Source organism: Corylus avellana, chromosome 1 (genome assembly GCF_965113065.1).
Source record: "Corylus avellana chromosome 1, dhCorAvel1.hap1.2, whole genome shotgun sequence".
Classification (NCBI taxonomy): Eukaryota; Viridiplantae; Streptophyta; class Magnoliopsida; order Fagales; family Betulaceae; genus Corylus; species Corylus avellana.
Window position 1 is genome coordinate 15693268 of NC_142490.1, and position 143336 is coordinate 15836603.

A 143336-nucleotide genomic window follows, 5' to 3' on the forward strand; every position below is an offset into this window, starting at 1 on the left:
CCTTAAAAACGTTTTTTTATTTTTTTATCAAACGACTACTTTTTTTTTTTTTTTTCAAACAGGCTTTTTGAGTATTAAATACACTTTTAGACTCTTTTAACGCAATCCCAAATAGGCCCTCACTCCTACGTGCTTGCTGCTTCAATTTCTTTTGGATCCCGACTACTTCCCACAATGAAATAATCAACAGAATTGATCCAATTAAATTTTCATACAAAACTTGTTTTCCCACTTTAACAGCTTTCCAACTCGCTAAAAATCATTGAAAAGTTTCCATTAAATATAAATGTGACTACCAAAGCTTTTATTTTATTTTATTTATTTTTTATGTTGTCCTATTCCTATACTTTTGTCTATTGCACCAAAAAAAAAAAATAATAATAATAATAATTAATAAATACATCTAAAAGGTTGTGATGAACCTTGAATAATTGATTTGAGCAATAATAATAAATTGTTGATTTATTATAGTCCTTGTGGAGGATGAAAAGCTTATCAACACACCCTGGGACTGAGGAAGAGGATCCTCTCCATTTTTTTTTTTTTTTTTGACATGTCTGCATAAGAGGGAGAGGAGATTCGAATTAGTGATCTTCGCTTCATTAGGCGTGGTTCTAGCCGATTGAGCTACCTCTTGGAGGCGATCCTCTCCATTTCAAATCCCCCCCTATTTCCTCTATTTAGTGCATTTTGAAGAGTAGTGCATTATAAAAACTTTTAGACAACATTACCCTTTCAAAATGCACTAAATGGAGGAGATTTAAAATAGAAATGATCATTTTCCTGGGACTGGGAGGCGTGGGACTGATTTTTTTTAATTTTGTTGTTTTCTTGCTTCTTGCTGTGAAAAAGAGATAGGAAAGCAGCTTTGAAGGCCTTGTTGTCTCGATAAAGCACAAGGATGAGGAAAAAAGCGGGGGGACAAAAAAAAAAAAAAAAAAAAGCATTATGTATCTTGTAAGGAGGTTATTAAATTTTGAAGATTAAAATGCATACATACCAATATTTTGGGAGAGTAAAGTGTATTTATTTTAACATAACAACTCTCATTTAGAATGAGAGAAAAAGAGGGTTAGGGATGCTTTCTTTTAACTCAAGAGACTCGTACCAAAGACAAATCAAACTTTGTTAAGACTTCCAAGAAGAAAACGATGCGGAAATTAACAAAGCCAAGTTTTAAATTACTTAGCAATTAGGTTAAGACTCTGAATTAAAATGAGATTTTCTTTTTCTTTTCTTTGTACTTCCTCTCCTAGGCCACAAAATTCATTCTCTTTTGGATACGCTGAATGTATTATAGGAGCCAACACAAATTGTTGGCAATGATGTTTTCTTTTATTTATTGAATGACAACGAGTTTAGTTCTTTTGGACTGGAGAGGATCATAATTCGATTATTCTGATAGTTAATAATTTATCGAAGCCTTTTACCGTGTAATTGAGGAAACATGTTTTATTGGGATATGAAATACGATACCCGAATGGGTTTAGACACAATCCAAGTTAATGATGATCTTGTAGACAAAATGGTCAAAACCTATGAACTTTTGGCAAGTAATAATCAACCAAACACCTACAAGTGGATCTCCGACAAAAAGGAATAAAATATTTGTAGTGACCACTTTGATGACATTCTAATCCATATCTCTTCTCAATTCATCTGCCCACTCCTCCAACATGTATTTCTTTTTCTCCCGATGGAAAATTTGTCTTAAACAATTGATGTATGATTTGGAAAGGAAGCAATCAGATTAGACTTTATTGTGTTTTGTTTTTTCAATCTTTTCTTACTTTTAATATTATCCCAAACGACCCTTCCTGACTTACAATTTTGTTTCATTTGGATGAACTGTCCGGTACCCCAAGTCCAAATAATATATATAATTTTGTGGGCTTAGACTTGTTTCGAGATGTCCACTTCAACCACCTTTTTCTATGCAATGCCCTTATATTATTGAAGTGTTTTATTATTATTATTATTATTAATGCTATATATCACATTATTATCTCATTATTAGCCCATTATATTGACTAGCTCATAGCGTACTATGCGTGGGATGACAGTTTTTAGTTTTAGAGAGAGATAATATATGATAGGAAATACAATAAATAAGAAAATAAGAGAAATTGAGGAAAAAATTTTAAATCTAAAACCCACTGTAATATATATATATATATATATATATATATATTAGATCAAAAATAGTATACTTTTCCGAGCACCAAATCCACCACTTTTGTAAGAATTGAACCACAACGATTATCACATAAACGATTTCTTTACTTTTTCTTTTTTTTTTTTTTTTAAAAAAAAAATCCAATATATGGTTTTATATATATATACACACAACGAATTTTATGGTTTTTGATTTTTTTTTAATCGCATATATTGGATTTTAATTATGGTTTTTAAAGTAAGGTATATATATATATATATATGAGGAACGATAGGGACCCAACTTTTTTGCCCAACAAAAGTCCAACTTTTGCATTATTTATTTTTTTAAAATAAAATAAAATAAAAAATGAAAAAAATGTTTAAAGCAACCCTATCTATTTTTTGTCTTTCTTTTATTTGGTATTTTTAAAAAAATGAAAAATGGTATTTTTTTCATAATAATGTCATTTTTTTTTAAGAAAATGTCATTATTATGAAGAAAAATACTATTTTTCATTTTTTAAAAAATACTAAATAAAAGAAAGGCCAAAAATAAATAGGGTTGCTTCAGACATTTTTTTCATTTTTCATTTTGGATTTTTTAGAAAAAAAATAAAAGGTAAAAGTTGGACTTTTGTTGGGCAAAAAAGTTGGGCCTTTAGCATTTCTATATATATATATATATATTAAAGGACCGATTCACTGCTTAATAAATATAAAAACGTGGAGAGAGGAAACAAAATATGATTTGTATTATTTGTTTCCTTATTAAATTTGGACATTAATAATAGTTAATTTATTGAATAATTTATATATGAAAAATTCTTAAAATATAATTAAATGCTCTTAATTATGCAAATTTAATGACCAGTTTTTTAAGTAAAAACCGGTTCACTCTTAAAAAATCAGTTAAAAAAGTATGACTTAAAAACCGGTTTTGTCTTTTTTAAAAAATGTTCACGCCACATGTTGCAATATTAAGGCACTTTTGAGAGTGATTCGACTATTATATATAATATATATGATATGATATGTCAACCAATTTATTTTCAGCATAGTGTGATAATAGTAGAATAATTGTGTGGTATAAAGCATTACTCATGATATTTAATTAAGCAATGCTAATTAATATATTGACACATAATTAATATATTAACAATTGTGTACACAGTGATCTTGAAAATCTAATAATATTATTAGTGAACACATTAATATATTAAAAAAAAAACTTTTGGTCTGAACAAGATCTATTCTAATAGCGTTGAAAAGAGAAAAGAAAAAATAAAAAAATAAAAATAGGACAGAGGATTTGCTTCTTTGCCGTCATCATCTAGTGTGTTTGGTCAACAATGTGGGGGGAGTGGGTGCTTGTGGAGTTGGCAGTGCATGTTGATACTGGGCAGGGCTACTCTTATTAGTTATTACTTTTCTCCTTATTTTCAGTAGATGATTTTTTATAGTTTCGAATTTGGGTATAGGCTTTTTCCTTCTTTTGTTTTTTAATTGGCGGCGGTGGATTTCCGCCCTCCAAATCTCAACACCTATGTATCAATAAATGCTTCTTTTTTAGTCGGGAATAATAAGAGGAACAAGATACTAATGAATCATTTAAAAGTTGGAATAGGATCCTCCAACCCTTTCATGGTCCATCCAATTAATACAAATTTCTATGGGTGGAATATCACAATTCCCATTATCTATCTGATTGATGCGGGTTGGGTTTCTTGCCATTTTGGTGTCATGAATTTTGTTGATGCAATTTTTGGTCTATATTACTGTTTGCAAGCCATATTTCTTCATGGTTGAGTTATGAGCAGAATTTCTCACAGTCAAGGGTTTCCGATTGGAGCGCTGAAGATTCTTTGATGCTCAAGTTAGCGCCTCATATATGAGTAAAAATATATAGTTATGATATGCCACAACTACTCAATATTTTATGTGTGTAAAGTGAAATATATAAAAGGGAAAGAGAGGCGATGGAGAAAAAACAGCCTCCTGGAGAGGAAGAGGCGTGAGAGGGAGAAGACTGAAGAGAGTATAGAGTCTCCAAGAGAGGGAGACTGAGAGAGACTCGGTTCCAAGAGAAAGGGGTACTTTCTCCTTTTGTAAGCCAAGGTGGACACGTGTCACCTTTTGAATGGGCAATGACAAAATAGTAAATAAACATAAATAGATGGACATATTTTATCCCCAACAAATTTGTTATGTGGTTAGTCAAAACTGTGCTTTTAATCAATCATTTTAATGTGTAATCAAATAATTATGTGTGAACTCAAAACCTGGATTAGTAAAGATTAAAAATAGCATGATTTCTCCAATTTTATGTCTTTTTTTCCCCTCTTTAAATCACACTAGTTATCTTTAAAACTCAAATTAATAAAAAAAAAACGTTGAATAACCCTATTTAATTGATACTTTAACAAGTTAAATGATGGCTTTTTTGACATGAGATATAATAATTTACAAATTTAATGGGAAACTGAATGTTAAAAAAAATTAGTGAAAATCAATAACTGAATTTCTGCTGATATAATTGATAAGTAAAGGGTAAAGTCTACTTAATCCCCTCAAACTACCATCTCAATGACAATCTACCCCCTAAACTATCAATTGCGACAATTTACTCCCCAAATTATCAAAACAATGACAATGTACCCCTAATACTAGCAAAATAACAAAATTACCCTTATAAAATTTTCAATAAGACAAAAATACCTTTAAAATTTTGAAAAAAAAAAAAAAATTTAGTATTTTTGTTTTTATTTTAGTAAGGGTAATTTTATTATTTTGTTAAAATTAGGGATACATTGTTATTGTTTTTGTAGTTTAGGGGGTAAATTGTCGCAATTGATAATTTGAAGGTAGATTGTCATTGGGGGTGGTAGTTTAAGGGGGTTAAGTAGACTTTACCTATAAATAAATAAGAGAAAATGGAGGGATTTAAGGAGAAACTTTAGGAGCAATTATCAAGAGATGTGAGGAATATGTTGACTCTTTGGGGATATAATTAGAAAATGTTTGGTTGAAAGAAGGGGTTCCATGGTTGACTTGGAGGGTATTAATATATGAAGTTAAGGGCATAGGCTCCACAAGGGCCCAAAAAAAAAAAGAAAAAAATTGGGAGTATTTGTTCAACTAATTAGAAAAGAAAAAGAAAAAGAAAAAAAAAAAAACTAATGATTTGAAGATAACTATTTTTTTTTTTATATATATATAAACTAAATTAAATATTTCTTAGATATTCATTCTATCGTTATCGTTTATTGACTTTTTTTTTTATAGCAGGTTTTCATTAATTCAAATGTGTTGATAATTTTAGAACACCAGCATATAAAAAGTGGTTTTCGAGATTTTACTAAACAAGAAAGTTTTTGTCCTGAATTACCATTTTTTTTACATGTCCACACGAAAGGAGAAATAGGGATTTGAACTAGTGATTTTTATTTCATGAGGCGTGATTCACAGTCGATTGAACTACCCATTGGAGACCTGATTACCATCTGTTGAGTGTTGACACGGTGACATGTATTCGTGATTTATAATTATATTTCAAAAAATTGTGGTAAAACTTTGAGCTAGGAGAAGAAAAAAAAAAAGAGAGAGAGAGAAGAAAGGGGGATGGCATTGGCGTCCCCACTGCATCCCCAACTATCCGATTTCATTGATGAGCATGATGATGGGGTTAGTGCTTACTTATTGACTCCAACAGCACCATTACACAACCAATCATTTGTTAGAAAATTAATAAATTACGAAAAAGAAAAGAACCCAACCCATGTAAATTGTAATGTAATGTAATGTATGTTCTCACTTCTCAGCGTAATATTATATATATATATATATATATATATATATATATATATGGGCGTGGTTTCTTTTTATAGTTTTTACCCTCCCAAAACATTTGAAAACCCCAAGAAAGAGACCCTCCTTGATGAACTCAACTTTGATTCTCCATCATCAGACCAAATCCCAATTTTTTTAGTATTTTTTTTTTAATATATAAATATGTTTCAACCCAAAAACCGCATTTTCTGCTCTCTTCCTCTTCTCTCCCCAACTAGTCAAAATGCACACTCCAACTCTCAATCCTTGATTTCTCACCGAAACTCTTTTTCTCTGAGTCTCTTTTAATTCTCTTGGAATGCTCTCCTAGCTTTTTTTTTTTTTTTTTTTTTTTTTTTGGCTCTTGCACAGTTGTGTATGTCTGCATGATTCAATCATGTGGGTATTGCTTTCTCTTATTTGGATATTTGTCAGATTCCACAAAGATATATCTGAAATGGGTTTGCGTCTTTGTTTGATTCTGATGTGTTCCATTCGCTGATTCACTGTCCTTTGGCGCTCCTAGATCTGTTTTCGGCTCTGCTCGATCCACTGCTTTATTCCTGCTTTAGTAGCTTTACCACTACCCACAAGGTCAGATCATGGCATTTTACCGTTTATAGTTGTTGCTTTGTTTCGGTATTTTCTGCTTGCTATTTCTAATTGATGAGAGAATTTAGCTGGTTTGCACCGAGTGATGCACAAAAAGTTGGGTCTATGCTCTTTGAAAAACACTAGAGGCTCTTTGATGCTTTGAGTCCGACAACTTGATGATGCATAGGCACCGGAGCAATAATAAGGTGGTTGGGGGGTTTCTTGGGCTTTTGCTAATTCGGCTCAACTCTTTTATTCTATATTTGTTCATGGTGCATAGTTGCACAAACCCTCCATCTCAGAGGTATCTGTTATAAGTTGTGAAAGTAAGTAATGGGCAACGGAACTTCTCGTGTTGTCGGTTGTTTTGTGCCTTTCAATGGGAAAAATGGCGTTGATTTAGAGTTCTTAGAGCCACTAGATGAAGGATTAGGCCATTCCTTCTGTTACGTTAGGCCATCAATTTTTGAATCTCCTGCCATTACCCCATCAAACTCTGAAAGGTATACTGTTGATTCGAGTACCCTCGATTCTGAAACGTTAAGTGGGTCATTTAGACATGACATGATAGATGATGCCTCGGGGTTACACAGAACATACAAGAGCGTCCCAGAAACCACATTTAAAACCATCTCAGGGGCATCGGTCAGTGCCAATGTTTCTACGGCTCGGACTGGTAACCAGAGTGCACTGTTTGCCAGTGATGTCCAAGAGCCCGCTGCATCATTTGAAAGCACCTCCTCATTTGCCGCAATCCCTTTGCAGCCTGTACCTCATTGCTCTGGACCATTGAATGGATTCATGTCTGGGCCGCTTGAGAGAGGTTTTGCTTCTGGTCCTTTGGAAAGGGGAGGTGGTTTCATGTCCGGGCCGATTGAGAAGGGTGTAATGTCTGGTCCACTTGATGCTACTGATAAATCTAACTTCTCTGCACCACTTGCACGCATTCGGAGAAGACCAGGCCTCCAACGTCTCATGAGGAGTGTGAGCGGGCCTGTGAGGAACACTTTCTCCCGGACCTTCTCAAAACATTCCGGGGGGCCTAGTTGGATGCAACGGTTTTTCTTGCACCCGGTGTCTCAATTGGCCTGGCATCCTAAGGAGCCAAAGTTTCGAGCAGATGCCTCACGAAACTGTCCTGAAGGTGTGCAATCTGAAGGGGAGTATAGATGTATTCACAACCTGCAATGGGCTCATGGCAAGGCTGGTGAAGATAGAGTTCAAGTTGTGCTTTCGGAAGAACAAGGATGGTTGTTTATTGGGATATATGATGGTTTTAGTGGGCCAGACGCACCAGAGTTTCTGATGAGCCATCTTTATAAAGCAATAGACAGAGAACTGGAAGGACTGCTTTGGGATTATGAAGACAAACCTCTTATCGATCCATTGAAACCTGAACCCCATAATGCTGGACATAGAGAAGCAGCTTCAGAGTCCAGCAAGGTGGACCAGCCGAATCCTGATTCAAGTCAAATAATTTATTGTGGTTTAGAGGATGTGTGCAGACATCAATTTGTTAGAGGTCAATCTTCTAACTGTGAAATAGTTGAGGAAAATGAAGAAGTTAGGATGGGTGTCGAACCCAGTTGTGAAAAGCCCTGCATCTCAGGAACTGCAGCTGTTTCTGTGCCAGCTGCAAACTCGAGTGGTCAAGGCAGAAAAAGTATGCGGCTTTATGAGCTACTTCAGATGGAGCCTTGGGATGGACAAGGTTCTAATTTAGTCTTGGAAGTCGGGAACCGAAGAAAGGTTTCATGGGATTGTCAATTGAGCCAAGAAACTTTGGATTCTAGGCAAAACTTACAAGAAAATCAGGCAAGGTCTTGCTCGTTGGACCCCAAAGGAGATAGTTGTAGCCATCGGGGTGAAGATCCCACTACTTCGGGTGAAGACGTAGGGGTTAGGGTCGAATCCGCTAATCATAGTGTTGTAACTGCTCTTTCTGTTTCAAGGCAAAGGCAGAATACTAGAAAGTCATTAATCAGTTCAAAGATTAGAAAAATGTATCGGAAGCAAAAGTCCTTGCGTAAGAAACTTTTTCCTTGGAGTTATGATTGGCACAGAGAGGAGAGTTTTGTTGATGAAAGAATGGTGGAGCCCTCGGGGCCTATTAGGAGATGCAAATCTGGTGTTATTGATCACGATACGGTTTTAAGAGCAATGGCTCGAGCTCTTGAAAGAACCGAAGAGGCTTACATGGAAATGGTGGAAAAGGCTCTTGACAAAAATCCGGAGCTTGCTTTGATGGGGTCATGTGTTCTAGTAATGTTAATGAAGGATCAAGATGTCTATGTCATGAACCTAGGGGATAGCCGTGTGATCTTGGCTCAAGAAAGACCAAATGACCGTTATCCTAATCCAAGTAAAGATGATGTGAGACATAGGAATAGATCCAGAGAGTCATTAGTGCGTATGGAGTTGGACAGAATATCGGAGGATTCTCCAATGCATAATCAGAACAGTCAGCTTAGCAAGATAAATAAAAGCAGAGAGGTTTCGTTATGCAGATTGAAAATGAGAGCAGTACAGCTTTCCACCGATCACAGCACAAGTGTTGAAGAGGTGTGTTTCCAATTTTCTTAACGATTTAATTTTGTTACTGTTATTTGATTTTTCTATAAAAAATTTATGTCATTTTGATTTGTGTATTCTATCTTTGACATTTCTCTGTTACATTTTTTGCGTAAAATGTACCTATGTGCCCCTTTTCATTTTATGCAATTCTATTAACACCGATTGAGTTTCCAGTTCTTTTAATCACAAAGATATTGTATGCAATTGTTCTAATCAATTACTTCTTTACACTTTCTATTGAAATCGTTCAAGCAAATTAGTCACATGAGAACAGTTGTATACTGCAGGAGATGTGATTAAAGAAAGTTGCTGTTGAGTGAGTGTGTGGAGTCCTACATATCTCATGTGACCAATTCTGTTAATGATTGGAACAGGAAATGAATGGTAATAGTTGATTAAAATAATCGGTTACAAAAATTGATTGGAAACCCAAGGGGACCACAGGGCTCTAGATGTATTTATTTTACTTTCTCAGTTATTTTGTAAATTGTAAAACGGTGTTTTACCCCTGTTCTCATGAGTATTTGTGCATTTGAATGCCACATTTGTAGAACTTATTGACCATGGCTGCCAAACTGTCCACTTCATCTTAGAATTAACTTTTTTGTTGTATATTATCTAAATTATATAATACATCTTATAATTTATATTATAAATTATATAATATAAATTTATATTATAATATATATTATAAATTATATAATATAAATTTATATTATAATATATAATATAATATATACCTTGTAAATTATGCCTTTGATTTAATTCCCAGTTTTTATGTACTTCACATTTGCTTATGGACTATTTGTCATTACACTAGAACAGTAGTTAGTCATTTGCTCAAACAACAACTGGTCTTTCTGTTGTGCCTATTACTTAAATCTAAATTGTACTTATAAAAAAAATAGATCTAATTGGCAGAATTTGGCTGCCAAACCCATGCCTACTAGTTAGGGCTGTGACGAGTCGAGTATTGCATGTTCGGACTCGGCTCGACTACATTAGATATGTGTTCAAACTTGGCTCGAACTCGAGCTGAGTTTTGGAGACCTGTTCAAACTCTGCTCACTGAGACCCTAGTCATGTTCAAGCTTGGCTCGAACTTAGTAAGGGTCCCTAGCCGAGCCCCCAAATGAGTACACGATTGGCTCAAGCTTGAGATATTTTTATTATAAATTATGATTCTTAAATAATTGAATTAAGAATCTGAAAGTTAAAAATGTGGCAAATATTAATATTTCATTCATGCATCAAGCTAGGCGTGCTATGCACAAGTTATTTAGATTTACAAACCCAAGCATTAGCTTCCCTTTCTATAGGGATTCTCTTGTGGGATTATTTTGCACCTTCCCAATGTGGGATTTGGGAGGAAAGGATAAATTAGTAAGTCTTTGTTTGGTGCCAAAATTCATTTTGATCCCTTTGGTCTCGATGCATTGGTTCGAAGACCTTGAAGTCTTGCTTAAGGTTCGCACTCCCAGGGTTTTGATCGACTTTGTATTCTGTGAGCTTCATCCGTCTGGTGAGGACAGGTGCAAGTGAGGCAAATGCCTAGAGTCTTTTGTTTGTTAAGCAAAGAGCAGGATTTGTTGTAATTCATCTCAAGGAAGATTGATTATTCTAGCTGGATCTTGATTCTTACTTCATCTCAAGGAAGATTGATGATTCAAGTTGGATCTCGGTTCTTACCTCATGTACAATGAATAAAAATTGTGATGTTCTTTGGCCGGTTGTAAGGAAAAGGGCCGCATCAGTGTGATCATGAATTACCGAAAAACATGATTGTTGTGTTTTCAAAATTGTCCATTACAAGTGTCATCTTAGATTCTGTGTGAAATTTGTCCAATGATCGAGAAAATGCAGTCTTCGATGCGTTGAAGCCGTTAGATTGAAAAAAGAAAAAGAACTTTTTACTTGTACAAAATATAGTTCAAAAAGAAAATGCAATCTTCGAGCTTCGATTCTATTAAAGTATTTGATTAAATGATTAAATTTATCTCTTCCCATCAGCTTAAGCTTGTAGGATAAATAGTAATTTAACATGGTATCAAAGTTAAATGTCATGAGTTTGAACCCTAACTCTACTATTCACCTTCCATTTAAGTATTCTACGTGCTTGGCATCACCTATTGAAATAGAGTTTGAGCCCACGCGTGATGGTATCAACTTAAGTTTTTGAGATAAGTGGTAATTTAATAGATTCTATGTATAGAATATAGTTTAGATAAATGTAAAAGAATGAACATTTTGCTTTGCTTAAATGTGCTGCTTATCTTTTTCTTTAGTTACTTCTTGTATAATCCACTTTCAATTGAGGGAATATTGTTTCTAGTTGTGTGGTTCCAATCTGAAAGAGTGAAGGACTGTTCACTGGACTAGATGTTTGGCTCATAATAGTTTGGCAAAAAACTATGTCTTTCAGATATTTAATTGGGTAATATTTTGGAAGGACCAACAATATGGTACGTAAGGATATAACTTGATGTCGCACGGCTAAGCAAACATCATCTTCTCAATTATGCTTAGGTGCTTTTCTATTTTTTATTTTTTTATTTTATGAATAAGTGCAAGTTTTTGGGCCACATATAATACTAATACTATATACTATTATATGATATACTTATATAGTTATATATATTATATTACTTATCAAAAAAAAATAGTTATATATATTATATTATATCTCATATACTTATAATTATAATTCGAATCCTCTTGGATGCAAACAATTATTTGGGGCTAGTCCACCGGTAAAGCCGGAGTATTACCTAATCCGTGTGGAGATGGCGCTTTACTCGGGTCCGAGGTTTACCTAACAAGAGTGGGTACACGAAGTGGCCCTGCTTTGAAGGGGTTCCACGTTATCAAAAAAAAAAACTTATAGTTATAATTCGTATATATATACACTAACTAATTTATTAAATCCTATATTCATATAACTAATTATCATATAACTAATTTTTTAAATTAAGCAGGCAACTTATCAAAAAAAAAATATATGTATAGGAATTTATTATATTTAAATGCAAAACATTTAATGTAATAATGCTATATAATTAATATTCTTACATGGTGCTATATCATTTTTATTAATATGTTATTATCCTAAATGTATAATTTGTAAGATATACTTTAATACTTATATAGGGTAATTAGGTTTACGTTCTCAATTTTTAATGAAGCCTAAAAGATCATCTTGGAATGTGAGAGGATTTAATGAGGGGGATAAATGATTGATAGTGGAAAGTTGATATTGTCTGTTTTCAAGAAACTAAGCTAGAGGTCGTGTCTCGCAGTGTAGTTCGTAATTTGTGGGGTTGCCATCATTTGGATTGGTGTTGTTTGGCCTCCAAAGGGGCTTCCAGTAACATTTTGATTATGTGGAATAGGAGAGTGGTAGAAAAAATTGACGAGTGTGTGGGGAAGTTCATCCTAGTTGTTTCGTTTAGAAACTTTGAGGATCACTTCTCTCGTACTTTTGGGGGTGTTTATTGTCCTAATTCTGGTGGGGATAAAAGGCTTCTTTAGGATGAATTGTTTGGTTCTAACGTCACCTGTTTCCCTAGTGAGAGATTGGGAGAAGCTCGTTTTTGCGCAACCATGGTGGAGTTCTTTGTTTTCATTTTTTATCATGACATGATGGACCTTCCTCTTGTTGGTGGAACGTTTACTTGGTTGAATAATCAGGATACACCCTCTTGGTTAAGGATTGATAGATTTCTTGTTTCTCCGGTTTGAGAAGCCCAATTTCCTGGTCTGTCCCAGAGGAAGCTTCCTAGACTATGCTCAAACCACTTTCCGATCTTTCTTGACTGCAGTGACTTTCAAAGAGGTAGTAGATACTTCAATTTTGAAAACATTTGGCTAAAGTCTGAGGGTTTTGTGGATAGGGTGAGACAGTGGTGGGACTCTTATCACTTTCAAGGTTTGCCGAGCTTCATTTTGGCCTGCAAGCTCAAGGCTTTGAGAGTTGATTTAAGAAGATGGCACGGGGATGTGTTGGGCAGTGTAGGGAGGAAGAAAAAGATCCTTTTGGAAGAGTTACGAGTTCTTGCAATCTTTGAAGAAGAGAGGGCATTAGGTGAGAAGGAGAGATTGAAAAAGGCAAAGGTGTTAAGTGAGATAGAGAGCTCCATTCTCACGGAGGAAGTGAGTTGGAGGCAAACATCTAGGGCTTTGTGGTTAAGGGAGGGTGATATGCGCACAAAGTTTTTTCACATAATAACCAAATCTAATAGAAGAAAAAACTCCATTGATTCTTTGTTAGTTGATGGTACAATTTCTACCGATTGGGTGGAGATTAGTGAGCACATTGTCCAATTTTACAAAAATTTGTATACAGAGCAATTTAGTTGGCGGCCTATGCTAGACGACCTTTCTTTTGGCCTATATTGGTGAGGTTGAGGCCAATTGGTTGGAGAGAGATTTTGAGAAAGGGGAGGTTTTGGAGGTGGTGAAAGATATGAATGGTGACAATGCGCGGAACCCCGATAGTTACTCTATGATGTTCTTCCAAGCTTGTTGGGATGTTTTAAAAGAAGACCTTATGAAGGTCTTTCATGACTTCCATGCTAGAGGGAATTTTGAAAGAAGCCTAAATGCTACATTCATTACTCTTATTTTGAAGATTTATGGGGCCATTGATTTCAAGGATTTTCGCCCAATTAGCCTGGTGAGTAGCATTTACAAAATTATTGCCAATGTTTTAGCTAATAGGCTACATATGTTGTGGAGGAAATTATTTTAAGTCTCCAAATGCCTTCATCCGGGGAAAGCACATCCTAGACCATGTTCTCATTGCTAATGAATGCCTTGATAGTATTATAAAATGTGGGGAGTAAGGTGTGCTTTGCAAATTAGACTTAGAAAAAGCTTACTATCATGTTAATTGGAATTTTCCGCAGTACATGCCAAGGAGTAGTTTTGGGGGGAAATGGTGTACTTGGATAGCCCATTGTATCTTGTTGGTACATTTTTCTGTGTTAGTGAACAACACAGCCATCGAATTTTTTTAGTAGTTCTCATGGCTTGAGACAAGGAGATCCTCTGTTTCCACTGTTGTTTGTCATTGTGAATTTTTTTTTGTGTGGACAGCTTCTCATGCGAATATTTTGACATTGGATAATTTGAGAAAGAGAGGAGTCATAGTGGTGGAATGGTGTTATATGTGTAGGAGGAGCGGGGAATTTATTGATCATCTTTTACTCCATTGCGAAGTAGCAAGAGAATTATGGAGTGCGATCTTTACCCTGTTCGGAGTCGACTAGCTTATGCCTACAAGGGTGGTACATGTTAGATTGTTGGCGAGGTCAATTGGGTAGCCGCTCAGTTCTAGATGTGTGGAGGATGGTATCGTTGTACTTGATGGAGAGTCTTGGATTGCAGGGTTTCGTCTTTGCCTATGAAGTACCTTGGTCTTCCTTTGGGTGTTTCTTTTAAAGCCGAACCTATTTGGAATGACATTATTGAGAAGGTGGAGTGTTGTTTGGCTGGTTGGAAGTGGTTGTACTTGTTTAAAGGTGGTAGGATTACCTTAATAAAAAGCACTTTATCTAATTTGCCTACCTACTTCTTGTCATTGTTCCCCCTCCTAGCTAGCATTGAGAATCAAATATGAGAAGTTGTAGTGGAATTTCTTGTGGGGAGGTATGGGTGAAGAGGTCAAATTCCACATGGTGAGATGACTGAAGGTATGTTCTTCCATCATTGAGGGGGCTTTGAAATTTGCACATTTTCAACCGACCCCTTTTAGGGAAGTGGTTATGGCATTACGCCTAGGAGAGAAGGGTAGTGGTTGTTAAATATGGCATTTAGTGGGGTGAGTGGGGCTCTAATGAAGTCTCTAGGTCTTATGGGGTGGGTTTCTGGAAGTTCATTAGGAAATGATAGGAGGAGTTCTCTAGATTTTCTAGTTTATGGTGGGTGATGGCTCCAGGATTAGTTTTTGGTACGACGTGTGGTGTTGGGAATGGCCCTTTAAGGCAACATTTCCGGAGTTGTATAACATTGCTTGCCTTAGGGATGCTTCCGTGGCAATTCATCTTCAATCCTCTAATGGCTCCCTCCGTTGGAACGGTAATTATGTGTCACTCTATGATTGGGATTTGGAATTATTTTCCTCGTTTTTCTATCAACTATATTCCATATGGTTACTAACTTAGTATTAGTATAATATAATATATTACACAAGCACATTTTTGTGTTCGCAATTTGCTCATTTATTAAATGAACCAAGACCAAGTCGAGTTTATCCGAGTTGAGCCCAAACTTGTTTGCGAGCGGCTCTGTTCGTTTAACAGCCCTACTACTAGTGGTTCAACCAATTAGTTGTGTGCATTGTGTGCAGTTTCTTCATCAATTAAGATAGACTTCAAATAATCTACTTTCATTTATGATTTATGACGCAATCAAATTAAATTTTAGTTAATGGATATATCTAAAACCAGATATAAATCAAAGAAGAGCAATTTGTGCTGCAGGAAGTTTTTATGTACCAACAAGTTGAGATCTTTTATTTTCTTGCAGGAAGTTTTTAGAATTAGGGCTGAACATCCGGATGACAACCAGGCTGTATTTAATGATCGAGTGAAGGGGCAATTGAAAGTCACCAGAGCATTTGGTGCTGGGTTCCTGAAGAGGGTCAGTTGCTTTTGTAAATTTAACCTATCTGAAAAGTTCTTTCTTGGCCACAACATCTTAGGAACTTTTATTTCTTTGAATGCTTCAACACAATTGCAGTTATAGTATGTAAATATTATGTCTGTATCCATATGTGCCTTTGCATATATGCTTGGGATAACTCGCAAGGTTGCTTAGATTCTGGAGAATAGAGGATGAAATGCAACCAGGAAAACATGATGCATACATTATATTATTCCGAAAGAGGCCTTTTTTTTTTTTTTTTCTTCCGATTGAAACTCTCTCTCCCAAATTTTGTCTAATTAGTTGAACATTTTTCTCATAGTCAAAGAATTCTCAATCTCATTTAAACTTATGTCTCAGTATCCTTTTATCTTTTGTTTTTCTCTTATATAGTATTATCTAATTTTCACACATGCTAACCAATAATTAAACTCATCGTGCCTGTGGCCTTTTGGCCAGATGCTGCTGTAATTCTTCCATAAGAATGGTTGGTGAGTTGGTGGATGGGTACAAATCCTGTGAGGGAGTTATTTACTAATACAAAAAATAACTATAATCTACCAATAAAAATGATAGCAAAAGCGATAAATAAAATGATGGTTTGGAACAAATCTTATATATTCACTGATAAATTTTGGATATCTACACTTCTCTCTTTTATGTCTTTCTTCCTTGATGTTGGAGTTACCTGGTTGTAGGAGTGGTCAAACCATAGATCATGATTTTGTAGTCTTTCCAGTGTGTGCTGAATCAAGTTGAACTTGATTTGGGTCATGCCTTAATTGCGGCACTATAATCCTGTATATATTATATCTGCTAGTGCATGATTTTACATTTTGATTTATATCCATTTTTCAGGAAGGGCAAAAAAGCCCATCTATTTGCTGTAATCCATCTTGGACAACTCTACATGATTTTACATGCATATAATGTCTCCTAAGGATCAATAATAGAAATGCTTTAGTAGTTTAGTTATTAGTATGCCTTACGGAAAGCAGAACAACATTGTAATATCAGAAAGAGTGCTTCTTAAATGCAATTGTGGTAATAAATGTAGAATTCTGACAAGAGTTATCAAATATGCTTTTGCTCTGGAACTTATCATGGTGAAAATGTGGAGGTACTGCATTATTCGAGGCACACATTTCAGTGTGTGTGCAACCACAGCCATAGGTGCTAAGCCTAATGCAGAACATAATGCAAGAAACCAATTAGTGTTAAATAAATATAAATATTTTTCACATTTATGTGTGGGTCATGTAATAGTGCTTATCTGCATATAATTTGAATAATATGATTTAATATTTTTGAAGCCTTGCAGTTGCTCTCTTTCTTGAAACTTTAATTACCATACAGATGCACCATCTCCATATCTATATTACAAACACACAAAATGGTTGCTGCTAACGACTTGAGCAGAAACTGTTTAAGCAGTAAGGGTTAAAAAAACATTTTTAGAGCTTTGAAAAAGAAGTTGGTTTGGTTGTTTGTCTAATAATGGTTTCTGTTTTAAACTTTCTGGTAACATGATTGTTACCTAAGTCATTTCAAAGTCTTTGTGCTGCGTCAAACTCTTGCTGACACTCTCCAGACATACAACAATAGTCACAATTTCTCTTTCAGCCGTCAGTGTCTGACACTGTGTGCCCATTGTTGGGTGGCATTCTGTGTGATGTTTGTGCAAAAGCAGTTCAACAAATGAAGGCATATCTAAACAATATATTTTTATATTTTGCTGTGGAATATGTGAATTGTCTGAATTTAAGCTCCTTGTTAGACAGTTTACTCTGGTTTGCTTCCATCTGGTTGTGCTTTTTTCCAAGAGTTACTTGGCTTATAATGCATCTTCAGGCTACTGTGCATATGGGACTACAATAAAGTTGAGATCATATGACTCTTAAGTGTTGAACTAAGACTACTGTGCATCCTTCATTTCCTTGAAAGGAGTGTCATTGATGTCTACCTTTGCAGATCATACGTTTACAACCCATCTCTTTTATTTAGCTTTGTGTCATTGCATTTATGTAGAAAATTAATTGAACAATTTTATGGTTTCACTTGTTGGGTGCAGCCAATTTGTAACGAGGCTCTGCTGGAGATGTTTCGGATTGATTATCTGGGAACTGTTCCTTATGTCAGCTGCATTCCTTCCCTTATTCACCACAGACTTTCCTCGAGTGATCGATTCCTGGTACTCTCCTCTGATGGACTTTACCAGTACTTTAGCAATGAAGAGGTAGTTGCTCATGTCACTTGGTTCATGGAAAATGTTCCTGAAGGGGATCCTGCTCAGTACCTAATCGCAGAGCTTCTCTTCCGTGCTGCCAAAAAGAATGGTCAGTTGATTGATGTACTAGTCTTTTTCATTTTGTTATCACTCCATGTAAGCTTTGATCGGATGATACTTTTAAGAAAAGAAAAAGGAAAATCTTCAGTGGGATGGCAGTAAATAGAATGTAGTCTTTTTCAGTTTGATATGCATGGATTGCAGGGTAGCACACCTTCCTTGTGTATGTTCGTTAAGCACATTTCCTTGCTCAATTTCTTTTACCGTAGTATGATTTGTTTGACTTTTTGAAGCCATTACAGAGAGAGTTGATATCATTGTGTATGCTTTGTTGCTTCATTATTTGAAAGCTAGAGGTGCTACGCTCTTGCTTGAGCTTTTGTTTCCCAAATTAAAAACCGATTGGGGGAAAATGCATGCGTTCCAATAAGAAAAAGAAAAGAGGAATTACATGAAAGAAAATTTTAATGGAAAACGGTAGTAATTGATGTCTGCTCTTCTCTGTCATTCTTATGAGTGCTTCTTGATGATTGTTTGCAGGAATGGATTTTCATGAACTGCTGGATATTCCTCATGGGGATCGACGCAAATATCATGATGATGTTTCTGTTATGGTTGTTTCACTGGAGGGAAGGATCTGGAGATCATCTGGATAATTGTTTACATCTATTTTTTATTTTAATTTTTTGTTCATTTTTGGTTCCTCTCTCTCTCTCTGCTAGGTTATTTCACGTTTGCACATTGCATCAACAAACAATGTCACAATTTTCAGGCAAGGAGTAAATCATTTATGCATTTCAGAAATCAGAATCAGTGTCTGGACATTTTTTGAAATAGAAGTTTTCCTTTTGTTTCTTTCTTCCTCCTTAATGTTTAATATTGGTAATATAGGGCAGGATGATCTAACCATTACCATGTTGCTAAAAGGCTGCCACCTTGGAGCATCTCTAGCAATGATCATTTTACCTACTCAAAATGTTACTTTTTGTTGGGCTATTAGGTTTTTTACTACAATCTCTAACAAAAACATCTATTCAACTCTCTACTTTCTTTGAATATATATATATATAAGAATAAAAAAATCTTATTAGGTGCTACATAGACTTTCATGTATATGTGAAAATTTATTGTAGCAAATTTTATAAAAACTTATATTTTGAAGCGTCTCTTTGAAAAAAAAAAAAAAAAAAATCATAATAACTATATTTATCTATAAGAGATGACTCAGAACATATGCTGGATATGCTCATGAATCACTTCATAAATTTTCAGCATTCAAGAAGCCATGGTTACCAGGTAGGTGCCCAGCTTAATCCCACTTCCCCTTCTGCCTATATGAAGTTCTGCTCTTCAGATAGAGTTAATTTGACTGGTCAATTGAGACACTAGGGAAAGATTACGGCTAGAAGATTGAGGAATAGACCCAGTGTGCTATGTCATTGCCACACTAATTTATGCTACTTTAGATGCCAAAACACATTTCGATAAGTAGAAGTGTCAAGGCGGTTACGGGCAATAACCGCTAACCGTAACCGCCTTAGTGGTTAACCGTTTTTTTAAAATTGAGTTTTTTTTTTTTTTTTTGGCTTTTTAGGCCTTTTGGGGCTTTTTTTTTTGGGGGGGGCTTTTTTGGACCTTTTTTTTAAAAAAAAAATTTAAATTTTTTTTAGTGTCTTCTTGGGCCCAATTGCTATAAAAAGAGCTCATATTCGAAAATCAAAAATATCTGACGCAAAATTTACATTTACTTGTACTTTAAAAAATTTTCCTTAAATATTAAATCATAACCGGTGAACATTTTTTTTTTTTTTGTTTAAAAAAAAAAACAACATAAAAAAAAAAAAAAAAAAAAAAAATTCAACACAACATATAAAAAAAAAGTTCAGAATTCAGACAACTGTCACAAAGTATAAAAAAAATATAAAAAAAGTTCAACACAAAACATATAAAATAAGTTCAAATAAAACATTAAATGATACAAATAAAACATTAAAACTTCATCAATCCTCTCATTTGGTCCTCTAGCAAATTATGTTAACATCAAAAGAAGAAAAAGTTATAAACTTAAACATAATAATATTAAGGTACAAGCATGTACACATATCAAAACGTGCTTAATATAATTGTATTGTGATTAAAATACTATGACAATTCAAAAAATGATAACTTTCGTTACTAACAAACCACTAGGCAAAAGATGAAGCAGCACTTGAACTTGAAGGTTGAGTCACATCTATGAATAAATAATTAGAATAAATTAATAAATAATGAAAACTAAATGAAGTTGCAAATAACTAATTTATAAACATTTACCTAGCTCATCCAATTATGTCAAAAGCTCCTCCAACTTGGCATTGCTTAGGCGGTTCTTTATCCAATTGTGTGTGCAAGTCAAGGCTTCAGCAGTAAGTGGAGACAATGAACTCTTAAAGCAATCCAATATACGCCCACCGGTGCTAAATGCGGATTCAGAAGCAACAGTGAGCTTGAGAGAGTTGAGAGACGAGAGTTGAGACGGTGTCACAATGAGAGTTTGAGAGAGGCTATTGTGCTGAGTGATTTTGAGTTTTTTTTTTTTAAAAAAAAAGGTTCAAGGGTAAAACTATTAACTATCAATGATTCAATTTAAAAAAAAAATTATTACAAATGGTTTAAAAAATTCAAAATTGTTCAAAAAATGGTTAAATTTCTTTTTCTAAAAAATGTTCAAAAAATACATTAATACTTCAATTGTGATTATAAGTAACACATTGTTGAATCTAATGTCAATTACTTAATTTGATATTATATAATCATATAATCTCATTAAATTATATCATATGATTAATTATTTAAATTATTATCATATTTACTTATAATCTTTTTTCTTTGAATTGAACTTAATATCTAATAGTAAATGGTAATGTTCAAACTCTTAAATCCTAAATTCCTAAAATATCTAATAGTGCTTTTATTAAATTGTAGTTATAAGTAATATATTGTTTAATTCAATTGAATCAATTGTGATTATCATTGTACATGAATCATATGATTAACTTGTAGACTTATGACTTATGAGTTATGTCATATTATATATGTATTATTTATTATTATATAATCATATGATTTAATGATCAAGTCATCATGTGATATAGTCATATCAATTATAGTGATAATATATAAATTACTAAAATTATAATGATAATACATTAATACTTAAATTGTGTTTATAAGTAACACATTGATCATTGTTTAATCCAATGTCAATTACTTAATTTGATATTATACGAATCATATCATCATTGTACATTAGTAATATGATTCACTTGAAGTCTTGAATAAAGTATTTGAATTGTCATTGAATCATATGATTAAGTATTGATATTAGACATTTATATTATTCATGTGCATATGTAGACTTATATAGACTTATAACATATATAGACTTATAAGTTTATAACATACATTGTAAATAAGTCTCTAGATATTTAATTGTTGTATTAGTATGAATTGGTATACTTATGAGTTATGTCATATTATATATGTATAATTTGTTATTATATAATCAAATGATTTAATGATCAATTGATCATGTGATATAATCATATAAATTATAGTGATAATATATTAATACTCAAATTGTGATTTAATTATTTTTAAAAAAAAATTGTGATTTAATGATGAAGTGATTATGTTATATGTATAGCGGTTAGGCGGTTAGCGGGCGGTTAAAAAACCGCCCGCATTGACACCCCTATCGATAAGGCAATTAGAGGCAGATTTCTATTCTTTTGCCCTTTACTAGCTGGCAGCTGCATATTACTTTATGATCTAATGCTGGAATACAGAATTAGTTTGTATGCATTTTTCCTCGTACGTGACAAAGACTAAACTCTGTTTATTTGCATTATACACAAAGTTATTTTTTGTGTCGGAGAAACTTTGAAAATGAACACATGGATATAATTAATACTACGAAAGTGAAGGGGAAACAATGCAGTAGTTGTGCTGTACCATCTGCGAGTTGTCTCAATTAAGTTTGGTGGACGATGCCAGCGTTCGCTAGCTACTATATATATATATATATATATATATATATATATATTTCTTCGGTAATTATAAATTGTGCAAAATGTTCCGCCACGTCTTTTTGACTGTACGGAGCAAATTAAGTTGCTTTATGTCTTTATCACGTTACCATCTCTCACCAACCTAACCTAGCGGTCCTAGCTCGTTGAATTTGCTTTTGCTGTTGTGTTGTGTTTTTTTTTTGTTTTTTTAAAGGCAAAACGGGGAAAGGGTTACATGGAAATTTGCTGTTGTGTTTGGTTTCAAGTTGTGTCGCTCCTAAAGTTGTCCCTTAATTAGTAAGTTTGTTCAATTAATGCCGGCAGGCTGGCAGTTAGCTTTTCCCACCCATATTGCTTCGTTTTGTGAAGTTTAACCAACACATAACAGTCTATGATCATAATAACAACAACAACAACAACAAAGAAAAGAAACCAGAAACATTAAGATCGATCGATGTACGTAGCTGTCTTCTTCATCATTTCTTTGCTCCATGAAACAAATGAAAAATAATTTTAATATATATGGCTCTTCATTCGGATTATTGCTTGTCATTTAAGTTGAAATCCTACTCCATCTCTGCTTGAGCATCACATCAGACTTCAGAGTCTCTCTATCTGTAACGACCATTCGTTCTTTATATATATATATATATATATATATGTGTGTGTGTGTGTGTGTATAAAGCAGCCTGGCCATTCTTTCTCCATATTCAAACCAAAGATTCAACTGATCTTTTCTTAGTTTCACTAGCTAATATATCAATTAATCTCTTTGCCACCCCTTTGAAATTTCCAAGGATGGTTGCTAATGTTGTTGCATATCTGATCGTCTTTACTGCAATCTCCAGCACCGTTGCATCCGATCCTGACAATCTTCAGGATGTCTGCGTTGCTCTTCCCTCTTCAGGTAAGATGTTGATTTGGTAGCTAACCTCGACGACTGAATGGAAAAAAAGGCCTATTTATATTTTTAACTGCTATATAAGCCTAGCTAAGACCAAATCATGGGGCTGTTTGTTTGTCTTAACTCTTGGACTGAGTTGTTTTGTTATGATATATATATGTAATAGGGATAAAGGTGAATGGGTTTGCATGCAAGGACGAGGCAAACGTTGCGGCAGCTGATTTCTTCTTCGACGGCCTGGCTAAGGCAGGAGTTATTAACAACTCAGTTGGATCAATTGTAACAGCGGGAAACGTGGACAAGATTCCAGGTCTCAACACGCTGGGGGTGTCACTGGCTCGCATTGACTACGCACCTGATGGTGGGCTTAACCCTCCTCACACGCACCCGCGTGCCACAGAGATTGTATTCGTTCTTGAAGGCGAATTGGACGTAGGCTTCATCACTACAGCAAACAAGCTGGTGTCCAAGAACATCAAGAAAGGTGAAATCTTCGTGTTCCCAAAGGCTCTCGTTCATTTTCAGAAGAACAACGGCGACAAGCCCGCCTCTGTGATCTCCGCCTTCAATAGCCAATTGCCTGGCACCCAATCCATTGCTGCAACACTTTTCACGGCAACACCTTCCGTCCCAGACGATGTGTTGACAAAGGCCTTTCAGGTTGGTACCAAGGAGATTGAAAAAATCAAGTCAAAGCTTGCTCCCAAGAAGAATTAAGTCAATTCCCTATGAACAAGTGGTGGTAATCTGCATGTGTATCCCTAGCTATATGTGAGTCTTAATATGGTAATCTGTGTAAACTGCGCGCAGACATTAATGTCTCAAAAAGAGATCGAAGGATATATACTTGTATAACAATGTGCTATGCTGTACTTGCAGAAGAAATAAAAAAAATATATTGTAATTTAAAACCGAGAGAGTTAACTATATATATATATATATATATATATATATATATATATATATATATATTAATTTGACGGCCTTCTTCTGCATGGTCTGCTAATTAGTTGTTATGTGAGGTATATATGAATGTTTAATACGTTGTGAATTCATAATATGAATTTTGTGGGTGATTAGTTTGATGATAATAAGCTAAGTGAAGTTTAATTAATTGGTTCAACAATTCGAAATGGAAATTACTTTGGCCATCTTTTCTGGTATAACTGTTATGGATAATGGTTGTGGTTAAAACGTAAATTTTATGGTAGGGGTAGGTAAAGTGGCTGTCTGTGAGAACCTACAATGAATGACTATAAATTTATTTCGATCGATCCCGCTTCAGTACAGCACGGTGCTGTAAAACTAAATTATGTCGTTTTGGTGAACTCTAGCTAGGAACTTATGAATTAAACGTTTTCTTTCTTAATTAATCTCCATCTCTGAGTTTTCACTCTTTAGATTCTCCCTCACTCACTTTCTCTCTAAAGAATAACAATGGCTGTGGCGGAAATGGCATGGGCTCTTCACAGAAATGGCATAGGCCCTAAGGCAAGCTAGCAGCAACTTCAACTTCTTATGGGTGGTGAAAGCAAACGAAGATACCAATTTCTTGATAGAGTCCGTGGGGCAAGGAAACCCAATTCGAAATATCTGCATCAACTAACGAAAGTGGAACATAAGGGAACTACTGCATCAGAACATGAATAAATCGTGGAGATCGTCTCTGTTTCAGTTGAGTAAAACAGAGGATTAAGAGCTCAAGCCAAACGACGTCTTTTTTTAGGGCCTTTTTTAAATTGATTTTTTTTTTGTTTTGTTTTTTTTTTCCTCAAAAGGTATTTAGTAACTTAATCTCAAAAAACGTCGTCATATTGTATTTTTCATCCAATTTGACAGTGCTAACTAACAGAGTGGCTAATTTGACATTTTTTGGAACTTTGTGGAGCTACTTTATTACATTTTAAACATTGGGGGCTTCACTTGCAACTGGCTGGTAGTGTAGGAGGCCATTTTATATTTTTCCCAAACTATTATGGGCAATATCTTAACTTAATTAAAATGCTTAACAAAGTATGCAGTATCGCGCAGTGTAAGAGCATTCCTAACTGCCTCATCAAAACTTTTGATTATTTTAACAACTCACCTTTTTAGAGTACTCACAGTAGTCTCACTACTTTAACAATCAACTTTTACTATTTCATTTAAATATTATTTTTTAAAGATTTGTTTGTTCTTTCTCTAGCTTTTATACTTTTGAATGTTTGTTAATGGTCTATTTTAAGAATATTTGTCTTATTCTAACGGTAATATTTTTAAAAATTTGAAAGATTTCCTTCATTTTCTTAGTTTTAATTTCTGTTGGAAGAAGATAATATTTTTCATGATTGATTTTGGATTGTTAGTAACGTCAGCTTATTTCCACTCTCATATAATTTTGGAAAGGTTTTTTTTTTTTTTTTCCTGTTTAAAAAAAAAAAAAGACAAGAATTTTTCGTCTTTACTATTATTTAGCGGTAATAATATTTAATGCAATTACATGGCACAATATATACTTTGATTTCATTCAAGAGGGAGAGAGAAGAAAAGAGAAGGGAGAGAGGCTACCTAGAAAAGGGAAAGAAAAAGAAAAAAATGTGAGAAAAGAAAAGCAAAAGGAAAGAGAGAGAAAATATATTTGTTTAATAAATAGGTAAGTAAATAGTAAATTTTAAATTTAGTTAGTACTGTTTACCTCATTATTATTTTTTTGTTAAAGTGATGAGACTGAAAAATGTACATTTAAACTATTTTAGTTAAATTGCCTCACCAAAATAACCAAAAAAATGAATTTGATGATGCTGCGAGGAGGAGTGCTGAGTGCTCTAATAGTAGAGGGAGCAATCCTTAGATTTCACTAAAACTAGCACATAACCTGAGCTATACGCGGAATTCTTCATTATAATTTAATTTCAAAACTTAAACGCATCACATCTTACTTTTTATTATAAGTTAAAATAGGTGTATGAAAATACATATTAAAGGTTATATACCAGTAAATTACTAAACATGTATTTATTTATTTATTTTTTTGAAATGTAACAAACATCTACTTAATGAAAAGTATAAAAGAAAAAAAAAATAGCAAGAATGACACTTGAATTCTGATGATCAAAATATTAATAGAAAATTAGTAGGAAACTATGATATTGTTGATGTGATACTTATTATATTGTAATATAAATAAAACCCATAAAGTTCTAATAATTTCAGAAAAAATAGTAAAATAAAGAAAATCTTTTTTTTTTTTTTTTTTTTTTTTTTGAAACATATCATACTCATTCATTGATAAAAGTTGCGAGCCTAAAGCTCTTACAAACAGAGCAAAAAGCTCTGAAGTAAATCATAGCCGAAGCTAAAGATACAGTCATCAACAACATACCAAATCAACCAAAACACAGCATCCGCTAACCTATGACTAAATATCAGGTTGAAAACTCAGATCTGCATCAAACAGACACCATCTAATGCATAGGTAGCGCTCATTCCTCGGCCTTGAGATCAAAACCCCCAAGCCGATACTTATTCCTCGGCCTTAAGAGCAAAACCCCCAAGCCAATACTTATTCATCGGCCTTAAGAGCAAAACCCACAAGCCGATACTTATCCTCCTCGACTCGAAAAGCCAGGATAAATTTCACATCCACAACTCAAAGGTTTGGACCAGTAAGATTGGGCAGCAACCGGGCGCAACAAAGCAAAAGGAGAAAGCCTTATTACAAGCATAAATAAAACCATACAGGGAAATAAAGGGAACAATAAAAATAATGCAGGAAAAGAAATTACAGCAAATAAAACCAAATACAGGGAAACTCAAAGGAAATACAAAATAAAAAAACAACAAAACATGAAAATAAATGTGAAAAACACTCAAAGCGGGTCACGGCAGCCGAAGGAGGCCGATTGCGAGCTGGCCGGAAACCGCCACGGAAGTTGGCACAAAAAGCTTGGTGCGGGAGGGGCGCGTGAAAAGACCCGACAGCGAGCGGTGAGCAACGAAGCGAGCGCGGAGGAGATCGGCGGCACACACAAACAAACAGGAAGGGGGAGAGTTTGAGTGAAAACCCCCAAAAGCAGTACCCACCGAGAGAGAACACAAGCACAACAGAACAGAAAACACCAAAGACAGAAACAAACCTAAAACAAAAATCGGGAAGCAAGGAAGGGAGGCATCCCTCCTCCCCTGAGGCGGCGGCGCTCTAGATGGGGGCTTAGGGTTTCACAAGGCTTAGGGTTCTTTATGCATTCTCTCTTCTTTTTAATACAAAATAAAACACACATTTCACTCAATATTTAATGCAATCAAATAAATTTCTTTCAACACTTCCAAAAAATGCTAGAAAATTAGAGTAAGTCACAAAACGAAAAAAAAAAAAAAAAAAATTCAAATGAATTAAAACATAAAATCTTATTGGTGTAATACATATTATATTTCAATACAATGAAACTTTTTAAATAAACAAACATAAAAATAATTAATTTGCAGTCGTGAAAAATTTATACATAGATACACAAAGATAAATCCAAAAATGATATGATAAGCGTTCTACAAAAATGAAGAAGAAGCATTTTGGAAGGAAAATTCTTTTTAATTACCTCTACAAAAATGAAAAAGAAGTATTAATGTATCTATTTATACATAGATACCCTAACATATAACTCGCGCTCTGCGCATGCAGTGGCGGAGCCAGCTATTTTATATTGGGGGTGCTGCTAAAAAATTTTTTTGCGTCTTAAAAATTTGGTAATTCACACAATATATGCATTACAAAAAATATCTATAAAAGTTCATAAATATGTGCTGAAATTGATATATTAGAAATATAACATGTCGACACTATATCAAAAAGATAGAAATACAAAAAAAAAAAAAAAAAAAAAAATGTCTAAAACTGCACTTTACGGTCTCTGACCATAATCATGCCAAGAAAAACAAGAGAAATTTGACCAACTACACATTATTGAGATATTACATCAAACATGTGATGTGTGTTAAGTTTGAGAGTGCCGTGGTTTTAAAAAAAAAATTGAAATTAAAAATCCTTGGGGGTGTCGTGGCACCCCCAAGATATCACGTGGCTCCGCCACTATGCGCATGGTTCTTTATTATATTTGATTTTAAAACTTATACGAATCTTCATTTTTTTTTATTAATTACAGGCTAAAATAGTCATGTTAAAAAATCAATCATCACTCTTTCAATAAAAAGACATGCTAAAGGTTATATTTAAATACAAATAAAATTCACATAATTCTGAACATTTGAGAAAAAAAAAATTTATGAAGACAAAATAAGACAAAATCTTTCAATCAAGATTTAATGCAATCAAATAAAACATTTATCTTATTTCAATACAAATAAAACCTATATAATTCCGAATATTAAAAAAAAAAAAAGCAAAATAATATTGCTTTCAAAAGTAGAGAAAAAAAAATAAAAAAAAAAGGCTTGAAAATCCGAGTAAATTACACAAAAAAAAAAAATCCATAAACATTCAAATAAATTAAAACATCTTTAATTTTAGTATAATTTATATAAATTAGAATATGTTAAAACATTGTTGGTCTGAAAAAAAAAAAAAAAAATGTTAAGAAGAATAATTACCTCCAAGTTGAATTTTTAGGCCAATAGATTGTGTTTTTGTTAATGTTGGAGAGTGGAGAAAGAGAAAGATAGAGATGGAGAGAAAAAAGAGGCGAGATATTAATGTTGGAGAGCGGAGGGAGAGAGATTTTTTTTTTTTGAAATTAAGAGAGAGAGAGAGAGAGAGATTCAATGAGAGTGAAAGACTTGGAAAGAAAAAAGAGAGAGGAAAAAAAAGGAGAGAGATAGATATGTATATAGAGGATAACTTCTATAACCATCTCCTTTCTGCCCACCAATGAGCATTTGACAACTAGGATTATTACACCAACTAAAATAAGATGCAAAACACCTGATTAAAAACTATTTATCCCAAAATACAAAAACCCTCATTTTTCCCTCTCCCTTCCTCTCTTGCTCTCTCTCTCTCTCTCTCTCTCTCTCTCTTCAGCGGCGTGCTCTCCCTTAGACCCTTACTCCCTTTCTCTCTCTCTGATCTCTCCCTCTCCTCCATCTCTCTCTCCAGTGGCAGCAGAGGTCTTGCCATTGACAACGCCTGAGTCCAATACGCCGGAGTCAAGCCTAGATTTTGCCGGAGAAGACGCCGGAGCCCAGCTCGACACTCGAGAAGACGCCGGAGACCAGCCCTACCCTCTCTCTTTGATCGGAAGCAGAGAAAAAAATTCTTTGTTGCCCAGTGGTCTCTCTCACTCTCCCTCTACACGACAGACACACACTGGCAGCAGAGAACAAGAATTTTGAACTTTTTGTGGGGTTGTAATGTGGTTGTATGTGGTTCATTGTGGCACCCCTTTGCCGTTAAGAGTACAAGAATTCTGAATTTATATGTTATGCAGATTTTGATGATGGTCAATGCAATATGAAAGTTCATGATAACTCATAAATTTTGGGTTAATTCTCAGCAATTGTTCACTTGGGTATTGTTGAACTGGTCCAAGTTTTGGCCAAAACTGTTGTGGCATTGATGGTTGGTAGCAAATTTGCAAGATCAACCAAATAATTTGAAAATAATCACAGCTTCAATGTCTCTTTTGTCCACTAAATAATTTGACACTAAAACCATATCCAAAAAAGAACGAATTCTTTTATTTTTTTTGCCAATGAGAAGGAAAATTTTACACAAATTTTGCTAGCTAGTTTCTTTTACAAAAAGAAAAATTTTGCCTCGACCAAACCAGATTTGTTTTCTTCACTGCCGGTGAGGAGAGAGATGGAGCAAGAGAGAGAGGAATCGGCGTCGGGTTGGAGAGAGAGAGAGAGAGATGGAGCACCAGAGAGGTCTGGTCTCCGGCGTCGGCTGGGCTGGGCTCCGGCAAGATCACTGCTGCCGCTGGAGAGAGAGAGAGAGAGAGAGTGAGAGAGATAGAGGAGAGGGAGAGAAAGAGAGAGCACGGAGAAGTGGGGGAGAAAAATGATGGGTTTGGGAAAAAAATGATTTTTTATTTGGATGATGTGAGAAAGGATTTTCATATAGTGTTTTGCATCTTAATTGATTGTGTGTGATTTTCCTAGTTGTCAAATGCTCATTGGTGGGCAGAAAGGAGGTGGTTTACACCACCTCCTTATAGAAGTTATCCTCATATATATATATATATATATATATATATATGAATCGGTTCAAGAGAGTGATAAAGAATGAGAGTGAATGACTTTGAGAGAAAAAAAAAAAAAAAAAAAGGAGAGAGAGAGAGAGAGACATTGAGAGAGAGGAAAAAAAAAAAAGAGATATAGATAGAACAAAAATATGAACCGTTCAATTTTTAACTGTTCAGTTTTTAAAATAATGAATTAAAAAATTGGTTTAGTCTTTTTAAAAAATTGGTCTTTCAATCAAGATTTAATGCAATCAAATAAATCATCTATCTTATTTCAATACAAATAAAACCTATATAATTCCGAATATTAAAAAAAATAAGCAAAATAATATTGCTTTCAAAAGTAGAGAAAAAAAAAAACTTAAAAATATGCTTGAAAATCATAGTAAATTACACAAACAAAAAAATCCACAAACATTCAAATGAATTAAAACATACGACCTTTAATTTTAGTTTAATTTATATAAATTAGAATATGTCAAAACATTGTTGGTTTGAAAAAAAAAAAAAAAGGTTAAGAAGAATAATTACAAGTTGAATTTTTAGGCCAATAGATTATATTTTTGCTAATGTTGGAGAGTGGAGAAAGAGACAAAGAGATGGAGAGAAAAAAAGAGGAGAGACATTAATGTTGGAGAGTGGAGGGAGAGAGATGTTTTTTTTTTTTTTTTGAAAATTAAGAGAGAGAGAGAGAGAGAGAGAGAGAGAGAGAGAAGTTGAATGAGAGTGAAAGACTTGGAGAGAAAAAAGAGAGAGACGTGGAGAGAGAGAGAGATATGAACCGGTTCAAGAGAGAGATGTGGAATGAGAGTAAATGACTTGGAAAAAAAAAAAAAAAAAGAGGTTGAGAGAGAGGAAAAAAAAAAAAGAGATAAAGAGAACAAAAATATGAACCATTCAATTTTTAACTGTTCACTTTTTAAAATAATGAGTTAAAAAATCGATTTAGTTAAAAAAAATTGGTCTTTCAATCAAGATTTAATGCAATCAAATAAATCATCTGTCTTATTTCAATACAAATAAAACCTATATAATTCCGAATATTAAAAAAAATAAGTAGAATAATATTGCTTTATTGCTTTCAAAAGTAAAAAAATAATAAATAAATAAATAAATAAAACTTAAAAATATGCTTGAAAATCCAAGTAAATTACACAAAATAAAAATAAAAATCCACAAACATTCAAATGAATTAAAACATACGACATCTGATTTTAGTTTAATTTATATAAATTAGAATATGTTAAAACATTGTTGGTCTGAAAAAAAATAAAAATAAAAATAAAAAATGTTAAGAAGAATAATTATAAGTTGAATTTTTAGGTCAATAGATTATGTTTTTGTTAATGTTGGAGAGTGGAGAAAGAGAAAGATAGAGATGGAGAGAAAAAAGAGGAGAGATATTAATGTTGGAAAGTGGAGGGAGAGAGATGTTTTTTTTTTTTAAAAAAAAAAAAAAATTAAGAGAGAGAGAAGTTGAATGAGAGTGAAAGCCTTGGAGAGAAAAAAGAGAGAGACATGGAGAGAGAGGAAAAAAAAGGAGAGACAAATATATGAACCGGTTCAAGAGAGAGATGTGGAATGAGACTAAATGACTTGGAAAAAAAGAGAGAGAGAGAGAGAGAGAGAGAGATGTTGAGAGAGAGGAAAAAAAAAGAGATAGAGAAAACAAAAATATGAACCGTTCTATTTTTAACTGTTTACTTTTTAATATAATGAGTTAAAAAATCGGTTTAATCTTAAAAAAAAATTGGTTCACGCCACATGTCGCAATTTGAAGGCACTTCAAAAGAAGGCTTCAGCTATTATATATGATATATGATATTATTTGATTTGTATTATTTGTTTCCTTATTTGATTTGGACATTAATAATACTTAATTTATTAAATAATTTATATATGGAAAACTCTTAAAATATAATTAAAAACTTTTGAAATATTATTAAATGTCATTAATTACACTGATGTAATAACTGGTTTTTTAAGTAAGAACCGTTCACTCTTAAAAAACGGGTTCACAAATTATGTCTTAAAAAATCGGTTTAGCATTAAAAGCATTAAAATAAAAAGGGGAGAAAGAGAAAGATAGAGATGGAGAGAAAAAAGAGGAGATATATTAATGTTGGAGAGTAGAGGGAGAGAGATGTTTTTTTTTTTTTTTTTGAAATTAAGAGAGAGAGATGTTGAATGAGAGTGAAAGACTTGGAGAGAAAAAAGAGAGTGAGACGTGGAGAAAGAGAGATATGAACCGGTTCAAGAGAGAGAGATGTGGAATGAGAGTGAATTACTTGGAAAGAAAAAAAAAAAAAAAAAGAGAGAGAGAGAGACGTTGAGAGAGAGGAAAAAAAGACAGATAGAGAGAGAATAAAAATATGAACCGTTCAATTTTTAACTGTTCACTTTTTAAAATAATAAGTTAAAAAATCAGTTTAATCTTTAAAAAAAATTGGTTCACGCCACATGTCGCAATTTGAAGGCACTTCAAAAGAAGGCTTTGGCTATTATATATGATATATGATATGATTTGATTTGTATTATTTGTTTACTTATTTGATTTGGACATTGATAATACTTAATTTATTAAATAATTTATATATGGAAAACTCTTGAAATATAATTAATTGTCATTAATTATGCTAATTTAATGACTGATTTTTTAAGTAAGAACCGGTTCACTCTTAAAAAATCAGTTCACAAATTATGTCTTAAAAAACCGGTTTAGCATTAAAATAAATAGGGTTCATGCCACATGTCGCAATATTAAAGCACTTCTGAGAGTAATTCGGCTTTTATATATATACTAGCTTCGAACCCGCGCAATGCGCGAAATTATTCATTATAATTTAATTTTAAAACTTAAAACACATCTCCATTGTATTTTGTATTATAGGTCAAAAAAGTTGTGTAAAAAAATCTATCATGCCTATTTCAATAAAAAATACTAAAAGTTATTCAACAGTATATTGTTGAACATAGTGACACAATTACACATAAGTTTGCATGAATATATAAATCACATAAAAATATACTTTCATAAGAACCATATATGATTTTAGTTTTAATCCATATAAATTAAAACATATTAAAAAAAGAAAAGAAGTGTAAAGAAAAAAGAAAACATAGTTAGGTTTAAATGAATACCCAAAACAATTTCAGCCTTCCATTTTTTTACAAAAGATTTAATAGAATACCCAAAACAATCTCAACCTTCCATTCTTTTTACAGCACCGTTTACGGCACTGAAGTCGGATCCAATTTATAAATACTCAAAAAGAAAACAATAAATAGCAATACTCAATTTCTTCAAACGGTCGAAAGGTATGCGTTTTGGGAGAAGTGTCAGAAACGGTGCGTTCTAGTAGGGCACTCCGCACGCGTAATCGTGAATATTATTATGAATGTGCACTTGAAAAAAGGGGCGAGCGGAATCAGAGTCAGAGAGGTAGAAGAATTGAGAGCTTTTTGGATTTTTTATATATATATATATATATATATACATATATATTTACTGAGGTGGTCGGGTTGTGCGTGAGTTCGATGGAGCTCCTGCAGAGGAAGAAGAATTTCAGGAAGAGAAGTGTAGAGGAAGAAGCAGAGGGGGAGGGACACCCTCATGTCAAATCCGATGACGAACAAGAAAGGAGGTATAGGGTTTCTTTCCGTTTATTCGTTGGATTTTATTACAAGATTATTTCTTTCAATGATTCGTTGGATTTTTATCACTAACTCTAGTTTGAGAGAATAGGATGGCGCTGGAGGAGGTGAAATTCCTGCAGAAACAGAGGGAGAGGAAGTCAGGGATTCCTGCCGTTGCTAGTAATGCATCATCGTCGTCGTCTTCAAAAACAACGGGCGGTTTAAGTGTCGGGTTTGGGGTTGGCTTTGCTAAAGTCGGCGGCCATCGTGACAGTGCTAAGAGCGACGCTGGCGGTGCTCCTGACGCCGACAAGGAAGACTTGGTTCTCCACGACAACTTCGCCCAGGAAACTGCTGTCATGGTTGAAGATCCCAATATGTATGTCATCTAATCTCTTCTCTTCCAGTTATACATAATCTTGTGCTAAGTCTACTTTGTATTGTATGAGTACTATGAACGTTCTAAAGCTATTGTGATGTAATTTCTCTGTGCTGCCATTTTTAAAAAATTCTTAAAATCTAATTTTGAATTTGCATAGGGTTAAGTACGTTGAACAAGAATTGGCCAAGAAGAGGGGCAGGAAAATTGATCCCACAGACCAAGTTGAGAACGACTTAAAGCGTGCTGAAGATGAATTATACAAAATCCCTGACCATCTTAAGGTGACTCATTCAGTGTCTTCCATCTTCTCTATCCTTTCCTTAGTCCGAAATGTCCCCCTTCCATGCTATGGTTGACGTGCGACAGTCTTATAGTTGATTACATCTAGTATTACTCCTACAAACAAATCGATGGATAAATATTTAGACTTATGAATATTTTTACTACTTTCTTTGCTCTACTTATTTATGGACCAAAAGCATGTGACATATGCACTGGGCCAAACTAGACATAATGAAGCATGTATGTATGTATGTAATGGGTGAATTATGAAGGAGCTCTAGTAACAGTGAGCTTTATAAGTGATTTTAGGGAGCTCCAAATGCAACTTGACTAGCCATTTTGGAATGATAGCGCATATCAAGCCATTACTTTTGTTGGGTCATTACAATGTATATCCCATTTACTAGGATTAGCTACCAGATTCCTTCCTTGTCATTCTCATTTCTTTGTTCTATGATGGAACAATAGAGCCAGATAGGACTAAGAGGACACATAGGCCTAATCCAATGTACATGACCATGGAAGGGGTTGACAAGTAAGAGACCCATGTTGATAAGGAAGAGTCCCATGATGCTGCAATAGATGAAGAAGTGTCCAGACCAAGTGGAAGTCCTAGTTGGCGTGCAGTAATCCTATCAATAGTGGAAGCCCAGTCCTATACATATTTATCTTTTGTCTTCTTTAGTCTTTAAGTTTCTCTTCCGTAGTGTAGTCTTCTTTTACGTTGTCTAGTTGTAGGAGTGTTTCCTTTACGTATTGTGTTATTAATTCCTTTACGAATTGCTTTAGTAGCCAGGGAGTAGTATAAATATGGAACAAGTGTAAAGAGCAGATTATTGAGAATTATTAAGACTTGTTTGTGGTTTCCAGCCCCAATTGGAGCTTTGTGGTGTCTCCTATCCGAAAGGGGTTAATATTTCTAGGAGATTTATGTTCATTGTTGTGTTTTCCAATCACTCTATGTCAACATTCTTTTTGGGATTATTTCCTGGCAGGTGAAGAGACGGAACTCAGAAGAAAGCTCTACTCAGTGGACCACTGGAATCGCTGAGGTTCAGCTTCCTATTGAGTATGCCCATTTTCCTTTCCTTCTCCACAGGATATGTATTATCAGCTTCCTATTTTCTATTATTTGTCTGCCCATGTTTTATATTTCCAATGCTACTTTTGTACTCTATTTTCCTTAACAAGACTGGGCTATTGGCCTTGAGGTGCTTACTACCATCATGACACAATCATGTGTATACATGAAAAAGAAAGAGATTATTATAGCCCTGTTTAATGGTCAATTGGGTTTCTTTCTTTGTGTTGAATGGTTGCAGATACAAGTTGAGAAATATCGAGGAAACAGAGGCTGCCAAGAAGATTCTGCAAGAGAGGAGGCTCATGGGGCGGACGAAATCAGAATTTACCATTCCATCAAGTTACAGTGCTGATTATTTCCAACGTGGCAGGGATTATGCTGAAAAACTTAGAAGAGGTTGCCTATCTTTGCTTCTTTTATGTCTTCTTTGTTGCTTTTTTGGGCCGTGAGAATGATACCAAATCCAACCAGTTTTAGTGTCTGTTTGTTTTGGTTGTTTTAAAAAGCCTTATTTGAAAAAATAGCAATTTCAAAACGTAGTTAATAAAATTTTAATTGCTTTTGGTAAAATCACGGTTCAGCTTTTAAAATCGTGCGTTTTTTAAAATACACCTTCTTACTTGTGATTTGAAAATGCAGATTTTTCCACATTTTCAAATCGCAATTTTGTTTTTTCAAATGCATTTCCAAATGGAGCACTTTTCATGATTTTGTTTAAAAATGCATTTTGACCTGTACAGATTTTTAATGGTATGAGTAAATTAACTTTCATTGACTTCCCACCAAATTAGGGAGGTGAAAGGCCTAGTTAGTTTGGACTGCTTTGGTTTGCATGTTAACCTTTTATTCAACTGTTCTGCATTGTATCTGTTTTATTTTCTTTGGGCCTTTAACCTTGTTATTCTTTGGAACCATTTATCTTTTTCTGACTACAAATGAGAAATCCGCAGAACATCCTGAGCTGTACAAAGACAGAAGCTCACAGGACGAAGGCGCTGGATCCAAACAAAATGAGACTGGCACGGATGCACCAGGACAAAGGCAAGCTGCAACAGATCAGTTCATGCTAGAGCGCTTTCGCAAACGGGAACGCCACCGTGTGATGCGGAGATAACTTGCACTTGATTCTTGTCGCAATTTCAGCAATAGCTAAGTTGCAAGAATGGTTTTTGTACTGATTTGTGTCATATAGCATGTCGTTTATGCTACATTGCAGCTCCTGGCTGGTAAATTAAGTATAACACATTACTCTTGTTGCTGCAGAAGTTGTTATTACCATTAATTGTACGTTATTTGAGTAGATCTACTTACCTGTATTACGCTGATGTGAACTGATGGGTCCAACTCCTGTTTTCACTTTTATTGGATGAAAAATTTTCTCCATTCATCCAAAATGCTTTTGTACATTGCTCCGGATCTCAATTTTCAAGGTTTTTCCAGTTTACGATGAAAGATGGATTCTCGCCAAAGAATTTGCAGTATTTGCTTTAGCGTTAAGGTTGGGCTGTTCCATGAACTGCTAGATATTTGCTGTACCTTATTATTGTTTTGTGACTGGTAATGCACAATGTCAATTTACTTCGAATCTCCATGCATTGCAACTTGTGCTGTGCTGTTGTCTGGATGTTAACTATGGGGTGCGGTTGAGAACCCCCCCTCCCCAATCCGGGGTGCACGCATAAAGAAAATATTTTATCTACTACGATGAAATCGCTGCTGCTTGCTTGCTGCATATGGCAAGCCGTGAAAACCAGTTGTTTCTGTATATCAACTTCTCAAGTCAAAACATTGTGCTTGTGGCTGTGGGTGTCTTTGTGATCTTTTCTGCTTTTCGACATGGGTTTCTGGTGCGGGAGTGAGAGACAAAATCTAACCTCTCCGGAAAGCCATCGTTTATGATGGATCATCTGTTCCCACTAATTAACACAGTAATTCCAGGGTTGATTTCAAGATGGACTTTACAGGGCTTTTTTTTTTTTCTTTTCAGATATGGACTTCACTGTTTAGAAGATGCTGATTGTCTTGCCTTTAAATCCAATCTTAATGCAAATATCAGTTTTTTTGTTGATTCTTCTTTACCGGTTGACAAAGTATAAAAATAACATCTTCAGATTTATGTATATGACCGTATTATATATAGTCCACTGAGCTTACATATTTTGCCTAACTTGTTGGGCTGAGCCACAACCCGAAAATAATACAGAAAATTAATGCTAAAAATCATAAAGGTTGATTGACACTATCACGTCAACAAGGTAGAATAGTGAACACAAAAACTGCAAAACACAATGAATATTTTGTATGAATGATTTAGAATTGAACATTGCTTTTAAAGGACTGGCCAAACTTCCAATTAGAAGGCGCTGTGTTAAGAGCTGTGCGGATTTGTCCGTTACTGCTTTGGACTCTAAAAGACAAGCTCTGGCCATTGAGATAACTTAGGCTCTGCCAGTTGGCACCCCAATTTCTTGACATGGTTTCCCATTGATTGGATTTAGATCCTTTGATCCAAACATTAGAGATATCTCCAGCTCCCCCTACGTTGGATATGAGCACTAGTTCGAAGTAATCTTTCCCGTTGATGGTAAATCTAATGCCTCCGCTTCTCTTGCATCCAACTCTGGTGAATTAAATTTATGTCATACAATAAATACACATGGCATATATATATATATAGTTTCTCATTTGTGGCATTTTAGTAGAAAGACCAAAAGGCATGCTTATAGGAAATTAAGATAAACAAATTAAGTTGACATAGAAAGACCAACCAGATAAGAATGATAAGCAAAGTTGCATACCTCCTATAGAGAACAGGTACAATCCCAGCCTTGTATATGGCAATTGTCTCAAATGCAGGTTGAGACATGTCAAAGTGTGGTCGAGGAGGATTGCACCAACCGCCATTGTCACTAGGGAGATCATAGTTTGGAGGACAAAAGTTTGTAGCCGTAATTGTAATAAAAGTACCCTTGAGGCACCATTGGGGCACCTGGGTCGAGTCACAGACTATCTGATAGCACCCACCACATGACTTGCCATCGTTGAACAAAGCTGTGCTAAGAGCTGCAGTTTTTATTCCATAACCGTCGGTGTTGAGGTTTCCATAACCACAGGCGCCCCCTAATTAATACATAAAGAAAACAAAAACAAAAACAAACAAAAAAAGCAACTCCTCTTAATTAATTACCGACCATATATATATCCAGGCATGTTGTGGAAGCAATTTGTAGTACTGTTGCTAATTAATATAAGCTCCAATAAGGGAAAAAAAAAAAGGTAGTAAGAAAAGTACTTACCCATCGTTCCTGAAGCATCACTTCCGCCATAAAATGTTGCATGGGCTTGTAGCCAAACAGCCAATGCTACTCTAAATTTTGTGGTGAATATCCACATAAACATTAATATAAAACTAGCGGATGCATGGAGCCGTTCCATTCTCTCTCTCTCTCTCTCTCTCTCTCTCTCTCTCAAATAAGCTAGCTCCTGCTTCATTTGATGGTCGAGTCCCCTGGGTATTTATAATGGCTAGGAGATATGTGATAAGAAGGAAATAGTAAGCAGTGGAATGATTGCAAATGCGTTGACTGAGACGTTGGTGTAGAGGGAGTTCAGGTACATGCATGCAGCCCTCTTCAATTCACACCAGATATGTAATAATATATGCAAACCCGATGGCGATGGCAACAGATCGAATATTATCAACTTCTTTTAATTGTATAGTACCGGGAGTCTTTCGTAATTAGAGATGCAATAGAATTAATTAACTAATTAATACAGTTGAGGATTATCCGTGGTACGTCAATTGTACCGTTTACCTGCAAATTGCATATTTGCAGACATACCATGTATTTAACTAATACATATATTTAATTATTTCTTGCTGTTTCTGGTTACATGCATGCTTGTACTTCAAGCTTCAATTCGGTGATTTAAAATTCTGTACTTAACTAGCGCTTCATATGAAATAGAAAGAATAGAAGAATGGACTACTGAAAATCAAAGTCAATTGAACCAAACCAAAAAAAAAAGTCAGAATTTGTATGATTATTATTATTATTATTATTATTGCAGATTTGCAGTAACATGCAATTGCTAATGCACATGCAACTGCCGTGACTTCTTTATCAAGAAATTACATTTTAAATAAAGGAGAAAAAAATAAAAAATTGCGTCTATATATATATATATATATATATATATATAGTGTAAACATAATTTCTTCGGCATGTGTTGAGTGGCATATATTAAGCCATGTCTTGGGGGACTTCCACCGGTATGGCACATGGGTGATGCCATCCCTGATGATCTCCCTGGCACGATACTCATGGGGCACGGGGGAATAAAGATTTGTCTTTATTCCTTACAAGTATGAAGTAACAATGATGCCGAAATATTCAAAAGATCATTTTCTACGTATCTTGATTGTGGTGACTATCTCTGTGGTAGTTGAATTGCTTAAGTACTGTTTGGTCCGTAAAAGTGCGGTAATAACTACTTGGGTTATACTAAAGAAACAATACTGATTTATTTGACAAACGGAAAAGGTAGTCACATATGTTATAATCTTGAAAATATCAGGCCTTAATAACAAAAGGAAAAAAGAAAAAAGAAAAAAGTAACAAGTAGCTGATATTTTTCAGTAGATCTTAATCATATGCAACTTTTAAGTACTATAGTAAGTACAGGTGGCAGTAGTCTAATGATATTTCTCATTTTGGAAGTTCAACCCATATGGGTGCTTGGTTTGTGAGAATAAGGGTCATGATAAGTGAATGTCCAAATATTAAATTAGTATTTCACTCATAGAAATACACTATAGCCAAAGATGAAATGTGTTAAATTACTAGTTATCCTAAAAGCTTAAGTTGATAGAAATAAATAAATTTAATCATTTAATCATTACTTTAACACTCCCCCTCACGTGTCTCCAAGGGGTAACTCAATCAGCTGAAGACCACACCTCATAAAACGGAGGTCATTAGTTCGAATCTCCCTCCCCCCTTTTTGTGCGGATATGTCAAAAAAAAAAAAAAAAAAAAAAACTCCCCTTCACGTGTTTCACGTGTAGGCTCAAACTCCCTTTTAATAAGTAAGACCTAACATTTAAAATATTTAATTTAAATTAGAGGTGATTTGACAGAGTCAAAATTTAATCCGATGACCTTTGACTCTGATACCATATTAAATTACCAATTATCCTAAAAGTTAAACTTTTGTTTAAATTTATCTCTTTCTATCAGCTTAAACTTTTGAGATAACTGGTAATTTAACAAAAGGCATTGATCATATTTTCCTCTTCAGCTTCTTAGAATCTAATTCACATGGAAGGAACAATGTAGGTTGGCAGATGAAGGGGATGGGTCATGGGTATGTCTATCTGTGATTGACTGGCGATCAATGAAAAAAGAGGTATTAATAAAGCAGCAAGGGGTACTTCTTGCTTGGTATGCCATGTTTTAGGCCTTAGGGAATTTTTTTGAGATCTCAGTATAATCATCACCAACCAAGAGCTCCCACAGTGGCAACTGACATATCCAGAGGAATTGGAGAGTTTTAAGAAAATAGACAGCTAGAGATGGGATATTGCGGGCATACCATGGCAGATGGAGCCTCAATTAACTGACTGAAGCAAACCATCTTTCAGATTATGAGAAATGTATGCAAAAAGAAAAATCTAAAACCATGAGAGGTAGAAGATCAGCTTAGAGTAGATCGCATGCATACCATCTAAACTTAAATCTTTGTCACAACTTGTTGCATCACAGTCGACCAGCACCGCTTTTGTATTTACATGAAGTTAAGAAACTTTCAAATTCTCCTCTTTTCTTTAACTACTCCGTATACTAAAGAAATTCTTACAATATTAATCAGGCAGCAAATTGTTCAAACCAAAGTGCTAAAAGAAGTATCTTCTAGCTTGATTTCATCCAACGGAGTGAACGTCCTTGCTCCTTGACAGAGTACAGGAAAACCTGCTCAAAAGTACCTAAGCATCAGTTTCTCCACAATGTACAATGTCAAAATGATCTGTCAGATATTGGTTTGGATTATTCATACATTTAAGGGGGGAGATGCATATAAACCAAGCCACTCTAGACTCAAGTGAAGCTCAAATTTAACTGGTCTAGTTGCGTAAACTTGAGGAATCCAAATTCAAGCCCCTTTTTAAACTGAATTGCAAAATGAGGTGGGTTCATTCAACCCGTAGCTTGGCATGGCTTGTGAACATTAATGAACTTAACTTGTTCCTTAAACCTAAAGTACTCAATGTACAAGTACTATTTACTTACCGGACCACATCGTCTTACTTCTATAAATCTACTCACTGGTATTATGACTACTTGGATCATCCGTACATCCTTAAAAACAAGTTTCCTATTTTAAGTCATCTATGAAAAGAGAAAAATAGCTTCAAGCTCCTTACAAATGTGATGAAAACGACTTGAAATTTCAATGAGCCAAGATGTTCACGAGCTGCTCTTCTGCCAACTAAGCCAAGTTGAAGTTGATTTGAGCTCAAACACTAGTGAAGTCCTACTCAGACATTATGATAAATACCTGGCTAAGCATACCTCTGTTTGGTCTATTCACAGCCCCAAGATTGGGATATACTTTTGATTGAGAAATTTATCAATATAAAATAATTGCAGCTCAAATCAACAGGCCTACTTCCAAGTGAGAAATTTGTCGATACAACAGAAAGGATATGTCCAATATACGTTGCAAGCTTGTTAAAGTGGAATGAACATATTGGAAATTACCTTCAAGAGTCGATGTGAGCATTCTCTAGTAAGTATTGAGCATTGCGCAGGACAGCATCGGCCTCCTCATTCGAGGTATCAAGCAACCGCAGTTCTTTAATCTCGTCCTGCCATTTCTCAATTTGTTCCTTATGTATCCTGCAGGCAGAAAATTTAGAGTACATAATAATAATAATAATAAAGCTCAGGTTTAATGGGTTAAATTCTATTCTGTTTTGTAAACTCACATAATCACCCGCTCCTCAAATGCGTTAGTCAGTTCCTTAAAGATTGTCTTCCCTGATTCCAGCAGCTCAGACACTTGCATGAGTAGATGACAATGCATAAAGAGCTTAAGAAGAAGACTGTCACCATTTAAATTATGTTTGAGCTTTCAGTTGAGCATGGTATCATCTCAAACTTGCGATGTTCATGGGCGTTCCCAATAACTATTTCGGATAGAAGACTTGCACAAAACGAACAAAAATCTAGGTTCACATACAAAATGCAGTTAATAAGATCAGATCATCCAGCTACATAAGGTATAGTATTGAACATAGCTACCAGCTGGGTGAAGCGTTCAATCTTTTCAAGAATGTGACTGATATTAAGTTCCATCTCCGAAGATCCAGCAATGTCAGTATGAAATTCTTCCTTTTCTACAATCTCTGCAACTGCTACATCTCCTTCATTCTCTTCCATCTAATGAGTACGAAAATTCAGAAGCAAGATAGATTTTTTTTCTAGCTAAATCTTCATATAGGCTTTGGAAGGGCAAAGGATAATTTACACACGGACATACAGCTGGTTTCATGCGTTTCCTCGTAACTTCAGTTCCTGGGCTTTCCATTTGTGCAATTTAGGTTAAGGCTGCAGAGGCCGGGGCAGGAAATATTAATGTCATTATTTGCAACATAAACGTCAGAGAGCTTGGGGAATGAAGATGGTAGCTGGATTTACGCTTAACTATATAGATATGCATAACATTATGATATGCGATATTTCCCTTGTATAATAAATATGTCAATAGTTGTGATTTTAATCAATTTGCTTTTCAGATTGATAAACAATGTATGACATTAGCATATAGCCACAATCTAACCAGGAAAGGCAATGTAATTAGGTTATACAGCACTTAACAATGTGATTTGAAGAAAATACATTCTTGCTATTAAAGAAAAGATTTATTACAGATAGCAGAACATAGTGGATGAACCGCTATCCAATTTACACGAAGTACAGAGCGCTATTCATTTTTCTGGATGATTGATTTGCAGATTAGATGCATGTTTTAACTAAGCAAACAATAATAAAAACTACCTAATTAATTTGACGACGAAGAAGAAGAATGAGTAATCGATCAACAATAATACGCACGGATTGTTTTGTCAAATCAAAATGAATCAACAGAAACAGCAAACTAAATAAGCAAAAGTACTGATTACCTATGGTGCGCAGCGATTAATCTGATAGGCGCTTCGCTATAAAGACAGCACGGAAAGAGCGAGAGAGAAAGAGAGTTCAATTTATTTATTTTTTTCCTGAGCTGAGAAACTTCGATTTAAAATATATATATATATAGTTTTCCCAATTTTTTTGGGGAATTTTGAAATGCGCGCTAATCTTATGGGAACACCAACACAAAATAAATACTAAACAAATAAATTTAAGTCAAAAACAGTTGGGCTCCTGTTGTACGGAGGAATGTTCAAAGCCCAACAGGAACTGGAATTTTGAGCCCAAGATTGCTGTAGGCTATTTTTTAAGAGCACATCAATGGTGTTCCTTACAATTATTTATTATACTCATTTTAGATGAAGTGATATGGTGTGTTTTAAATAATTTTTTTTTTTTTAAGTGGCTGATATGCGAAAACACTTAAAAGTTAAAACACATCAAATCAACAAATATGAAATGCGTATAAAAAATAGCATTGTTCTTTAAGAGTATATTTCTCATGTTACGAGTCTTGCTGAGTCAGAATGACAGTAAAAAGCTTGATGTGAAGGACCATGATAATGATGAATGTTTATATTGTGGTCCTGGCTCAAGAAGCGGACATTTTTAACCTTATTTTCTTTTTAGGGATTTATTTTCTTTTGATGATAGTGTACCAAGTCCTACTATGCCCATAAGGCTCTTCTACCCCAAGATCCCCTGAACCCAAATACAGTTAGGGTTCTTTGCTACTGAAGTGCCCACGAGGCTTGTCTGCTAAAGGGATTGGGATCCTCAGCAATAGATGGGGAATTGCCCATCAATTTTTTTTTTTTTTTTTAAAAAAAAATCTTGGCCATTGAATCTCATCTAAGGGTCTAGGATCTGCCACGTGTCCCACTAATTAAAAAATAATAAAATATTATTTAAATTTTAAAAAGAAAATATAAAACAAAATAATGAAAAAACAAAAAAAATAGTAAAAATATATGGGGTGGCCAAAGCCACCCCCTAGAGCCATGGGGGTGGTTTGGCCACCCCCAAGGTCAAACCCAAAAAAATTTGATTTTTGAAATTTTTGAATTTGGACGAACCACCCCCTAGGGCCATGGGGTGGCTTCGCCCATTCCCAACCGGCCATTGGGGGTGGCCGAAGCCACCCCCCATGGCCCTAGGGCCAAAGCCAAAAAAAATTGATTTTTGAAATTTTTGGGTTTGGCCCTTGTGGTGGGCCCTAGGGGGTGGTTTGGCCACCACAAGGGCCAAACCCAAATAAAAAAAAAAAAAAAAAAAATTGAAATTTTTGGGTTTGGCCCTTGGTGGTAGTTGAACCACCCCCTATAAAACCGGCCCTTGGGAGTGGCTTTCCCCATGTCTCAAGTAGGGTGGTCGGCCACCCCCTTCGGGTCACCCCATATGGCAAAAAACCACCCCATATATTTTTATTTTTTATATTTTCTTTTTAAAATTTAAATAATATTTTATTATTTTTTAATTAATGAGACACGTGACAGATTTTAGATCATTGGATGAGATTCAATGGCCAAGATTTTAAAAAAATTTGATGGGCAATTCCCCAGCTATTGCTGGGATTCCAATCCCTGCTGCAGAGCTTGTCTGCTAAGGGCTCAATGGCCTACAAGAATAGACTAGGACTAATGGGCTAAGAAGAGGCTCATGAATCAGGCCTAAGATCAGTCCTATTCTAGAACTAAGATATACTTGGGCCTCGATGAGACACCACAGTTGATTCCCGATCTCATCAGGTCAGGTAACGACTTTCTCACATCAAAAACCTCCCTCGATATATGCTCACATCTTTAACTGCATGGTCTCAACAACATTTGATTCCCTCAACAATATTCAAGTGGGAGACTCCCAAAAGGGTAAAGATATTCACCACGCCTGGCGTGCATCAACAGTGATGCACGCCAGGCACAAAATTTTTTTTTTTTTTTTATTTTTATTATTTTAATTTTTTTGAAAAAAAAAAAAAAAAAAAATTTGTGCCTGGCGTGCTTCACTGTTGAAGCACGCCAGGCGTGCTCCCAATCACGACTCCTCCCAAAATCTAGCAAGGAGAGGCGGGAATGATTATCCTATATAAAGAGGGGGACCCTCTTTTAGGTATGCATTCATACACGGTTTTTTTTTTTTCTTCCTATTCAATAATGAGAAGATGACTACAAGGAATCGAATAACCATAAATGGGTGGCACCCCAAGACCAAAATTCAAACGATGAAGGCAATACAGACACAGAAACAAATGGTAGGCAATGGATCCATTAATGATCCCAAATGAACCATAAACAATCTAGGCATTTTCAAGGGCCATACAAGGTGGTAACATATGGCAAGAGGGCACAGGCAACAATCACCATGAAATGATTGTTGAGAGGAAGGTACTGCCGATGACCGAACAGACTCTGTTGATGAACAAAGAGCAAAAGTCTCCTTTAGTAGATCTAATCACATAAGAACTAGGAGACATAAACCCAAAACAAAAGGCAACAACATCAGAAAAACAAAGGAAAATACACAAAACATTAAAAAATAAAAACACAGCAGGAAATACATAGAAATAAAGCTAAAACATGAAATACTAACGACAACAAAAACCCTTTGGATCTAGAAGGCAAGGGGAAGGGCAGGACACGTGATGGTACGTGAAAGACACGCGCTAACGCTTGAGGGTCACGCACCGGCGTGTGAAGACTAGGGGTGCAAAGGCGGTTACGGTTAGCGGTTAGTGGCAATAACCGCTAACCGTAACCGCCTTAGCGGTTAGTTGATTTTACTAACCGCAACCGCTAACCGCCTAGCGGTTAACGGTTAGCGGTTAACCGCCGGTTAGCGGTTAGCGAAATAGATAACCGCCCGCTAACCGCTTTTTTAAAATTAGGCTTTTTTTTTTGCTTTCTTTAGGGCTTTTTGGGCTTTTTTTTTCTTCTATTTTTAATATATTCTTGGGCCCAATTGCTATAAAAAGAGCCCATATTGAAAAATCAAAAATATTTGACACAAAATTTACATTTACTTGTACTTTAAAAAAATTTCCTTAAATATTAAATCATAACCGGTTAATTATTTAAATTCTTATCATATTTACTTATAATCTTTTTTCTTTGAATTGAACTTAATATATAATAGTAAATGGTAATGTTCAAACTCATAAATCCTAAATTCCTAAAGTATCTAATAATGCTTTAATTAAATTGTAGACTTGTAGTTATAAGTAATATATTGTTTAATTCAATTGAATCAATTGTGATTATCATTGTACATGAATCATATGATTAACTTGTAGACTTATGACTTATGAGTTATGTCATATTATATATGTATTATTTATTGTTATATAATCATATGATTTAATAATCAAATCATCATGTGATATAATCATATCAATTATAGTGATAATATATAAATTACTAAAATTATAATGATAATACATTAATACTTAAATTGTGTTTATAAGTAACACATTGGTCATTGTTTAATTCAATGTTAATTACTTAATTTGATATTATACAAATCATATCATCATTGTACATTAGTAATATGATTCACTTGAAGTCTTGAATAAAGTATTTGAATTGTCATTGAATCATATGATTAAGTATTGATATTATACATTTATATTATTCATATACATATGTAGACTTATATAGACTTATAACATATATAGACTTATAAGTTTATAACATATATTGGAAATAAGTCTCTAGATATTTAATTGTTGTATTAGTATGAATTGGTATACTTATGAGTTATGTCATATTATATATGTATAATTTATTATTATATAATCAAATGATTTAATGATCAATTTCATATGATATAATCATATAAATTATAGTGATAATATATTAATACTCAAATTGTGATTTAATTATTTTTTAAAAAAATTGTGATTTAATGATCAAGTGATTATGTTATATCTATAAATATTTTTATAATTATAATTATAAAAATATATTATATAAAAAGGCGGTTAACGGTTAGCGGTTACGGTTAGTAGACCCAATAACCGCTAACCGCTAACCGCTAGGCGGTTATAGCGGTTAGACGGTTAGCGGTTAATGCGGTTAGACGGTTATGCGGTTAGACGGTTGACGGTTATAGCGGTTAGCGGTTAGCGGGCGGTTTTTAACCGCCCGCCTTTGCACCCCTAGTGAAGACCACACGTCGGCTAGTGGGAGTTCAATGATGGCGCGGAGGTGGGCGACAGGATGCGGAACGGCAAAGGAAGGTAGTGATGAGTCGCGTCTATGGATAGAGCCGATGTAAAAAGATAGATATGGTTTAGTGAAAACCAAATTTATAAAAAGTGCTAGAGCCAGTTTCATGGGGGAGAAAGGGATGTGCGGTTTGGTGGTGGAGTGGCTGGGAGGCTATTATGGACAAGAAGGAGACATCGTGGATCTGCTATAGAAGGAGAGAAAAGGACAGAAAGGAAAAATAGAGAGGAAGAAAACCAAGAGAGTTGGGAAAAGAGAAGGGGGGAAGGGAGAGGGATGGAAAGTTGCTCTCTCTAGAAAAATGAATAAGCGGTTTTTACACACCCTTATTTTGTCAATTTGCATTTGATCCTACTCATTCTAACTTAATCATCAGAGGTAGTTCCTGTCGAACCTTTGATGACCCTCTCTAACTATTTGTAACATGAGTAATAAAGCTCTTCATTAGAGAATGAAATTAGGCCAACTTTGAGTTTGATATTTAACATTTTTTTAAAAAAAAAAAGGACATACGTTTTTTATTTTAACAATTAAAGATATGAGTTTTGGTCAAGTGATTAATAGGTCCATTCGTTATATTATATTATTCATCCAATTTAAGTATTTTTTCTTGTAAGTTCAATAAGAATTTCCCATGGCAATTAAAAGTTATGTTACCATATCACATATGCACTCTTAAAAAACACAGAAGAAGAATATATAAGCAAAAAAAAAACTAATTAGAGGGACGGTGGAGGTGGGGTCCACCGGCCTCTGAGGGTGGACCTCCACCCTTTCAACTCTGCAGAGTGAGGTTGGGGGTGGAGCCACTCCGGTGACATCATTTTAATATATATGGCAAATTTTTATTAGACTTGTATGGAAAAATGTAACTGGAATTTTTTCTGCGTCAAAATTAATTTGGATATTTTACTGTTTAAAATTAAGAGCTAAGTTCTTATGTGTCACAAGTCCAAAACCCAAGGTCTTTTGGAACAATTTTCCTATTTTAAATCTCATTTTTAAGGAATGGGTGAGAGATATAGACACAGATGTTAAGTCCATTAATATTAATCATTTGTTGGAAATAGGGGTCAAGGGATTTTACTGGGAAACAAAACCAGAAAGGAAGGAGTACAATCCTAGTAATAAACTTGTTGGGAACGACTTCATTTCGAACAATTAGTTACTCGAAGTTGATTTTATCACAATTCATCTCTACCCTGGGCACTCATAATCTTTCTAAACTTTGATGGGGGCAAAATAGAAGTATGCCCGCCTTCATTTTATGTAGAAAAAGGGATAAAATGAAAGAGAGAAGCTCTTCATTTGTAAATTTGAATTTCAATCTAGAAAGAGAGAAGCTCTCCCCTCTCTCTAAGTAGAGCCACCTTCCGCATTTGTGAGGCCTTTGTCCATTGGTTATGCGACTGTTAAGGGGAGGAAGGATGGTTTCCTTTCCCCTCCCTTGGTTTTTTTTTTTTTTTTTTTACCCACAAACGTGTCTACCCTCTCTCCAATGCCGTCATCCGCTCCTCCACCTAAATCTATCTTCCTTCGTCAGTTCTGCCCTCCAATGCGCTAGTCTACAGTGTTCTCCAACCTTGAAGCTTCCCACCACCGCCCTCCACGCTCCATTCTACCCACAACGTGTAAGCGCGTGGATTCAACGCGCTGGTCAGTGTGCTTCAATTGCTTCAAAGATGTTACTGTTTGTTGGGTTTTTTTTTTTGTTTAATGTTTTTTGTTTTGTATTACTTTTTTTATTTTTTTGTTTTTGTTTTTGTTTTTGTTGTTTGTTTGTTTTTTTTTTTTTTTTTTGTGTTTGTGTTTATTTTATGTTGTGTTTTTCGGGATTTGTGGGTTTTAGTCTTCCTGTGCCATTGTGGTTTGATCTTGTAGCGGAGACTTGTGCTATCTCTTCATTGGCTCCTGTTTTAGATTTTGATAATGCATTTTCCCACTTCAACTTTCTTTCGGTAGTTGTAGTTTCCTAGAGAGGGTTCAAATAGATTTGAGGGACTTCTTAACGTTTATGCACATTTTAAAAGGGCTAAGAAACCTTTTGAGGTTTGTTCATCTTTTAAGAGGGTTGAGTGACCTCTTGATGTTTGTGCCATTATCAACTTTATGCAGCTCTTCAGAAAATCAAATCACTTGTGTAGCCCATATTTTACTATTTGAATGTACTTCTGCATTCTTATCTTGGTTTTTGTTTGTTATTGGGGGGTTATCCATTTTTTGGTGTTTTGATAATTTGTAACCCTCCTAATTTGATTTGAATAAAAAAAAAAAAAATTGTTGGTACCTTATATAAAATAATGGTAGGTTAACGGGCTCAAGCTGCTTTTGTAGATGAATGGATCCAACTTTCAAGTCCACATTGAAGAATATCTAAATCCTGCTGTGCGAGGGACAGTAACTTTGGGAAAGCTGTATAAGGCCATCTACAACAGCGCAAGTATTGGGGGGCCATGTGTAGATGGGCTTTTCTGGCAGCTAATGGCCCAAGGAATGGAAAACTACAGAGATGGTTATGAAGTTGTACCGGAGGAAAGCCCTTCAACCGCAAGTGTGATCGCAGGCTATCATCTCTAAAATGAATAAACTTTTCTCAATCATATGCTAGCACTTGGGAGTTAATGATCATAAAAATCGATCTAACATTTTTTTTTTTTTTTTTTGACATGTCCGCACAAGACGAGAGAGGAAGATTCAAACTAGTGACCCCGCTTCATTAGGCGTAGTCCCAACCGTCAATCAACATTAAGAGGTAGCCAAGTAAACTTGAAAACAGAAGCACTACATACTCTTTCACCACCATAATGCAATTTATGCTCTCTCACTCTCTCTCTCTCTCTCTCTCTCACATTAATTAAAATTATTAAGATAATTTTATCCCACTATTATAATCTATTATTAAAATTTCTAAGAAATGAACAAAAAAAATCATTATTTTTACGTAATCATAGACCTTTTAACTGGGTGATGTCTCCCCCTTCCCTATTAAGAATTTGGATTCTAGACTCTAGATGGGTGCGGTTGGGATTCAAGGGAAGGCTTCCCTTTCCCCCGGTCTAGGGTTCCATCTTTGCTGGTAAGTTGGGCGGCCAACTAAGCTAGTCTACTCTTCGCATGTGTACCCTTCATCTTTGCTAGAAATAAAATCACTTTCTAGGCATTGGCAGCTATACATAAATTTAATTTATGAGCATTGCTATACGCCTGAAATCATTTATCTATTCTAAGGTTGTTACAAAGATGTCCAAGTTCCGGCCTCGCATCCATCCACGATGTGAATTCCATCTCAGCTGCAGAGGTGCTGTAAAGGTAGGACCTGAAGGTGATTAAGAAGAAATACCGCCTACAGAATGGACAAAAAGAACACCATTATGAGAAGAAAAATGCGTGAACTACAACTCATATGAGAAAAAAAGAAAAAGAAAAAAACACATTTTAGTTTGAGTAATTGGAGTCACATCATACACCAAAAAAAAAAAAAAATTTAACGCCTTTCAATCACATGCTGACATATATAAGCACGTTGTAAAAGAATTGTAAACTAGTGCAAGTCCAGCATTTTTCTTTTAGTTTATCAGCTTGACAGTAATGTATCCACTAAATCCGTGAGCAACTTCCTTTAAAGCTGACATTCAAAAATTAACTATACGCATAATAACCCATTGCTAAGCAGCATGAAAATAGAAGGGATGCAACCTAAACAACTAAACTAGCCTTGCCTTTTTCAGACCATTGACCAAAGCCAAAAATTGCTCAACACTATTCATCCCTAGCATGATCTGGTGGGAGGCAAGAATTAGAAGCTATGCCCCTCACTTAAAATGTGGACCATTTGCTACTGTCAACAGAAAACGAGCATAACTAGATATTGTTCCACTTGAAGTGCTTTTAGGGTGAAGACCATGGATACTGATAACCACATTCATTGGGAGATCCTTTTTAGCTATCACATTTCTAATACTTAAGCCAACAAAAAACAAAGCTCAAATGCTCAACATAAATTTCTGCTTTATCTCTGAAAGTAGGAGAAGCAAAAACTGGCACACCTAGAAAAAGAGTCATCAGGCACCACCATGCTTGATGGCGAACCACCTCTGCAAATGTTCACTCCCTTAACTTAAAAGTTTACACTCATCTAATACAATTAATGGAGGAGGTCTGTTGCCTGCCACAATGAGCCCGCTTACCCAAAGAAAAGGCTGTAGTGAAAGAGGAATAGACTCACCAAAAAGAAAAGAGGAACAGAACAAGAAAGTCAGTGAAGGCTGTTAGACTCAATTGCTGTACATGAACTAACCTTAAAGCCTTTATACCCATATCCATGAGGTAAGCTCCGTGCTCATCATCAGCATTTGGGAAATTCCCAAGTTCCTTACTATAATCAAGAATATCATTTCGTAAATGCCCTGCACCTGCACACCTTTAAAATGAAGGAACCAACTCAGCACCGTCAGTTAAAAAGAGTCAATTTTACGATAGTGCCAACTCTCAGAAAGTATAAAATAAAACAAAAGCCAATTGATTGCATGAACACTCAAAACAAAAGCACCAGCCTCTCTCTCTCTCCACCCCTCCCCCAAGGAAAAGGGGAGAAAGAGATCCAGCAATAACAACTATTACAAGGTCAACTTATGACCATTTCCTTTTTTTTTTTCCTCAGTCAAGAAGATAAGGAGTTTATACATGAGTACTCAAGAAATGACATTTGAGTTCTCAATAAATGACATACCTTTCAATAACAATGTCAACATCTGCTTTGCTTTGGGGACCATACACAAGTACTCTTGTAAGGCTTAGTATGTCACGGTAATCACCCATCTTGCGTGCTTCTTCATCAGAAGCTCGAGAAGGCAAGTTCTCTTCATTCATAGAGGGTAGATTTGTATCAACCAATGACTCCGGAATTTTTGATGCAAAGTTTTCCTCAGCACCAAGTCTAATACAAATGATTGCCATTGCATATGCAACTCCTCCAAACCCTGTGTGTGATACAAAAAGGTAACACCCTGCAGCACTATATAAGAAGCCATTGTTAATTTTATCTCATTACTTAATTGAGTAAAAACTACACATGCAGCTGGGCTACATCAGATATTATGCAGTATAACAGAGACATTCTGTAAAATTAATGACCCAGTCACCTCAGCTGGTGTAACAGCCTTTGGATGGACAACAGCTTTAAAATGTTGAAAAAAAAAGGACAATCACTGTAAATCTAAATTGGTCCAAAGCGGAAAGATCAGCACCCGATCATATATCGTGATCTTGGGTATAAAGAAAATCATTGTTATAATCATTATCAATATTTTTCTTTGTAATAATCACGTACAGACCTTAAGTAGTTGTGTTAATTTTGAGAAAGGAGAAGAAGAATAAGAAGAGGCAGAGAGAGAAGTTAACCTAAAGACTTTGCTTGTAGATGGAATTGAAAAGATATGAGGCATGAAGAATTGGGAGGAAAGAAATTTTGGATTGGATATTTAGTGAGACATAGGGATAAATTTATAATAAAATAAATGGAATCTTCTACTAATAAGATCTCACTACTCTTTAACAGAAGGGGTCTGTGAACATTTGACAGCCAGAGGTTGGTTGGAACATAAATGTAACGAGAGAAACTACATTTACCCCCTTCAATCTACCATCCTTATTGCACTGTTCCCCAAATATTTCAATTTGGTTAATGTACCTTACTGATCTATCATTGAGGTTGCAATGTTCCCCTTTCTACCCCAAAAAGACAAAAATACCCCTAAAGATAGAAAATAAATAAATAAAAATAAGGGCAAAAAAAAAAGTCGATGATATAGTAGTGACCCACGGAGCGGCGCTGGGGCCATGGGTCACCAGCTGACCCAAGGCCACGCCATGGGTTAGATTTTAGATTTTTATTTGTTAGGAGTATTTTTGTCTTTTGAGGGGCAAAAGGGGTTGCAACCCCAATAGTAGATCAGTCGGTACATTAACCAAATAGAAAGAATGGGGGAACATAGCAAATTGGGTAGCAGGATGCAGCAAGCTGACACAATTAATTACTAATATACTACCTTACCGACCATAACATCCATACTGCCGATAGCACACATGTTAGGCATGAATACTTACTCATCTTTACAGCACTGGATTGCATCAACATCAGAAGCTAAAGCCTCTCTCTCTCTAGTCAATGGTATTCTCCTATACATAATATTATAACCCTCATCTTTCAGAGCAGCATATACTTCAGCAGGTGTCTTCACATCATCTGCTAAGATGTTTTCCCAGTATCCTATGACACGGGACTGATTTAGTGCTGGACTATATTCTTCACGATGTAAAAGCATCCGTCCACCAGACTTTCTGACCTCAGATAATATATCTTCTTTTAGTCGTGCCTCCATGTGTTCCACCTGCATAAAGAGTACAAGAACATGGGAAAACATGTTGTGGCTCGTGACGTGATTTTAGAAAAGGATAACAATCACAGTGACATACCACAGGACCAGTAATTCCCATGTGCTTGAGTGTATCTACTGGCTTATTTAGGTCCCTTAGGACAAATGGTGTGCCATTAATGTAAACAACTGCTTCTTCCCTCAGATCAGTTAATACTACTTTATGAGCAACAGATCCTTCTGCTTTAGGCTTGGCACCTAAATATGCTAGCATCTCTTTTGCACCAGCAATTGTTGGAGTCGCCATGCTATACACAGGGAATCTGTCTACCTGAAACAAATGGAAGTTTTAGGCTTAAAACAGTGTAGAAACTTTTCATAGTGTAGAGTTTATCTCTTGATAAGCACATCAAAAGCTGGTTATAAAAGGAACTTTGCTTATATACTTTTCAAATATGTAAACTAGAAACCATATTGGAATGTTTCACAAATGGCTTGACCTTATCCAACCAACAAATTGGACCTAAAGAAGGCCTTTCGCCAAGCTTTAGGGAGGATGCATAACATTTTGAGAATAATGCATCAAACAGTGTAGTGAAGAAGCAGTCCTATGAGATCTAGCTGTAGTTGATATGTCTTTGCTTTATGGCCTTTTACCTGCCTACAAGAGCACACAATACATTTACATATTCTTACTCATAATTACGTGCATACTATTGTGAAGCATTAAGGCTATGTTTCTCCACTTAATTGAATTGCCTTGTTCATTACCTTACTAACTGAACTTGGATTATATATATATATATATATATATATATATATATATATATATAAACTTTAAATGAAATTATATGTAGGCTGGCAAAACGGGTTGGCGTGTCGGGTTTGAGTCGACCTGCCAACCCGAACGCAACCCGTTTAGCTAAACAGGTCAAACCCTTCAACCCTGACACAACCCGTTTAATAAACAAGTTGACACGACACGACCCATCTGACCCGTTTATTAACCGGGTCGTGTTAGGTTGACATGACTCAACATGACCTGTTTGACCTATTTAAAGTCAAAATCCCATTTTTCACCAAACAAACGCCCAAATTTGAGTTTTTCATTGAAATTTCATCACATCATAGGCTTAATATTCCAAAACAAAGGACCCAAGAGATCATAACCAACTAGGTTGGTGAAAATGGATTGAAAAAGAGAAACACCCAAATAGAGATTAAACCAGATATAACTGAATTTCATAGCGAACAAAGCAAGGAAAACACCAAAGCAAAATAGGAACACCTCAAAGGCCTTCTTTAGGTCCTGATCATCACCCCCACATACGTCCCTCTTCATCAGCCTTAAAAAGTCTTGGAAGTCCAACATATTGTCCCCGTCCGAGTCTCATTTTTGTTAACAGCACCCTGTACCCCAGTCAGCTTGGAAATGCTAGCTCTCTGCACCAACTAAGCAATATGCTTGCATGCCATGGAGATGCTCAACAGCACAATAGTGAGCTCGGAATCAATTTCACCCCTATGTTCTTGCTTCAACAACCAGTTCATTAGCGTTTGAATCTCAACAACCATTTTGAGGTCAATACAGCACAGCTCACATTCAAGCCAGGTTGCTATCATGCTATTTTACTTGACGTTGAAGTAACGATTCACAGCAAGAGAGCGGGAGAGCAAGAGTCAGAGACGGTGGAGGGAGGGGAGAGTCCTAGAGAATGAGATTTGAGAAGCTTCTAGGCTTCTAGCCCTAAGTTTTAACTTTTAAAGGTTTAACTCTTAAACTTCTACTTTAAAAAATGATTTTTAAATAAATGGGTAAGAAGGGTCAACCCGTGGGTCAATTGGGTTGACCCGTTTGGCACATTTATTAAATGGGTTGACCCGAACCCATTTATGCCAAACCCTAACCTTATAACTTCGTGTCGGATTCACAGGTTGTGTCAAAAATTGTCAGTCCTACTTGTACAAGCTGAGCTCGAGTTGTTTATGAACAAGGTTCATTTATACCCCTCTGTCCAAGACAATATAGTTGGAAGACTAGAACAAATTCCATATGGAGCAACCATGCAATCAATCTCATTAAGACCAGAAATTAGCACAACCAAATTCTGACGGACCATGCAGTTAGTAGGCTTTCAGTAACCCAACATATAGGAGGTCCAAACTCCAAGGAAAAGAGGTCGAATCAGGGGCTGTACAGTCATCTAACCTATCAACAAAGCTTTCAGTGACAAAATACTTTAGCTTGAAACATTTGTTGGTAAGGCACACCCATTGATACCAGGCGCTGTAACAGAAAGAAGGAATATTTACTTTTGGCATGGAATATCTAGCCAGGATAAGAATGAACGGATTTCAGGATCTTCTTTTATTTTTTGATCCCTGATATGTTATATTAAATGCCCTGTAAAGAGTACTGAAAATAAAATAATGCTTTCCAACTTAGTTCAGCTCAGATAAAAATATACTAAAACACCAATTTAATCAAAGTGCAATGCTTACGGACTAAATGAACTTATGATGTCAAACTTATAAGAGATGCTCATTCTACTTGCGCATAATCGATCCAGTAGGTTCCCATTGGATAATTTGTGTTACCTTATGCATGACAAAATTAATGATAATTATTTGCTTTTGGAGTAATCATATACCTTGTAAACATGTGGTGCACCATGAATTGGTATGTGGCTGGAAGTTCTTTGACCAGGAAAGAAATACATTTTCAGTATAGAGCCTTTCCCCAAAACAGAACCGTTACGGGATTTAACAATGGCATCCATCACCGCATCACCATGGTGGGATTCATGTGGCGCTCTCAACTCCTCCTGAGTTCCAAAATTAAAATAAGTGATGCAATCATCTCCAAGTCATTAAAAATAAAATAATATAAAATTAAACAAAAAGAACTACAATGTTAAGAAAAACTGTTTCATTATGCCCTTTGACTCTCCAAGCTCCTAGTAAAATAATTAATAAATCCAAGTCTCAATGAATAGAAGAGGATTTACAGGGACAGTAAAAAATCGCCCAGGCCTTAATCGTATGCTCCATTTCATAGCTTGGACCTCTGGTCTCTGATGCAACCAATTCTTAAAGGTCATCCTGGATTCTCCTTGCCCACAAAACCCATCAAAAGCTTCACTTCCAAGATATGCTGCAAACGCAATTAAACGGAAGTACCGCTCTAAATACTCAGCACCACGGTTCAACGCAACCCTCCTAACCCTGGGCTCAACATGTTGTTGATTGAATACCTTTCTATATTGCAGAACCGCTTGTCGTATGTTTTGCAGGGCAGAACATCTATCAATAATGGCATCCAAGGCCTCTCGGCATTCAACCCCATTATCAAAAAATCTTGTTATCTTCCATAACAACAGGATGTCATTTATGCCAAAAGCCTGACCTTGCTCCTGTGTGGACCTTACTTTTGTAGTACAGGACGCTGATGGAGCAACATTACCTCCACTTTCTTCACCGCTTGAAGTACCACCATTCACATCTTCATTGGTCATATCATCGAGCATAATTTTGATAGGTCTTCCATAATCAATTCGAAGTTTCAAAAGGCAAGCAATTACAGTACCAGTGGTCGTCCTTCCTCTACCCATCTGTGAGTATCAAAAAATCATTTAAGGTAAACAAATGAAAAGGAAAGAAAAGAAAAGAAAAAGGGAGGGAGGGGTGGGGGGGTGGGGGGGGAGGAGGGGGGACACACATTTGAGCATCTCCACGTAAATGTAAAGCAAAAGCAGCTAAGAAGGTAAACTTTAACCTGGCAATTGAAAACAAAAGCAGTATCCTTGGAAGCAGAAGCAATATTCACTGCCAATGTGTCAAAGTCAGAACTTTTGGGAGCTTTACCATCAGTGATGGGCACACGTGCATACTTGATGGGAAAACCATCAGCCTCCAAGCTTTTGAAAACCTCAAGTGGGGTCTGAATAGCGTCAGAATTCACGTGTTCCCAAGCATCAAATATTTGCCCATCATTTGTTTCATGAATAACCATTATAGCATCCCCATAGTGTTCAGCTTCTCGCAGTATATCTTCCTTTAATCGAGCTTCCATTCTCTCAACTCTCTCACGATCAATGCCCTGAAAGCAGCAACAAAAATTGCAACTTCACCAACAATGTCAAGTGAAAGTTTGTAGAAACCACAAAAGAGAGAAAGAAAAAAGAAAAAAAAAAAAAAAGAAGAAGGGAGCACTTCAAACAAGGAATGTTCTGATTGTGTTGGATTCTATCCCTGCTATGGATCCTACATGCTATGTCTGCATGGCTTTCGTGAAACAAGTAGAACACCCCCACCCAACCCCACCCCCCCCCCCCCCCCCCCCCCCCCACCTTCCCAGTTCCCCCAAAAAATTGCAGGAATTTGGTTCCCAGCAAACCTGATCTGAAATGATCAGTCAGGTTCAACCAGATAAGGTTTTTCCTGGGAATTCCTCTTGCAACTGGGCCTGGTAGATAAGGTTCTTGTCATTGTATTTGAGTTATGTGAGAGTGAACCCTTTGAGTCTATTGGAGCGAAGTAAGAGTTCGAAGAGCCATGTTTGTGCAATCTTTTCCATTACTATGAAACTTATCTTTGCCAGAGGATGCAGGTGAAAAGCCCAAATGTATCATTATCTGCTAATTGACTTGTCATAATCTTAAAATATTCTCTATTGGCCATTAAACCCCAGATCAAAGGCCTTGGGTCAACAAGGAGCCATGTCCATGCAGGAGAACAATATTTTTTGAAACCTATTACTTACTAGTCAAGCACACTTCAGAAATGACCACAAATTTTCAGTTTTTTTTTTTTTTTTTTTTTTCTTTCAATATGGTATGCTGCTCCAACGCACAATGGATTTATAGTGACAATGATGTGGCTTTTCTACATTTTTACACAGTAAAGAAAAAAAATTATAATGGTCTATTAGAAGAATACAAGGGCATAGACCAATGAACATTACATTAGCAGACATAATGGTAGTGACATTTAGATCCTCTAAAAAGCAATGTAACTGAGCATCATACTCTTCTTCAACTTCTCATGTCAGCATCTCATGATAAAGCTGCTCCATATTCATAATACACATTGAGTTTTGAAAATATTTGCATTGTTTGGTTATTAAATGTCCCTTTAAGTATTAGGAGTTAAAGCAATAGTAATGTGACCTCTGGTCTCAAATAACAAATTGCTCCAAGCCAGATCCACTCTTCCATACTCCACTCCAATGAAGTTGATATCAATAGAAATGAGAACTATAGATTTTACCGTGTATTCCAGCATGTTTTTGTATGGTCTTTCAACTTCTCGGAGAACAAATGGTTTTCCATTGATGTAAATAACAGGTTCTTCTCTCATGTTGTGCCAAAAAACAGGGTGACCGCCTTTAGAACTTCCAATCCTCTGAATTACAGATCGAATTCCATCAATGGTTGGATTTGCCACCCCATAGACTGGAAACCCAGGAACTTCTCTAAAATTCGGTGCACCTTCCACTCTCTCTGGTAAACTTGAGTTTTGACAACCAGGACAATGGTCACTTTTTAAAACAGTTTGACTTCCAAGAACCTCGCCATTTCTCAGGGCAGCAACTACACCCATCTCACAAGGGCGGCCATCAGCAGATTCGGCAATCTTCATCAGAGATGGCTGTAAAGTTGAATATCCAAGCGCACCCATTGGATCTCTCCTGAGCAATCTGCAACAAGACACAATCGCAGTGCAGGAAAAATTTATAGTCATAATGCATTAAAAATACAAAGAACACATAAGAATTGATCTAAACAAATGAATTGGACTAAAATGACATATCACAGTAAAAAATCCATCAATAACTGGATAGATGCTTCCTAAGTGTGGACACTATATTATTTGCATGTTCGAATTTCCTGGGCTGCCCTGTCTGATAAATTTAAATAATAAATACTTATTAGCTTTTACCTGCGAATAATGCTATATAGTTCTGGCCTAGCTCTCATCCAGTCAGCAAAACTGCTCTGACCAAATGAACTAGAACGGAGGGCTGCTCCCTCTGAATGAATATATACAGCAAAGCATATAAGAAAGTAGTATCTTTCCAAGTACTCCACAAAAAATGAAAGTGATGCCTCCCTTTTCATCTCATCCGGTTGACGTAGAATACTATTGCGATAGGTGGCAATTGCTTCGCGTAAGTTCTGTAATTTAAATAAAATAAACACATAATATGACATGAAAATAAAACTTACAGCTACAAGGCAATAAAATGGATATCGGGGAAGCAACTAAGGCAACAGACAAGCAAGGAAAAGTTTATTTCAGACAAAATTTTATGAAATTAGAACATGAACTTAGAAGGTATACCAGAATGGAGTAAAATTACAGAACCAAACCTGCATGGAAGCGCACTTGTCAATGACTTTATCAACTTGTCTTTTGCCTTCAACGCCACCCTAAAGACATGTCACTATTTATAAGAACATTTGAAAAAGAAAATCTAAGTCTTAATCTACCACCAAGAAGAGCAAGTATCAAATACCTCTAAGACCCGAATCAAGCTTCTTATGACTGCATATTCTCCTCTCCGAATTGCCTCTTTTGAATTTGGCAAATGGTCAGTAACATTAGCACCAAATTCAGAAACTTTCCCAATGGAATCGGTTCTCGGTATACCTGTTACATGTGAAAATAACTTACAACATTAAAAGATGGCATCACAATGAGCAGCATGCATTGGTTAAACAGTATTAGTACAAAAAGTAACAGGACTACCAGAAGCTCCAATTCGGTTGAGATAAACCAAAGTTGCAATCACCATTCCAGTTGTAGTCCGTCCACGTCCCATTTGACAATTGAAAATTATCTCTGTTTTTGTGTTGGCTTGAGAAATTATATGAACCTAAAAATATAACAAAAAATACGTTTATCGAATCCAAAAACCCGTAGAACTAGTCCTTTAAGTCAAACCCAAGAATCGACTAACCATAACTAAAAAATTCAATCTCATAAAGCTGTCCAACGTTGTCAGAAACTCATCATTACCTCACTGACTGTTGTCAAATCAAATGACAATAGTATGCCAATTCCTAACTTTTAAATATTTCGTATGATAAGAAAATAGAATTAGTAAAAAGCGCAAGAGGGAGGGCGTGGAATCTCAATACATGAGAAAATTTTACAAATGAACTCTTTGAGTAATTAAAAGATGGGGTTCTCTCATTCCCAGACAAAGAAAACTGGACTGTGAAGGCCCTTTTTTATTTTTATACTTAATTTTTTTGGATAAGTGAAAGCTTTTCTTCATTACACCAAATATTTAAATAAAAAAATTCAACTATTAGCCCCTCTCTCTATCAATACGTACCACAACATTTTTTAGTTGTTTTCCCCATCTGTCAATTTATGGCCAAACCTCAAGTCATTAAGTGCGAGCTTCATAGCTTCTGATTCCAGATAAGATGCAGTGTGTCAAGCTGACCAGAAAGGATAGGAGCGAGGATATTGCAATTATGTGCTAGCCATGCATATCTGTATGTTTTTGTTCCAAGTCTTCTGACAATCTAGGCTAAAGAATATTAGGTAGTTAAGATCTTATTCTATTAGGGTTTTTGTTTCATACTGTATTTTAATTCATTAAGAAACATATCCACAGGATAGGAAAGAACAAGTCGCCTCCAGACTTTCATTCCATTTGGGTTTCTTTTTTTTATTCAATCTTGTTAGTATGTGCAAAATGACTCAACCCAAGTACATAGGAAGTGTACTTTCATTCCATTTGTTAAAACTTCGCCCAAATAAGACACTAATGTTGAAGAAGGAAACTTTCCAAACGGCTGATCTGATTGTATCTGATTTCATTTCCATTTATTTCTTATTGATTATATTCCCATATTAAATTGTATCACTTCTCTATATAACATTCTATAACAGAACGATTGATCATCAAGAAAGTAATAAAATCAAATTCTTCCTTCGTATCTTTCAACTATTCAACTATTAAATGTAGCAGAAAGTTATCAATAAAATGAAAAATGGATGATTCGTGATCCCAAACCAATGGGTACTTTGTCTTCTTTGAAATCATAAAATTAAAATTAAAATTTAAAATGTGAAAACTCACCAAAATATCAAAATCCATCTCCTTAGGTGATTTTTCATCTGTTATAGGAACACGTTCATAGTCAACAAGGTACCTCTCTACTTGTAATTCCTCATACACCTGAACCAAGAGAATAGGCTTTAAATAATTTCTGCGAAAATGGGTGGAATAATCCTGCTTTCCAAATCTGAGATGAGTTCCAATGGTGCTACCTCTAGAGGCGTCTTTACAGAATCACAAGACACCGGTTCCCACTGGTCCACCATCTGACCATCTGGCAGTTCATCAGTGACAAGGATCTTATTTCCATATCTGCTATGTCATATGCACAAATAAAATTTTCTATCATACAAATCAGGAGGAATCAATTGTGAAAACAACAGTGTTGTTAAATCACCACATATCCCATAAACTTTTTTTTGATCAGTAACATATCCCATAAACTTAAGCTGATAGGAAGATGTAAATTTAATCACTTAATCAATACTTCAACACTCCACTTCACATGTGGGCTCAAACTCTATTTTAATAGGTGAAGCCTAACACGTGAAATATTTAATTTAAATGGGGTGATTTGACGGAGTCAAGGTTCGATCCCAGGACCTTTGGCTCTGATACCACATATTAAATCACCACATTTCCCATAAGCTTAAGCTGATATGAAGATGTAAATTTAACCACTTAATCAATACTTCAACTAGTGTATCATAAATAAGACAGTGTAGATACTACAGAGTGCATCAATAGAATATACCTTGCGGCTTCCATCAAGATATCTTCTTTCAATCGAGCTTCCATTTGCTCAACCCTAGCCCTGTTGATTCCCTGATTAATATCAAAAGTCAATCAAGTTGCAAATAGACAAAAATTACAGCGAGTATTACTTCACTTTTGCTGGCAAACCTACAAAAATGTGTGTTTCTACATTTCTATGTTTAGAAAACATATTTGAAGAAGTGGAATCCATTATACACAGGTAATATAGTCATGGTTCTAAGAAAAAAGATTTCATTTTTACTTGTTGTCAATATATAATCCTAATGATTGTTGGATTTATATGCCGATTCTAATAAGAGATTACATGTTCAAATGACTTTGATATTTAGCAAATAACAAAACCTTATTAAAACTGTGAAAGGTGCAGAGCTAATAAACAGGAAGTTTACAAAGCATTCTTAAGATAGGGAAAAAAATCACAAAAAATAGCTAAATCCTAATTTAGAATTAAAAAGAGAATTGAAAACTAGGGGAAGAAGCCATCCAATTAAAAGGTGAGCACAAACTTTGAGTTTTTCATGTGGAAGCTCAATACCATCAAAAGTTCAATTGTTCTTTACCTATCAAAAGAGAATTTTGGATCGTTCTTCACTTTCCTACGCACCACATAATGCATAATGGCACCACACCAAAAGAAATCTTATCTTGCCAAAGGCATTTTACAACTAACGAACATTGTGTTCACTACCCTCAGCGTCACCCAGAAAATCCCAAACCATGGCAAAAGTCCTAAGGCTGTTTAACAACACATGATGAAGTAGAACATGGCCTGTATCTCCCAACAACAGTTACAAATATAACACAAATAAACTATCATCTTTCCATGCTTTGTCAACATCTCCACAGGAAGGACCTCCCCAAAGTTGCTTTCCAAACAATGAAGGCTACCTTAGGCATTCTCCAGGGAAATAAAATTCTTGATTTCCCTGCCAAAGCCTGATAAAAGGATCAAACATTATACTGCTTATGTCTCAATAATCTCCAAGATACCCTACCATCATCTACCCCCAGATCTTCACTAAGTGCAGCATCTCTAAGTAAATCTATAAATAGTCTTGGTTTTATAAATTTTTTTTTTTTTTTTTTATAAATAAGTGATTCATTGAAAAGCGTACGTAGAGGGGCGCAACCCTAGTACACAAGAAGTATACAAAGAAAGGCTCTACTACAGGCAAAAAGAAGAACATAAAGATAAAAATTGAGACATGGTGAAAATCTTAGGCACACTGCAAACTTCGGTCCAATGGAACAATGTTTGAATAAGCAACTTTTTGAGCTCTTTCATTGACCTTTCTTGATCTTCAAAACATCTTGCATTCCACTCTCGCCAAATGATCCACATAAGACACAAAGGTGCTATTCGTCACACCTCCTTAGCTGAAATATTACCACGCTAACCACGCCAACACACTAACAAATTTGCCACCCCTCCAAACATAACCCATGTGACATCAAAAAGAGTGAGTATTGCACTCCATAACGCTCGTGCCACTTCACAATGAAGGAAAAGATGGTTGATAGACTCACTACTTTGCTTGCACATGCAACAACATCCCACCACAATGATACCTCTTTTACGCAAGTTGTCCAAAGTCAGAATCTTTCCTAGAGTCGCCGTCCACACAAAGAAATTGACTCGCAATGGAACTTTGACTTTCCATATACTCCTCCATGAGAAAGTGGAAGCTTCTATTCCCGAAGAAGAGAGCATGTGAAAAAAAGACTTTACCTCAAAAATATTTCATTTGGAAGTATTCCACAACATGCAGTCCGTCACTCCCATATGCCTGCAAAAAGCATATAACTTCCCAAAGACGCTGTCACCACCTCTACCTCCCAATCTTGGACAGCTCGTATGAAGGGAACATTCCACTGTATGCTGCCATTGGACAGTTGCATATGATCCTTAACCCATGCCTCATTGCTAGCTATTCGAAATAATTTAGGAAAAGCTTCCTTCAAGGGCTGATTCCTGCACCAATTATCATGCCAAAATCTAATATGGGAACCATCACCTATCCCTAAACTAATAAATCTTGAGAAAACTTCCCATCTTCTCCGAATATGTTTCCACACTCCCACTCCATAAGGACCCTCCACCATTTTGGTACACCAACCGCCACGCTTGACCTCAACAACCAACCTCCAATATGCCTCTCTTTCCGTAGCATATCTCCATAACCATTTACCCAATAAGGCGAGATTAAAAGTGCGCAAGTTTTGAATGTCCAAACCTCCATCTTGCATGGGCGAGCAGATTTTAGCCCATTTCACTAAATGGAATTTAGTCTCCTCATTTAGTCCACCCCATAGGAAATCTCTTTGTAGCTTCTCCAATCTGTTCGCCACACTCACCGGAATAACATCATAATGAGACCAAATCTAAATGATACGGATAATTACATTCCTAGTTGGAGCATATCTACATTTGTATGAACCTATAAACACTAGTTTGCGTATGATGATAACCTTTCTTCTTCTTGCTATCCTTTTGAAAATTAAAGATCAACGCATTTTAAAATATTTGCAGCAACAGGCACCAAAGGATATCATAAAACATCAAATTCAGGTACTGATAATTCCAGAATCTAATATCACAGTGACGAGTGCTAGAATGCAACCGTTCATACTCAAAGTACGAAGTTACGAAGGCAAGAACCTAAAATATTGATGAAAAGATGTGTCAATTCATAGTAGTAAAATTTCTTTACAATGGCATACCGTATATTCGAGGTTGGAGAAGGGCTGCTCCACATCACGCAATACAAAGGGGCGCCCATTGATATACACTACCTGTTTCAAGAATAGAAAGAACAATTTATAAATCGAAACACAAAAGGGAGGCCATAATTTAGATGAGACTTTGAACATCATAGTGCCTAACAATTATTTATTTTTATTTTAGGGTACCTCCTCTTTTTTAAAAAAATTAAAAAATAAAATAAAATAAAATAGGGACGAAGTGTGGGGAGAGAAATGACGAGAAGATGTTGGAACATCAATTTGGAAGAGATGATGGAAGCAGGAGTTAATTTTGATCGTGCTACTAGTAAATGGAATCCTAGTACCCGCCATACCAGACTTGATTTGGGAGATGGGTCCAAAGCATATTCTAGGATGATGTGTGGTGTGAAGAGTTAAGACTCAACAAAGCATTTCGAGGTTTATATAACATTGTTCGTGTGAAGGATGTGCATGTTGCTATTAACATGGATTGCTCAAGTGGTTCCCTTCAATGGAATGTTGGCTTTATTCGTTTAGCTCACGATTGGGAAGTGGATGTTCTAGCTTCCTTCTATACATTGTTGTATTCCCACAAAGCGAGAAGGGGACGGGAGGATAAGCTTCGGTGAGCCCCGTCTCGCAAAGGGAAGTTTGATGTTAGATCATTCTACAAGATCCTTTCTTGTAAAGATGATTTTCCTTTCCCTTGAAAGAGTATTTGGTGGACCAAGACTCCCTCAAAAGTGGCTTTTTTAGCTTGGTCAGTGGTTCTAGGGAAGATTTTTACTATGGGCAACCTTAGGAAGAGACATCTCATAGTGGTTAATAGATGCTACTTGTGTAAATTGAACGGGGAGTTCGTTGATCATCTTCTCCTCCATTGTGAGGTCTCTAGTGCCTTATGAAATGCCATCTTCAGTCGCTTTGGGTTGTCTTGGCTTATGCCTAATTGCGTGGCGAATTTGTTTGCCTGTTAGTGGACGGGTGGTTGCTCTCGAAGTGCTGTATGGTTCCTCTTTGCCTTATGTGGAGCCTCTAGAGAGAGAAATGATAGAAATTTCGAACACCAAAAGAGGATTTTGGAGGAGCTCAAGTCCTTTTTCTTTTTTTCTCTTTACTTGGACAACTGCTTGTTTAACTTCTTTAGTTATTAGCTTTTTTGACTTTCTCGTTCTCTTTTCTACTTCTACTTAGGCATTCTTTTGTATACTTCCTGTGTAGAAGGGTTACGCCTATTTGTGCTTTTTGATATATACAACATTACTTAACTAGTAAATGGAATCCTAGAATGGCACCTTATATCTCTTTAACGCGTAAAGGTATTCATATTATAAATCTTATTAGAACCACTCGATTTTTATCAGAAACTTTGTGATTTAGTTTTTGATGCAGCAAGTAGAGAAAACAATTCTTGATTGTTGGTACCAAAAATAAAGCAGCTGATTCAGTAGCATAAGCTACAATAAGGGCTTGTTGTCATTATGTTAATAAAAATGGCTTGGTGGTATGTTAACGAATTGATATACTGTAGAAACAATACTTCATAAGTTCAAGGACTTGAGAACAAAACAGAAGATGGGGGAGACACAATTGTCTTCCGAAACAAGATTCAGCTATGTTGAAGACACAATTATCTCACTTGCTAACTTCTCTAGGCAAGATTAAATATATGACGGGATTACCCGATATTGTAATGATCGTTGACCTGCAAAAAGAATGTACGACTCTTTGAGAATGTATCATTTTTGGAATTCCAACGATTTGTTTAATTGATACAAATTGTGACTCTGATCTCGCAGATATTTCAATTTCAACGAATGATGACACTATAGCTTCAATCCGATTAATTCTTAACAAATTAGCATTGGCAATGTGTGAAGGTTGTTCTAGCTATATTCGAAATACGTGGTTAATAATAAGATAAATAAATTATTTTGGGATTACTTATAATTTCCATTAGACGTCTATATATTTAAATAGTTCCCTGGGACTCTTGGAATATTATATAAAAGCAATATCTAGTCTCTGTACATTTGATGCTTAAGACATATAGTGCTAACAATGATCTACGTGTTTAAGACCAAATGCTAGAAGGTCCTTCCTCCCTTCCTCAAGTGAGGAGCAACAAATACTGATTCTGAAATGTATAATTGTTTCTATTTCTCATGTCAACTCAAAATAACATCATTATACCCACACCACCAACAATGGCAATAGTAGTGATCATAACAATTCAAAGCAGCTCGAAGAGGATTCAAGAACAACAGCATCATCTTGCTTTTTTGAGACCTCTTGGTGCCCCATTTATGGTCACTTTCCTCTTTTCTCTTTTCTGCCTTTTTTAGGCAGTCCATTCTAAACAAAGCTTTGAGCTACACTAAAACAAAGATTTTTTTATTTTTTTTATTTTTTGATAAGAATACACTAAAACAAAGAGTTGATATGATAACTATTAGTGATAATTAAAATTTTCTGTTTTATAACGACTCTGCCATTTGATCTAAGACATCAGTCACCGGGAATGACAACTCATGAATTTGTAGAATCAACTGGTTAGCATACTGGTTAAAATTGGTACCAAGGTCGCTAATGTGTAAGAGGTAAAACACTAACTACTTAACAGATGGATGATATTATTCTATATGGAGCAGATAAGCCTATTAGTTTTCAAAATTGTCAATACAGCTCAACTCAACAGTAAACCCAACTAATTTGGGCGAATCATAAGATATGAAAAAAGTAGGCTGTCAACCTACCTTTATTGTTTGGGCTTGAGATCAGCTATGCAAAAAGAAATTATGATGAAGTATTACATAGAAGGAGCTATGCAAGAGATTTCCGCCCGATTAGCCTGGTGAGTGGTATTTACAAAATCATTGCAAAGGTATTAGCAAACAGATTGAAGATAGTGTTGGATAAAATTATCTCCAAATCGCAGAGTGCCTTCATTAAGGGTAGGCAAATTCTAGATCCTATTTTGATTTCTAATAAATGCCTTGATAGTAGGTTGAGGTCGGGGGAGCCGGGGGTGATTTGTAAGATGGATCTAGAAAAAGCTTATGATCATGTGAATTGGGGTTTTCTGTTATATTTGCGTAGGAGGTGTGGTTTCAGGGGGAAATGGTGTTCTTGGATAGAACATTGCATTTCTTCGGTGCGTTCTTCGATTCTGGTTAATGGTTCCCCTAATGGTTTTTTTAGTAGCTCCAGGAGATTGAGACAAGGGGACCCCCTTTCTCCGTTGTTGTTTGTCTTTGTGACAGAGGTTCTGAGCAAGATGATCTCAGCGGCGGTGCACGAGGGGCTGCTAGAAGGATTCACAATTGGTAATGCTTCTTTCTCACATCTTCTGTTTGCCGATGACACTTTGATCTTTTGCAACGCTATGCCCAGCCAGCTGCATTATTTGAGAAGCGTGTTTTTGTTGTTCGAAACCGCTTCCAGGTTGAAGGTAAACTTGGCTAAGTCGGTTTTAATTCCAGTGGGGAATGTGGAGCAAGTGGGTGTGTTAGCCAGCATTTTAGGATGCGGGGTTGCATCTTTGCCAGTGAAGTATCTCGGTCTTCCCCTGGGAGCCTCTTATAAGGCCAAGCATATTTAGGATGGTGTTATTGAGAAGTTAGAATATAGGTTGGCTAGCTGGAAAATGATGTATTTATCAAAGGGTGGTAGGGTCACCCTTATCAAGAGCACCCTGGCTAATTTGCCCACCTATTATTTGTCACTCTTTCCTATCCCGGTGAGTGTTGCTAAGTGTGGGAAACGTGTTTAATGACTTGTATTTTATACGTGTATAGTTAGCTATTTTAGGAAATTTTGTAACAGCATGTATTCCTAGAATGAGGTTGATTTGGTTAGTGTCCTACTCTGTTAGAATATCCCATAAATCATGGGATCTTAAATAACCTAGTTAGTTTTCCTTTTCTACTGCTAGGGTTGATGTATATAGCTAACGTTTTGTGTATTATTCAAATTAATGAAGAAAATTCTTCCACGAAGTGTTTCTCAATTTGTGTCACTAAACGCATCGAGAAGCTTCAACGCCATTTCTATGGGGTGGTATAGGCGAAGAGTTCAAGTTTCACTTGGTAAATTGGGGGAAGGTTTGCACTCCAATCAAGGAGGGAAGGTTGGGTATCAGAAATTTAATGGTGTTCAACCGCGCACTTTTAGGGAAATGGTGGTGGCGCTATGGGTTTGAGAGAGATGCTTGGTGGAGAGTGGTGGTAGATTCGAAGTATGGTAGCTTTTGGGGCGGGTGGTGCTCTCTTGAGCCTGGAGGAGCTCATGGGGTGGGTTGTAGAAGAATATCAGGAAAGGGTGGGAGACCCTTAAAGGCTATACTAGATATGTGGTGGGGGATGGAACGAGGATTAGCTTTTGGCATGACTTGTAGTGTGGAGATTCGGTTCTCAAGGTAGCCTTTCCAGTTTTATATGGAATTGCTCGTGAGAAGAATGCTTCAATTGTGGCTAATATGGAGATGTTGGGAGGTTCAAATCAGTTGAATGTGAGTTTCACCAGAGAGGCACATGATTGGGAATTGGAAGTCTTTGCGTCCTTTCTACAGGTGTTGCATTCAGTCAGAGTGAGACAAGGGTGTGAAGATAGATTGTGGTGGACTTCTTCCAAAAGAGGTCTATTCAAGGTTAAGGCCCTCTTTTATTCTTTGGCTTGTAATGAGGGTAGAAGTTTTCCTTGGAAGAGTGTGTGGCAGACGTAGGCTCCTCCGAGAGCGGCTTTTTTTGTTTGGTCAGCGGCTCTAGGCAAAATTCTGACATTGGATAATCTCAGAAAGCGTCACACCATTGTGATAAACAGGTGTTGCATGTGCAAGAGGAGTAAGGAGACGGTGGATCATCTCCTTCTTCATTGTGAGGTTGCTTCTGCTATGTGGTACGCCACCTTTAGTCGCCTTGGAATGGCCTAGGTGATGCCTAGATGGGTATTTGATCTTTTAGCCTGTTGGTGGTCTTCTGCGAGGTGGAGGAGTGTTGTGGTGTGAAAGATGATGCCTACGTGTCTGTTTTAGTGTTTATGGCAGGAAAGAAACAATAGGTGCTTTATTCACACTTTGTATCTTTGGACTGTGGCACATCTGTCTCCGTTGTCGATTAGTGATGATGATTTCCTTGCTCGCTTTTCTTTTACTAGTTAGGTGATCCTTTGTATACTCCCTATGTACCTTGGGGCGACTTACGCTTTTAATAAGACTAGCTATTATTTATCAAAAAAAACATAGGAGTTTTTGTGATTGTTAGCAAGTAAACTTATATTTTAGGATTTTAATTTTTGATATACGAGTAAATGACTCATATGAACTTTCAAAAGCTTTGATGTCTTTCAGTAATATTAATAGCACCAAATATCAGTTAAAAGTTGGCTTCTCTTCGTCTCAGAAAACACTATTTCCTAGTATAGTTCCATTTTTTTATGTTTTAACATTTCATATGGTATTGAGATAAATATTTAATGCTCTAAAAATGATTGCGGTTTCTTGCATTACCGCAAGGGCCAAATATCAAATAAAGGATATGGCTATGAGCAAATATTTAATAAATAGAGTCATGGTAACAAATGAATTTACCGGCTCCTCACGAAGGTTTATCCAAAGAACTTTAGCTTGTTTGCCATCTATTTGAGCCCCAATATGCTTAAGAACATTTCGAATTCCATCGATTTTTGGGATTGCGACACCATGAACACGTAATGAGTCGGCCTATTAATAGCAACCATAGATTAAAAAGGCAGAATAAAACTCAACAGACATGAACTAGAATAAAAATGTCTAAAAATACATTTCAAAGGCATCTGTAGATACAAGCACTCCACAATGCATATAGATCACAGCTCGAGAATAAATTTTAGTCTTACGTCCAGTGGAAGCCTCGTTATACATTGCAATATGACAAATGACATTAGTTTTATGATTCAAATAGAAAAAGATACTTACCCCCTACGACTGAAAGAATATAAGAAATCCAAGAGGGATGGAATAAACAATTCTAGGAACATTCATCCAATAATACAATGACCTATATATATATATATATATATATATATATATATATTGAATAAGTGAGTTTTTTTACAAAAGTAAACAACATTCCAGAAAATCTGGAAACCAGCTGCAAATCAGCAGCTAACCACCAAAAACTCCTTTACACAGAAAAAACAAACAAAACCTATATCCTCTGTTATCTACAACCACATTTTCTATACAATCAAAGAGAAAACAGACACTATAAAGTTTCTAAACTCCAAGAATACTATCCAGTAGACCCCAGTTCCTGCATAAGACTTCATTCTCTCTACTTTTTTGATATCTGCCTTTAGGCACAGCTTGCATTCTTATTTCCCATCGAATCTTCAGAATGATCTTCTCTTCAGTTTGCACATGGTTCCCATTTCTTATATTATTCCTCTCCCTCCACAAATTGTAAACTGAAGCACTTAGCCAAAGTCTGAATACCACTGCTTGCAATTCTTTATCTGCCCATTCTTTTACAACTCTCTCAATTATATCTTCCCAGTCAATTGGACGGTCATCTTTTAAGCATTTACTTAAATTTTCCAACCAGACCCTTTTGCTAAAGTTGCACTGAAAGAATAGGTGACTTCTCCCTTCAATGCACCTTCTACAAAAACCACAAAGAACATTTACCACCATAACCCCATCTGAGTAATCTCTCCCTGTTGTGAGGCTATCACGGGCTGCCAACCACAAGATGAGGGCTTGTCTTGGAATTGATAGAGAGAACCAGATTAATCTCCACCATGTTACCTGTGGCAACTTATACCGAATATGCCCATGTTTCAGCACAATTGTAAATTCCCCTCGTTGAAATGCTCCAAGTGGGCCGGTCATTCTCACCAATACTCACCATAGGTAGTTGACTTTGAATTTTAACAAGGTCCCCAGATTTTGCAGGCTGCCAACACCATTTTTTATCTATAAGAACACTGGACAGTTTAGCATTAAGCCAGCTGCCAGCATCATAGAGGACTCTATGCCCAATACCTCATAAAGAACCCCATTTTTAAATTATCTATTTAGATACACTCGAATAAGCCCCTTTTAAAATTAGAATATATATAACGAAACCCTATTCCAGTCTGTCCCGGTATAGAATGAACTTATAATCATGGAATTGACTCCATCGGCGGATTAGATTTTATAAGTTCATAACCCAAGCCAATTCCCAGTTTGGGATGAACAGATCTACTAATTCTTTGATTCCAGTTAGATAAGAGGGATCTTGAACTAAGAGATAGATTCTAGAATCTAAAAAAGGGTATCCCGAGCATTTTCAATAATCGGGTTTATTGATATTCCTGGTATAGTAGATGCTATCAAACATACAATCATACTCAATTCAATGGAATTGTTTGATCTTAAACTTAAAGGGAATCTTCTACAATTTCGCGCAGGAGCGGTTATTTCTTGGTTACGTCTAGTCATTAATAACTTGATTATTTTTAGATAATAGTAGATAGAAACAATGCTCGTAAGGAGTCCTATTGAAACCAAGAAATATAGACGTGTCTGCCATCCACATGGAATAAATGAAGTTTTATGAAAAAACTTGCTAGTTGAGGAAGACCTCCTAAGGATAAGAGCCTTAGGGCAAAAGAGAGCCAAAAAATGATATTTAGTGTACAATCCTGCATACTCTTGAAAGTTATCAATTCCACTACTTAGACCATATGATACAATGCAAGCAAAAGTTCATAGATTCATGGAGATCTAGAACAACATATAAGTTATCATGCTTGCATATCCACCATTGAGTACACCTATTGGACCTTTTGCTTTTTACTTTTCACTTTTTTGGTAATAGGGTTTTAAAATTAAGAAATATTGGTGAGGTTAAAAGTAATGAGGATAGATAAACTGAACGAAGAACAATTTGGTCTCAAAATGCAATTTAAATGGTCATAGAAATTAGTGCAAACCTCCAACATAAGAGTAATGGAAGTTTTTGACGGTAAATCGGTAGTCAAACGAGCGACTAGCAAATTACATTTAGCATTCAGGAGCATAACAATAAGTAGAACTTTTCTTTCCTTTCTTTTTTTAAAAAAAAAAAAAAAAAAAACGCTGTTCCAACTTCTTGGCCCCCAAACAAAAGCGCCGTTTCCGACAAGGAAAATGCAGGATAGAGTAAAATTAATAAGATGAACAATAGGTATATAAGTTAGGGATGAACAATTCATATAAAAAATAAAAAATAAAAAAAAAGCTTTCTCGCAAAGAATCTAAAGAAGAAATGGAAAATAAAACAATAAACAAGATAAGAGAGGAGCAAAAAGATATCTAAGAAGAGGTAGCATCGAGACGCGCCAAGGGGGGGGGGGGGGGGGGGGGTGTAGAGAGAGAGAGAGGAAAATGGGAAAGGAAACAAGAAGAGGGAAGAACCTGACGGTAATTGGGAGCACCATCGATCTGGGGAGACAAACGTTTGTTCTGGCAGCCTGGGAAATGGTCGCTCTTGAGAATGGTCTTCTTACCCAGTACTGATCCACCTCTCAGCTTCATCACCTGTTCCGGCTCCTTTGGCATCGACATTGCTCTTTTGACACACGAACACAATCCACTCCAAAATGCGGTACAACTGTGACACAGAAGATGATGCCCCAACAACACCCGCTACTACCAAAGTACGCTTCTACTAGCCTAGTAGCCTACTAGTGAAAATTTAATTAGGACACAAATCTAACTTGGGCTCTAAACAAGAACGAAGACATTCGAAAGAAAGAAAGGAAATCTAATTTGACAAGCGAGAGAGACGGATAAATTTTAGGTAATCCTGCTACTTATCACCTATATCATATAATACTATTTCTTTATCTCTCTACTTATTAAAAAAAAGGGGAAAAATGCGTATGCCTATATGAAATGTGAATCCGCACTTTGAGTTGGGAGGGCCTTTTCAGCTACTCTCAATGGGCGTGAAACGTGAAACCCTTCCGCCGAGTCCCAACATTCGCAACGTGGAACGCGTGTACATATATGGAGTAAATTTTTTATTCCACGACTCTCAGAAAAAAAATTAAAAAAAGGCGTCTGGCATGAATATATTCTTTCCACTGGCTCTGGATACCCAACCTCCCATCACCAGCCGCCACCTACCCTTACACTTTTGGATAATCTTCTGCCGGAAAATACCCGCCACAAATTTTATTCCTTCTTATTTCTTTTCTTTTCTTTTTTATAAGATACACACCACAGGAGAGTTTTGAATTTAAAAAGTCCCCTGAAAGTCACAAACAAACATGTGGAAAATATGTTGTTTCTGCTTCTCTTGCAATGCAAAATGATTAATCAAATAAGAAAGTGGCAGTGACCTGTTCAGCCAGTAGATGGTTGGTCTAGTCTGAGAACTTGCATGCAAAAAGCACATTATTGTAAGGTATTTTTTGTTTTTATTTTAAAATAGGTTTTGATATGATATAAAGAAAAAAGCATTTAATTTTAGTGTAGTATTTTTTTTTTTTTTACTTCCTTCTCTACTACCAATATTAATTCACCGGTTTCCATCATTTTAGCTCCAGCCGGTTCTTTGAATTTTGCAGCAGCAACACGATGAACAGTGCTTGACTAACTATGGGGATTGTTTGAATTACTGAAATCCCCCTTTGATTTCATGCCTCCCATGCGAACTGTTTCTACTTTGTTGTAATGAATGTTTCAGCCCTTAACTTGGTCCATATTTCCCCCTTGAAGGGATGATCTTGTGCATCCGGGCAACAATTAGAAATGGAAAGTTAGTTAGGTAATAGGCTCAATATCCTCAATAGAAAAGGATGGGATGAAATTCCATACAATACATGTCGAAGAGTAGCTATAAGTGTAGTTTTCAGAATAGTTTATAGAGAAATAGCTTCCCCCACCAAGGTAGGATTAGATGAGGATATGTGGTCAGACTCAACAGGTTGAAGCTTTGGTGGGTTTTCATTCCAGTTCAAAGCCTCAGTTTGTCTGATGATAGTACAATCTCAGAAGTTTGATGAGCCATGCAAGAAATAAACTGAAGAAAGGAGAATAAAAGAAGAAGAAACAGAAGAAAGATAGATAGAAGATAAAAGGGAGAAAGGGAAAACCGGAAAGAAAGAGAACTAGAGAACACAAGGTTCTGGAAAAGCTTTTGGCCATTTACACTGAAAACAAAAAACAAAAAACAAAAACAATATACTACCGGGGTAGTTTTTGCAGTTTAGCTATATATGGATTTTGCTAAAATCATGATTGCATCAATAGAACAGTATCTCTGTGTATCGATGACTCAATGACCCGGTCTCAATAAAATTATTTGCACAAATCAATTATAGACTTCACACCCAACCAGCATCTAATTGGTATCAGTTTGATCCTTTGATGACATAATTAATCCATGTTTTAACACTTTCATTTCCCAACAGTCATAAATTAAAGTTCTTATGGGGGAATAACAGGATTGGGATCCCCTATTGTTGAGCCTGAATTTCACAGAAATTTGGCAGCTTAAGAGAAGGGTTTGTGGAACCCACCTGCTCCAAACATGCTAAGATGTGGGACCTACTTGCCCAGGACAAACCAGCAACCACATCCTAAGTCATGGAATCCATCCGTCCGGGCAGCCTAATAACAGGGATCCCCATCCAGAGTAACCTACTGTCAAACTGAAACATCTGCAACACCATCCACAGTCGCAACTTCTCTTAAAAGATTTTTGGATGAAGGCAAACCAGCAACCACGTCCTCTTCAATACCACACTCGTTTGTCCCTCTTCTGATCATGAAATAACCATCCTGCCATCAAATTCAGTTAGTAATTGAAATTTTGTGAAGGCACACTTTTGAAATGGGTAACAATTTCATGAAAACGTACATCACCCCAGCTTCTATTCCACTGATTCGCAAGAAGCTGAAACAGAGAAAAGTAAAAATCAGCATATGATCTTCACAAATCTTGTTGCTACAAAATTTAAATGTTATAAGTAGAAAATAGCAAGATACCCAATAGTCCTCTCCGGAAGCAGTTGTCCCCCATCCTATTAGTTTAACGGCATGACCTCCCATCACATCACCTGCAACGTGTTTGTAAACTCCAGATTTGTAATGAGCAAAATCCTGTAAATGGTGAAAAAAACCCTAATAATGTTAAGATCCGTATATTCTCTAATAGATAGACGACAAAAAAAAGAAGTTATTTTCTAGCAACTGGTTGTAAAATGCAAAACACTGAAAGAACAAAGGTTGTGGCCAGATATACCTTTTACTGATTTTGTTGGAAGAATCATAATGATCAAATAAGTACATTATCTAACAGCAAAATAACAAGAAATGCCTCTTGCAACTGGTTGTAAAATTGCAAAACAATTGAAAGAACAAAGGTACTAACAAGATAATCCTTACTCATTTTCTTCGAGGCAGTGCAAATAAAGAATGAAATGCACAAGTGTGGAAAAAAAATTGAACTCTTTTTTATTTTTAGCTTCATCTTTTTGTTTAAAGGCAGACGGATCAGGTGCCCTGTTCTATAAAGCACTCCAACTTACAAGGTAGATTGACTGGGTCAGGAAGGAGTTACATTCTGGAACCAATCCGCCAGTGAAAAGAGAACTTGGGCTGGATAGGCAGGAGCAACAGGAACTAACTGCTAACTAGCCTTCTGAAGCTCTCTTGCTTGTTCCCAAAGAAAACACCAGTGTTGCCCCTTCTCCAACAGGTATGTTGCCTTATGCTTCCTGGAGTCAATACCCCTAGTAGAGCATAACAAAATATCCACTCAAACTATTTGAACAAGCTGCCCTTCATAATGCATAATAAATGGCTCTAGCTTTGCTTGCTTTCTTCATCAGCGCTAACCACAATGAATCACTCATCCTGCCTTTAAGATGGGGACAATCAAGATTCCTGTGGCTTTAACAACCAGCTGAACCCTACAGGCCCAGCATGTTACTAAAAGGCAGTTTGCATCACACAACTGACAGATGAGAGTAGAGCCCAACTAAATCAAACTGACATATAAGGGACCTTAAATATGTAATACTGGGCTTTTCCAATTTCTACTTTCAACAAGCCATACTTTAGGATGCCGGCCTAACAGCTTAAGTGGGCATATAAGGGTAATATGGAACACCTAATGAAGCCACAGTAAAGATCAGGTGATCTCTAAATGTACTTCCTCAAACTTGATGTCAGGCTGCATTGTGAGAAAGAGCTCTTACTTGAAGAGGTGTGGGTGATTGGAAGGTGGAGTCTGCTTGTGTATTCTCAGGGGAAGGAGTTCTGCCATGGTACATATGAGAGTGGCTTGGTCGTCCACATTTGTGCGCACCTCTTATGCACACTTCTCATTTGTATCATTAATTGTTAACTTTGATCAAAATCAACCATACGGATAAGAGGTGTGAAAATAACAATTTCCGTTTGCTTTGATTCAGTTCTAGTTATGTCTTGATACTGTCAGTTTTCTTTTGGTCTAATAGAATTCTCTGTTATACTTATCACGAAAAATAAAAATTCTCTTGTTATCACACTAAAAGAAAGAAAAGATGGAAGTAACAATGTTAAAAATCATGCCGACAGAAGTTGCAGCAAATTCAACTACAAAGTATGAAGCAAGAACTAATCTTTTACCTCATAAACGGTGAAGGAGACCTCAACTGGTCCATTCTTATAAACTTCTGTCATAATACTGTAGGGATCAGAGCTAATTCTATATGCACCAACACTATAGTGCTTTGAATCCCTCCATAGCTGGTTCTTATCTACACACTTCCTAACGCAGCTGGGAGTAGGATATGCAGGCTCACAGCCAGGGTGGGAACAGCCAATATTGTCAAAGTATGGGTCACACTGTGAGGCAGAAATTTTTTTCATTAGGCATACAACCACAAGGATCCAAAGCCAGTGGAAAAAAGAAACTTGGTCAGGCAAAATTCCACATGAAAAAAACTTAAACGCGTGCGCACAGAGAGAGTGATAGAGCCTACAGAATCATGGTAAGAAACAGAGGCAAAAACTTGTTACCTCTTCAGTGACAACACCGTGGTGGACAAAGTATCGCCAAGCATTAATTGGATACCCCCCATCACAACCACTTCCACACATAAACCCACAGCATGCTAATAGATCATTGACAGATAGAGATATATTCTGCAGTAAACACATATAGAAATTTACACCCCCAAAAAAGTAAACCATATTGAAATATCAAAACAAGGTATTATATATATATATATAAAGGACAAGAAGTCAAGCTGTTTCCAATAAGAGTTTCGATCACCATGCCAAAATGGATGCAAAAACGATCAGTTAGTGATTCAACAGCACCAAACGCCCAACAAGAACCACAGTGACCCTGAAACATAAAAACCCAACAGTTTTGAAAAATTTCAGAATTTATTTATACAAGGAGATATAATTGTGCAAGAAGTAAAAACAGAATTACCTGATCTTTAATAGTGAAATTTGGTCCAGCATTTTACATATTACAAAAGGAAACCATCAGGATTTCTGAAAGAATCTGTTGATGACAAAATACAAGAACCAACAAAGTAACTAACCTAGAATTCTTCCAATTGTATTACATTGTGGCCAAGCAATTCTCGCATCAAAACTACTTGGCAATTTAAAGGATTCTGGATGAGTTATAAGAGGGGTATTCCACAAATCCTTTTGAGGAGTTGGTTTGACTCCAAGAAGGTGCTTAAATTGCCCAACCTGTGCATAAGAAGAGTCATTGGCAAGTCATATACAAAAAATAAATTTGCATGTGTCATCATATATAAGAAAGTGGAAAACAATCTTAAAAATTAATCACAAAAACATTCCTGACAGTTGAAGGCTTACAGTATAATTGGAGAATTGAGGATTCATGGCAGCTTCCCATCCAGCCTTAGGGTCCTCGTTTATCTGTTTAACTATTGACTCCTGCGATGGCCATATGAGAGCCAAAACATTGTGAATTCCACCCAAAGCAAATAGAGTGGTACTTATTTACAAATAACTTGGTAAGTAGGCAGTTAGTTTATTTTGATAAGCTCCCAGACAAACATCTGAACATCTGTTCCAAGGACATTGGCAGTTGAAATATTTCCATTAATTTGGTAATAAAATGTTTATTACTAACCACAGAGAGAGAGAGAGAGAGAGAGTGTAAGGAAAGTACCTGAAGAATACGGGAGTTAAGTTTGATACTGGGAACTGGTTTGACAGCAATGACCTGCAAATAACATGGCTACGATGTTCACGTAGTGATTTCAAAACTTCAAACATAAAGAAAAACCAAGTCATCTGAAAGCATAACCGTGATGAAAGACTTGGAAAAATACACGGCATGCTAGAATGTCCCATTCCAATATACGTGAGCTACTAAGAAGCCATCTCAGAGATACCAGAATACACAGGAGCAGAACTAGAATTTGAGATTTGGCGGGTAAAAATAAAATAAAAAATTGGAAGGTAAAAATTTGATTTTAAAGAATTATAGGAGTATTTTTTAAAAAATTTGGGGAAGACATGGTGGCTGGTGGAGGGGCCCTCAAGCCACCATGAATTTTCGCCCCTCAATACACCACTACCCAAGTAGGTGGGCCTTGCACCCAGGCAGCCAGGGACCTGCTCGAATACCCTGGACCTGTGTCCCCCTCTCATTTCTTATCCGAATTCTCTGGAATTTGGGCAGTAAATCTTAGGGAATTGGATCCACATGCCATACAGACAGGCGTTTTCGTGACTTAGCCTTCCCATAAAATCAAATCCCATTATTCCCCGTGGTTTTGTACCGTTACATAACTTATGATGTCCGTTTTAGCTTGCTCCTCTTTCTAGTTGAATTGTTGTTTGTGTAAGGTATTTTCGAATATGTATAGAAGAAAGCTACATAAAGAATTTCACCACTTCTTCTCCAAGTTGCAGATTATTATAATTCACAACAAATACCCATCAGAAAAGAACTTTCCAGAGAATAAATTGTTCAGTCAGAGGCCATGAACACGAACTTGGATCATTCTGTTCAAATGTACATCAAGCCTAGTTTGAAGCTCATATGATAATAAAATTAACAATACAGAAAAAACGATCACAAAAGTAAAATTAGTGTCATATGAAGAAATTTCTATAAGCATACGAGTCGGGGGGTCACAGAAAACACAAGTTCTTCGCACCCCGGCCCCTTCTTAAAAAAAAAAAAATTAATTATAAAAAAAAAAATAATAATAATAATAATAAAAAAAAAAAAAAAGAGTTCAAACGGCTGGAAAAGTTCAATCAGCCGGTGACCATTCCTCTTAAAGCAGAGTTCTTAATCACCCTTCTCCTTCCCTTGGCCAAAAAATTACCTAATAAAAGAAAAGGAAAGAAACGAAATAAACTTGACCAACGATGCAGAGTGAACCTCCCTCTGCAGAAAATCATGAGATCCTCCGCATAACACAAGAGGGTGATTCTAGAGGATTCTCCCTTATCAGGCTTCGAACAGTCTAAGAGAAGGGTTACAGGATTCAAATGCTCTAGGTCCCGTAGTCTTGGAGCAGGTGAATCCTTCTGTTATAGAGTCCAAAATTCTATAAAATTCGGCCAGCCTAATAAACAGAATGGTTACCATCCTAGGAATTAGACCCATTTACTAAGAGCATATGAGTCCCACAATTTCTTTAAGCTTCGGACACCCTAATAACAGAATTCTCACGCATAACAGAGAATCCACGTTCTCATTCAATTTACTCGAAATCGGTCCGCTGGACAAGTTCTATGAAACAAAATAATTGGTCTAAATAAGAAACGAGATATGGGATCAAAAAATAAGAGAAAGACGGAGCAAAGTAAGAGAAAAGGAGTCGAGCATACGTACCAGGGGATGGAAGCCGGAAATGGCCACCAAGACTAAGAACGAGAACGCCAAATACGACATCGTTGTGGCAACTGCCCAGTATTCCGTCGATCGAGGTTGAAGAATGAAACGATAAGATGAGCTTGCGGTCGCAGGGTGCCAACTGACTAAATCGGTTGCTTCTCCAAATTTTGTTAAGACTTGAAGAAAACGACAGAATCACAGAATGACCAATAATTGTTGGTCAAGCATTCCAAGCAGCTTGATCAAATTTTACGCTTTTGGTTTTTTTAATAAGCACCCGTTAGAACTTCACTACTTTAACAATTTACTTTCATTATTTTATTTAAATATTATTTTTTAAATATTTATTTATTTTTTAAATATTTTTATATTTTTGAATGTTTATATTTTTTTAATAGTCTATTTTAAGAACTTTTGTCTTATTTTAAGAATATTTGTCTTATTTCTCCCTCTCTCTCTATTTGTTCATCTTCTTTCTCTATTGTCAACCCATTTTGCAAATTAGCAAACTCATTATGCATAATACCAAAGGTTTAACAAGTATTAACATATAGGGAGTTTCATTATTTCATTTAAATATTATTTTTTAAATATTTATTTATTTTTTAAATATTTTTATATTTTTGAATGTTTATATTTTTTTAATAGTCTATTTTAAGAACTTTTGTCTTATTTTAAGAATATTTGTCTTATTTCTCTCTCTCTCTCTATTTGTTCATCTTCTTTCTCTATTGTCAACCCATTTTGCAAATTAGCAAACTCATTATGCATAATACCAAAGGTTTAACAAGTATTAACATATAGGGAGTTTCATTATTTCATTTAAATATTATTTTTTAAATATTTATTTATTTTTTAAATATTTTTATATTTTTGAATGTTTATATTTTTTTAATAGTCTATTTTAAGAGCTTTTGTCTTATTTTAAGAATATTTGTCTTATTTCTCTCTCTCTCTCTCTCTATTTGTTCATCTTCTTTCTCTATTGTCAACCCATTTTGCAAATTAGCAAACTCATTATGCATAATACCAAAGGTTTAACAAGTATTAACATATAGGGAGTTCCCCCTCACACTTTTTGACGGAAGAAAAAAACTTAATAATATTTGTTTAATCAATATTATTTGTTCGACCAGCTCTTCAGCTGGCTCACCCTTTAGGCCATCTTCTTTCCTACTACCCACAATACCGATTGTTAGGGGTGCAAACCCTAAGGATCTTCTCAGGGAAATGTTGTAGCATTTCTATTAGTATTTTGTTGGCTTAATTCGGTTCCAAAATACATAGACTACTGTCCACAGACTCAAACACTGGTATAGAATGCTTAGAATCCAATCTCCACTGTTACAATGAGGATTCACATGTCATGAACATCCCTACAAAGTTTCAGCTCAATCGGACCACAAACGCCCATCGATCGGAGCTGTTGATCAAGGATGGACTGCATTTCCAGAATGCAAGTTTCACCTACTGCATGCCATGTCCGGACAGGCCTTCCCATGTTCGGACAGTAGTTTCAAAAACTCAGTTTCTGCTCTGCAAGGCCCTGTCCAGACAGCCCATTAACCTGTCCGGACACCCCGTAAGTTTTACACCCCAAAACGTGATTTTAAGTATATCAGGTTTAAGGTTTTGTCGGGAGTATATATACATCTTTATAGAGAGATCACAAAATTCTACCTCAGGTTTCATGAGAGGCTGTGCTTTTAGAGAAAATCTGTGTGAGCCTGATTATTCCTCTTAGAGGATTATTGTTAGTTTCATGGTGCTTGATTGAGAAGGGTCTGGTAAAGGAGAATCACGTTGAAGAAGATTGTGAGCAAGGAGACGAGTTGTAGGCTTGTCGATCTTACAAAGCCAAGGTCTTGCAAAGGGTTGTAAGTGTTCCTAGTGACTGTAATCGCTGGATAATCTTTTGATAGTGATTTCCTGGGTTCTGCTGCCTCAGATAGGTTTTACTTTTAGACCATTTTCTAAAAAGTTTCCTCTTCGTCACCAAAATATTTGTGTCTGATTGCTTTATTGCTTTACATATTTTTGGTGCTTGGATTGTTTGCATATTGATTAATATCTGTTAATTCCACATAAATTGAGGTTTTTTAGTCGTTAAGCATTTTTCAATTTCCTTGCTGCCACCTGTTCTCCTGCTATCTCCCCGACTCCTTCATCTTTTGGGAACTTCATCTTCAAGCGGTAAGTTGAAGTTGCAGCTTTCAACCTATTCAAGGCTGGCCGACCGATGATTGCGTTGCAGGCAGATGATCGGTCAACCACCAAGAAATCTACCATAACTATTGCTTGTTTGGGGGTTGTTCTTACCGTAACAGGAAGAGAAATCAATCACATAGTTTGGAATTGCTCTCCTGCAAATCCAACCAGTGGTGAACAAAAGGGCTTGATACTGTCCTGATTGATACCCAACTGCTTGAAAACTGACCAATATAAGATATCGGTCAAGCTTCCGTTATCTACCAGAATTCAGTGGATAGCATGATTAGCCACTGTCATCATCACTACTAACACATCATCATGGGGCATCGAAACCCCCGCCGTGTCTTCTTGTGAGAACATTAGAATCATAGGGTCCTTCTTTTGGACTTTTAAAGGCCTTTCAAGAAGGAGTACCTCTTCTATGTTTACTCTCCTCACGTGAGCCTTCTTTGCTGAGCTAGACTATCCTCCACTAGCTAATCCAGCCAAAATTGTGTGGATCTCTCCAATCACAACTTGGTTCTGAGGATTTTGGTGGTCATCCCGATCTCTTTTTGGCTTGTCACGCTTTCTTCTTCGATCACGCCCCCTTCCAGGGGCTTCATCATCCTACACTCGAGGCAAAGGTTGATCACTTTGAGGATGTTTGATTCGTTGTCTTTCTCCGGTCAAAAACTTCACCAACCTCCCATTCCTGATAAAGTTCTCGATCTCCATCCACAGAGATATACAATCCTCGGTCAAATGACCATGATCGTTGTGATAGTCACATAACTTTTGGTTACTGTGTCTCTGCGGAGGAGTCTTCATTTTGGATGGCCATTTGAAATTGGGATCCCTTCTGACCTCCATGAACACTTCGGGGACAATGGTGTTCAACGGAGTCCACCTCTAATCTGTTAGTTGGTTCTGCATGCGAAATGGCTCTACTTTCTTCTCCAAAGTTTTCGGGACCTTCTGCCCCTTTCTTCTTTTTTTTTTGCCAGAAGAGTTCTTAAGCACTACCTTGCTACCACTGGCTACGCCTTGATCACCTTCAGCTTTGGACTTCATCAGAGCCCCAATGGTTTCCGCCTGATTGATAAACTCCTCGGCTTTATTCATGAACTGCCGAAGGGTTACCAACGTTGATTTCCTAGCAAACTCGGCCATCAATGGCCCTTTTCGTTTTGATTTTGTTCATCAAAGCTAAAAGCATTGTCTGTTCATTCAGGTTCTCTACTAACAACTTCTCCCGGTTGAACCTCAGCATGTAGTCCTTCAAAGACTCATTCTTTCCCTGCACAAGGGATAACATGTATGCAAGGTTTTTCTTCCTCTTACGGATAGCAAGAAATTGGCTTAAGAACTAGCGTCCGAGAGAATCAAAACTATCAATAGAATTATGAGCCATCCTCCCAAACCACTCCTTGGCAATCCCCTTCAACGTCAAAGGGAAGGCTCGGCATGCAATCTCATCAGGGGTATCTGGAGAATAGGATGCACTCGGAAGCTCTCCATATGGTCAGCAGGATCTCCACACCCATCGTATTTGTCCACTCTGGGGACTTTGAATTTATTAGGGAGAAGATACCTCATTACTCGATCTGTGAAGGGCATATTAGTGTTCTGCATAAGATCTTCAGCTACCGAGTGATCCTCTCCATTTTGCATCAAAATAGCCATCTTGGCATATTTTTCTTTCAAGTCCTGGACCTCCTTATCGACCTCCTTATCCCTGCTGATTTCTTCGAGCTTGCCATGATGAGATCGGTCATGGTGAGACCGATTGTGATGGGATCGGCTGTGGCAAAATTTCTCACTACGAGATTGCTCAAGATGAAATTTCTCCTGAAAAGATTTCTCAGAGTAAGAGTTCCTTCCAAGTTGCACAATCGTATCATAACTGCCATGAATGGAACTCTCATTATTGTTGTGTCCCTTTGGTTGCTTTTCTCTGCGTATTGCTTCATGCCTGTCCTCCTGCTCCCGGTCAACCCTAGTAGGGAGACAAGAAGTAATGTCTTCATTCTGCTTTTTCATAACATCCAGAGACTCGGTCATTCGCTTCATGAGATCTTCTAATGAAGTGATTCGAGCATATGGATCGTGGGATGTTCCCGAAGTATCAATTTGAACAATTGGATCAGGATGTGTATGGGTAGTCACCATATCGGATTTGTAAATAGTAAGAACTGATGAAAATCGAAGTTCCCACAAACAACGCCAAACTGTTGATGACAGTTTTCCGAGGAGTGATGTGGCACAATTCATGTGGAGGGTTGTGATGTTCGAGGATTCGCCTGACTACAAAATAACAAAGAATAGGATAAGAGCTGCCAGTGGTGTGCCGACGGGGGATAGCTCAGACGCCTAAGTCAGTAATCTTGTAAGAGAGTGTGTAAGCTCAATAAGAGTTCAAGCAAGAGAGAATTGATTATTCACTAAATGAGGTGGAGCTTCTCTTTTATAGGCGTTTGGCAACAGGTGCCTCGCTGGCATAGTAGGCCCTGCACTTCCCGAGGATTCACGTATGCCATGTTGATGGGGTGGATCGTGGATGGAGGGCACGTATGTGAATGACGTGGGTTCTCGAGTATTCCTCGGGAACACGTGTCTTGTTTAGGTATTGGGTTATTGTCTGAAAGACTAATACACCCTCGGTGGACTGATTTATTAGTCGGTTGGGCCAACTAATTCTCGGTCTGGGTCTGGTTCTTAGTGGGCTTACGCCTTGGACCAAGTTTGGAGGACTGTTGGGCCTTATTTGGCCGATCCATGACCCAACATGAACAACTTAAGTCACTGTATAAAAGCATTGATGAGGCAGAAGCTCCAAACATATTGCATTATGAGATTATAGATACAAGGGTTCAATTAGAAGAGATGAGGCAATAGCTTAATTATGAAAAGAAAATAAGTAACAATCTTCAATTACAACTGCCAAAAGACACAAGACTTAAACTCTGAGTTAATTTATGTTGAAATATTTTCAAAATATATATATATATATATATATATATATATATATATATATATATATATATATTATTTTGTGTCGTGGGAATATTTTAAATGAAAGGCTTTAAAGAGCATTGAATGGAGATTGTCCCACATTAGAAAGTGTTTGTTGGCATTTATAAGGCCCAACTTAAGTTATTAAATGAGATATGCTAGGGTACACCCTAGTGCATGTTATAGTACGGTGCCAGACGCACACGCGCGTGGGCTATAGGGCGCTAGTGGCGCACTTGGCAAGAAGCATCAGAGCTTTGAGCAATATGATCATGACCATTCATTTTTTGATGGTCAAGATCGTTCGATCTAGAAGTTTGATCTAAACCATAGGATGCTTCTTAAGTAGATCCAATGGTTGGATCTACTAAACTGTTGATCTAACGATTGAGATTAAATAATTAATATACTTATTGAATCTAACGATCAGATTTAACTGCCAGTTGGATTAGCGGTTTACAGCAGTTTAATTTTGAAATTCAAAACAACAGTTTATTTTCGAAATTTGAAATTATCTGATATGTTTTTAGAGATAATTGACTAATACAATTCTCTTTATATCCTTATCTGATTTTTGAAATTTGAACATATTGTTTTTTATTTTTTATTTTTTTGTATTAAAATAGAAAATTTGACGGTATTTTTGTGTTTTAATTTCGTTTGTACAGAACGCGTTAAAACAATATAAGTTTCTGAGCTCCATTATAACCTTTTTGCATATCAATTTTAGTGGGGACAAATATTTTCTTAACAGGAGCATTTTCGTTTTTTGTATTACCCCATTTTATAACAATTTATGCAGTGAGACCTCGAAGAAATGGTGGAGAGATTAAAAATAGGGAAATATCTGATATTTCCACTTCCAAAATGAATGGGGATAAGAACCCAGAAACACGGGAAGAACTGTGTAATTGTAAAGAACATAATAATTCAGAAGAAGTAGACTTGTTGAAGGACAATATCAGAGACTTGAATGGTGAAATAGACTTCTACAAGAAACACAAGGAAGAGTGGATATGCATATGAAACAGTTCACCTTGGAGGCTTGGACTATGAGCTTTTGAAGCGGGAAAACCATGATATCTCAAAGCCAAGTACACCAACAGATGACACAAAATGACACAAAATATTTGTCATTACCCAAAACGGCGCCGTTTTTAGCTACTCAAAACGTAGCAGTTTTGGAAGCCCTCTACCATTTCCCCTAACCCTATACACGCCCCTCTCTGTCACTCCATCTCCTCCTCTCTCTGTCACTCTCCTCTCATCTCCGCCTCTCACTCTCACTCGCAATCGCACAGCCCATCGAAGGTCGCACTCGGTCGTCTACTCCCAACGAGAACGAGGTATTCTTCGTCTGTGACTCTGTTTTTTTGTTTTTAAAAAACAAATCAATTTTGTTGCTGATTATTCGACTTTATATGTCATGTAAAAGTCGATTAATCACCCCTCCTTGTTTGGTTCCCGAGAAAATGACGGAAAAAGACGATCAATAACCGAAATTTTGAGTTTTTTCTTTTCTTTTCGGTTGTTTGGGATTCTGGGCCTTGGTTTTTAATCTCTCTTTTGCTGTTATTTGTTGTTATATAGTTTGGGTCAAATGCGTATGTTCAGTTGAGTCCTATACGATTTAGTTTGGTTTAATCGAAGTGAAGGTTTCCGATTTCTGGTTGGTTGCTGAGAAATTATAGAATAAAGAGAAGAAGTTGATTCGATCCTTGGTTTCTCATCTGAAGGTTTTACATTTTCAGGGACCTGATCGAAATAAATCCTGTAATTCAATACAAAATTGTGGCCCAGCCCAAACTGAAATTACCGACCGTCACCGTAACCGACTTGCTGGTGACCGTACGAATTACGGTCGGTGAATTTACCGACTTCACCTACCGTGGCGGAGCGAAACACGGAAGGTGCAAATTTCTAACCTTATTATCCGACTCTCACCCCTGGTTTACTCTTATCCGGATTTGGATAAGCTTTAAAATCTTTCACAGAGAGAAATGGATCCGAACACAGTGAAATCGACTCTGTCGAACTTAGCATTTGGGAATGTGATGGCAGCGGCTGCTCGTGATTATCAGAAGGTCTTTCTCTTAATTACTTCTTAGTTATTTCTTGATTGTGTTTTTTTTTATCCTGAACAATACAAGGGAAAAGGGAGGGAAACTGATTGTGTGTTTAGTTGTCCTGTGATCTGTTAATTGAATTTTGGTACCTTGTGTGTCAGTGATGGGTTTTTGGAATTTTTGCAAGGGTTTATACATCAGCTAATTGCAAGTGCTTTGAGTTGCTTTTGTTCTTGATATTATGAGCCCAAGGAAAAAAAAAAAAAACTAAAAGAATCCAAATGTTACTTCTTCTTTCACATGATTAGCCCCTTGCAGAAGTATGGTTGTTTTTCCTCTTCATTGGCTTTTGCTTTTCATGGTTTTATAACTCTTTTGGTTGAAGCAAGCTGAGGAGTAGTTGATTTAGGTGATATTAAATGATGAGTTTGCTTGGTAATAGGAGAATACTTTTCTCATTAGGTAGAAAGACTGAGTGGGTATGTTGTTTAAGCAACTATATTTGAAGTTGTTATGTTTGATTATATCACTTTGCAACCCACATCGCCAATTGTTTTATTTCTCACGTGCTTATATGATGTTACAGGAATTGCTTTCTCAAGATAAGGCACAGGCGTCAAGTTCTATTAACCAGGAAGTCGACCTCGATGAGTTGATGGATGTAAGTTTGATAGTGCTTCTTGCATCCAGCATATTAATGCAAATGTTTCTACTTATAAAGGTGTTCTTGCGCTGGGTGACATTAGGATCCTGAACTGGAAAAGTTGCATGCCGATAGGATTGCGGCTCTCAAGGTTAGGCTTTTGATGTTTTTCCTGGATGCATGATGGTATATATATTTGGAGTAAGCATTCTGTAATTAGTAAGTATTTATGATAGGGGTTTCTGTTTTTTAATAGAAAGAAGCTGAAAAGCGAGAAGCATTAGTGAAGCAAAGGCATGGAGAATACCGGGAGATTACTGAGGGAGATTTCTTGGGCGAAGTTACTAGTAGTGAAAAAGTTATATGTCAATTCTATCATCAGGAGTTCTATCGTTGCAAGTAAAGCATTTAATCTTATCCTCCTCTCTCTATCTCTCTGTCTCTTCAAGTAGACACCCATGTGCACACACCTAATATCTGAATTGCAAAGTTTTCGGTTTCATGGAAAATGGTTCATGTCAAATGGATCTCTTTAGGATAATGGATAAGCATTTGAAGTCCCTTGCACCAAGACATCTTGATGCAAAGTTCATCAAACTGGATGCAGAGGTTGGTATGCATTGTTTTTTTCTGTTCATATGATTCAATAGAGAACTCATTAGTTATTTACTCAAGTTTATACGATTGCGACATTGGGTTTTGGGGATCTATTTATATGCAAAAGTTGACCCTTTAAAGAAATCAAGATGCAAAATAAGATACATGACTTGAATTGAAATGCAGAATGCACCCTTCTTCGTTGCCAAACTAGGAGTCAAGACTTTGCCTTGTGTCATATTGTTCAGGTGAGGGCATTTCTGTTGTTTTTCATTTTAACTATTAAAGAGGCATATCAGTACTGTGCCATCTGGCTCTTCGATGATGAACAATTGGTGGAATTTGCCTGTCTCAACGATTAGCCAAAGTCTCACAGTGCTGATAGGCCTTAATTATTGTTTTGATGACGGTCAGATTTGTTTGAGTTGTTGCATTAAATTATCATTGTCACAATTTTTTCTTTCAGAAAAGGAATTGCAGTAGATAGGCTGGTTGGGTTTCAAGATCTGGGAGGAAAAGATGATTTCACTACAAAGGCGCTTGAGGTCCTACTAATAAAGAAAGGTAACTCTTTTGTCCCGCGTGTTTTGCGTTGCTTAACTCGTGACAACTCCCTCAACTATCATTATACAGGTATTATAAGTGAGAAGAAAGAAGTTGCAGATGATGAAGATGATAAATATGATGAAAATAGGTACAGGACAGTGAGATCCTCTTCCATTCCTGATTCTGATTCCGAGTGAAGATGGAACAATTGGAGGTTGCTTGATTCTCATTTTAGGCAGGCCATTTGGGTGAGATGCTTTTAAATGCATGCTTTTGTTTGTTATGGTCACTGCTAAATTAATGCGAATTTATCCCTACACATTCCTTTTGCACAAGTGATTACTAGACAGGAACCCGAGGCATTTACATGGATTGTTGAGTGTCAACATATTGCCGGATTCGAAACTTAATACTTCGTTACCCATCTACTCAATAGCAGATTTGGCTTTGGTGTTGGTAAAATAACTGCAGGATATTTTTTTGTTGTTTTTTTGAGCGGTCAAGATTTAATCTCTCCTTTTCATGAAAAACTTGAAATTAAATATGGGATCTTGAAAAAACTAAAAGAAATCTTACCTATTTTTTAACAGAATCTTGGACAAATCTGAGACAGCACATTTTTTTTTTTAAAAAAATTGAATAGAAGAAAAGAGGCTACATGGAAGGATTTTTACCGCTCTTGATCCGAATGGAAGAGAGAATATGAGATCTTATAGAATTGCTTTCAAAAATAAGGTTGGAAGCGGCCTAGCTAAAGTATGTTTACGGGAATTAGCAATCTAGTTCAAAGCAAACCAAATTTGAAAGAAAGAGCACATTTGTTTGATGAAATATTGGTTGTTTGAAAGTCCTCCCATACTGAAACAAGTTCAAAGTTTATTGAAAGTCCTCCCATGATAACCGTGAAATTTACCTTGACGCTGCTTTGACTGCTTTGGCGACCTTTTGGGTATCGAGCTACCGTAGTAGGTCCTCTGCTAAAAATTCAAAGAAAAAAGAAATCGCAATATGTGTTTTTAGTTCCTTCTTTTTGAACTTTTTTTATTTCATAAGAAATTGGCTTTCAAAATAAGAGAAAAATACCGCACAGGTGTTTATCAGGGGTCCAAATTGCTAAATATGGAATCCATATAGAGAAACTCTTGATAAATTTTATTCAATGAAAAAAGATTATTAAAAACTACTACCTGTATAGGTATAGACTAAGAGTTTGTTTGGGATTGTATTTGAGAAACATGGCTTTTTAGTAAAAAAAAAAAATTAAAAAAAGAACTTTTGGGCAAAAGTTTCGTTTTTAAGTTTTTATCAAAAGTTTTTTTTTTTTTTTTTTTTTTTTTTTGGGCCATTTTTAGGTTTTTTGGACCCATAAAAGCGCTTTTAAATTTTTTATCAAATGAGCACTTTTTTTTTTAAACGGATTTTTTTAGTGTTAAAAGCACTTTTAGACTTTTCAAACGCAATCCTAAGCAGGCAAGAACGTGATTGAGACTGCGTTTGAGAAATAGAGCTTTTAAGTAAAAAAGAAGAAGGTTTTTTTGGTAAAAACTTTATTTTTAAACTTTCTTAGAACCTGTTTGGGTGTGCGTTTGAGATGTGTAAAAGTGCGTTTAACATTTAAAAAGTTCGTTTGGTAAAAAAATTAAAAATGCTTTTAAGGGTCTAAAAAGCTAAAAAATTGTCAATACGTACTTTTAGCAAAAGCTTAAAAATAAAAATTTTACTAAAAAAAACATTTTTTTTACACTTAAAAGCTATATTTTTAAAACGCGAACATGCTCAATGCCTTAACAGTTAACACAACACTCGGATGCATTATCCAAAGTTCCGAAACTGGCAAAAACAAGCATCAACGTCTATCTATATAAAAATGCAGTTCGGGTTTTCAATACACCTGTTCAAAAAACACCAAATCAAGTAAAATTTTGCAAGGTCTAGGTCATTCCCAAGGTCCAGGTCATTTTGCATGCCATTTTATCAATTTTTATACCACTTTTGCCCTCACTTTGAATTGTTAAACCAAGCTGACCCATTTCACTATACTCACCACATATAAAGGCACGGTTAAATAAGAGGGAAAAAAAAAAAAAAAAAAAAAACATAAACATCAAAAAGTCTTCTTCTGCGCCCTCCTTCAACAAATCGCAGGCCTCACATTCTTCAAAACTGTGGTGTTTTTTAACAAATGCTTTGATCTGAAGAAGGAAGATCACATTAGAATCCGACCTAATTAACCAAAATATAAAATCCTATCCAAAGTTGTCAAGGAGCATGTTTTCTTTTAGTTTGGCCAAAATTTTAAATGAAAATTCGTTTTTACAAACAACCTGATCCAATCTTGCATTGTTCTGAGAATTGAAATTCCTTAGAATTTGTAATTAATCAACTATTATATGTTGAAGACATGTAGCACCACTGTTTAGATTTAGATTTTCTAAAACAATAGTCATTAATTTAGTGGGTCTTTCAGCTTGTATAGATTTGGTTGCTGTAGAATCCTCTTGATCTCACATTATCTTGATAAGCGTCCCTCTTCTTCTTGGAATTTCTAGCGAGACTCAAAAGATAAGCATTGAAATATTAAAGCACAAGGAAGGGAGGTATAGAACAGAGGCTATAAGAGTAATCTCTTGGTACAATATATCATGATGAATACAAAGGATTATGAAACTTTAATCATGAGTACTTAATCACACCTATCCATAATTAACACCTATTTCCTTTTAATTTTCCTGAAATTTCACCTACGACATCTAATTATGATCATGGTTAATTTCTTAGTACCATCCATTCAAACTTGTCCCCATTCGTGTCACCTAGAAGAATCTCTTTAGTCAAATTAAAGTTGTTTAATTTGGATAATGGTGTACCCAAGATCAATCCCTCCGGAAGTGGGCCCTCAGGCCCGAGGTAAAGCCAGTGAGGCTCATTTGGCGGACGACACTGCAAGCGACCTACGTCCAATTGGGCCCCCAGAGAGCCCACCAACTCGATACGTGCAAATTGACTTGCTTCCTTAACACAAAAGGCATGTAGAGCCTCACATAGCCGCCTGACAACCTCACTTCAATCACTTCTCAAATTCTCGGCAGAATATCATACAACACCTCATGAGTTATGCCTTACCTCCCTACAATAGTAGCAAGTGGCATTTTATTTGACATCGTGACCTTGCCATAACCGTATCACAATGGAAGGCAAAACACGACATGAGATGTCATTTGTAAGAATTAGTGACCAAACACCACGCCTAGTCAAAGCGCTGCCCAATAGCATAGGGACACTTGGCAAGGCACATGACGTCAAGAAAAAGAGTTATTGAATGTATGAAACTTTTCTATTCATTATATCCCAATACATAAATCTTTTAAGTTTACCATTTTTCTTGTAATGCTCCAACAATTAATTAATCAAAATAATTAACTAAGAGTGTTATTCATATTGCATTTATACCAATGAACTTGTAATTAGCTGGATTCACTACACAGATTACTAACTATCCAAGTAAACTATAGCAAAAAGTGAAAAAGAATTATATGAGACAAACTAATAATATCTTCAAATGCGATTGATTATTATCAATACGAACTCAAAACTTCAAAATAAATAATACTATAAAATTAACAACTTCTATCTAATTATGCAAACCTGACAATAGAAGCTCTTTGCTTGGCACTATCATTCCAGCGAAAATGCTCAACCCTAAAGTCTAGCGAACCTACAAATCTGCGAAACACTAAGGTGTCACTACAAGAAATCTGATCATTAGGGGCGACTTCTTTTGGACGCTAAAAGTCCAAAAATGGACGTTGTTGATCAACAGCGTCGACGCTGATGAGTTGGACGCTAATGGTCCGATGCTGATGATCAACTGTTGATCATTAGTGTCGCCTTGGAAGTGGATGCTAATGATGACCTTTTACCGTCCACTATGTTGACGCTAAAACTCTTGTATGTTGGCCACTATATCGAGCTAGAACGGAAGCTGAGTGGACGCTAGTGCTCCACTATCAGTGTCCAATTTGAGTGGACGCTGATAGTGCAACCATCAACATCCACTTTCGTTTGGACGCTGATGGTTGCACTATCAGTATCCACTAAAATGGACACTAATGTGTCTGACAAGCTAAAAAAAATAAGGCAACGTAAGCGTCCAAACGAAAGTGGACGCTGATGGTTGCACCATCAACGTCCACTTTAGTTTGGACGCTGATGGTTGCACCATCAACGTCTACTTTAGTTTGTACGCTGATGGTTGCACCATCAGCGTCCACTTAATGTGCTTGGAAAGGTAGTACATGAGTAAGTCTATGACTTAGTAAGTAAATTATCACATACTTGGTCATGCAATGAACCTCAGGTAACAATTCACATTCCTCAAATTTTGGTAACCAAGAATGTTATGAGTTTTGCAAAATGATATGTGCTGCCTCCATTATTATGTCAATAGGGAATAAGTGATTTATTTTTAAAGTAGAGTAAGCATACTCCCACTAATAAGTCGCTTTATATTTTAATGTAGTAGATCATGCATAATAGGTAACTAAATCAAATACTCAATAGTCATAACTATCCTCCGTATGATCAATTTGATCCCTTAACTCTTTCTCGATAGGGTTGGTGTTGTTTTGAGTGACCTGTAGTACAACATCAGTGCCCCGAATATTGCTGGATACCGTCCATACTAGCAACCCAGCCGAGTTCGACTTCGGGTAGCCTACGCCGCTAATGACGTTCGTTTATAGTGACACCAATCAAACATGATTGTGCTAGTCACACTATAAACAATTAGATCCAAGGTCAAATATAAATATAAACATAAATTATGAGTGCACAAGCGAATGGTTATTAACTGCCTAATAACCGCTAATCGTAGAATCGCTTTTGGAGACAATTGACAAAAATTCCTAATTGCCTATGGCAGTACGATTAGTGATTTTAAGGGTATGTGGAGGCGTTAGTAATCGCCAACTACCTACCCATATATATAATTAAACGAATTTTTTAATAATGTTTAAAATATGCCCTAAATAATACAAAAACCATTTAAATAGGTCCTAAAAAGAGACCCAAGGTAGGTACAAAACACCAAAATATGCCCAAAAGGCCCATAACTATAAAGCAGTTATGCAGTGCGGTTTTAGATTTAAATAATTGCTAATCGGAGGTTACTTCAAAATCGTTAACCGCCTAAAACGGCGTTGTTGCGATTACTAAAATTTGATAATCGCCTTGTAAACATCTTGCTGAAATCAAAAGATCTTTCATCCTCCTTTGCTGAAAAGAAAAATTGTTCTTCCCATTGTACTTCTCGATTTCATATTTGGTGCTCATCATATTTACCGCAATTGTCAATTTGAATACTGAACCTTAGTTTTGATACCACTTGTTATGCAAAATACCACAATTACGATAAATAAGACAAGTCAATTGCACACAATAACGTCGCCAAGATGTAGCTCAATCGGCTAGGACCATGCCGCATAAAGCTGAGGTCACTAATTAGAATCCCCCTCCCCCCTCTTGTACGGACATGCCAAAAAAAAAAAAAAAAAAAAATTGCACACAATAACACCAAGATTTGTGTGGTTTTAAGTCACCACAACTTGATTTTGTCTTAATTACATTTAGACAAAGTTATTAGAATGCCTCAGCCTTATCTTCCAAATAACTAGTAATTATTGATCGATAATTAAGGATATTTGTTGAATTTTTGATTTTGCTTGTTGATGAATTAATAACTTTAGATATTTATCAATGAAGTTATTGTATCAAAATTAATGACCCCTCATGTGCTCCTTTGTTTGAATATTTGTACAAAAGTAAATAGAAAAATATGAAAATTAAAATTAAAATCAAAATATACCAACTACTGATCGATCCTACTCTTATTCAATTTTCACAAACCTTTTAGACTATTAGATTTTAGTTAGGGTTAATTGTAAGGTGTCCCTCCTAATTGGGAAACCCTAGTTTTGATTTGAACGGTCAAGCCATGTAGTTTCACAGGTTTTCCAATGTGGTCTAATTAAACTTGTGTCTGTCCGTTAAAGTAGAAAGAAAATGTGCTTTGCGTTTCATGACAAATTTAATGATGATTTAATGAGTTTGATAATATAAATATATTATCTAAATTACGAGCAAATTAAATCTCTTAGAGAGAAAATCATACAATTTTAGGATCAACAATTGGAGAATTTTTAATTTTCCCTCCAATATTGGAAGGGGATCAGATCCGTATCTAATATATATTAATTTGTTTGTTTATTTTAGGGTAAAGTCCACTTAACTTCGTCAAACTACCACCACAATGACAATCTACCCCCTAAACTATCAATTACGACAATTTACCCCTCAAACTACCAAAACAATGACAATGTACCCCCACAATGCTAGCAAAATGACGAAATTATCCTTATAGAATTTTCAATAAGACAAAAATACCCTTAAAATTTTGAAAAAAAAATTAAAAATTTAGTATTTTTGTTTTTATTTAGTAAGAGTAATTTTATCATTTTTTTTTTTTAAAAAAATTTGGGGTACATTGTCATTGTTTTGGTAGTTTGGGGAGTAAATTGTTGCAATTGATAGTTTGGGGGTAAATTGTCATTTGAGTGGTAGTTTGAAGGGGTTAAGTGGACTTTACCCTTTATTTTATGAGAGACAGAAAGAAACAAATTAGGGGAAACTTCACTAAGGACCCCCAAACTTCCACCGGTTTTGAAATACCCCCCCCTAAACTTTAAAATCTTTCAATTTAGTCCCCTGAACTTTCAATTGCTTTCAATTTGGATCATTCCGTCATATTTTAAACGTCACATGACGTTTATACCCTTGACTTTTGTATAAAATTCAAACTTCTAAAACGTTTTTTCATTTTAAAAAAAACAAAAATCATGGATATTTTGGTCTTTTTTTGAATTTTTAATGGCTAAAATTAACGAAATGGTCCAAATTGAGAGTAATTGAAAGTTCAGGGAACTAAATTGAGAAATTTTAAAGATCAGGGTGGGTATTTAAAAACGGATAGAAGTTTGGGGGTCCTTAGTGAAGTTTCCCCAAGAAATTAAGCTCTGACCACATATATAATTAAGTCAGACGTATTGCTCCAGCCATTGTCATATTGGTGACGGAATTAATATATATATATTAGGTTAATCTGAGCATGTAATTATTTTCAACATGTAATTATTAATCTGTGATTTAATTTTTTTTTTTTTAATATTTATCTATGTTCACATATATAGTTAAAATTCTTATGTATAAAACAAAATCAAACAAAATAATAAGCGTATTACATGAAATACAGTTTAAATTTAAGATTAAAAAAAAAAATGCATACAGTTATATTAATTCTAGATAAATCAAATATAATTTTTTAAAACAAATAATCGTCTATGTTTATAGTACTTGCTAGGAAAATGTAAGTGCTTTTCAACAATAGGAATGGAACACGACTTAAGGGATTTAAAAGCCTTCATAGAACTTCGCAACCACTAACCCAATTAGAAAATGAAGAAAAAAAATTGCAACCACTTTGTGATCACATTGCTCCTAACCACCGTGCACCCACAATGCAATCCAAGTCAATAATTTCCGTCCTTTTCAAAGGGATTTGAAAGCAAAGGATTTCAGAATTATTTTCTCATCCAAGTCTAATAATATATACTATATTTGCATCACCCCCAAAGGCTTAAGATGACAACTTTGATAGTATTATAATTCAAAGTGATGATCTTTATTGTACAAAAGTATGGTGTTTATATACACAACTTAACCTAGCCAGTACAAAATCTCTTGTATAATTAAAGTTGCATTATATTTTCTATATTCTGAAAATATGTTTCCTTGTTGTGCACGTCTTTGGAGGCCAATGAATCTTTCGTTCTTGAATTAATCTGATTGTGAGCTGTATGATTAAGAGAGGGTTCTTGAGATGCTATCAGAAGAGGTCTCAAGATTCTCTGAAACTTTCCCTCTTGGTTTTGTGTTTTAGCACTGTCGCTGGTTTTGACTGTCTATGCGTTTGCGCTCGAGCACACTGGACTTGCACTCGAGCCCTTGCGGGCCTGGTACACTTTAACACCCCCCCCACCCCCCCGCGGGAAGCTGATGGGTGGAGGAACCACTAGCAGCTTGGGCTTAAGAGCAAGGAACCGTGATGATGAAAGGCCTTTAGTGAACACATCCCCGACTTGATCGTGAGTAGAGATAAACTTGATAAGAATATCTCAATTGAGAACCTTTTCACGAACAAAGTGATAGTCTACCTCAATATGCTTGGTACGAGAATGAAATACTAGATTGGAAGCCAAAGTTAAGGCACTGAGATTATCACACCAGAGAACAGGAGGCACAGTGAGTGAGATTCAGATTTCTTTAAACAACATTCTAATCCAAAATAATTTGGTAGTGGTAAGGGATAGAGATCTATATTCAGCTTTAGTACTGGATTGAGAGACCACAGCTTGCTTCTTAGCACTCCAAGCAATTAGACAATCCCCTAGGAAGACAGCAAAACCAGTTGTGGTCCTACAGTCATCAGGGCACCCTGTCCAGTCAGAGTTACAAAAGGCATTCAATTGTAGGTGACTCTTGGTGTAATGGAGTTCATGGTTGGGGAAGCCATTGAGATATCTTAAGACTCTCTTTGCAGCAATCTAGTGGGCTGATGAAGGGGCATGCATATGTTGGCAGAGCTAGTTAACTAAGTATGCTATCTCTAGTCGAGTGAGATTGCAGTACTGTAGGGCACCTACAACCTGCATGTAGGTAGTGGGATCAGATAAGGGTTCACCATCATGTCTAGAAAGTTTGGAGCCAGATGTACATGCATATTTAGATGGTTTGGATTCTGCCATATGTGCCTTGCCAAGCAGCTCTAGGATGCACTTGGTTTGGCAGAGATGGATGCCAGAGGGTGTGTGAGTAACCTAGATGCCAAGGAAGAAGCTTAAAGGACCCAAGTCTTTGAAGGGAAATTCCTGCTGCAGTTGAGTAATGAGGATAGAGATCATTGAGGGATGAGTGCCAGTGATGAGGATATCATCAACATAGACCAACATGTACACTTGGATAGAACCATGAAGATAAATAAAAAGAGATGTATCAACTAAAGAGCCCTTGAAACCAAGATCTATCAGAAAGTTGGAGAGCCATGTGAACCAAGCTTGGGGAGCTTGCTTTAAACCATAAATATATAGCCTTGTGCAGTTTGCACACTTGGTCAGGCTGAGTAGTGCCGGTGAATCCAGGAGGTTGCTCCATGTAAACTTCTTATTCCAAAGAACCTAGCAAGAAAGCATTAGAGATATCAAGCTATCTAATGGGTTAATCAAAGTGAACATCTAGAGCAAGAATAACTCTGATTATGGAGGCCTTGATCACTAGACTAAAAGTTTCAGTATAGTCAATGCCACTTTGTTAGTCAAAACCCTTGGCTACAAGTCTTGCTTTAAACCTCTCCACAGTGCTATCAGCTTTCCTTTTGATTTTAAAAACCCATTTATTGCGAATGACATTATGATGAAGAGGCCTAAGACACAAGGTCCGAGTGCCATTGGAGATCAGTGCATCATATGCCAATTGCATGGTTGCTTTCCACCTTTGATCAGTGGCAACCTTATGATAGGATACTGGTTCAAACTCAAGGACAGTGGCTTGGCATAGTTGAAAGTCAAAGAAGGATTTAGTCTAAGGGAGCCTATTCTGGATCTAGTGATCATAGGGTGAGCTGGTTGTGCAGGGTCTGGGGCTGTAGAGGCAGTATATAGTGGGGAAGTAGTAGTTGAAGAGGATGATGTAGGTGTGGTTGATGTTGTACCTGGAGATGGGGTTTCAACTGAAGGGGATACAACAGGTGATAGGTACTCAGGAGGCTCAGTAGCTGCAATATGGTTAGAAACAGTAGGCAAATCATATGAAATTGGACAAGAAACAGGAATAAACAAAGGAGCATCACCTTGAGAGCATTTATCTTGAATGGAAGATGTGAAGTGTCTTGATCCTTGGCAGGGAAGAACTCCTCATCAAAGATGACATGTTTAGACAAATAGGATCGGTCACTATCTAAATATGACATTTGCTTTAGATCTGATTCACGCGGAAAATGATACTCAACTGAGGGATACTCAACTAATGAGTTATTCTGTCTAAGCGTGTTTTAGCTTCGTGTTTGAGCAATCAAAACTTATTCTGTATCTTCCTTTGATTTTATAAATGCCAGTTTATTACAAAAATAAAAAAAGTAGCATCTCAGTTTTATTATTTTTTCCAATAAGAAAATCAACATCACAAAATGGAAGCTATTACATTTTTTAATTAAGCTATTACATAATGTCTACAATCACAAATGCTATATATATATATAATGATCAATGTGGTATATGTCGTATGAAATAGAAGTAAAGCTAGAGCGATTTTCATCGTCAATTTTACATAATATATATATATATACGATCAATCATCTTGCCCATTCATTCTCAGCTCTTTTAATGTTTTTCAATGAAAACGCTTTAATTATTTAAAAAATGAAGCCTTAAAGAGCTCACGCTAGCCTAAGCCCTCAGCTACCCAAGCTTAAACAAACATTTTATGGCTCAACTCGAATATATAGTGTAATGCTCTGAAAATTAATTAACTCGTAATTAACTCCATGATTCGTTTCCCACCCTTATACCGTGAAGAACAAGACTCGGGGATCTCTTATCCTTGAAAATAGATGATACTAAGCAACAGAAACATCAAGATTCTATAAACATTAATGATTATAACCAGAGCATTTACCAAGGATCATTAAAGTAGTTGAAATCACACTATATAAGTCATCTTTACTAAGGATCCATGCTATACCTTAATATGCAAGCATGCATAAAAGCTTTTAAATCTACAACATAACCCAAAAGTATTAGTTACCTTAAGTATCCGCCTAATCTGGCAATAAGTCCTCAAGCGTCACCCGGATCAAGTCCTCCACAATAACCGGATGCTTTGCGGTATCCATCTTCTGCTAAACTATCTATAACAACATAGTTGTCCGTATGGAGAAAAATGGAAAGAATACAAGGGTAAGTCTGACAACTTAGTAAGTATAGATGCACATGATGTACTCGTCATTAAATTGTGAACCCAGCTGTTTATAAAGCACATGCAACATTATGAGATGACAGTTTATCATGTATGCAATATAGATATAATATATGATGTAATATGAGAATCATGTCATAGTTCAACAGTATGGTCTACATGAGATATTACCTTTTCTCAGCAGTGTTGACGCTGTCCCAAAGGACCTGTAATACAATGCCGGTACCCTGACCATTGTACGCTATTGTCCACCACTAGCAGCTCGACCAAGTTCGACGTTCAGTGGCCCACGTTATTAGTGATTTACGTCCTGTAATGACCAACCATTTGGCAATGGCTGCGCCGGTCACGAAAACCACTGGATTCAAGGCCCACACATACACACACTTGACCATAAAGTTAACCTGTATAGTAAGCCCATGACCATTATCCCGCACGTACCAGTATACCATGTCATACAATGCAATTAATCTTATCCGTATTTTACATGCATGGTTTTACAAGTCTCATCATTATCTTGTTAATCAACCTACATTTTCGCAAAAGATAGTTCACAATAGTTCCAAAATGTATTTCATGAGAGTTGCAAATATGCATGCTTGATATATAAAATAATCGTGTAATGCGGAAAAAGTAACAACAAGAATTCATGTCAGTTTGTACTCACTTGGGTCGTAAGGCTCCTCCATAAAATCCCCTTGAGGTTCCATAACCTCGAATACTGAAAAAAGACCTATCATTAATTCTAAACCCAAGTTAAAATGAACCTAGAACAGAAAACAGAGGTTATTAGATGACTGGCCAACGTGGCGTTCCCTAAAATGCTGCAAGTCGTACGTCCAGCCAGAAGGTTTAGGTAGAACCTCATTTGTTCCAAACGTCCTCCTATCCTCCGAAACTGGTCTTGCAAATACTAAATAACAAGAAGTCAAAAAAAAAAAAAAAAAAAAGTTCCACAAATATGCTTTAGAAAGAAAACCCATCAAAATTCCCATACGGCCATACCAATCAAAAATTTTGACCGAATCAAAAATTTTCCAAATCATTATGATTTCAAACTTCAAATTCAACGGGTAGAACAAAAACTCAAAGAGAAACTAGAGATTTCAAAAATATAGCAAAATCCCCAAAATCACATGAACCCTAATTTTCGAATCCAACCCAAAGTCTCATAAATCCTTACAATTTATAGCTCTAATCCCACAAGTATAACGAAATTTACAAGAAAATGGTAAGAATTTTACCTCACTAACACATATGGTCGGAATCCCATTTCTTCTTCTTCTTCCTGGCCAGCAGCTCTCTCTCTCTCTCTCTCTCTCACAATCTCGTTCTCTCTCTCAATCTCTGCATCTCACTCCCTCACATTATCGGTCTCTCTCTCGGTGGTGACTGGTGTCAGTTGTGAAGCCATGAAGGACAGGGGAGGAAGTCTTGGGTACGTTTGCCAACAGAACGGGCCATTACTGTAGCTGGAACGGTATTGTTCCAGCTACAGTAACGGTCAAAAATAATACACTAGACCTGAAAAGCAATCCCCCTCTCTTCAACAAAAATCACATCCCCCTCTCTTCCCAATAACCCTGCAGTAAAACAAACTCATCAAACCTAACCACCCCCTAACTCCACTTATTTTCAACGAAAAAAAAAAAAAAAAAAAACGATGGTGTGTAGATCTGCACTGCACTGATCCCTGCTCGCGGACGAGAGAGGGGTCGATAAAGAAATGCTCTGTGGGTGTGTGACAAAATGAAAAATGGAAGGCGTTTGGGGAAGAAATATGGTTTGAAGGTGGTTGAGTCTGGGTCTGCGTACAGAGGAAGAAGAAGGAATTTGAGAGAATGAAAATGGGGATTTTTTCAAAAATCTGGGAGAAGCCAGGAAGAAGAAGCTTTAGAATTTTTTTTTTTTTTTTTCGTTGAAAATAAGTGGAGTTAGGGGGTGGTTAGGTTAGATGGGTTTGTTTTACTGCAGGGTTATTGGGAAAAGAGGGGGATGTGATTTTTGTCGAAGAGAAGGGGATTGCTTTTCAGGTCTAAAGTACTATTTTCTGACCATTACTGTAGTTGGAATAGTACCGTTCCAACTACAGTAACGGCCGGTTCTGTTGGCAAACACACCCCTCAAGTCTAGAAGAGAAAGTTCATTTTTTTTGTGTATGCGTGAGTTTTTTTTTTAGTAAGGCAGAGGATGTTCTTGGGGGAAGGGGACGCGTAATTTACGCCTTAAAAAACATTTTTAATCCTTAATTTTTTTTTTTTAATTTTTTATGAAGTAGGGGGCAAGAAAGTTCAAGCGGATCTAAAAAAAAAATTCGGGGACAGATCATTTTTTTTTGTCATTTTGGCAATTGTAAATTTCGCCGGGGGGGGGGGGGGGTGGGACCTAAATAATTTTTTTTTTTTTTTTACGAAGTGGGGGGACCAGGGCCCCAGCTGGTCCCCTTGGGTCCGTCTCAAGATCTGCACAGGTAGGACTTTCATTTCGAGATCCCTTCGTACAAGTTCATAACTCCTTGACTTGTTCGATTCAAAATGATATCGTTTACTGAGATGCCATTCGATTCAAAATGAAAATTCTTTGACGTTGATTTTTTTGAAAAAATGAAGTGAATAATATATAAGGAGGGGTGGTGTTTAACATACTACAACTTAACTTTTCAAGCTTTTAAAAAAAAAAAAAAATTCAATTTAACTCCAGATGACGTGAAAATTGACTTAAAATTTTCTTCATTCAAAGGCCCACGACATATCCAAAAATCGTGACCAAATGGAATCATTAACCTACTCAAAAATTTCATATATTTTGAGTCCCTTTAACTGTTTGACACCTTGACATTTCGAGCTTAGAAAAATCACAACTCTTTTTAATTTAACTCCAAATGACACAAAATTTGACTTAAAATTTTCTTCATTCAAGAGCTCACAATATATCCAAAAATCATAGCAATCCAAAACTTTTTAATTCCTTAAAAGTCCCCTGAAATTATGTGGTTCTATTTTATTGAAATTTTTGCTTTGACATTTGGAACTCCTTAAAGTGTACAAAAGTCATGACATTTGATCAATGGCAATATGTTCAAAAATGTTTTTGCTGTTGGGATGTCATTAAGTACCATTGCAAAAATAACAAAGTTACGGGATTTGGCGATGACGAAAAACTACTCTTCTGCCAAATAGCTCACAAGCTCCGTAGCTTTTACCTTGAAAGTTATTACTGTAGAAATATCTAAAAAACTATCAGGATCGGTCACTATCTAAACATGACATTTGCTTTAGATCCGATTCACGGGAAAAATGACACTCAACTGAGGGAAGGGATAATGTTCGATACACTGCAGTTCAGTCGATTGGTATCCAAAACATTTCAAAACAATTTGTACGATGACTTGAGTTTTATTTTTTTCTGAAATTTTTACCGACATGATGAACTCTGAGGATTTAGAGGACATAATGGATTACAGTTTCTTTTAGCTTTTCCATCAAGCGTTCTTCAATTCCCGTGAAAGATCAAGTTTTATACAATTGATAACGCAGTACATGGACAAGCATTAAGATACATTTGTTGAAGAACTAAATCTAGGCGAAATTGAGTATGGGTTACGTGATTGGATTAACAAGCTCATTCGCGGAAGGTGTGTTTATCAATTTTTGAAACGCAGTATTCCTTACAATAATTTAGTACGGTAGTACAACTAGATTCCATCACTTATTCGGAATGCTCACTTTCACTTCAACGAGAACAATCTAGTCATTTGTTTTTGATTGTTTTAATTAAATAATTAAAAGAATAAAAAATTGATAAATATATTGATGATGTATTTCCCGATATTTGTGCTAAATTGTCGGATTGCATGCTGAGAAAATTAAATGATCTAGAAAGTTTCTAAAAGAAAAGGAAAAACAAAAATAATGTGCTAACAGACCACGAGAATTCTCAGAATACCCATAAACAAATGATCTAGAATCAGATACCCAGTTTCTTTCTTTTTTTTTTTTTTTAGGTGTGTGACCAGGAAAATTAGGAAATTAAATTGAGGTAAGAAATGAAAGAGTTTGGCCGCAAAAAAGGACAAAAATTTGACGGGCGGTGATGGCGAGATATGAAGTGAATAGATGAAATGGTGGAGAGAAATGACGCTCAGAAGAATGGATGAGAGAAAAGAAAAAGAGAAGGGAGAGAGGTTGTAGAGAGAAGGAAAAGAAAAAAGCTCTACCCTTTAATATATAACGACATTATAAATTAAAAAACTCCGTCCTTTAATTTATAATGACACTAAAAAAACATGGTTTTTATAAATTAAAAACCCTGTTTGAATACATGTTCTTTTCAAACAGCTATATTTTTTTCAAAAATTTGTTTTCTTTTTTGTAATGGTCATATGCCTTTCGATTCAAAATGAAAATTCTTTGATATTGATTTTTTTTTTGAAAAAATGAAGTGAATAGTATATAAGGAGGGGTGGTGTTTAACAGACTACAACTTAACTTTACGAGTTTAAAAAAAAAAAAAAAAAAAAAAAACTTTTTCAATTTAACTCCAAATGACACAAAAATTGACTTGAAATTTTTTTCATTCAAAGGCCCACAACATATCCAAAAATCATGACCAAATGGTGTAGTATCCCAGAATTTTCAAAGCTATTTAAATAGATTATTTTGATAATGATGTTATTTTAATATCCATTGTAGCTAAGGATTTTAATTCTTGGGAAATTTATGAGAGTGGTAATTAGAGAATGGTAATTGGCGAAATAATAGGATAGTAAATGGTAGGTATAAGGATGGTAGAATAAGAAGGTAGAATAGTATAGGTAGAATAGTATAGGGTTGGTAGAATAGTATAGGGTTGGTGAAATAGTATAGGGTTGGTAGAATAGTATAGGGTTGGTGAAATAGTATAGGGTTGGTGAAATAGTATTTGATTTTCTCCTATAAATAGAGCTCTTCTCCTTCACAATTTTCACCACTCATCTCCTCTCCCATCTCTTGCATATATTCTTCCTTCTTCCGCTTTTTACTCGGTCTTTCTTCTTTCTAAGAGTGTTTACTCAGAACAGAGAGAGAAAGGGCGAGACCAAGCGCTACAAGAAAGAAAGAACACAAGAGATAGCGGACTTTAGAAAGTAGTTTCAAAAGATATACTAGTGGTGTTAGTCATATTGGAGCAACTGGATTCCTTCATACCACTTTTAGCTTCAGTCTAGAGGTAAGTAAATTCACTACCCCTTCTAAAATTACTTCATGTCATGCTATTTATTCATTCTTTAGTAAATTGTAAATGTTTATTTTATTTATGTATTATGAAGTTATGTTGCATGCATGAAGGATTTCTAAAAGAATTATCTAGAAAGTTTCTATTTATTTAAACGCTTTCTAAATACAACAAGTTTATAATTGAAAAGGTTTTCAATTTGAGAAAAGAAAGTTGAGAAATGATGATGATTATAAGAAAGAAAAATGATGATAAACCCTCCTACATGTTGCCCTAAGATGCATCAAAAGAAGTACAAAGAAAAGTACAAGAGATGAGATAAATGTTTATGAAATAAAGGCACATGTATGGATGAGAGTATTTTTGGCCCCAAGATAAGTAAAGATGAGAGTTCGGTACCGATACTCGGATGGAGGCGAAACCACTGAAGGAGGCTATGCCAGAAGGTGGTATTCCATCAACAGACCGTTGAGTGCACCAAGAAAAAGAGTTAATTGACGGTCGGGCATGGCTGAGGCCACAGTTCAGTGCCATGGTCACAAGGACCCGCAACCCTCGTGCACAGGGGTAATAGTGTACATGGGCCCTATTATGAGAAAATGATACTATATTTTCAACGATGATATGCTATGATGATTTACAAAGATTATTTATAATGATGCATTATGATGATGATTTATAAAAATGATTTACAACGATGATCTATTACTAGATGTAATAGTATGTATATGTTACGGGAGATGCAACCGTACATACATATATTATTATGGCTAGAATTATATTTATTTGCGAAAACGATTTTCAAAACTGAGAACAAGGAGTAAAACTATTTATGGTTGTGGATTTTACTTGCTGGGCCCCCTTTGGGCTCATTCAGTTTTATTTCTTGTTTTCAGGTAGAAAGGACGCTGGAATAGGAGGCCGGAATGGGGTGGGAATAATTATTAATTTTCAAAGTCTTTTCATATAAGTTATTATAATGATATGATATTCCGCAACTAAAGTTTAATGTTTTCTAATTTCGCTTGTAATAAAATCTCTTGAATAATGTTTTATACATTTTTTTGTATCCTTTAAAATCAAGTACTCTGATAGACCTTATAGATCTTTGCAAGAACTTTTGTTGTAAAAGAAGAAAAGTGGCAAACTCAGCCTTAACGGGCTGGGGATGTTACAAATGGTATCACTAAACAACTCAAAAATCTCATACACTTTGAGTCCCTTTAACTGTTTGACACCTTGACCTTTTAAGCTTAGAAAAATCATAACACTTTTAATTTAACTCCAAATCATACGAAATTTGACTTAAAATTTTCTTCATTCAAGAGCCTACAATATATCCAAAAATCATAGCAATTCAAAACTTTTTAATACCTTAAAAGTCCCCTAAAATTCTGTGGTTCTATTTTATTGAAATTTCTACTTTGACATGCTTTGACATTTGCACTTTTTAAAAATCATAACTCCTTAAAATGTACAAAAATCATGACATTTGATCAATAGCAATACGTTCAAAAATTTTATGGTGTTGGGATGTCATTAAGTACCGTTGCAAAAATAACAACGTTACTAGATTTGGCAACGATGGAAAACTCCTCCTCCGCCAAATAGCTCACAAGCTCCGTAGCTTTCACCTTGGACGCTATTACTGTGGAAATATTTCAAAAAGTATAAGGATCGGTCACTATCTAAAGATGACAATTGCTCTAGATCCGATTCACGTGAAAAATGATACTCAACTAAGGGAAGGGATAATATTGGATACATTGCATTTCAGTCGACTGGTGTCTAAAACACTGCAAAACAATTTGCATGATGATATGAGTAGACTTCAGCGTTTACCCAAGGGTATGGTTTTATTTTTTTCTGAAATTTTTACCATAAGGTGAAGTCAAAGGATTTAGAGGACATGAAGGATTACAGTTTCTTTTAGCTTTTCTATCCAGCATTCTTCAATTCCCGTGAAAGATTAATTTTTATACAATTGATATGCAGTATAGGGACAAGAATTACAATACATTTGTTGAAGAACTAAATCTGGGCGAAATTGAGTATGAGCTACTTGATTTGACTAACAAGCTCAATCGCGGAAGGTGTGTTTATTGATTTTTGAAACGTAGTATCCCTTACAATAATTCAGTACGGTAGTACAACGATATTCCATCACTTATTTGGAATGCTCACTTTCACTTCATCGAGAACAATTCGGTAATTTGTTTTTGATTGTTTTAATTAAATAATTAAAAAAATAAAAAATTGATAAATATATTGGTGATGTCCTTCCCGATATTTGTGCTAAATTGTTGGACTGCGTGCTGAGGAATTTGAATCATCTCAAAAGTTTCGGAGTCTATAGGATGGCTGACCTCTTTGAGAAAATGCCTATGGGATTTTATACACGACCATATATGTAAGAAAATTTATAATCAACCTTCAAAATCCTCTGATAACATGAAGCCCTCTACTATAGGAAGATTTTTAATGGTTTTGTTATTGTTGATAATTCCATATTTTAGGCTTTAAAAAATATTTATGAAGCCTTCTTTCTTGGCCCCGCCCCTTTATCTTTCGGAGGTACTCCTTAAACACAGGGAAATGATACTCATAAAACTCCTTGAAAGAGCAATCTTTGTTTCTACTTGGAGTCCATTCTCCTTCGTTTCAAAGTGAGAAATGGATCCGAACACAGTGAAATTGACTCCGTCGAACTTAGCATTTGAGAATGTGATGGCAGCGGCTGCTCGTGATTATTAGAAGGTCTTTCTCTTAATTACTTCTTAGTTATTTCTTGATTGTGTTGTTTTTTTTCCTGAACAATACAAGGGAAAAGGGAGGGGAACTAATTATGTATTTATTTGTCGAGTGATCTGTTAATTGAATTTTGGTACCTTCTGTGTAAGTGGTGGGTTTTTGGAATTTTCGCAAGGCTTTAGACATTAGCTAATCGCAAGTGCTTTGAGTTGCTTTTGTTCTTGATATTATGAGCCCAAGGAAAAAAAAAACTAAAAACTAAAAAACTAAAAAACTAAAAACTAAAAAACTAAAAAACTAAAAACTAAAAGAATCCAAATGTTACTTCTTTTTTCACATGATTAGCCCCTGCAGAAGTATGGTTGTTTTTCCTCTTTATTGGCTTTTGCTTTTCACAGTTTTATAACTCTTTTGGTTGAAGCAAGCTGAGGAGTAGTTGGTTTAGGTGATATTAAATGATGGGTTTGCTTGGTAATAGGAGAATACTTTTCTCATGAGTTAGAAAGACTGATATGGGTGGGTATGTTGTTTAAGCAACCATATTTGAAGTTGTTATGTTTGGTTATATCACTTTGCTACCCACATCGCCAATTGCTTTATTTCTCACGTACTTATATGATGTTACAGGAATTGCTTTCTCATGATAAGGCACAGGTGTCAGGTGCTATTAACTAGGAGTAGTCGTGCAATGCAGGAAAAATAATAACAAATATTCATGTGAGTTTGTACTTACCCGGATCGTATTATTCCTCTAAATATTCCTCCAGATGTTTCACACTCTCCAAATCTGTGAAGATACCTATCATTAGTTCTAAATCAAAGTTAAAACAAGTCATGGACCTAAACATGTTCAAAACAGATTTTCTACATGGCCATCGAATGTTCAGTCTTGACCACGAACATTCGGCCAGAAGGGTGCGAACATTCTCTGCTGGGCAAAAAACCCATTTCGAATCAAACAACTTTTTTATCACTTCTAAGCTAGTCCTAAGGCCACATCAAGATCTCTAACATACTCCCAGCCCATAATAACATGTTCATGCAAAAGAAAATATGTCCAACGAAAATAAAACGTTAACCCAAGACTAAAACCTAAAACAACAATATAAGCCCAAAATCTAGCAACCAATCTATGGAAAACACTTACTAGCATAACAACTAGGTAAATAACAGGTCAAGTTAAGAAGGTTACCTCTCTAGAATAAGGCCTCTAAAGAAAGCCTTCCTTATTCTTCTCAAAACTCACAAAGCATTCAAACATAGTTTCGCTAGGGGTCAGAGGGGGAAATGAGGCTTAGAAGAGTGTGAGAGTGGGTATTTATAGGGTTAGAAAAGCTGAGAGCGCTATTGTGACACATTTGCAAGTTAGTGAACATTTGGTTGTCCTGGGGCGAACGTTCAGTGTACTATTGCACAGTGGTTCTAGGGTTGCAGGTCGAACGCTTGGTCATTACCTAGTGGGTCAATATTTGGTCAATGAACGTTCGGTGTACTATTACCCAATGGTTCTAGGGTTGCAAAGCAAACATTCAGTGGTCCCCCCTGCGAACATTCGATAAGAACCCCACAAATTCCAAAATCTTACCCCCAACAAACTCTAATGAACCGAGCAATCTTGCTAACCCTTCAACTAGGCTAAACACAGTATAGTAATTACTCAAGGCACTATACTGTGAGTGCTACCAGAAGTTAGGGAGTATATCTTGGCAGATGCCTCCTAACCCAATCTTAATCGTTGAGATCTTTGATGTTTGGAGCATCGACTTCATGGGACCTTCCCCAAACTCCTATTTACATCCTTGTCGCAGTCAATTATGTTTCTAAGTGGGTGGGAGTCATAGAGGGTGTTTGGCAAACCCCTTCGCACTGTTCACCAACCCACGACACTGTAGCTTGGAATGGGCGCCGAAGACAGTCTGAAGAAAAGCAAACTGCTACATGCTGACAGTTATGGGTTTATTGTCAATATTTCCTATTTTACCCCTTTATCATTGTAAACAATTCCTATTTTGTCCCTTCAAAACACCCACACAAAAATATACCCAAATTTTGCTATATGGGCATATTTGTCTTTTACGGACAATTGGGTTCTCCCATACAAACATCGTGCAGGTGGGCAACAGCATCATAGTCAAAGACCTTCAGTCGAGGAATAGTGACGTGGGTCTGGGGTGAGTGCTGTCATTTGCCAAACAAGGCCATAGCTTGCAAGACCAATGACCACAAGGTTGTGGTTCAATTTTTGAAAGACAATATCTTTGCTCACTTTGGTATTCCTCGCACTATCATTAGCGATGGAGGAAAGCATTTTTGCAACTGGGTTTTTGAACATTTAATGAAGAAATATACTATAACCCACAAAGTTGCAACAACCTATCATCCACAAACGAGCGGTCAAGTTGAAATATCTAATAGGGAATTAAGCATATCTTGGAAAAAGCGGTGAACCTCACAAGAAAAGACTGGTCAATGAGGTTGAACGATGCATTGTGGGCTTACCGTACTGCATTCCAAACTCCAATTGGTATGTCTCCTTACCTTGTGTTTGGTAAAGCATGTCACCTCCCTGTTAAGCTGGAACATAAAGCATATTGGGCCACAAAACGGCTTAATTTCAATCTCAACAAGGTGGTTCTCACAGGAGCTCCAACTCGATGAATTGGATGAAATCCAGAATGGTGCTTATGATTGTGCTAAGTTGTATGTTGAACGAATAAAGAAGGTTCATAACCAAAACATCTTGAGAAAATCCTTTGCACCTAGCCAGAAAGTCCTTCTTTACAATTCTCGTATGCATTTATTCTCATGTAAGCTTAAATCTCGATGGTTTGGACCCTTTATAGTTTGTATTGTTTCTGCCCGTGGGGCCATTGAGATTGACGATCTCAAGAACGGTAATGTGTTCAAGGTGAATGGCCAACGTTTGAAACCATTCTTGGAGCTGAGAAAGCCAGAAATTGAAGAGATACTTCTGGAGGATCCTGTCTATCAGGACTGATTGTCACCCACTGTTTTGTGTCTGGCTAAAGAAGGTAAACTTAGCGCTCGTGGGAGGCATCTCATTCCATTCCATCCCATGTCATTTTATTTTATTTCAAGAAAAAAGAAAAAAAAAAAAAAAAAAAAAAAAAAAGAGGGGTAGATAGGAATGTTAAAACTTTCAAGGTAAGGTTGGTTGCAAAAGGTTTTACTAAAAAAATAAGGGATCGATTATAAGGAAACCTTTTTACCAGTAGCCATGCTTAAGGGTTGCATTGGCCCCTTCCACAACCTCCACCGGCTCTTTGTTTTTTGTGTTTCCTTTATAGGCATAAAATATATTTATTTGGGAATGAGGTATCATCTTGTACAACATGACATGGTGTTGCCACCTATGAATCTTTTTGGATGGAAAGCCAACGGAAATATTGATTTGAAAAACACAGAGTTACCTTGGGAGTTAATTTTCGAAATTGGAAGCTTAAGGATTAAAATGAAATGGACCGAAAAAACAGGTATTAGTATAAATTTTCATATGTTTTTATACTCTTATCATGCTATCCAATAAACGGAGAATTCAGTATAATTGGTTGGTAAATCTTTTGGGGGTTGTTATATATATATGCTGTGTCTAACGACCTCTGAAATGCTTGTGAGCAGTACTGTAATTTCCTATTTGTAATTCAAATTATCAAAATAGAACACTAATGAGCACTCTCTGAAGTAATCAGGCTGAAGCCAAACATACATTAGTTTAACAACCAAATATCAAGAGTCGTTCAAGAGTGCTATAAAAGAAAAGAAAAAACACAATCAAAAGAAATTATCCAATTTTAAAATAGAATGATTTCTTTTAGGAACGGGAATTTCTGCCTTGCACAAACTTAATTTACAATGTATACATACTGCAAACCGCATGTGTTCGTGCGTAGTTAAGATTCAATAAATGCACTAAAAACAAGAGAAAAACGGAACATAGTGCACAGAGACGCAAACCTAAATACTCTCTCTCATTGCAGTACAACTGTAAACCTTAACAAGCTATCCCGTTTAAAAGACCGGGATCTGACAGTGTCCTATATTATATATGAGTCCTTTGGAGTGGAGACCTACACCTACCAATATCCAGATAAGTACTGTACAGACCAATCGTAAAATCTTACCAAAATGGCCCACAGAGAGAAATCCTATAACGTTCACAAGTAGACCCCATTGCCATTGCTATAAACACCATCAGGCAAAGCATTGGTGGCCTTAGTTGCACTTCCATTTTGGCATGCTTTGATTTTTGCGGTATGAATGCCTACTCCATTTGGTATATTCCTTTGGCTTCGATTGCCTAGAAAGACAGCATCCAACTCCCCGCATGCTGCTGCTATAAGTCCTAAATTTGATACGAGAATGATATCATTTCAGAACAACTTTGATTAGGATTAGAAAACTAACAAGCAAAACAATATTTGTAGTAAATGCACAAAATGTTCAGGAAGAATATAAGGATAATCTCTTTACTACTTTTCACATAGAATCGTGAAATTGTCAACATATATAAACCTGTTATAAAGGGTCTTCCAAATTTTGCTCAAAGCGAAATGGTGTCCTAAGATTTGAATATGAGATAAATGATCGATTTACCTTCAGAAGTTTCGAGCTTGTTTACGTACAATATGATATAGCATGGTGTCCTTAAGTGCCAGAAATTTGATATGTATTTGTACAATAATGTTCTCCTTGTGTAACAACATGGGGAATCATGAAGGTATTTGAAGATTGTTTTAGATACAAATTTGTTTCTGTTGATACAAAGTTCAATGCATTTAACTTGCGTGGGCAGGTGTATTTTTTTTTCTTTTTTCACTTTTATAGTGCTAAAGAGCAAATCATGAATGTTAATATTTAACATCTGCAGAAAAAACCCTCTTATAATCAGTCTCCTATGCAGAAAAAAAAAATGATATATTGTGTACTAAAGAGGGGCTCTAGATGCGATGGAATTTCTATGTTTCCACTCTCCCCACATCTTCCTTTAAGCACTTTAATAAGCTAGGAGTAGTGCCACAGATTTAGTTCAGCCAGGGTATTGCAGATTAATATCAAGCTGGAGCTTGTGCTTTGGCCAAGCAAAACCAGAAAGTAGTGAAACATTCTCTTTAGCGTTAACAGTCCTTAGTAAATTCTATGCAGCTTACACGTGATCCTAGCTAGATAAATGCATTAGAAGCAAGAATAGAAACTGTCAAGAATCCCAACCAAAAAATTAAGTGCACGTACGTGATATCAGTGTATACATCAGATGAATTTCATTTAACAACTATATGACCGAACAATGGATAATTTAGCATGGGCGAGACAGGTACCTAAAAATAAAGGAGAAGGTTTTCCCGGCCTTGATTTAAATTCAGGATGAAATTGAACGCCAATAAAGTATGGATGATTTGGTAGCTCGATAATCTGTAACATCAGCATACCAAATATTAACATAGAGGCACCACAAATGTACAAACACTGCAGTTAAAAGGTATATAGAAGATCAATAACCTCCATGCGTCGACCGGTTTCATCTTTGCCAGCAAAAGAGAGGCCAGCTTTTTCAAGGCATGCTACCATATCAGGATTCACCTGCATGATAAAGAATTATTCCCTGCCAAATTAAGTAGCTTGTTAAAAGAAAATTATGTACATGTTAATCCTACAAACCTCATATCTATGCCGGTGTCTCTCATCAATGACGCTTTTACTTCCATATCTGACATTAATGCATGGCATGAAGGGTTAGTCAACCTGGCACCTTTCATTCAGCAAACTAGCCATCTATAATTAAACTCACAACTTCTAAATCTTCTCATCTCATTCCCAGTAGAAATATATATGTAACTGGTGAATTTTTCCATCAGTACACAAAGCACATATATTAAATTAATAAATCATAATACTCTTTAAGAAAAATTTAAAGATTTTTACTTTTTTTCCTTTTATTTTATTACAAACATCCATTTAAACAAGTCAAACATTATACCAAATTTTCTTTGGTTACCTACGGGCTCACCAGTCTCTCATTACTAGTTAGCTTTATTTATATATATGTAGACATGCACATCTCTTTTCTAAAAGCAATACTTACAATTTTGCAGATTTGCTGTTCATAACCTGGAAATATGTCCTCCTTGATCCAAGGCGCATGGTGCCTCCCATATGTGTTTTTGAGCCCTGCTTATGATACCAAGATCAGAAATGGTATACACACACAACACATGTTTAGTTCATAGTTTTAATCACCAAATTAAAGGCTGAATCTCTCTCTCTATCTCTCTCTCTCATATATTTGACAATGTTCTCTTATTAGCCCAACATTTGCAATGAATCAGGCTTAAACCTTATTTCTACATCTTCTTTAAAAGCATAAAACAATTTTCTGTCATCAAATAAAGCTCGAAAGGCACAGAATATAAACCTCAGGCATAAATATAACACATGGATTCCGAGTATTGGGATCAAATTCAGTGCTATTAGCATCCTGCAGACCAATAACAGATCGTGCAAACTCAATGACGGCAATTTGCATTCCTAAACAAATGCCAAGAAAGGGAATCCTGTTTTCTCGAGCATACTTTGCTGCAAGAATTTTCCCTTGCACTCCTCTGTCACCAAACCCTCCTGGAACAAGAATACCATCTGCGCCCTGAAGATAAAAAGTCTAGTCAGAGATTAAACAGAGGAAGTTACCACAACTTAAGAAGGGAGACACCTGGAACTTGTTTAAAGTAGTATCAGCCGGTTAATCCAAGGCCATTAAAGAAACAAACCTTCAACAACTTCCAAGCTGCTTTATAAGCATCAGGATTCTGCGACAAGAATTTTGTGTCATGTTGTGATATAACATAAAAATTAACAACATATAAAATGTTTGAACAGAAAATTAAAAATAACCTCTTTTGCAGTTGCATCTTCAAGGTCGGAAGCTGGAACCCAATCTACAAAGAGTTTCTTGCGGTTGAAAACGGAAGCATGCACAAGAGCCTGTAGAGAGATTACATCTTATATAGCCACAACATATATATATATATGTGCATTACTTGAATATTGCGTTGTCTTATCACATGAACTTAAGACATTGATTAACATAAGTAGTTAAGCCAGCACAGTAAAATTATTCTGGCATGACTGTTACAATTTATTTAATTATTTTCAAATTCAAATATCACCAGAATAAAGAACAAAATGGATGACATGACAACCAAAACTATGTACCAATTTGGACTATATACTTTCCAAGAATCAGTCTTATTAATTAATTTCCTAATATTACTCGTACAGCTTCATTTTCATTTGGTAGAGAGTTATTTCGTTTACATAATTATGACTGTGAACCTGATCCACATATTCATTCTCCTAGAGTGGAACCTTTTTGTGAAAAATAATCCTTAAAGTCAATAAATGCAAGCGAATTACAAGAAGTGGAAAGCACAGGTGGAAAAGTACACTGGAAGAAAAGTGAAGTAATTAAGATCAGATAATGGATTAGAGTACAGAGACGACACTGAATTCTTGGAGTTTTGTATAGTAACGTAATGTGTTCTTTGAGATTCTCTTGACTTTATATCATATAGTTTATAGCAGAATTCAGTCAGTAAAGGAATTAGATTCGTCAATAACTGGCGCCCTCTTAACCTACTGTGACCCAGATGCTGCAGATGATCAAGATATCCTAATCCCATGATTAACAAAATATAACAACGCCAGCATAGATTGAAATACCATCTCATGTTATCCCAACTTTCCAAGACATGATTTAAATGTAAGTTGTAGTTAAAATCTAGGACGACAATTTAGAAATTAAATGGACCCCAGCTGCAAATGTGTTTAGCAACTATCTCTAATAACTACATTATCAAGTATCAACACATGAAACTTCCAGCTGAAATAGTGATTTAGAGTTAAGAAGTGATAGATAATTGCACCTTCAGTACCGAGAGATAGGAATCTGAAAGGCCTGTATACTTCCCAACCATCGCAATATGGACCTGTCAAGTAGTTGACACATAGAAATCAAGTGCTGCCAAGAAGAAAAAGGAGTTCTTGAATGCTCGTAGACTAACCGGCTCATGCAACTTGTCACAGATTGCAGCCCTAGAAGTCCATTCCTCCAATGCAGGCTGCCCAGCTTTACTGCCATTGTGGACAACATTGCATAAGGATGCTAGATACTAAAAATGATCATGCCTGTACATAGCTCCAAATTTATAATAATTAAGAACTGAGCTCATCAGACAAACCCCATAAGGTTCAGCACTTTCAAGATTGCTTCATGGGCCTTCTGATCCTAATTCAGAAGAAAAACATACCCACATTGTAAGAAATGGCAACTATATATTCGGTAGTTAAATTCCAAGAAACGCTGAACTACTACTTACTCTTAAAAGCAAAGGAATATGCCAGATGTTGGGTACATCATAGAGAGTGATAATATTTTCTTCCTGGAAAAACATGTGATTTCAATAAAATAGAATATTGAAAAACAGATAAATAGGCACATAAAAACTATGTCCCTGTTAAAATACCGTGACATGGCAAAACTGAGAGAGTTTCACTTTTACGTTCTGGTCAAGTGCCTGTCAACACATTCAATTCAATACCTTGAGCAAAACTGATAAACTAAAAACACAAACATAGAATAAGAGTGTGTTTGAGTGAGTGTATGAGAGAGAAAGAGAGAGTGAGAGACCATTGTACTGCGACAAGCTAAGATATGTGGTGTCAAACCCAGGCCTCTTAGTCCCCGAACACTGTGCTGGGTTGGTTTTGTTTTCTGAACATTATAACATAATTCACATTGTTTATTAAACTGACCAAGTAATTTTTTTTTTCTTTTTTCTTTTTTTGACAAACGTAAAAGATGCACACCGACACTAAATCATATGCCATATAGGATGTGCACCAACGTGCAATTCGTATGTTACCTGTTCACCAACAACATTTAAAACGGGCACAAGGCTGACATGAATCAAGCAAAAGTTCCCTGTCCCTAAAGTGAGAAGTATTCATCAAAAAGAAGTCATTTAATTATAAGATCTAAAAGATCAGGCTAGACAATTTTGGCATATGAAGTTGCATATGCAATATCCTTACCTACACGGTATGAGAATTGCCCTAATGCCTCAATAAATGGCATGGATTCAATGTCTCCTGCATCATGGCAAGTTGTTATAACCTTTGAAAAACAGAGAAAAAGCTCGTGCTCCCACAGGTCAAGTACACAGTTGTTAGAGTACGTACCTATAGTTCCACCCAATTCTATGACACAAACATCGGCTGGACCTGCCTTCCCATCCACTGGTATCATTGCCACGCGCTCAATCCACTCTTGAATGGCATCTGTGATGTGAGGGACGACCTACAGAACAGAGGAATATACATAATACATGTATGTTAGGTCAGGAGCAATATAATAAAATAAAATAAAATAATGGATTTAATAGTAGGGGAAAGAAAAAACCTGCACAGTTTTCCCCAGATAATCTCCCCTTCTCTCCTTATCAATAACGGACTGCCGTACAAGAAAAAAAGAGAAGTAATAGCTTCAGTGGCTGATTTATAGTAGGGTAGTTTATGATACTCAGAATCTCTAGTAGCAAGCAACATATAATGTACATATGGAGATGTGCATTTTAACCAACTTGCCTGGTAAATCTTTCCAGTAGTAATATTATTATCGCTTGTCAACTTGATATCAAGGAACCGCTCATAATTCCCAAGGTCCAGGTCCACCTTTGAACACAAAAGAAAATCATGTTACATCTCCCAGTCCCATGCTTTTCGAAACCTTGACCGTTTAGCCCTGATATACACTTTTGTTTTATCTTCTGTTCAAAATAGCACGCTTAGCTAATATTCCAATAATTATTTGTACAGAAGATATAGGATAGCGATGCTTTTATATGTCATTGCTGTTAATCAAAAACAAGCATGAAGTTCATCCAGTGAAGTGCACTCCAATTTAGTGGAACAACCAAATCGCCTACTTAAAAAGTGCTTACATTTCTTCATCGTCATACAATCCATTTATAGCAGAAAGGGCTTCCAAGACTTTAGACCCCATCAGAGAGAGTGTTTTGAAGAAAGTAAGAATATTATTGACACAGCTTACATACAACGAAAGTAACGGATAAAGAAGACAAAAATGAGTTTATTATACCTCGCCGCCATCATCTAACACATAAACTTCCCCGTGCTCAAAAGGGGACATTGTTCCAGCATCGGTGTTCAAGTAAGGATCTGAATTACAAAAGAAAAACGGAGCCGACGCCTATATTAAAATCTTAAAGAAGAAAAGAAAAACAGACAAGGTAACCATATCAAAGAGTTTTAAGAGAAGAAGATGCCCAGAAATGAAACATAACGATGTATTTGTGGGATATTGCCAGTTTCCGCTCCATTAGAGAAGCCCAGAGAAACAAACAAGTGAAAGATTCATGAATTGAATGAAGAAAACTAAATGGAATCTTAACAAACTTATAAGAGAGATTTGTATGAACAGGACGTGTACATTTTGAATCCTATCTCTTCTTTTGACTGGAAAAGTAATACAAAAATTAGAAGCTCTCGGAAGAAATTTAAGGACAAGATACTGAGTTTATTCCAAAAGGTAAAAAATTGACGATGAAGTTTCAAGAAATTTATTACAGAAGAAAAGGGGAAATGAAGCTATTTTGCCGAGGAAAAAAAAAATATAGAGAGGAAAGCGGAAGAGTATATCCGCTTTAATGAACTAAACAAAAAAGGCACAGCTGAGCTGTTCTTGAACTAAAAGATTAGAAAAAGAAACAACAGTGGTGATGCAGAAATGGAAAGATTCAAAGAAGAAGCAGAGACCAATTTTGATGGAAGTAATGCGAAGTCCACAGGCCTTGAGAAGCAGACCGATACTGCTGGCGGTGACCCCTTTCCCGAGACCGCTAACTACTCCACCCGTTACCAATACGTACTTCATTTTTCGTTTTCTTTCCTTGTCTTAGATTGCACCTACACCAAAAAAAAAAAAAAAAAAAAACAACCATTTATCATGAGAGAACAGAACAGAAGAGAACAGAGCAGAACAGAACAGAACAGAACAGAGCAGGCATTTCGTATCATTAACAACTACAGACACGAAAATAAGGAAGAAGAAAATGATGGGAACCTTGGTTATGGTGTTTAACTTAAACCAGTCACCCAACTGAAGTGGTTCTAGAGCAAAAGCAAAGCAAAATCTGGTATGTTTATCTTATTCGACTCCTCGAATACTCTCTCGTCGTCCGACAGCAAAAGGTGGCAAGGTGCAAAGAGCATGAGAAACAAAAACACTAACAGACTAACTAAAAAAGGAGTCTGATAGCAAAGAAAGAAACGGATGAAAGTGAGAATGGCAGAAATCAAAGGACTGAGTTTGAAATTGCTCGGTCTCAGTCCCCTTTTATATACACTGCCAATGCCATACCCCAGCCCAAAATATCACCCAATAGAAGAAATATATTAATAAAACACAAATGTAAAAAGAAATCTAAGGTATATGTAATGTCTGTATTAAATAATAAAATAAATAAATAACGCCTCGAATTGAATGCCAACGGCCAATTACCTGTCTGACCTCACTTGGGGCAGGGCATCCTCGGGGTCGGGGCATTAACTTCTCTTTCTGTTTTCTGTTTTTTTTTTTTTTTGGGGGGTGGGGGCTGACCGAGAGGCGAGGGCAGTAACGGATAAACGGAGCGAAGACAAAACCATTAACATCCAAAAAACCCACAGCAAGCGGATGAGTTTTGAGATTTTCACCAACTTTATTAATTATTATATACTTGTATTTTGGTTCGGTTCTTTTATCCATTTTATTAGTATTAATAAAAGAAGATAAACCTATAACATAGTAAAACTAAATTATCCAATACTACTTGAATTTTTTATGACCAACCTAATTTATAGATATATACTTTATTATATATGTAAATCTATCTTATCAATTGGGATCAACTAATAATACTTTACCTTATCCTTCAGAGATTGGACTTTTAGCTACTACATTTAGGGTATGTGCTAGAAAAAAACTACAAGATATATTTTTTAATAGTTTTTTTTTTTTTTTTTTTTTTGGCAATTAGGTGAAATCAGTGAATGGAGTATAATAATATGCACCAACACATATGAAGGGAAGTGTGGTTGCAAGGTGGTACCGCCACATGTTTTGCTCTAATAACTATTATAAATTTAACCTATTATATAATTTAGACCTATAGTTATTCCTTTTTCCTTTCTCTTTTTATTGCTACATAATTTTTTTTTTTTTTGACTGTCCGCAAAAGAGGGGGGAAGGGGATTCGAACTAATGACCTCCGCTTCACTAGGCGTGGTTCTAACTAATTGAACTACTTCTTGGAGACTTTTCACCATTACTTTGGACCGCAAAAGATAGCTTTTCCATTCTCCATTATTATTACTTAATGTGATTCCTTGAATAAACAGCATGATCTGCCCAAAGGTAACATAGGTAGGGCATCCCTAATGACTGTCTACGTACAATTATTTTATAATTTGTTACATGCTGACAAAGAGCCAGATGTATGTCAACCATTAAAAAACTCTAAGCACCCAACAATTATATGTTAGCACGGGTTAACAAGTTGAAAAAGAATTATAGGTACTCCCAACTAACTTTTTGATTTTTTTTTTTGGACTATCACGTCACCACTAATCTAAAATAACTATAAAATAAAAAATATAATTTCTACTATTACTTTTCTTTTATTTCCTAGATGATGCTTAATTAATAATGAGAAGAAAAAATGAAGGGCAAAATTAAAGAAAAGAAAAGAAAATAGGGCAACAATTAGGCGGTCTAGTTAGGAAAAAGAAAGAAAGATGGTGATGCATAAGCTAGCAGTACCAGAGGAATGCTAGCTCCACTGACTTGGTCATCATGATCACCTGCAATCCCATTTGATGCGTCCGTAATGAGATTTACCCCACCCAACCACTTTCGGATTTGGTTATCCTGTCCATTGGACCCACTGCCTGTGGTCTCCCTGTCCCTTGATTTACGACCGGGGGTTTTACGTGCAGAGATACAGTCCATGCTTTTCTTGTTTTGCAGTCCACTTTCCTAACTTTAATATATTCCGTTTTCACTGCTTCTGTATGATCAAATGATCTATCTTGGATTTTATAAGATTTTAAAAACACATTTGTTATGTTGGACGAGGGATCTGAGGCCAGAGAATCTTTACAATTAATTAATTAAGAATTTAATATGAATTTTTTCTATTTAGATTAATTTTAAGTTTGAAATTATCCAGTTTGGCGTGGTGAGGACAAAGAAAACTCTAGAGTCTTTGGTATCGTCTTTATTTTTTGTTGCACTGCTGTGGAAGGAAAGGATATTCTGGCAACATAATTACTCGATCAGAATGAAGTTTTACTTTTCTTTCCCGCCTTGCTACCACTATTCTGCCACTTTCCGAAAGTACTCTAAAAGCAGGGAAAACAAATGGGAAAACGAAGGCAAATAAATGCATGTGGTCAAAACTCATGAGGATAAAGACTTGCCACAAATCTAAAAAGAATAAACTATAACCAACCGAAAGGAAAGCACGTAAAGATCGAATCCGTATATTTCAAGAAAACCAACCAATTACGTCCAATGGAAGAATCCTCTACATCTCCGGGTACAATATATCATGATGAATACGAAGGATTATATGAAACTTTAATTATGAGTACTTAATCACATCTATCCATAATTAACACCTAGTTCCTTTTAATTTTCCTCATGAAATTTCACCTCCTACGACATCTAATTATGATCATGGTTAATTTCTTAGTACCATCCATTCAAACTTGTCCCCATTCGTGTCACCTAGAAGAATCTCTTTAGTCAAATTAAAGTTGTTTAATTTGGATAATTGTGTTCCCAAAATCAATCCCTCGGGAAGTGGGCCCTTCGGCCCGAGGTAAAGCCAATGAGTCTCATTTGGCGGACGACACTGCAAGTGACCTACACCCAATCGAGCCCTCAGAGAGCCCACCAATTCGACACATGCAAATTGACTTCCTTCTTTAATACAAAAGGCATGCAGAGCCTCACATAGCCGCCTAAAAACTTCACTTTAATCACTTTTCAAACTCTCGGCAGGATATCATACAACACCTCGTGAGTCATGCCGTACCTCCCTACAATAGTAGCAAGTGGCATTTAATTTGACATCGTGGCCTTGCCATAACTGCGTCACAATGCAAGGTAAAACACAACATGAGATGTCATTTGTAAGAATTAGGCTTTGTTTGGCAACAGCCTTGACCCAGACACTGTTCAGTGTCTGGGTCAAGGCACGACTTTTGGTGTAAAAATTTACCAATTTTTTCCTATTTTGCCCCTACTTCTTCCTGATTGAAACACGACCGTGTTGTGGAATTTCCCACGCTAAAATTCCCCTCCTGTAGTCACCCAAGCGAGACGTCTCCCTTCCCTCCGATCACTACTGCCATTACCATGAAACGTTCAGTCGAAGACGTTTTCGCCGTCACCACCGCCGCCGCCAAGAAGCCAGTCTTCCTTACCAAAGCCCAGCGCGAAGAATTGGCCCTCAAACGCCGTCAACAAGAAGCCGATCAACTCCACCATCGCCGTCAAGAGCTCCTCTCCTCCCTAGGCCGCCCCTCTGACGTCTCCGCCTCTACTTCCAACCATGACGCCAAGCCCTCCGATTCAGACCGCGACAGGGACCGCGACTGTGACTGTGACCGACGCGATCAAGAGCGCGACCGGGACCGTGAGTTTGAGCGGCGGAGCCATCGCGAGAGGGATCGCGAAGAGGAGGTTAGGGCTCGCGAGCGCGAGCGTGCACGCTTAGAGAAATTGGCGGAGCGAGAGCGTGACAAGGAGCTGGATGCCATCAAGGAGCAGTACCTGGGGTTGAAGAAGCCCAAGAAGCGGGTCATCAAACCGAGCGAGAAATTCCACTTCTCTTTCGATTGGGAGAACACGGAGGACACCTCCCGCGACATGAACGCTCTCTACCAAAACCCTCACGAGGCCCAACTCTTGTTCAGATGGGGCTTCCATGTCGGAATGGACCGCCGCGAGCAGAAGAAGCTAGCCGCCAAGAATGAGAAGGAGATGCGGGAGGAGATTCGCCGGAAGGATGGCGTGGAGGAGAGCCCCGACGAGGCGGCGGCGCGGGGCTGTTGCGGCCTGTTGCGGCCGGCTGGGCGGGGGTGGTGGGCCATGCGGTGGGCTGGGTGGCGTTGGATTTCCGAAGCCGGTTGGGGGAGGATCGGGCTGGGCGTGGGTGGCAGGTCGCGCTGGTGGGTGGGCATCGCCGGAGTCGCAGATCTATCGCCGGTGGCGATATCTTTCAATGGGTTCCATCCTAGGGTGGGCCACCGTGGGTGGGTGCGTCTCCGTTCTAGTACAGTGGGCGGTCATGGCTTCGCTGAGAGCTGAGGTTGGGGTGCGGGGGAGAGAGAGAAGTCTGCTGTGGGAGAGAGAGAAGTGTGCCGTGGGAGAGGATAAGGGCATGCGTGGGTGAGTGGGTGATAGTGAAGGGTAATAGTGTAATTTCACATCAGGGAAAAGGCTTCAACAGTATCTAGGCTGGGCCATCCCTTTTGCCAAATACCCCCTTAGTGACCAAACACCACGCCTAGTCGAAGCAATGCCCAATAGTATAAGGACACCTGCCAATAGAAACTCTTTGCTTGGCATTATCATTCCACCAAAATGCTCAACTCTAAAGTCTAGCGAACCTACAAATCTGCAAAATAACGAGGTGTTTCACGATTAGAAGGTAGTACATGAGTAAGTCTGCGACTTAGTAAGTAAATTATCACAGAACTGGTTATGTAATGATCCTTAGGTAACAATTCGCATTCCTCAAATTTTGGTAACCAAGAATGTTATGGGTTTTGTTGCCTCTGTTATTATTTCAATAGGGAATAAGTGATTTATTTTTAAAGTAAAGTAAGCATAATCCCAGTAGTAAATCCCGGTAGTAAATCCCTTTATATTTTAATGTAGTATATCATGCATAATAGGTAACTAAATCATATACTCAATAGTCATAACTTTCTTCCGTATGATCAATTTGATCCCTTAACTCTTTCTCGATAGGGTTGGTGCTGTTTTGAGTGACCTATAGTACAACATAAGTGCCCCGAATATTGCTGCATACCCTCCATACTAGCAGCCCGACCGAGTTCTGCTTCGGATAGCCTACGTGGCTAATGACATCCTATAGTGACACCAATCAAACATGGTTGTGTTAGTCACACTATAAACAATTAGATCCAAGGTCAAATATAAATATAAACATAAATTATGGGTGTACAAGCAAGTAGTTATTAACTGCCTAATAACGGCTAATCACATAATCGCTTATGTAGACAATTGAAAAAGATCCTTAACCGCCTATGGCAGTACGGTTAGTGATTTTAAGGGTATGCGGAGGCGGTTATTAACTGATAACTGCTTACCCTTATATATAATAAAACGACTTTTTAAATACTGTTTAAAATATGTCCTAAATAATACAAAAACCATTTAAATAGGTCCTAAAAAGAGACCCAAGGTATGCACAAAACACCAAAATATGCCCAAAAGGCCCATAACTCAAAAGCAGTTATGCGGTGTGGTTTTATATTTAAATAACTACTAACCAGAGATTATTTCAAAACCGCTAACCGCTTAAAACAGCATTGTTGCGATTACTAAAATTTGATAACTGCATTGTAGACAGCTTGTTGAAATTAAAAGATCTTTCATCCTCCTTTGCCGAAAAGAAAAATTGTTCTTCCCATTGAACTTCTCTATTTAATATTTGGTGCTCGTCATATTTACCGCAATTGTCAATTTGAATACTATAATTACGATAAATAAGGCAAGTCAAATACACACAATAACACCAAGATTTGTGTGATTTTAAGTCACCGCAACTTGATTTTGTCTTAATTACATTTAGACAAAGTTATTAGAATGCCTCAGCCTCATCTTCCAAATAACTAGTAATTATTGATCGATAATTAAGGATATTTCTTGAATTTTTTGGTTTTACTTGTTGATGAATTAATAACTTAAGATATTTATCAATGAAATTATTGTATCAAAATTAATGACCCCTCATGTGCTCATTTGTTTGAATATTTGTACAAAAGTAAATAGAAAAATATGAAAATTAAAATTAAAATCAGAATATACCAACTACTGATCCTATGCTACAAAAATCCTTATGTTTAATGGCTATCCATTAGTGACGTTTTTAGATCATATGTCACCAATTGGTGATGTGTGAAATTCCACACGCCACCCTCTTAAAGGTGACGTGCCAATCTTGACACATCACCAATTGGTGGCGTGCCATTTTTAGCATGTCACCAACAAATTAAGGTGACGTGTTGTACTTGGTACGTCACCATTTGAAGGTGACGTGCTGCATTTGACATGTCACCAATTGGTGACATGTCACCAAAGTGACACGTCACTAAATTGTCTAATTTTGATTTTTTTTTTTCCTCCTCATATTTATTTTTTGAATTTTTCAAGGTGTTTTACCCAAATTTTGGAGTTACACCACCGAATATACGAATTACACATCTACTACAACTACATTAACTATCCATCGATCCATCACAAACCTTTTAGACTATTAGATTTTAGTTAGGGTTAATTGTAAGTTGTCCCTCGTAATTTGACGCATCTTTCAATTGGGAAACTCTAGTTTTGATTTGAACGGTCAAGCCATGTAGTTTCATAGGTTTTTCAATGTGGTCTAATTAAACTTGTGTTTTTCCGTTAAAGTAAAAAGAAAATGTGCTTTGCATTACATGACAAATTTAATGATGATTTAATGATTATCTAAATTACGAGCAAATTAAATCTCTTAGAGAGAAAATCATACAGTTTTAGAGCATTCACAATGGAGGAGCCAAATTTTAATGTAAAATGGCTCTTCAAAACTCACTTTTATCTAGTTTAACTAATGAATTTTTAAATGTCTCTATATCCGATTAGCTATATTTTTATCTATATCATTTAAATATTATTAAAAGTGAGAAACGTTTTGAGAAAAAGAGAACATGTGAGAAGAAAAATGGGAAAAATTTTGGGAAAAAAAGAACATGTAGAGAAAAAGTAGGAAAAGATTTGAGAAAAAGAGAAAATAGGTGAAAGAAACAATAAAAAATAAAATTGCTCCCTTGAAAAGTGCTACTACATTTAGTTTTTTTTTTTTTAGCTCTTCCAATCAAATATCTATTTTACATTTTCTCTTGGCTAATCCAATGTAAGAGCATTCCCAATGGAGGAGCCATATTTTTATGTTAAATGGCTCCTCATAACTCACTCTTATCTCGTTTAGCTAAACCATTTTTAAATGTCTCTATATCCGATTAGCTATATTTCCACCTATTCTATTAAAATATTATTAAAAGTAAGAAAAGTTTTGGGAAGAAGAGAACATAAGAGAGGAAAAATGGAAAAAAATTTCAAAAAAAAAAACATGTAGAGAAAAAGTAAGAAAATATTTGGGAAAAGATAAAATATGTGAGAGAAACAATGAAAAATAAAATAGCTATCCTGAAAAGTGCTGCTACATTTAGCTTTTCTTTTAGCTCTTCCAATCAAATATCTATTTTACATTTTCTTTTGGCTAATCCAATGTAGGGTTTTTTTAAAACATTTAAAGAGTTATTTTAGATAAAAGTAACATTTGGCTCTTCCATTGGGAATGCTGGGGTTTTTTAAACATTTAAAAGAGTCATTTTAGATAAAAGTAGCATTGAACTCTTTCATTGGGAATGCTCTTATATATGAACCTTGAGTGCATGCCAGGCAATTTGCTAACTATATTATCATATTTTCATTCAAAAGACGACCTTTCAAATATTAATAAAATTTGGTTTACGTACTAATTAAATTATATATTCAAAGTTATATAACCAACCTTTTGCGTGTCAGAACCACTAGATAAGTATCCACAAGTAAATCAAATGAATTATAATTCTAACCATTTTCTTAATGAAACGTACGGTTAAGACTTTACCATTTTCAAAATATTTTTACGAGGTAAATAACATCTTAATCCATTAATTTAAAAATATTGGATCGTGGGAAGTTTGTTGGTGCTTAATCCATCTCAAATGCACGTCCTACGCTACGTACGTCATATATATATATATATATATATATATATATATTCTTCTTCGTTAATTCATTGTTTAGGTGGAAATTAGGTGTCATGCATTGTTTGAATAAAATGTAAGAAAACTCTTGAAAATTTGTTCTCATTTATTTCTATGAATAAAGAATTAGAAATAAATAAATAAAAGTAACAGATCGAAAATGAGGCGGGGGAAAACACACATGCATTGCCCAATCCATGCAGTCCTGGTTGAACAGTTCCCGAGCGGCGGAGCAACGAGACACATGGGTTGGGAGGATAAATAAAATAAAATAATTTAAGCATTCATGCATGGTGGTGTGACTGAATTCCCCTAGGGGCGGACCAAGAAGGCCGATTACACGTGGTGCTGACTCCAACATGCACCGTCAGCGTTGATCAGGATAATACTATGCGATGAGGTTGAGGTGGGTATCTAATATATATTAATTAATTTGTTTGTTTATTTTATGAGACAGAGAGAGAGAGAGAGAAATTAAACTCTGACCACCTCAGCTTTGCATGTCACCACATAAGCTCTGATCGACCACATATATAATTAAGTCAGACGTCTTCATCGATCCCCAATTTGAGCATATATATATATATATATATATATATATATATATATATATATATAGGCATTAAATCTACTTAATTCGCCCTTTAGCCAATCTAAATAGCCACATCCAATTTCATCGTGTTTTACAACTTTCGAGGATACACGTATTGCTAGCTCCGGCCATTGTCATATTGGTGACGGAATTAATATATATATATTAGGTTAAATGTCGATTAGTCACATACATATATAATTAACTATATATTAATGTCAAATCAAATGCATTTTCCTACAAAAGTCCCAATACTATACTATATATTAATTCCTGGCTCGATCAGAAAAATCAATACCCTTTTTACCTTGCTCTTTCCAAATGCCTTTTTCTATTTTACTTATCTTTTTTATCACCGCGATTTCATTCCCTTATATGTTTGGCCCATTGAACCATGATTGTCAAATTAAATATCCGTGATTTTGGGCGAGGAAACCATCTAACCATGAGGAAAAAGCCATAATGAGGGCCTCTTCACGTGCCCTATAGATTACCTTCTTTTCTTTTCTTTTTTTAATAATCTCCATACACAAAGTTTGAGAATTAATTAAACAAGTTCACAAAATTTTATGTCAGAAGTATCTGTTAACCCCTGTTTTGTTCAAGGAAAAGAAAAATAATCTAGTGCAAAGAAGCAGATACAACAAAATTGCAGTCATCCACGTACCATGCTCTCTCTCTCTCTCTCTCTCTCTCTCTATATATATATATATATATATATATATATATCGAAACAACCAATGTACGTAGATAGGTGAGGTGCGGGAAGATTTTGCCTGGTTTTCACTTTTGTATGTCATCAGTGGCGCAGGTGGTGTTTATTAGTCCGTGGTCCAACGACTAGTTAGGCCGATCGAGGGAGAAAACATTAATACAAACTAAAAAAAATTGGTGGGGGTGACCCCGTGTGGTGTCCGTGTCTTTGTTTTTTTTCGTCGTCGTATAGCAGCATTACACATTAGTCGAGGCAACAGAACGAAGTCACGGTTATTGTCGGTTATGACAGTTTGCCACGTTAGAGTACACGTGCTTCTTCCGTCTTTGTTGGTTGGAGTGGGGCCCTTATTGACGGTTGACCGTTCATGCGTACGGCGGCTTGTCCCTACCAAGCCCAACTCCTGCCGACAAGATTACTTTTAATTTTATAATATTTGTTTTATTATCATATCTATTGAATGGAATGAAGAGCATTGTACGTAAATCTACGCGTAAATCGCTCGGATCGAGATTAAAAAAGACCCAAAAAGGTCCTATGCGTTAATGATATATCTTATATCACGGGTTTCAGTTTCACACCTCTTTAAAAAAGCCTGGATTCTCTCTAGTTTATTTGGACTAAAAAATATTAAGTTATATTTAAAAATTAATTTTGTTCTTTTACTTTTTACAAAAACGAAAATACTCTCAAGTATAACTAATTGGATATTAAATACTCAATTTAAATTAATTAGGTGGTCAAGTCATTACTGATGACGTAGCCACTTATATCAAATGTCAACTTTTAATTGGTCCACGTGTCAGTTCGTTAAGTTAACTAACTGTGACTAATTTAGTCATTTATCAAAATCACATGGATCTCCTGTGATAAAAATTAAACTTTAGAAGAAAAAAAATAAAATTGTAAAACCCCAAGGTATTAAGTATTTAACCCTTTTTTAAAACAAATTATGGTGTATGCTTATATATAGTACTAGGAAAATGTAAGTTGTTTTCAACAACAGGGAATGGAACATGAACTTCATAGAACTTCGCAACCACTAACCCAAGAAAATGAAGAAGAAAAATAAAAAATTGCAACCACTTTGTGATCACATTGCTCCTAACCACCGTGCACCCACAATGCAATCCAAGTCAACAATTTTCGTCCTTTTCAAATGGATTTGAAAGCAAAGGATTTCAGAATTATTTTCTCATCCAAGTCTAATAATATATACTTTATTTGCATCACCTAAAGAGGCTTGATTAACAAAGTACTATACTGATCAGCAGAATCCAATGCATGTGGAGAAAGCTTAATTAAGAAAGTTGATCATCTCATCGTTCTCTCTTCATGAATAGTTAGGTTCATAATGAGTAGGAAATTTAAAGTTCTTCTGTAAAAATTTAATAGAAATAAATAAGAAAAAAAAAAGGGGGGGTGGGGTGTCTTCCTCGGACCTCACGTACTCTTTCATCGACGACAACAGGAGATCGGTCTGAAGATCGCCATGGAGACGTGTGGAACTCAACTTTGACTGCTACATGTGCTTCCATCAAAATAAATTTGTGTTCAAATTAATGTTAATTAGTTATATAAAAATGAAATGATCGTACAAATAAACCATTATATAATTATTTAACATAATTAATTAATATTAAACCGAGCTGATAATTAAAAGCACAGAAAGCTCACAGGAGCTCATCATATGGAGTAGTACTGGCTTATATATCTTTTTCCTAAAATTAAATCAATGGGACAAGACCTGATATATCCACGGTGATCGATCCCGACATGCCACGCTCCACCCTTAGGAGACAACATTATAAACATAGTCAATTCTTAAAAGATATCAATGACACGTAGCTAGCGATCGATGGTTAGGTGTAGAATATTATAGAGGCCAGGTGGGACTACTACTTCATCACCCTTTCTTATATATTTGTACTCATCTGAGTCATCTCCCTCATGTTATTGGTGGTGTACTCATGTGGTGCGAATCCTATTGTACGAGAAAGGCTGATATAAAAATAATATGTTTCGAGATATAAGAAGAAGAAGAAGAAGATATTTAGCTTTTTTTTGGTATGAAAATGAGCATGTTATTAAAGTATTAATTATGATTAAATTTATTTTCTTATATCAGTTTAAGCTTTTAGGATGCAGACTATCACCATTTCAACGATCTTCAAATCGTCCATACGTTTTTGCTGACATGGATATATCATTCAGGCAATGACCAAACGTCTTTCCTATTTTTTTCATTATCTAGTATTGTTAGGGTGGTTTTCCTATAAAATTACTTCAATTTTTTAGATTTATAACTAATCCAACTCTACTATAAACACTTAATTAGTGCTACTTTGGGTGTCATTAATTCTAATTTAGTGCGAGTTATTACACTTCACATTTTTCCTCCATTTTAAACTACATGAGACAAAAAGGTATTTAACCCATATGTAATATCTTTTAACCAACTCTATGTTTATAGCTAGCTATGAGCTACTTCAATCAAAATATACTATCAACAATACGTACGGATTGCAATCACTCTTTACAACTCAAACCAATTAAAATCTCATTACGTGCTCTATTCATTCCATTTGAAGAAAGCAAGGATCCCAAAGAATCAATCTTTCTTTTAGTTGTTAAATATCTAGTTGATAGATGAATGTGTGATATACCAAATCCCCATTACTAATTGAATATTCAAAATGATCTTTAGATTGATCAGAAGATCCTTTTAATTGGCTCTAGAATGAGTTACCTAAGTGAACTAGATCTTGTGGGATCATATTGAATATTTCACTCTATATAACTAGATTTCATATCTTACCAAAAAATCGATCCTTGTTTACCAACCATATACACCGTACGTCTAACCAAATTCAATTCTCTCGATCGACTTGTTCCTGAACAAGTTTGATTTGTGTAGATTTTTCCCCCAACTAAATGTGATCGATGCATTCTAAAGATGAGAGAGGGACAGTTGACTGTTAAGACTTGATCGAGATCGAGGAAGAGAATATAATCTTAGAGAGAAAATGAGATTCTCTCTCTTGTGCTTTTTGTTTTCTTCGAGTCGTCTATCAATGGTTAAAATATAAATTTATAACTTATTTGGGTGCCCATTAATTGGTAAATAAAGGAGGCGTACGTGCGTGCAATAAAGAAAGTCCTGATAGAGGAGTGGTCATGGTTGTTTCAACTTGATCGATCTTCTCATGCAGCCAGAGACATTTTGATCCAGTGCCACCTCACCTACCCCTTCCAAAACCTAGGGAGAAACTCAAGTCTTTGCCAAGTGCATGTACCAAACATTTGTCTCACAAACAACTATACCATCGAATTCCCTTTTGTCATTTTTTTTTTCTTTGATGAATTTTCTGCTATAATTTATCGAATTTAATTACTTCCTATCTATCGTGGGGTTGTTGAATCATGTGTCTTTACTTGCACTTGAAGCAAAAGTCGATGGAGTTGAAAGTTCAAAAGATGCGGTTTCGGTTTACATGTGTCTCTCCATAAGTTGATGGGTCACACATGTGGCTCTCCATAAGTTGGCGTACGATGCAAATGAATCACAAGCAAGCAGGCCAAAACCTGCTATTGCTATTAACTTGCATGTCCTTAAAAATAAATATTTTCCAGGGCTTTTTTTTTTTGTGTGTTTGGGGGAGATCGAGAGCTAGAGAGAGAATTGACGGGAAACTTTCAATGTATATATATTCATATATGTCTATTCAATTGACGACCAAAGAAAAAAAGTATGGAGCATATATATATACATAGTAGCCACTTGTAAATGGATGGATGGATCGATCTCCTAGCAGTTTTTCAAAGTCCAAAAGTTGAACAAATTAAAAAGAAGATGAGTAAACACGTAGCTGCATGTGGGTCCAGGATTGAATAATATATATTATGCTGTGGATCGATGTGCTAGCTAGCTACAGTACTCTAGAGACAACAATATTGAACAGGTCTCCTTCCCTAGCTAGCTAGTAGCTATATATACCAAAGTATACACACATACACAAAATATTTGTGGTGGTCGTACTCGCACGTGGGGATGAATTTGTTGACAAATAATCATACCGTGGATAAGATTTTAGGCATGTTTATAAAAAAATAAGTAATTATCTCTTATAAAATCGATTTTATAAAATGAATTAGACCCATAAATTTTTTCATAATTGTAATGGGATAAGAGCGGCAGGTTGCATTGTCATTGACAACGCAGCTTGGGGGGATCAGTCTACTGCCTACGCCATCCTTGGTGTTTTAATTTGAAGAAAACGAATGCCGTGCAGTGCTTGACGACTTAATTTGTTGAGATAATCTTAACAGTTTCTCCCTAATTAAACCCCAGCTTTGTACGGAGATAATTCTATTTTCTTAATTTTCTAATGAGAGAGAGAAGGAGGCACTGGACTTTCTAACCACCATACCTAACCCTATCTTATTTGTCAGAAAAATTTTATACTCGGTAGGGCAGTAGGCAGCAGGCCATGTGGGTTTTGATATTCCTTTCACGTATATTTCACTTTTCAAGTGTCAGACGCACGAGTAGTGGAATAGCATTACTGATCTAACAACTAAATTAAGGTAGGGCAGGGCAGGGCAGGGCAGGAAGCTAGTTAATTAACAAATTAATTTCTTAATCAACCAATTGGGATTTTGGCATAAACAAGAAAGTACTCCACCTGTAGTGCCAAGTGTCAAGTTGATGAATGGACTGCAATAGAAATTTGAATTTATGTTTTCCTTACAATAACATGGCATCCGTAACGGACCGAAAAAAAAAAAGTTTCGGTGCATTTAATAGTATTAGAACTAATGACTTATATTAATACTAGTAGAAGGTCAAATAGACGGGAAGGGAGTATTTTGCGGATTTTCTTAATACGTCCATACAATTAGGGTTTAGGGTTTTTCTTATATATATGTATGATGTAATCATAAATCATTAAGAGTAAAAATATAGCCGTCTCTCTATGGACGTAGACAAATTACCGAACCACGTTAAATCTGTGTTTCGACTCTCTCTTTTTGATTCTATATTGTTCATCAATTATTGTGCACGATAACAACAAATGGTGTATACGAACACAATTTAAATAATGTAGAATTATGGATGCATTTAAATGAACTGATTTTAAATCCTAATTAATGATGAGTATCTATTTCATATGAAATAGAAAGGATTCGATCTTATCCATTAATACGACAGATATATGAAGCGAGGAACAAGTAATGAGTCATCCTTATTCTAGAACATGGTTCACACCTTGACATAATGAAGGAAAAAAGAAGCAAATTAAAGAGCGGAAAAAAAGGGTGGAGACCAGAATAATGATTCCTATGCCATTTTCAATTGAGTAGTTAGGATGCTTTTATTTTGCCCTTTGTTAATTTGCCTTCTTGGAATCATAAGAAGAAAGAAAAAAATAAAAAAGGGATATGTTTAGAGATCCACCGAAAAAGAGATAGATTTTCCTTATAATGATGAGAGAGAGCTAGCTCTGTTCCTTCCTCTTTCTCTATGCCTATGTGTGGAGCTCGATCTGAAGGACCATGTGAGTGTCATATCTGCTGCCTGGTCAAATAGGTAATAGGCCGACAACACACGTGGCTGTGATTCAGAATAACTGTTGTTTTGTTAGTTTCATTTGACAATGACGACTCTCATTACGTATTTTTTTGTTGTTGGTGGTGTTGTTGTGTACCTTATTGTGTGGTTTGTGTGTTGAGAGAGAATTAAGGCTGTGTTTGGTAATAGAGTGGGTCGGATCGGACCCAAAAATTTAAAAAATTTCTCTCAAAATTAATTATAACATTTTTGTTTTTTACATCACGTCAATCACTTTTTATTACTATTCAAATTAAAAAAAAAAATCACTACAAAATAAAATTTTTCACTTTTTTATACAAAATATTTTATTTTTTTTCTCTCAAATCAATCAAATCTGCTACAATTCTGATCCACTTCCTTTTTCAAGTCCTTTGCCAAACACATCCTTAGAGGGAACATGTCAATAAAGGCAGTGCATGTGACACGGAAGTCGCGGAAGTTATGGAAGGTTTTTTTTTTTTTTTTTTGGGGGGGTGTGCAGAGGTAGTTATGGAAGTTTGCCAAGAAATTAATATCTCAATAAAAGTCGCGGTAGTTATGGAATTTTATTTTTAGTAGGAAGAATAACTGGAAGGATGGCAGAGAGTGAAAAGATCGAAAATGGAGGACGAGTTATCATTTTTTGTTAATTTTATTTTAATGAAAACAATAAAGAAAAAAGAGATAGGAGAAGGTAGTTAGAGGTTAACACTCTCTATCAAGAGGTCATTATATGGTTGTTTGTTTACTAAAGCAGCAGACAACAGAACCTAGACTGGTCCGCTCATGATAATATCAACATATCTCAAATGTTTTGGACGTGGATAACATAATAACCTCTTTGCCGACATCCTTCATCAATATATAAATGGATAAAGTCTTCCTCCAAATTGAGTCGGAGGAATTTCCTTCAACTTAGTCTATAAAAGTGACATGTATCAATTTTTTTTAATAACATATGAGATGCACATGAGTTTTCAATAAAACGTATTCTAACTTTGTCATTGTTATTTAAAAAAAAATGTGCATCTTACATGTTCAAGGAATACATGTTACTTTTATAGACTAGGTTAAAGGAAATTCCTCAAACCCAGTTTGGAGGAATTAAACTTTGTCCTTTATTAATTTCTCACTTCCTCTGTTACTTATCACAAATTCATCTCTTATAATCCAAAATAATCTCCAAATAAGAATTAATGTTCTAACCCAAACTCCATCGAAAAGAATTCACTAAATTACGCAATAAAATAAAATAAAAAGGGTAATTAATCCTTCGTATTGCAGCTGTTACTGCGTAAGAAAAAGGAAAGGCTGTATTTCTTTTTGCATATAAATTGCTTAGGAAGCGACCCCCAGCTTTAGCTTCTCGCTTTACTTTTGGAGCAATATTGGCTTAAACATATCATTTTAAAAATGAGGATCAGATTCGGTGAAAACCCTCTAACCCTGCTTACATTATAAAATAAAATTTAGTCTAAAGCTAATTTACCAACTTAATTGGCAGGAAAGGCATAATGTGAAATTACTAAACTACCACTTGACCATAAACGCATAGAAAATGAAATTCATGTTGCACTGCATATGGATCCATACTTCCTCTCAAGAAGTATATAAAGTTGGAGATTCAACTTATTATTTGGAAGAAATTTGAGGGGATCCTCAGTTGTTTTTTTTTTTCTAGCAGCCAATCCGGGGGTAGAGAGTAGAGAGAGGGAAAGAGGGAACGACCAAATCCTCAGAAGTCAGAACACCCACCGCCCGAGAAAAAGAACAAGAAAAATGAAAAGTTTGCCCAATGCATTGCACGAGAAGACACAACAGTCAAATTTGTTCAATCACTTCCTTAATTTAAGCGCAACTACGGCCCAATCAAATAGATTCCATGTAGAAGAGAGTTGGAATAATGTGTACAGAAAGGTCTAACCATTTACAATATACAAACTCATCTACAGTTCTTCAGCAACTTAAATCCTTTACGTAATTCTTATGGGGGGGGCGGAGGTAAACATATAAATTCATATTCTAAGTAACAGGATATGGAAAGAAAGAAAAAAACAAACATGAGTACAATTCTCAATTTTTTAATATAAACAACCGAGTCCAAGGACTACTACAGGCTACAGAAAGCAACGTATAAAGAGAAGCACCCAGATTCCAGAAGCTCTGGCGAATAAGTCTTGGTCTTACCACCACAAAAAATTCATCATGAGAGAAAAAGCAATTGATTTTAAGTACTCAGCGACCAAAACAATAAAAATTCATTCAACAGAATTTCAAGAAAAAAAATAAAAAATAAAGACTCTAAAATGACTTCTTTTATGCAAGTCAAAGTCTGAATATTTTGATGTTATGAATATCAAAATAAAGGAAAATAAAACGAAAAATGCAAACCCAAAAAAAGAAGGCTTTATTCCGTGGATGCATTACTTAAAGTTCATCTTCAACAACATGCTGAGATCAATATGGAAACCAAATGTTGGCCAAGTGATATCTGAAACAAACTCGGAGAAAAAACATTTAGAGAGAGAGAGAGAGAGAGAGAGAGAGAGAGAGTACAAAATTTACAAGCCAATTAACTACAAGACTGCCTAAACCAACACATCAAGAATTGGTAACACTGGATTCGAATATCCAAAAGTGAAACAGAGCCCAAAGCAACAAGACAGATAGACTAGATAGTAGCTGAAAATGTGCAAGAATTTGACTAGTTATTTTGAATATTGTAATAATGATTCTGGAATCATGAAAGAATCATGTTGAATCCCATAGTCCATATCAATGAAGGCAAAATCATTTTCTCTGTATCATGAAAGAATAATTTTTCCTAAATCATTACAAAAAGAAAGAGCACGCAGGGTCTCTCAAGAAAGAAAAACAAAACCGTTGTACAGAAACTTTTGAAAGTTGTGGTGCTCATTAGATGAATGTGAGGCTTCCATTAGGTTGAGTGATGTTAAAATTCATCTTAAATATTAGATAACTCCAACCATTGTGATCGCAGAAACCTCATCCACCCCAATGCTAATATCTCCACAACTTCAACCAGCCTGTTTTAATGAGACTGATAACCACAGTACCACCATAAGAAACACACAGCAAAGCTGCCTGCTAAAGAGAGCCTCCTGACAACAGTACTGCCACAAGAAAGCAAGGCCAAGCAAATCATGTGGGTTCCGTAGACAATGAACAACAGACTCTTTCAACCATCATTAATCATGCATTCCACATACTGATACATCACTCAATAACTAATTAACAAATAAATAATTTATACACAGCATCTATGGCATAATGGGTAGGCTTATACCCATAAAAAGGAACTGCCCAAATGGCCTGGCACCAGTTTCTGGCCAAAGATTTGGGGTGTACTTGAGGTATTAGCCTCTCTTTAGAATCTCTGATGTTTGGGTATGTCATCTGACATCCACCCATTCGTGGTACAATTAGGCGGTTTTTGCAATGCTGCCTTTTCATCAGTGGCCTTTGTGACACCTCATAAGTCTCATATTGGGTGAATGGATTGCTCACATTGAATTGTGGATTATAAAGATAATTATGAGTGCTAAGTTTCACATTGATTCCTTACTAAATGATACTAGGCTTTATAAGTGATTCTAGAAAGTTCCAATTGCAACTTGACTCGTCCTTTGTGATAGTGTAGATAGGGCTAGCGCTTTCTCTGGATCGTTGCAAATGATATCAAAGTAACCTACTAACACTATGTGACGCTGAAGCACTACATGATGTAGGCCCAAGCGAGGATGTCAAGAACTTGAGATTGTGATACCTTAGAGAGCTAGTCCCATGCTGTGTGAGCGGATTATAAAAGTGCTAATGAATGGTAAGTCCCACATTGATTCCTTACTAGGTGAGACTGAACTTTAAAAGGGACTCTAAGGAGCTTCAATTGTAACTTAACTAGTCCTTTTAAAGTGATAGCACAGATGTAGCTAGCGCTTTTCCCAAGTCATTACAGCCTTACTAGGTGGCATTTCCTATCGTAAGCTTTTAAGTGCATCTTGCAGGGCACCACCTTGCTCCAAATTTTAAACCCTACAGTATGCTTTTAAGTGATTATTTTTAAGAAAGCAATCTCAAAATTTAAACCTAGCATTTAAAAACCCTAAAATCTCTCCAAGATTTTCTCTCTCTCTCTCTCTCTCTCTCTCTCTCTCTATATATATATATATATATATATATATATATATATATATTGACTTCTAATTTCAAATCAAATATCAAGAAGGAAAGGAAGATTCAAGGAATCAACCAAGTATCAAGGAATAAACCCTATCTTTTTTTTTTTTCTTTTTCTTTTTTTGAATAAGAAATACAAAATTTATTAAAAACATAAGGCGCCCTTATGTACACAAGAAGTATACAATAGGAAGCACCTAACTACTCCACCCCCACAAATCACCACCTAAAGCCCCACACGAAGAGCACAATGCTAAAAGACGTGAACCTTGCCTTTACCACAACTAGAAGACTCGCCTTTCGCATCGTAGTTAATGGAGCACTTTAAATTCAGTAACTCCCTGTTGACTAAAAAACTAGAGAGGGAAGCCAACTTGTCCCGGATGATCCTCTTCAATGGTTGTCAAGAGAGCCAAAGTCTACTCCTCACGACCAACACACGAGATCCCGACAATAGGACAGATGTCCTTAACACAATGTAGAGCCAATCTGAGTACCCGAAATCACCAAACTTAAAGAGAAAGAGAGAGAGAGAGAGAGCTCCAAGTTTTTAATCCAAAAATTTCTAGAGCCACAATCTTTGCAAGCACTCTCTTATTCCTTCAAGTTTATTTCCATATGCCAAGTATCATGTTTGCCCTGTTGTTTCAATCATGTTTTGATTTCAAACCGTTTGTTGAAGAAAAATCCTTATGGTCGTATCTTTTGAGTTGTTTTGCACATGAACATGATATTGAATTGATTGAATATACGAGGTTATGTAGGCTTTTGTTGAGTTGCATCTTTCTAAATTTTTTGCATGTCCTCAATTTGTGGCATTTTGTTCTTCTTTTCAGTTTTAGTAGGACCTTTCTTTGTATAAATCCTGTGTACTAGGGTTGCGCTCATTTGCACTTTTCAATGAATTACTTATTTATCAAAATAAATAAATAAATAAAAATTGCATGAAAACACACACTCTGTGTTTTGGCCAAGGAAAGAAATTCCTCAAGCCGAAACCTTGCTCTTGATTTAGGTTAGGTTTTCATGCGTTTAATTTTCTAACTCTAGAATCATTAAGAGGTTTTGTCTTCTTAAGTGTTGCAAAACCAAAAACAAAATGATATGAGGGATTCGGCCAAGGGAAAAAATTTCCCTAGCCAAACCCATGTCTTTTACTAATACATGATTTTGATCAGTTTTCCTAAACCTAGAATCATCAAATGGATTATTTATTCAGAAAAAGTTTTGTAAAAATAAATAAGGGGCATGGAATTTTCGACCAAGGCAGTACCCCTAGCCGAAAATTTCATGCCAATTGTCTCACATGATTGGTAAATTTTAAACAATGAAAAAGTTGCAAAACAGATCTTTAATCGGTTTTCGAAAGAATCCAATGTTCTTGAAAATTTCGTGAAGAACATCAAAGAACAGAATTTTGATCCCTTTTTCTAAAGAAAACTATTAAAAAGTTGTTTGAAGGTCTTTGAATCATTTTAGTTACAGGTTGGGCCATAAAATGTGCTTAAAAGGTCTTTGATCTAATCTTGGCCCATTTCCCCCACTTAAGTAAGTTAAGGCCATTAAAAATTAATTAGGGATCATTTAAATCCAGCCAATGATTGAGAGTTTTAATGTTTTAAAAAGAATAATTAGCCCAAGAAAAATGTTCTAGACCCAAGGAGGAGTCCAAGACCCGTAAGTCAATTTTTTTTAAAAAAAATTAAATCAAATAAAATTTTTAAATATTATTATTATTATTTTATTTATAAAAAAATAAAAAATAAATAAAAACCCTAGTGTTAAACCATAGGCTTAATTAATATGAAATCAATGGCTCAGGAAAGGAGGAAAGGTAAAGAAAGGTCAACTTAACTTAAGGTCGACTCTTAACTAGGGTAGTTTGTAGTTTAGTTTAAGGTTGTGACTTGACTGAAATTTATTAGTAGCCGGTCAGCGTACTACTTTCAAGCTATCAAGGTAAGTGAAGTGTAAGGGGCAGGGGTCTTCACTGGTAGCCGGTGAGCCACCGGAGTCTAGCCGGAGTAGTCAGCAGGCGACAGAGACTGGTCTGCATGGTGAAGAGTGTGCCGATCAGCACCTAGGGGTAGATAGTATGGCTGGAGAAGATGCTGGAGGTGCCAGTGAAGGTGTCGAAAGGGGGGAGGTTGGTTCTCAGGAGGGGTGTGCGACTTCTCAGGTTGCCGGAGTGCCACCCGAGACTTGCCGGAGTAGTCAGTAGACGACAAAGATTGGCCTGCATGGAGAAGTGAGTGCCGATCAGCTTCCAGGGGTTGACAGTATGGCTGGAGAAGGTGCTGGTGCCAGTGAAGGTGTCGAAGGGGGGAAGGATGGTCCTCAGGAGGGGTACGCGACTCTTCCAGTTGCCGAAGAAGTGAAGGACACTCGCTGAAGATGGCTGACGGAGACCTAGTAAAGCCTTTTTCCTCTTCCCAACATGCCCAAAAACTTCATTATTCCACCTGCGAAGGTCACCTTTAAGAGCTTTCAGTTTACGAGCCAAAACATACCTAGGGTTACCATCAAACTGATATGATTGCCACCAATGTTTCACTTGATCCACGAACCCCTCATATTTCAGCCACAGATTCTCAAACTTGAAATAGCCTCCCCCTATCTTTGGAGTTTCCTTTTTTCCTTTTTTGATGTGAATTGGGTCATGCATAGTAGGGTTATTGACCTCCTAGATTGCTGGAAAGGCCAAAGAGGTAATAAAATGGTGATGGAGGTGTGGAGAATGGCCCCTTTGTGCCTTATGTGGACTATTTGGAGGGAGAGGAATGCTCAATGTTTTGAAAATAAGGAAATGACAATGGCAGAGCTTAGCAATAGGTTTCTCAAATTGTTTTTCCTTTGGGCGGGAACCTTGAACATTCCTCAAGTTTCTACTATGCATCAATTTGTGGATTTGTGTTCTTCTTTTTATTTTTAAAGGGGTGGTCTTTGTATACTTCTTGAATACTAGGGTTGTGCCCCTCTGCACTTTTTTATGAAATACTTATTTATCACCCTACCCCTTTAAAATGTTCATTTAATCCAGAGATATCTATTTCTTATTGCGAGTCCAGTCGTGCAGGTTTGACTACTAACTAAATAATGTGTTATGACTAAACAGAGCCTCTACTCTCCGAGAGAATTCTATTATTG

The 143336-nt window shown here is 36.1% G+C and overlaps 10 protein-coding genes across 20 annotated transcripts in view; 4 read left to right on the plus strand and 6 right to left on the minus strand.

Annotated features, from left to right (window-relative positions):
* The first annotated feature begins 6340 nt into the window (after positions 1-6340).
* On the plus strand, positions 6341-18892 carry POL (Protein phosphatase 2C family protein). The gene is made up of 4 exons (XM_059583050.2): positions 6341-9138; positions 15676-15789; positions 17864-18128; positions 18620-18892. Exons 1-4 carry the CDS (start codon positions 6910-6912, stop codon positions 18733-18735), a joined length of 2724 nt encoding a protein of 907 aa, XP_059439033.2. The 5' UTR covers positions 6341-6909; the 3' UTR covers positions 18736-18892.
* A 3685-nt stretch (positions 18893-22577) lies between these two features.
* Positions 22578-23945, plus strand: LOC132171675 (germin-like protein subfamily 2 member 4). Its single transcript, XM_059583051.2, has 2 exons — positions 22578-23035; positions 23199-23945. The coding sequence occupies exons 1-2, from the start codon at positions 22927-22929 to the stop codon at positions 23747-23749; spliced, it is 660 nt and encodes a 219-aa protein (XP_059439034.2). The 5' UTR covers positions 22578-22926; the 3' UTR covers positions 23750-23945.
* A 9630-nt stretch (positions 23946-33575) lies between these two features.
* Positions 33576-37046, plus strand: LOC132171676 (integrator complex subunit-like protein). 2 transcript variants are annotated; one of them, XM_059583052.2, is made up of 6 exons: positions 33576-33854; positions 33956-34225; positions 34386-34509; positions 35506-35579; positions 35833-35990; positions 36545-37046. In XM_059583052.2, exons 1-6 carry the CDS (start codon positions 33748-33750, stop codon positions 36706-36708), a joined length of 897 nt encoding a protein of 298 aa, XP_059439035.1. In that variant the 5' UTR covers positions 33576-33747; the 3' UTR covers positions 36709-37046. The 2 variants fall into 2 exon arrangements, with proteins under 2 accessions (XP_059439035.1, XP_088368628.1); XM_088512502.1 differs by having other exon boundaries at positions 33778-33854; positions 33943-34225.
* Positions 37047-37904: 858 nt separating this feature from the next.
* Positions 37905-44938, minus strand: EXPA17 (expansin A17). 3 transcript variants are annotated; one of them, XM_088512152.1, is made up of 3 exons: positions 44932-44938; positions 38393-38714; positions 37905-38214 (listed from the first exon to the last, which is right to left on the minus strand). In XM_088512152.1, the coding sequence occupies exons 1-3, from the start codon at positions 44936-44938 to the stop codon at positions 37905-37907; spliced, it is 639 nt and encodes a 212-aa protein (XP_088368278.1). The 3 variants fall into 3 exon arrangements, with proteins under 3 accessions (XP_088368278.1, XP_059439832.2, XP_088368279.1); XM_059583849.2 differs by lacking the exon at positions 44932-44938 and adding an exon at positions 38891-39029; XM_088512153.1 differs by lacking the exon at positions 44932-44938 and adding an exon at positions 38828-38927.
* LOC132172364 (knotted 1-binding protein) lies at positions 41328-43874 on the minus strand. Its single transcript, XM_088512154.1, has 6 exons — positions 43780-43874; positions 43137-43204; positions 42897-43036; positions 42583-42654; positions 42356-42493; positions 41328-41566 (listed from the first exon to the last, which is right to left on the minus strand). The coding sequence occupies exons 2-5, from the start codon at positions 43182-43184 to the stop codon at positions 42358-42360; spliced, it is 396 nt and encodes a 131-aa protein (XP_088368280.1). The 5' UTR covers positions 43185-43204; positions 43780-43874; the 3' UTR covers positions 41328-41566; positions 42356-42357.
* Positions 44939-50700: 5762 nt separating the features above from the next.
* On the minus strand, positions 50701-74902 carry LOC132172365 (metal ion-binding protein). 4 transcript variants are annotated; one of them, XR_015912650.1, is made up of 20 exons: positions 74384-74898; positions 71552-71683; positions 65962-66033; positions 63218-63288; positions 62676-62775; positions 62485-62583; positions 61137-61263; positions 60904-61037; positions 60758-60817; positions 60327-60562; positions 59655-60084; positions 58162-58485; positions 57395-57997; positions 57038-57211; positions 54487-54717; positions 54118-54401; positions 52742-53026; positions 52310-52432; positions 52059-52211; positions 51269-51355 (listed from the first exon to the last, which is right to left on the minus strand). XR_015912650.1 is itself a non-coding variant. In XM_088517354.1 (19 exons), the coding sequence occupies exons 1-19, from the start codon at positions 74531-74533 to the stop codon at positions 51223-51225; spliced, it is 3768 nt and encodes a 1255-aa protein (XP_088373480.1). In that variant the 5' UTR covers positions 74534-74896; the 3' UTR covers positions 50701-51222. The 4 variants fall into 4 exon arrangements, 3 of the variants coding, with proteins under 3 accessions (XP_088373480.1, XP_088373483.1, XP_088373487.1); XM_088517354.1 differs by lacking the exon at positions 52059-52211 and having other exon boundaries at positions 50701-51355; positions 74384-74896; XM_088517357.1 differs by lacking the exon at positions 52059-52211 and having other exon boundaries at positions 50701-51355; positions 74389-74496.
* A 1338-nt stretch (positions 74903-76240) lies between these two features.
* LOC132171963 (cathepsin B-like protease 3) lies at positions 76241-82025 on the minus strand. Its single transcript, XM_059583383.2, has 11 exons — positions 81807-82025; positions 80124-80177; positions 79805-79885; positions 79519-79675; positions 79404-79408; positions 79239-79313; positions 78983-79108; positions 78590-78808; positions 76964-77077; positions 76836-76871; positions 76241-76756 (listed from the first exon to the last, which is right to left on the minus strand). The coding sequence occupies exons 1-11, from the start codon at positions 81864-81866 to the stop codon at positions 76622-76624; spliced, it is 1062 nt and encodes a 353-aa protein (XP_059439366.1). The 5' UTR covers positions 81867-82025; the 3' UTR covers positions 76241-76621.
* A 6097-nt stretch (positions 82026-88122) lies between these two features.
* Positions 88123-91254, plus strand: LOC132170756 (thioredoxin domain-containing protein PLP3B). Of its 2 annotated transcripts, XM_059581852.2 has the most exons (10): positions 88123-88360; positions 88766-88924; positions 89009-89098; positions 89667-89741; positions 89827-89874; positions 89980-90122; positions 90260-90332; positions 90507-90568; positions 90787-90884; positions 90954-91254. In XM_059581852.2, exons 3-10 carry the CDS (start codon positions 89015-89017, stop codon positions 91061-91063), a joined length of 693 nt encoding a protein of 230 aa, XP_059437835.1. In that variant the 5' UTR covers positions 88123-88360; positions 88766-88924; positions 89009-89014; the 3' UTR covers positions 91064-91254. The 2 variants fall into 2 exon arrangements, with proteins under 2 accessions (XP_059437835.1, XP_059437834.1); XM_059581851.2 differs by having other exon boundaries at positions 88127-88360; positions 88766-89098.
* A 22629-nt stretch (positions 91255-113883) lies between these two features.
* On the minus strand, positions 113884-121354 carry LOC132170655 (uncharacterized). 2 transcript variants are annotated; one of them, XM_059581715.2, is made up of 22 exons: positions 121069-121354; positions 120762-120911; positions 120085-120164; positions 119571-119657; positions 119386-119436; positions 119166-119283; positions 119019-119075; positions 118850-118914; positions 118615-118698; positions 118451-118501; positions 118304-118366; positions 118166-118212; positions 117989-118058; positions 117851-117913; positions 116820-116909; positions 116696-116734; positions 116344-116571; positions 116014-116099; positions 115590-115638; positions 115431-115511; positions 115250-115343; positions 113884-114276 (listed from the first exon to the last, which is right to left on the minus strand). In XM_059581715.2, the coding sequence occupies exons 2-22, from the start codon at positions 120877-120879 to the stop codon at positions 114089-114091; spliced, it is 1809 nt and encodes a 602-aa protein (XP_059437698.2). In that variant the 5' UTR covers positions 120880-120911; positions 121069-121354; the 3' UTR covers positions 113884-114088. The 2 variants fall into 2 exon arrangements, with proteins under 2 accessions (XP_059437698.2, XP_059437699.2); XM_059581716.2 differs by lacking the exons at positions 120762-120911; positions 121069-121354 and adding an exon at positions 120436-120530.
* Positions 121355-137841: 16487 nt separating this feature from the next.
* Positions 137842-143336, minus strand: part of LOC132170253 (Peptidase M50 family protein) — a 16795-nt gene continuing 11300 nt past the window's right edge. For 2 of the 3 annotated variants that reach the window (XR_015912219.1, XM_059581161.2), the window contains one exon: positions 137842-138483. The gene's annotated coding sequence lies outside the window, so the exon portion shown is untranslated. Of the gene's footprint in view, positions 138484-138721; positions 139127-143336 lie in introns of those variants that run through there. The other variant, XM_059581159.2, reaches the window with a different exon arrangement.

Excerpts from the sequence above, each read along its gene's own strand:
- POL (XM_059583050.2), top strand. The coding sequence starts at position 6,910 with ATGGGCAACGGAACTTCTCGTGTTGTCGGTTGTTTTGTGCCTTTCAAT. Across the intron at positions 9,139-15,675 it reads ACAGCACAAGTGTTGAAGAG|GAAGTTTTTAGAATTAGGGC; the intron begins GTGTGTTTCCAA and ends ATTTTCTTGCAG. Across the intron at positions 18,129-18,619 it reads CCGTGCTGCCAAAAAGAATG|GAATGGATTTTCATGAACTG; the intron begins GTCAGTTGATTG and ends GATTGTTTGCAG.
- LOC132170655 (XM_059581715.2), bottom strand. The coding sequence starts at position 120,879 with ATGAAGTACGTATTGGTAACGGGTGGAGTAGTTAGCGGTCTCGGGAAA. Across the intron at positions 119,076-119,165 it reads AGAATTGGGTGGAACTATAG|GAGACATTGAATCCATGCCA; the intron begins GTACGTACTCTA and ends GCCATGATGCAG. Across the intron at positions 118,059-118,165 it reads AAAGTGCTGAACCTTATGGG|TAAAGCTGGGCAGCCTGCAT; the intron begins GTTTGTCTGATG and ends CCACAATGGCAG.
- EXPA17 (XM_059583849.2), bottom strand. The coding sequence starts at position 39,029 with ATGGAACGGCTCCATGCATCCGCTAGTTTTATATTAATGTTTATGTGG. Across the intron at positions 38,715-38,890 it reads TGATGCTTCAGGAACGATGG|GGGGCGCCTGTGGTTATGGA; the intron begins GTAAGTACTTTT and ends TGTATTAATTAG. Across the intron at positions 38,215-38,392 it reads GTACCTGTTCTCTATAGGAG|AGTTGGATGCAAGAGAAGCG; the intron begins GTATGCAACTTT and ends TTAATTCACCAG.
- LOC132171676 (XM_059583052.2), top strand. The coding sequence starts at position 33,748 with ATGGAGCTCCTGCAGAGGAAGAAGAATTTCAGGAAGAGAAGTGTAGAG. Across the intron at positions 34,226-34,385 it reads ATGGTTGAAGATCCCAATAT|GGTTAAGTACGTTGAACAAG; the intron begins GTATGTCATCTA and ends GAATTTGCATAG. Across the intron at positions 34,510-35,505 it reads AAATCCCTGACCATCTTAAG|GTGAAGAGACGGAACTCAGA; the intron begins GTGACTCATTCA and ends ATTTCCTGGCAG.
- LOC132171675 (XM_059583051.2), top strand. The coding sequence starts at position 22,927 with ATGGTTGCTAATGTTGTTGCATATCTGATCGTCTTTACTGCAATCTCC. Across the intron at positions 23,036-23,198 it reads CGTTGCTCTTCCCTCTTCAG|GGATAAAGGTGAATGGGTTT; the intron begins GTAAGATGTTGA and ends TATATGTAATAG.
- LOC132172365 (XM_088517354.1), bottom strand. The coding sequence starts at position 74,533 with ATGTCGATGCCAAAGGAGCCGGAACAGGTGATGAAGCTGAGAGGTGGA. Across the intron at positions 62,776-63,217 it reads ATCTTGATGGAAGCCGCAAG|ATATGGAAATAAGATCCTTG; the intron begins GTATATTCTATT and ends ATGACATAGCAG. Across the intron at positions 52,433-52,741 it reads GTTGACATTGTTATTGAAAG|GTGTGCAGGTGCAGGGCATT; the intron begins GTATGTCATTTA and ends TTCATTTTAAAG.
- LOC132171963 (XM_059583383.2), bottom strand. The coding sequence starts at position 81,866 with ATGTCGTATTTGGCGTTCTCGTTCTTAGTCTTGGTGGCCATTTCCGGC. Across the intron at positions 79,886-80,123 it reads TTAACTCCCGTATTCTTCAG|GAGTCAATAGTTAAACAGAT; the intron begins GTACTTTCCTTA and ends TGGCCATCGCAG. Across the intron at positions 79,109-79,238 it reads TTTGCATCCATTTTGGCATG|AATATATCTCTATCTGTCAA; the intron begins GTGATCGAAACT and ends TGTTTACTGCAG.
- LOC132172364 (XM_088512154.1), bottom strand. The coding sequence starts at position 43,184 with ATGGAAAGCCCAGGAACTGAAGTTACGAGGAAACGCATGAAACCAGCT. Across the intron at positions 43,037-43,136 it reads GGAAACGCATGAAACCAGCT|ATGGAAGAGAATGAAGGAGA; the intron begins GTATGTCCGTGT and ends CGTACTCATTAG. Across the intron at positions 42,655-42,896 it reads GAACGCTTCACCCAGCTGGT|GTCTGAGCTGCTGGAATCAG; the intron begins AGCTATGTTCAA and ends ACTCATGCAAGT.
- LOC132170756 (XM_059581852.2), top strand. The coding sequence starts at position 89,015 with ATGGATCCGAACACAGTGAAATCGACTCTGTCGAACTTAGCATTTGGG. Across the intron at positions 89,742-89,826 it reads ACCTCGATGAGTTGATGGAT|GATCCTGAACTGGAAAAGTT; the intron begins GTAAGTTTGATA and ends GGGTGACATTAG. Across the intron at positions 89,875-89,979 it reads ATAGGATTGCGGCTCTCAAG|AAAGAAGCTGAAAAGCGAGA; the intron begins GTTAGGCTTTTG and ends GTTTTTTAATAG.